Here is a 144,179-nt window from a genome sequence, read left to right as displayed (position 1 = left end):
TGGAGGCCTCAGAATCAAAAAGATTGACATGCATTTAACAGTTCAACCAAAAAAAATTACTCACACTCAGGCCATCCAAGATTTAAATAAGTTAGTTTCTTCATCAGAACAGATTTGGAGAAATGTAGCACTGCATCATTTGCTTAGCAATGGATCGTCTGCAGTGAATGGGTGCCGTCAGAATGAGAGTTCAAACATCTGATTAAAACATCACAATAATCCAAAAATAATCCACACCATTTCAGTACATCAGTTAACATATTGTGAAGAAAAAACAAATCCATCAAGACGTTTTTAGTTTAAAAACATAACTTCTAGCTAAAATTAATCACAATATTACTAGAGGACTTGTATTTTAACTACTGCTTTACGTTTCAATATAATTCAACTTCTAATTATTACACATCATCCTGCACCATTTCTGTTCTAACATGCTGTGCTGTGGTGCTCATGTGGGCGATGCAGGTTCCAGTCTGGCATGTGTTAGTGTCAATCCACTCTCTAAACAATAAATGTGGCATAAGGCCAAAAATAAAGAGCGGCAGATTTTGATATGTTTTTGAAAGCCGGTTGGAGACAGCTGTGTACGGGATGTGGCAGGTGAGGCGAGCAGCTGCCGTCTCCATTGTCCCGAAACGAAATCTGTGACAGATCATGACATTAGCCTCCCACACAGACACCCATCACATGGTAGCTGTGCTGATCCATGTAACGCGCTGGCTCCTCTTGCTTCATGTTGTGCTAAGAAGACTAATATCATTTAATGTAAAACTCCCAACCTAAACACATGTGGTGTGCATCGGCGGCCGCCATCGCCGCAGGTCAATATGCTGTTTCTTTCTGACTGAAATCAGTTGGTGTTACTTATAATCTGAATGCTTTTAACTTCGTTGTAATGTATGTAGGTCTATAATGAATACCTCAGGGCTAAAACTTATCATCCACAGTACAAACTTTACAACTGGGGTGTTAAATATTCCATCGATGGCATAAATATGCACATGCAATCCTAATTATGTCTTCAAAAGTAGAAAACAAGAAAGCAAAAGTACTCTATATTTGGATTTCCACTTTAAAGACATGAATGATACAAGTGGCCGATTGGAAATTTTCAATGCGGCGACAGAAGCTGGTCCACTGTCTTGAGCAGATAAGGGACCAACCATCAGAAGGGAAAACATAGACTCAGATGATCAGTGTCCTCCTCAAGCACACAGTGGGAGTGGATCAGAAACAAATGGAAATCTTTGAATCTGGCTGGCTTTAATATCTCCCTCACTGTAACCTCAGTAAGGTGACATTTCAGCGGCGCCATCAAGATCCAACGGCGGCAATGGCGCTTCAGCAATCAATTCTCCATGCATAATAGCCTGTTAGTGTGTACAACATGAATCAGGCCTCCTCTCCACCCTCCTTTTTAAGAGGAAGACATCATCTGTTCTGGAAAAAGAAAAGGTCTGATAAGGCAGAACATAGGCAATTTTAGGTAAAGAGGGGACAGATATCAAAACTCCTTCATTTGCACAAAAATGGAACATATCACTAACAAACACTACCATTCAAAAGTTTGGGGTGAAGAAGATGCTGTTTTAAACAAAGAAATTATTTTATTCAGCAAGGGACAGTAAAGTGGCAATAAAGACGTGCATAAAGTTGCAAAAGATTTCCATTTAAAAATAAATGCTATGTATCACAGTTTCAACAAAATATTAGGCAACACAACTGATTATGATAAAAAGTAAGACATTTCTCATTTCTTGAGCAGCAAATCAGGATATTAGAATGATTTCTGAAAGTTGTAGGGTTTTTATCTTTAACTAATATATATATTATTTGAAATAAACTGAAATAAAGATATTACTTTTTATCTTCATTTAATTCACTTAATTCAAAATGCATTCAATTAACTAAAGTAAATAAAACAAAAATAGACAACAGTTCTGACTACAATTAAAAATGAAAACAGAAAATCTAAAATGATAACTAATTCAAAATATTAATATAAGCTATAAAGGATACTAAAATATCAATACAAGGATCATGTGACACTGAAGACCGGAGTAAAGATGCTGAAAATTTAGCTTTGCATTACATGAATAAATTACATGTTAAAATATATTCAAATATTTTAAATTCTTCCAATTTTCAAAAATAGTATATATATATATATATATATATATATATATATATATACACATATATATATATATATATATATATATATATATATATATTTCTTTCCTGTTGGATTGAAAATCAAATTAAATGTCAAAAATCATCTGAAATAGGTAATATTTGATCAGATCCTTAAACTGTGCATTTTGAATGCCTCCTTATATCTCTTATGCTTGGATATTGACTACGCTTGACCTCCCGGTCAGATGAATTATGTCAAGGAGCAACGGATGCCAAGCATCTATCAGCGACATGTTTAACAAACAGAGCCACTCTTTCTCCTTATTTCCATCTGTATACTATCACAGGGCTGTCAGCACATGGATTGGCCTGCGGTTCAGTGGATGAAAGGAGAAAGATCCTGTTGAGTGAATAATCTCGGCAGTTTACAGAGAGAGGAGCTGGTGTCAGCTTGACAGAGTCGGGTTGCACACAGGTTTGAGGATTCACACACAATCCCACCGTCTCTTTAAGTTTGGACGGGTGAATGTGAAATCAATGGTACATCCATATCAGAGATTGTTTGTGTGGGACTCACTGGCTCAGAAATGGAATAAAACTCACATTTCTCGTCTTAAAAGAAAACAGAATGCAATAAAGTGCATTTTTAGTCCAAAGTTGCATGGATCGCTGTATTGATTTGACATTTTTAAAGTTTAACAGCTATTGATGTGAAAGAGCTATAGGTTTACTATGAGAACACGGTGAAGAATGTAAGACAATGTATGTTAATAACATTTTAAGTGAAGATCTTTCAACACTTTTCTGAAAACAAAAGAAAGAAATAAGAAAATTATCATTTGGATTATTTTGAATTAAAGAATAATTAAAAGATAAAATTCCCCAAGCCAAAAGAGTCTAAAACTTAACTTATAGTATGAGTATTGAAGTTAAACTCATTACAAAAACTAATTAAAGTGAGATTCATTGATTGACCTGCAGGGGACACTATTACAAAATGATAAATTGAACATTCATCAGTAATCTTGGAGAGGAATTAATTGGATAAAATACATTTTGTACTAACAATAAAAATTGAATTTAAATGGTTGTCACTTTAAAACAACAATAAATATTTAAATATTTCAACGAAAAAAATAAACACACACACACACTCTAAAATTATCACACTCTAAAATAGCTTGTCAAATAATATTAATAAAATAATAACAAAAAAATATTTATATATATATATACATATTACAATTAAGATTACTAGCAAAACTTGTATAGTTTTTATAACAAAACTTCTCAGTTATAGACTTTTAGACTTTTAAGCTTACATTTCATACTACAGTAAACATTTTATTTAAATTACCCACGACAATTTCAAATTTCCATTTTTGATGTTAACATGTTGCTAAGACAATAGTGAGACAATGTAGAGCCACAAATATAACATATTTCACTTACATTTAACTTTTTTTACTGATACCCCATGACCATATTGAGGGCCAGATTTGAATGAATGAAAAAAAAAAAGTGCATAAAAATTCTAAGTAAGTTACAATCATAATTAAATCAATTAAATAATTACTGGCATTAGCAAAACCAGGGGTGGTAAATAAAAAAAGATATAAATAAAAATACATCAGTTATTGATAGAAATTATTAGCCGCTTTAGCACCTCAAACGTCCTATTAATTGTGATGAAACTTGTTAGTTAGACATGCTTGTCACACATATTGCACAACGGTCTCTATCTCGCCAGCGCTTTGGTGCATGTTGTAAGTCTATTGACACCCCAGTGTGTGAAGACAAAGTTGCAGAAGAGCTCAGAGCATCCCTGTCTCAGTAGGGTAGCAGTTTAAGCTTGGCTTCTCTCTAGCCTGCCTCCACTTCATATGCAAAGGAGAGAGAAAAGCGCTCCAGTCTTTGGCTAAAGCACTTTCCTCTACAAATAACCTAAAGTGACAATAGCGGCAGGATCACGGCCAAGTGCGTGGTGCCACTCGCTGATGTATAATGCATTTAGCCTCTTCTCTGGCCTTGATTGTGCGCATTACGGGGGAAATGAACAGGCAGCAAAACAAATGTTACTTTTCATTCTGATTTACATACAGGGAAAACACAAGTCTTTCAATTTGCCTCTTCTTCTTTCTTTCTGTATGTCTGTCTATCTCACTTTCCTCGTTCACAGAGAGGTGAATGAACAGAGGAGATTAAACCTGCTAACCACAGACAAACTCAGCTACTTCTCAATATAATAGCCCCAAAACGTCTTTGGACACTTCAGCCTGCATTTATTATTGTTGACTATAACAAAAATAAATAAAGCAAAAAATAAATAAAAATATATTCATTACATTGCATTACATTTTTCATCTTTCAAATGAAAAACACACATACACATAAATATATACAAACATTAAAATTACTAACTGAAAAAAAAAATTAAACTGAACTAAAATTCTGAAACTGAAATAAAAATAATTAAAACCTAAATAATAATAATAATAATAATAAATAAATAAATAATATATAATCTATCAAGAGCATGTAAAATTACCGTAAATGCTAATTCAAAACATTTATAAAACCATACTGGAAATAATACTGAACTGTCTCACACTAAAAAAGATCAACAATGTCAAAAGCACATAAAATGACTAAAAATTTAACTGCAAACATAAAAAAATGCTATTTAAAAACATGAAAAAAAACTATAATTGTATATAAATAATATTGAAATAATATACTTATGTTAAAAATCGTAAAAAAATGTCAAACGTATAAAAACATTAATCCAACTGAAATACAACATAAAAATATATGCTAATTCAGAACATTAATACAGCTTATAGTTGTACATAATATTAAATAATAGACTTGCTGTATGCTAAAACACTACAAAATAAACTGAAAACATAAAAATAAATGCTAATTCAAAACATTAATAAAACCTATAATTTTATATAAATAATGCTAAAAAAAACACTGACTTGGACTGAATAATCATGTCTTTGCATTAACAAACTGTTTTCTTTTTGTCTTTTGTTTTATCACACACACAAAAAAATGTTTTGTTACGCTGGTTGAAATTCTCTACACACCCCCATAGAAAACACTAAATGAAGTGGTAGACATGTATTTATATGTATTTATACTCTCTGTTGAAGGCTTAGGATCATAAAATATTCATCCAATCAAAATGTTCGGTCCGAACATTACGATCGGCTGTCCTGTGACTGTCTGCCTGTCAAATGTGTATTTGCATACCTCTGCTTGTGCAGACAAGAGTCATCAGCCCATTCCAGCAAGAATAAAAGTTGCTATTGTTGTAAGGCATGAGGTAGTCTGACAATGTTGCATTCAATCCTCCACCAATGCTGTCTCATGTCATGTAGCAGGATAGTCTTTGCTCTGCTTGTGTGCATTCATGAGGAGGCAGGGCTTTGGAGAGTGATTTGCAGGGAGGTTGGGATCTTATGCTTTCAAAGCTATATAGCTATCACTAGACTTTACAAAATCACCTACCCTACCTTTAAAAACTTGATTTATTTTTGTTTATTTGTGCATCTTTCTTAATAATAAATTACATTTGCTTTGGTGGTTTGTTATCTAATGAAATTCAGATAAAATCTTAAATCATGACTTAATTGCAAAAATATCATTTGGGCCACCATATACATATATATCTGAACTAATGGTGTTCCTCAGGCTCCTGCCCTCAGCAGCGTCTTTTATTAAATAAGCAAGACTGAAGGGCCGCAGGTAGATCCCAGGCCCATGCGAATTTAGGGCATGTTTGGTTTGAGTCTTTTTTATTAGAGTGGATCGAGACTTAAGCTCCATAACGGTGCCGTAGTGATTCTCCCAGACAGAGGCCCCCGTCCCCCCATAGAACTGCCTGTATCAAAACACGGGCCCTTTTGAAACCTACAGCAAAGCTTTCTCTCGCTCTCTCTTTCTCTGTCCTCATTCAACAACAGAAACCCAATATCTCAGAATACAGTCATTTCCTTTAAGCTCTTTTAGCTTTTTTTATGACTGCGCCACCGACTTGATCTTTATTTTCTGAATAAAATGTAGATGTGTTTGTCTATGCAAGGGCATTCTGGGATTGGGTCTCTATGATGTTCCCTCTTTCAAGTCTATGTGATTGTGTTTTATTCAGGGAGAAATATAATTTTTATTATTTAATGTTCAGTAGTGTGTTGGTAAGATTTTGTAATGCTTTCTGAAAGGAATCTCTCATGCTGTCCAAGGCTGCATATCTGATTAACAAAATGCATTAAAAACTATAACATTGTGAAATGAATTTTTGAAGTTTTCTATTTGAATACTGCAATGTAACAGAGGTGACAACAGAGTTAGATCCAAATGTAATGGTTTAATAATAAAGAGCATAGTCAGACAGGTGTGGTAAAACAACAGTAAACAACAATATCCAAGGCAAAGCAAAAAGAGTAATTCAACAACAGGCAAAAGTCAGGGCAGGCAGGCAGCAAACAATTAAAAACTGGAAGGACAGTCCAAGACAAAAACACAAGGTGAGGCAAGGAAACATAGGAGACAATGAAACATAAAGGTTAGTTTGAAAGAGAGTGCATTCTTTAAATATCAATCTAATTTCAGACAGCTGTAAACTGATGATGGGATCTGATGTGTCCAGACAAAGGATTATGGGAAATAGGGTCAATTGGGTGAAAGGCAATTGTCCTCTAGCTGAGCTAGCGATTGTAAAAAGTATGTGTTAAAACATAATTTTTTCTGAAATGCAAAGCTGATTTTTCAGCATCATTACTCCAGTTTTCAGTGTCACATGACCCTTTAGAAATCATGCTGCTTTGCTGCTCTAGGAACATACATTTTTTTTAAGGACTCTTTGATGAATAGGATCAAAATAACAGCATTTATTTGAAACAGAAGTTTTTTTTTGTAACAATTTGTCACAATTGCTTTTGTTGTTTGTTATTTTTTTATTAAAAAAAAAAAGAATATCTCACAATTCTCAACAATTTTTTTGTAAGAGCTGTGAGAAAAATTGTATAAATTGTGAGATTAATAAAAGGAATTGGTAAAATGGGCTTCCATACTTCATGGTCACTTTTTATCAATCAATTTAATGCAACTTTGTTAAATAAATGTTTTCTAAAAAAAAAAAAACAATTACTGACCCCAATCTTTTGAATAATACTATATAAAATGAATAGCACAACATGCTAATTATGAGGAATAATAAACTACCACTACTAATCATTACAACACACACACACACTCACACAGTGAGCTGACCAGACACACACTCACACATAGAGGAATGTGCAATAACATGCCTATGATTCGGGCCACGGGAGTTCATTGGGAACGAGCAGCGCTCCAGAGAGATCTTTGTGGCCGCCCACTTCTTACATCACCATGCCATTCTCATCACACTCACTCATGCTCTCAGCTGCCCCTCTGTGACATCATTTCCTGCCCCAGCTGGGTATGTGTGGTGACATCACCTACACCAGAACTCACCGATAGCTTTGGATCAGGCTTTTATGGCAGAATCAGAGGACATGCACAAGGGTTGTTGGAAACATAACATGAACCTAGGGTCATTTTACAGATTCCAAACATAAAGTCTAAAATACATTTCAGATTCATATCATCAGTTCCTGTCTCTTGAGTATAGTTGTGACTGGTTAGTCTCATCTGCTGGCAGATGCTGGAACTACAACATCTGGACACAAAAAGCCAGCTTCTCCATTCACATCTATTCAATAAAATAACAAATAAACTGCATGAATTACTATAAAAAAAAAAACAAATAACTAAAAATACTGAGCTGTGACGTCAAAAGCAACACACTCAAAATTATAAGATCATTTCATACTCAGGGCACTGGGAAAAAAATCAGTTTTGGGGATTTATATGCATACAAATGTACAATATCTTTCAAAGGTTTGGTGTTTTTAAGGTTTTATACAATAAAAAAAGTGTTTTTTTGTTTGAAAATATGTTAAAATGTAATAATGCAAAACTGATTTTTCATCATCATTCCTCCATTCTTCAGTGTCACACGAACCTTCAGAAATCATTCTGATACGCCGATTTACTGCTCAAGAAACATTCCTTATTACAATCAATGTGGAAATCATGATGCATTTTATGTTTCAGTATTCCTTGATGAATAGAAAGTTGAAAAGAGCAGCATTTCTGTGAAACCTAAGCGCTTTACTGCACTTTTGATCAATTTAATGCATCCTTAAATAATTTCTTAAAAAATAAATAAATAATAAAATCCACTGACTGCATATGAGAAAGTTTGAATAAGGGACTTGAGAGGCTGAAGTCTCCATCTTTCCTTTCAAAACAGATATTTATCTTTCATATTTAGACTCACTATACTTTGAAACATCATCTATAACACATTCTCATCTCAAGCGTGTTATGCAGCTCAGATAAACTAGCTGCCTCTTGATAGAACACAATTACCATCCAAGGCAGACAAGTCGGCCACTTCTCCCGAACTCAGTAAACTTCACAATTTCCCTATTGTTCCACGGCATGAAAATAACTCCCTAACAGCCATACGTTTTCATTCTCCTGCCTCTGCGGAGGACTCGAAAATGAGACTTTATGTTTCATACACACCGCATCTCAGTGGCTTCAATAATCCTGCAAATGAAATCGATTCTCTCTCTCCCTCTCACCAATTCAGTTCCCAGCTGGGTTTCCCATATGTGGCCGTAATGAGGAACGGCAAAGTCAATCCCTTATATCGGCATCCCTGCTAAAGCTCGGCCTCAGCAGAACATCCAATCCTTCTCTAATTACCCATAATGCAAACAGACGCACTGTGTCAGCCCCGTATTTTTTTGAATAACGTTGTCTGTATTTCCATAAATATTGAATCATGGATTTAATGCAGTTCATTAGATGCTTCTCAGAGGTGTGCTGTGCTATTCAGAAAAGAAAAGAAGTAGTGGATCCAAACAGTGCAGAAAGTAAACACGTTTGTTGCTCGTATGCGTAAATGATTTGTTTCATCTCAAATCTTAAGTGTAAATCTCAAGATATAGTCAATAATGATTTTCCCAGAATACCAACAACATTTTAAATTGTTCATGCTGCTCCGTTGCTTTCTGAATTGGAAAAGAAACTGATTTTCACCACAATTATCTGCGAGGGCTGCCTCACTTTTCCCAGAAATGGCTAATTTCATGTGTATTCTGCCAGTTGTGATCAACTTTTATGCCGGCCGACCCTTAATAAAGCTTCTCTATAGGTTTGCACGGAAACCATTTCCTACTGATTCATGTTCTCATTTCCTGTGTTTTCAGCAAGCGCATGTGGTCAAGCACTCTGAAACATTTTTTTTTATACATATATTGGTGTGAATTAGCTTCTGATCTTTAGTATTAAGTGTTTTAATGCAAATATAAATTGAAATATATTTTGTTTTCCTGGTGGTTAAAATATCATCTTAAAAAACAAAAACAAATCACCTCTTTTTGCTTTCATTTACAATACATACATTTACATACAATACATATAGTATTAGTGGAGGTGTTACTATATTTGATTAAAATAACATTTTTAAATATAGAAATCCAGTTTGTTAAATGGTTCTTGTTTTAAGTTAAGGTACAAGATACAGGTAAAACTAAAGTTTTTTCATGATGTCAAATGTTCCATAACATTACTTTTTCAGACTAGAGGAAAGAATACATCCAAAACACACTTGTGTTAGGGTTAGGGTTATAATAAGTGATTATTTGTTACACTTTATCTTTTATGTCTTTTAATTACAATTCGTATTTTAAAGGTCATTTTCTCAAAATGAAGCAGTACTTACACAGAACTTTAGTTTTAGTCATATATTCTATAGATATTTGTTTGTTCATATCATTTGATAACAAAATGAAACAAGAATCAGTTGCACTTTATTTTAATTTGTCCTTACAGTGTAATTATACATTTAAGTATTGCGTAAATATTAATCAACGACATGTACATGGTTAGGGTTAGGTTTAGGATTAGGGTTACTTGCATGTAATTATGCATAATTAATTGTTATTGTAATAGTAATTGCATGTAACATGTGTAACAAGGACACCTTAAAATAAAGTGTTGACCAAGAATTTTGATTCTGGCTTTATCCAATGTTCAAATTTCTGTTCTGGAAATGTATGCAAATGAGAAAAAAAACTGATATTAAAACTAATAACTCATCTAATGCTAGCCTCATTATTTGTTGTAAATAAAAGTTAAATAAACTCTTTCTTGTGAAAACGGCACATAAAAAGGTGAATAAGTTGAGGTGTGGGTCAGCAGGGGTCTCAGATTTTTGTTATCTCTATGATCATCCTCACCAGTCATCTCGTGCCGTTCTGACCTTGCACAATGCCTAAATGGCCTGGACCTGGATTCTGTACAGAGAGGAAAAATCAATTATTCGACCCCCTGTACATTTCACAGTGCATTTTTAACATGATGGGGTGAATTAAAGACCACTCTATATGCATTTCCCATGATGACCGGCACACTAACTGCCCCCTTTTCCCTTTCTAGTGCTTAGGATGCTGCTAAAGTGCTTCTCGGTGACAGGGTGAACACTCCCTTTCCACTGCAGCCGGTCTCCTGACAGCCAGCATGTGACAGCCCTAATGGAAGCTGATTACTGAGAGGCATCTATTAATTTAGCCCTAATCACAACAAAGAGAGGCAGCACTTAACAGCTGTGAAATGGCAGCCGCTGTTCGGAAATGAAGCCCGGGGAAAAGGCAGAGGACATTGGTGCCATTATTACCTGCCGCTATTGTGCTGATCGTCAACCCGGCTTAGCCATCTGTAACTCTATAGGCTACATTTGCCATCCACTTTACCTGGGAGCTCTCAGTAAGCGGTGGGAAGGAAAGAACATAAAGGCGATTGGTTTGCATGCAGAGTGCTGGAGAGATTGTGATCCAGGTGAGAAGCTGACAGTAACAGGTTTAAGCTCTCCAGCTTTATTTGTAGAAGAGGAGGGATTGCCGCTCTGACTCGATTGCGAGTGGTTGACTTACTATCCGTTTTGTTAGAGAACAAAGTGTCTGGATGACCTTTGCCTAGCGAGGATGAGGAGAAGAAAATACTGTTAACAAGCATATGCCAAGCCTTCTCTGCACATGCTCTATATATGAGTTTGTACAGAGAGGACAGATTAAACCATCAGATTAAACCATCTTAAAGAGACACACTGAAATAAAATGATTCATTGAATTTACAAATTTTTGGTCAAATCAATTGATTTGAGCTACATTTAAATACAACCCGAATTCCGGAAAAGTTGGGACGTTTTTTAAATTTTAATAAAATGAAAACTAAAGGAATTTCAAATCACATGAGCCAATATTTTATTCACAATAGAACATAGATAACGTAGCAAATGTTTAAACTGAGAAATTTTACACTTTTATCCACTTAATTAGCTCATTTAAAATTTAATGCCTGCTACAGGTCTCAAAAAAGTTGGCACGGGGGCAACAAATGGCTAAAAAAGCAAGCAGTTTTGAAAGGATTCAGCTGGGAGAACATCTAGTGATTAATTAAGTTAATTGATATCAGGTCTGTAACATGATTAGCTATAAAAGTTTTGTCTTAGAGAAGCAGAGTCTCTCAGAAGTAAAGATGGGCAGAGGCTCTCCAATCTGTGAAAGACTGCGTAAAAAAATTGTGGAAAACTTTAAAAACAATGTTCCTCAACGTCAAATTGCAAAGGCTTTGCAAATCTCATCATCTACAGTGCATAACATCATCAAAAGATTCAGAGAAACTGGAGAAATCTCTGTGCGTAAGGGACAAGGCCGGAGACCTTTATTGGATGCCCGTGGTCTTCGGGCTCTCAGACGACACTGCATCACTCATCGGCATGATTGTGTCAATGACATTACTAAATGGGCCCAGGAATACTTTCAGAAACCACTGTCGGTAAACACAATCCGCCGTGCCATCAGCAGATGCCAACTAAAGCTCTATCATGCAAAAAGGAAGCCATATGTGAACATGGTCCAGAAGCGCCGTCGTGTCCTGTGGGCCAAGGCTCATTTAAAATGGACTATTTCAAAGTGGAATAGTGTTTTATGGTCAGACGAGTCCAAATTTGACATTCTTGTTGGAAATCACAGACGCCGTGTCCTCCGGGCTAAAGAGGAGGGAGACCTTCCAGCATGTTATCAGCGTTCAGTTCAAAAGCCAGCATCTCTGATGGTATGGGGGTGCATAAGTGCATACGGTATGGGCAGCTTGCATGTTTTGGAAGGCTTTGTGAATGCTGAAAGGTATATAAAGGTTTTAGAGCAACATATGCTTCCCTCCAAACAACGTCTATTTCAGGGAAGGCCTTGTTTATTTCAGCAGGACAATGCAAAACCACATACTGCAGCTATAACAACAGCATGGCTTCGTCGTAGAAGAGTCCGGGTGCTAACCTGGCCTGCCTGCAGTCCAGATCTTTCACCTATAGAGAACATTTGGCGCATCATTAAACAAAAAATACGTCAAAGACGACCACGATCTCTTCAGCAGCAGGAAATCTATATAAGGCAAGAATGGGACCAAATTCCAACAGCAAAACTCCAGCAACTTATAGCCTCAATGCCCAGACGTCTTCAAACTGTTTTGAAAAGAAAAGTAGATGCTACACCATGGTAAACATGCCCCGTCCCAACTATTTTGAGACCTGTAGCAGAAATCAAAATTGAAATGAGCTCATTTTGTGCATAAAATTGTAAACTTTCTCAGTTTAAACATTTGCTATGTTATCTATGTTCTATTGTGAATAAAATATTGGCTCATGTGATTTGAAAGTCGTTTAGTTATCATTTTATTAAAATTTAAAAAACGTCCCAACTTTTCCGGAATTCGGGTTGTAAATTTAGTTGACTAACTTTCAAAAAAAATTTTTTTAAACGTAGCTAAAAATAAATTGTTTGCAACCACTTACCTTAAAGTGTAAGTGTTTACACCTGTTTAATTCGTGATGTTGATAACAAAGAATATTTTAGGTCAAAAGTAATCAAAAAAGTAGCCCGAATAAATTGCCAAACATGTAATTCAATAGATTATGTCACAAACTATAATTTCTGTTATGTAATTTGGAATCAGTAATGGACAATTTGTTAGGTTTGTAACATATTTAATGTGAATATTATCCTGAAGGTCTTTTGTGTGTTGCTGAAGAAAACAAATTTATCTTGAGAGAAAAAAAACCCTGAACCATCTAGTTTCAATTTAATGTTCTTTCAACTGCCAAGTGATAAAAACATGCACTAAACAGTGAACCTCCGCATGCAGGACCTGCAAGAAAGCACCGAAGAACATCAAGCCAAGTTTGAGGTTATTATCATGGTGCGATGTTTGTTGTGCCAACTTCGTCTGTACTCCAGCCCTTCCCTAAAGGATTCTTACACAATTACAGATCACAGGACATCTCTGCTGCTGTGTTCGTCGCTGTTAGAGTGGCTAATAGGTTTTACGGGGCCTTGGGGAGCCCCTTTGTGCCAGCTATTGTGGAAGTCATGAGTTATATGATCTAACAATTATAAATATACACAAGGCGGATTTCCCTTTCTCCTAATTATCTTCCTATTGTGTGCCGCTTGGAGGGGCACTGATGCCATAAGCTGGAGAAAGAGACAGAGAGAGAGAGAGAGAGAGAGAGAGAGAGAGAAAGGGACATCCATAGCCAGATTTGGCTTGTTGACAGCGGTTTGCAGCCAGAGCACAGTTACCTTTTATTACAGTCATAATTAGAAACTCGCGCTGCCAGCATCATGAAAAGAGGCTTTTGAAGTCATACGCTCACAGGGTGTCGGGTGGAACCAACTGGAGGCCCAGAAAGTGCTCACTTAACGGAGGGAAGCAGAGCTCTGGGCTGCCGTAATATGACAAACAAGCCAGAACATTCTGTTTGGCGTCATATGAATTAATCAGTCAAACAGCGGTGGACATGTTGGGCTTACAGACATTTGATTCATTCCTGGGGACTGATGAGGCCCGTGATTAAATTAGGGAGCTTCTTAAGCAGCACGTCTGAAGGGGGCAACAGAGAGGTTTTTGAAAGAGTTCAATGCAGGCTGACAGGCAGATCTTCTGGAGGGGCTCAGACCCACATTAGCTACCTAATTACTGACACACACGCAACAGCTGCATCTGCTTGACCAGCACACATATGTGTGCATGAAGGAAAATGCAGAGGTGTTGCTGGTCTATATTTGAATGTCATCTGGTCATGCGTTTAAAGGGATAGTTCACACATAAATGAAAAATCTGTCATCATTTACTCATCCTCAAGTTGTTCCAAACCTGTATGAATTTCTTTCTTCTGTTGAAGAGAAAGGAAGATATTTTTGCCTTGTTGTCAGAGGCTTTTTACACTAACCAGAGTGCATGTGGTTTGGATTGTCAGCACTACAAAAGATGATTGTCAAGCATAAGCTCTAGTGGTGTAGATGGCAAAGTGCATGCCTTAATCATTTTTGATGCGATCGACCTGTCATGTCACATTGAAAAGGCGTTTATTTTCAATAAAAATGAAGGAAATCATAGAAAAGTTGAAAAGAAAATATCAGGATGGTCAGGGTAGGTGTAAGGAGGGATTTATTGTCCCAATGAGGTGGAACCCATTAATGAGGGTGAGTAATTGATGAAAGAATTTTCATTTTTGGGTGAACTATCCCTTTAATGCACACTAAATCCACACTCAAAATTGCCTTGTCCAAATACCCACATTTCCGGTCTTGGCCAGTTGAGACACGTGCGCGCACAAATAATTGCACAAGACTGTCCAGATCATAAAAACGCCAAAGCACAGTGCCCTTAACGCACACTACATCCACACTATCTCGAATGTTGCTCTGGAGCAGTATTCAAGGCCTAGTCTAGCCCATCATGCATCATGTTGTGGAAATAAATCCCGAGACTTTTTGCCAAGATCGCGAGAAACCTTTCTAGTGTAAGTTAAATATTAATAATAATTAGATATTATCATATCATTTGGTAGTAAAACAAAGTGCTACACATTTTATTGGTGCAAAGGTGAGTAGCCTATATTTATTTTGTACATTATTTGCCACTGCTTTTTATCATTAATGTGTGTCCCATCTGGTAATGAAAAGTTGTACACACATTTGAAGCCTTCATCCTCACTTGAACACTTCGGCCAAATACAGGAAATACATCATAGATGTCAAGTGATCAAATGCAAAGACCGCAAGTGTTGGTATTTGGACAAGGCAAATGCTTTGGTGCAGTATTTGAGGCTAAGCGTATCCCATCATTCATCATGTTCTGGAAATAAAATGTGAGATTTTTACAGAGGCCTCACAAGATTTTTCTTGAAAGAAAAACCTTTCCATTGTTAAATATTTATAATAATTAGATATCACATATAATTTTGTAGTAAAACAAACAAATTTGCAGGCTTTATTGGTGCAAATATGTATGGATTTTTTTTTTGCAACTGCTTTTTAGAAGCACCCTTATTAAATTGTACCATTTGTTGAAGAGACCAGGGCTAGTGAATAGACATTTAGAAATTTATTTTAAACTGCAAAGTAGGCATATTGAATATCAAAATAAAGTTCCATGTAAGTAGACAAGTGGTCAAGTGCAAAGACGGCAAGTGTTTGTTTTTTGGACAAGCACAAAGATGAGACAGAAATGTCTGATTTATAAGTGAATCATTCATTGAACCTATTCTTTTCAAAGAATTGTTTGAAACAATCCACAAATTGCACTGAATGATTCATTTGTGATTTTGACCAATCCAGTTGTAGCAAAATCATCCAGTTGGATTTTCAAGTTACAGTTGCTGCTTATGGTCAGTGAAAGTGAAGTGACGTTACATTCAGCCAAGTATGGTGACCCATACTCAGAATTTGTGCTCTGCATTTAACCCATCCAAAGTGCACACACACAGCAGTGAACACATACACACACACACACTGTGAACAAACACACGGAGCAGTGGGCAACCATTTATGCTGCTCAGTAAGTTTAACCAAACTCTAAACCTATTTGGAAATTAATAGACATGAACAATTCCTTAGATCATGTGACCTGTTTAGAAAGGTATGCTGTACTTTACGTTAATTGATCAAACTGTTAATTAAATAATAATAATAATAATAAAAAGATTAAGTATCAGTTAATGAAGTAGCCTGAAATAACCATGGATGTTATAATATTTTTGTGCACAGTAAGAGAATTCCTGCGTGTTCTTAAAAAGTCTTAAATGTAGTTGTATCAAATTTAAGGCCGTAAGACGAAAATGTTAATTATGATTTCAAGAGTTCTTAAATTTGGGGATGGAAAGACCAGAATTGCGATATAGCTTAATGTGAGTATTAAACACTATGGTTTCATTTTTGCATTTATTAAAGGACCCATTTTTTGTGCTTTTCTGAAGCTTTGATTGTGTTTACAGTGTGCAATATAGCATGTGTTCATGTTTCGTGTGTAAAAAAACAGTATTTTTTACACAATTCACCTATCTGTATACCGCTGTTTTCACTGTCATAAAAACGGGCTGATGTCTTCCTTGTTCTATAAAGTCCCTCCTTCAGAAATACGTAACGAGTTCTGATTGTGCCAGCGGTTCCTGTGTTGTGATTCGACACCAGCTTAGCGCACGCTGCCCTCCTGGAAACGCGATTGGGCTAGTTTTGGACTAGTTTTGAGAAGTAAGTGGGCAGGATTTGTTTTGAAAACCTGGCAATCCTGAGATGCAAATGAGATGCGCATGAAAATCAAAATAAACATAAATTGTAACCATTAATCTCCGAGTACAGCGTCCCTAGGAAGCCCAAACAAAGGTGATTGGACTCCGAGATGAAAATAACAGCGTTTCGACAACATGGCGACAAACACAAACGCAGCTCTTCCTCTTCTCCGTCGGAGTGCAACAAGACCACGCCCCTTTTTTGTGCATTCATGTGGGCAGAGGTTAGTCAAAAAACTGTTTTAGTGACGTTATTACTGCAGGAACTAGAGGGATGTAGTCCAAACGGGTCGTTTTTTGTAGGCAAATTCTGTTAAATAAAATATCTTGCTTGACATTGAACTTTGAGCTTTAGAATTTTACAGATATTATTTATACTCTAACAACACACAACCCACAACCTTTTGCACTCGTAACACAATGCTCTACCAATGAACCACAGGAACGTGAGGAAACAAGATCGATGCTTTGTATTCTGCCATTACAAGGGAAAAAAGTTGGATTTCTGCCATTCTAAAAGCATCACTTGCTGGCAGAGAATAAATATGTATTTTCAATAAGCCTGCTGTTTTTGTTCAGACCAATGTGAAAATTGACCCATATTTTTACTCCGCAAATATACACAGCTGTAAATGTGAACTGGTGGATCGATAAGAAAATAATGCATTATAAAAATCTAAACAGTAAAATGTATTTATGTTATTTAATCAATATAATAATTTACTGATAATAATTGTTTAAATTAGTATAATAATTAATACATTTTACTCATGCATTTTCTTAAAATTGACTTAAAGGTTGAAATGTGAAATGTATCATTTTGTAAAACTTTTTTTGTTTTTGGTTTTGTGATGTTGCTATAGACATTGCCCTACCCTGGTATTAATTTTATTTGTGCAGGGTTTTAAAAATATTGAGCTCAAAAATCCTGCAGAAACCCTGAGTAAACCAATTTGAACTTTTACATCTTGACTAACCAGGATAATTATTTTTAGTTAAAACTATTAAAAGCTTTTTGTTGTTGTTAATTAAATAAAGCTTAAATAAAATATAAATATTACATGAAAACTACAGCAAAATGAGAAATGTTGCCTTTGCAACTAACTAAAATAAGATTAATTTAAAACACTAAAATAACTAACTGAAAATAATTAAAATCTAAAACTGGGAGAAAAACAAACAAAATGAAACAAAATGACAAAAAAAATTATTAAAAAGAAAATGAAAACTGAAAATAAAAATATTAATAAAGACTATAATAGTACTATAAATCACTCTAACTCTGACTCTGAGTAACACAGTAATAATATCCTGAATTATCTGAAGAGATCCCTTGGGAAACTCTCCTCCTACTAATCACTGACCCTGATGTAAACGCAAGTAATATGTTTCGTTACCCAACATAAATCAATAAATGAGAAAAGTGATCTTGGTTTAAATATTAGATGCTCTCAGTCCAAAGGGCAAGTTCATTATTCAGCTCATTTACATTAATTATGCCTTCTTCATTCAGCACTGGGCTAAATTAGGATTCTAAACATCATTGCTGTCATTTTTTAATAATTTTACCTGACCGTATCTAATTTTGTAACATCAGGGATCAATATTGACCAAAAGTAAAATTACGACCCTTAACAATGTCAATAGTTTTATTATATATTTAATGAAGCAATGGATGATTTGTGAATGTCATAATAAGAAAGCATATATGATAACATTAAATATCAATAATAACTAAAAATGCTATTATAATCCTTAAATATTAATCAAAATATTAAATAAATAATGAGAATAAATTCACAATATAAATATTAATAGTTAAATATGACATAAGAATTGACTTAAACGTTTGGTGTGATAAAGCTTGTGTACACACTATCTATTTACAATGCCACTCTTGCAGATCTGCATACAAACACACTTTTGCCATCTATAATTGAACTCCAATTTAAATAATAATTAATGTGATGATTTTTGCAGTTCGAGGGCCTTTAGCAGCCGTCACACACACTTATGCTCACAAACACACACACCTTCATGTGACGCTTCAAGCTCACTTGAGCGACCAATAAGCCACTTAAGCCTGGTTTCCATGGCAACCTCACACAGGCTTTTAACAGGCTGTTGCTTTGCCATCCGTGTCTACTGTATTAATGAGATAATTACACGAGCATACATCTCTACTGCTGTTTAGAAACACTGGATAACAATGCCTATTTACATAAGTTAATTACGACAAACTGAGAAGTCAATGTCTCAGTTTGTTTGTGCCTTTGTAAAGCGTTCAACCTGAGTGAAGCCAAGAATCCTGAATATTGAATAGCTGTTGCATTTAATGCATGCTCTGATAAAGAAGTGTTAAGCATGTAAATGGTTAATTTGCCCTTTAGAATTGTCATTTAAATGTTGCTTTTTTTAGAATTATAAAATGAAGAGTTCCAGTTCTAAACTCTGATTGTCTTACATTGTCAATTTGTATATTGTCAATCCTTACCCACCTATTTGTATTTTTTTGTATTTTTTATTCCTTATTGTGTTTTTTGTTCTGTCGCTGTTATGTTGCACTGCGGAGCTCTGTCACGAAAACAAATTCCTCGTATGTGTGAACATACCTGGCAATAAAGCTCATTCTGATTCTGATTCTGATTCTGATTCTGTCTTGTTTCCTCCCTCATTAAGGCCGGATCACACTGTGCAATTTTTGCCATGATTTGGTCGTCTGAGACAAATTTTGAAAATCATAAAAGATTTCTGTAATCCTAGGCTAAAATTTGTAGACTTTGATCACTGGTGTGACATGTTAACCGACAGCAGATTAATGGCCACTGCGATCAAATTTTACCTCCGACAAACTTCTGGTAGTGTCAGAAGATTTGGCGCACAGTCCTGCAGTGTAACTGCTCCTTAGACGAATGTCAAACTGTTTTTGTTTTTTAAGAAATACAAATTTTTCTGAATTAATGCTAGAAATTTCTTCTAAGTGCATAACCTCCGGCACTCTCATTCTCTCCTCAATGAATTAATATGATACGTTGCCTTTGCTATGATAGACACCAGTTGTGCCGCTGTTTTCATGTGGGTGTGTAGTGCTATTTGCACTATTCTTCTTAAATATGCCGGTATTTCAGCCATTCATATACTTTTAATGACAGCCAACTTTACAGCTCCGCATGCAACGCAGCTCGCAATCACTGAACATACATTTTTTATGTTTTCTTGCACACAAGTTTTTAACGTGTCTTGATTGCTGTACAGTCAGACATTAATGACAACTGAGATTCAACAGTCTGATAAGTACAATCCTAAAGGACTTTAAAAAAATCGGACAGTGTGAGCCCAGCTTTAGCTGTGCATTTATAAATGTCTGCCGTATGTTTCGTTGTCAGGTATTGAATGTAAACCTCCTGTGCTACGTGTGCTCCTTACTTCCTGTGATTAAAGATTATTCCATGTGAAAACTCCACATCTCCTCACTCCTCATTCTTTCACAGTAGGCATGTGTTACAGAATACCGGACAAAATACAGTTAGTTGTGTGTTTCCCAACGTTTTTTGTAGTGATGCACCGAAATGAAAATTCTTCGCCGAAACCGAAACCGAAAATTTAGGATGCACTTGGCCGAAAACCGAAACTGAAGCCGAAAATGGCTTCTTTTAAAAACGGATATATATATTGCTTGGATTTAATGGATCTGAATTGAAAAATCACAATATAATAATCAAACTTTTATTAACAGTTACATAACAAAACATAAAATATTTTTTACAATAAATATAAATAATAATTATTCTTCAAGTTTTATGTTCCATCAAATAAAATAGTTTTTTAAAAATTGTGCAAAAAAATCCACAATTTTGGAGCTTTTTGCAGAACAAATGTTACATATTGCAACTTTGGTGTCCTCTCGTATAGGGCTGTCACTTTTGTGAGAAAAAAAATCCTGTTCGATTTTTGAGACATAGGCAAAGTGTTCATTGAATCGTTAGTAAATTGCCTATATTTGGCGTTGATCCGTTTTTCAACGCCAAATATAGGCAAATCCACCGACAACTAAACAGGCATTAGGGCGAACGTAAAGAGGGCGCTTGAGACGCGCACAAGTCAGCAATGTGGACTGCCATAACATCAATGAAAAACATTACTGAAGGCTACATTGATATTATGCACTAATAGGCTCTGTGTGTGTGTGTGTGTGTGTGTGTGTGTGTGTGTGTCAGAACCTGCAGTTGCTGTGTGACGCGCGTTCGCTGCGAGCGTATAGTGACGAGCTGGACGCGCTCCGAGAGAAGGCCGTTAAAATCGATTCCCTGTTTTCGAAACTTGTGTTGGTTGGTCCGATCGATTGTGCAGCCTTTGTGACAAGCTTTTTTTGATTGTGACAGCCCTTTGACATGCTTAATCTTTGATAGGCAGACGCGTGATAACAGCTCGACTGTGAGTGAAACCTAAGCGCTTGCTCACGGATGGGAGGGGCGGGTGACATTCATTTTCGGTTTACGTTTTCGGCTGTTTTTTTTATTTCGGCCCGAAACCGATAATGCCATTTCGGCCGAAAATTTTCGGCGGCCGAAATTTCGGTGCACCCCTAGTTTTTTGTTTTCCATGTTTTTTACAGTGTTTGTTTTTGTTTTCCCCATGTTTCTATGGATCCATTCACCTGGAAGTTCCCTTGCCTGAAAGGACCTTTTCCTACTGGAGTATGTGGTAATGGTGTTTGACGACACTACGTTGAACTCACTGTTCTGGATCAGGGCAAATTACCATCGCCCCATCAACCATCCAGACACCACTGGACTGAGCTGTAGGGAAGCAATCATGCAGTGTCTGGAGAGTGTCTAGCCCTGATCCTTAAATGGCCATATCCAGAGCCCAGCTAACCATCTCCCCACTACCTGGAGCTTAAGTCTGAGATCACTGCTGATGGAGAGCCATAGCCTGTTGCGACTGTTGTGACCGTTGCAAGACAGAGCTGAGGATCACCACAGAGCCCGGGCCGCACAGATTGTTAGACCAGTTGCGAGAGCAGGCTACAATGCCCGCCATGACGGCGAAAGCCGTGGACAGAGAGAGAGTGGAGAGGAGCTCTGCCCCCTGTACCATGGCTGAGGGTGAGCTGAAAAGGGATTTGGGAGAATGCAAAGCAGAGGAAAACTTAACTGACTTGTTTACCAACCTGCCCCCCTTTCCTTCTTCATCCGTTGGTGTACTCTGTCCTTCCCGTTCCTGATTTTAGCCCAGAGAAAGTTCCTGTTCCCATGTCTAGCCCAGAGAAATTTCCTGTTCCCATGTCTAGCCCAGAGAAAGTTCCTGTTCCAATGTCTAGCCCAGAGAAAATTCCTGTTCCCATGTCTAGCCCAGGGAAAGTTCCTGTTTCCATGTCTACCCCAGAGAAAGTTCCTGTTTCCATGTCTACCCCAGAGAAAGTTCCTGTTTCCATGTCTAGCCCAGAGAAAATTCCTGTTTCCATGTCTAGCCCAGAGAAAGTTCCTGTTCCCATGTCTAGCCCAGAAAAATGTCCTGTTTCCATGTCTAGCCCAGGGAAAGTTCCTGTTTCCATGTCTACCCCAGAGAAAGTTCCTGTTTCCATGTCTAGCCCAGAGAAAGTTCCTTTTTCCATGTCTAGCTCAGAGAAAGTTTCTGTTTCCATGTCTACCCCAGAGAAAGTTCCTGTTTCCATGTCTAGCCCAGAGAAAGTTCATGTTTTCATGTCTAGTCCAGAGAAAGTTCCTGTTTCCATGTCTAGCCCAGAGAAAGTTCATGTTTTCATGTCTAGTCCAGAGAAAGTTCCTGTTTCCATGTGTAGCCCAGAGAAATTTCCTGTTTCCATGTCTAGCCCAGAGAAAGTTCCTGTTTCCATGTCTAGCTCAGAGAAAGTTCCTGTTTCCATGTCTACCACAGAGAAAGTTCCTGTTTCCATGTCTAGCCCAGAGAAAGTTCCTGTTTCCATGTCTAGCCCAGAGAAAGTTCCTGTTTCCATGTCTAGCCCAGAGAAATGTCCTGTTTCCATGTCTACCCCAGAGCAAGTTCCTGTTTTCATGTCTACCCCAGAGAAAGTTCCTGTTTCCATGTCTAGCCCAGAGAAAGTTCCTGTTTCCATGTCTAGCCCAGAGAAGGCTCCTGTTCCCACGTCCTTCCTGGTCCCAAGTTGACCATCCGTCGCCTCGGGACTCCACTCCTCCGTCTGCACCTCGTCCCTCCGTCCCACAGGCTCCTACATCCCTTTGACTCCTCCTCGGTCTTCTGTCACTCTGGCTCCATGAGGCCTTCTGGATCCCTGCCTCTGCCTTGGTCACCGGAGCCATCTGCTTCACCTCGTCCCTCTGGATCCTCCTCATTGCCGTGACTTATCGGCTCTCCGTCTCCACCTCGGGATCCTCTGCCACCTGCTCCGCCGCCATCGGTCGGCCCCCTGGAGTGGTTAGCCCTTTCTCCTCCATGGCTCTTCCCTCCGTCAGCTCCACCGTGGGTTTTATGGCTGCCATTATGGCTATGGCCTGGGGTCCCACCTGGCGATATGTCACGCCCCTAGACTGTGTTTGAGTGTTTTGCCCTCCTTGTGCTTGCCCTGACCTAGTTTCTCCCTCATGTTAATTGTGTTTATTGTATTCCTCCCTCATTAGTTGTGTATTTATAGATGTCTACAAAAATGTTTCCCTGACCGGTACTGAATGTCAACCCCCTGTGCTACGCGTACTCCTTCCTTCCTGTGATTAAAGATTGTTCCGTGTGAAAACTCCTACGTCTCCTTACTCCTTCACTCCTCGTTCCTTCACAGTAGGCAAGTGTGACATATTATTATTATTATTATTATTATCAATGTTATTTATTATTATTATTATTATTATTATTATTATTATTATTATTATTATTATTATTATCAGTGTTGAAACTATTCTTCTTCTTGATATTTATGCAAAACTGTAATACATTAGGTTAATAAATATTAATTAAGAAATTAATACTTTTAGTCTATATATATATATATATATATATATATATATATATATATATACTTACATTGATAATAATTATGACTCATAGTAATTTTTATATTATATGTAACAATTTTAAATAATATTATATAATATTGTAATAATGATCAAATAAATTCAGCCCTGGCAAAAATATACAAATATATAAAAATAAAAACTCTAATATAGAATCCAGAATATCACATAGAATTTAAACCATTTTAGACCACACAGCAAAGAGCTAAAATCACGCTTTTGCATCACTGAAATTCATAAATGGATTTATGAAACACTGGTGTTTATCTTTTGAAGTAATTTTTGCATGATCTCATGTGCCTTATTGCTTTATTAGAATAAGTTTTTTTTTTTTTGCATTATTATACATTCTTTTCCTTAAAGTGGATATACCTTCTCTACTATATTTTCTATACTTTTTCAATCAGATAAACAGAAACAGACCCCTCTACAGAGCAGGTCTTGGCCAGGGGGTTGAGGAACCTTCCCATGATGCCCCCATGCTGTGCACCCAAGCACTGCATCCACGGTGGTGAGAGACGCTCCCCTGCTAAGTTTGAAAAGACCAATTTTCAGCTAATATGGAGGTCGTGACAGTGGCATAAAGGGCCTGGTAGGACATTATAGTGGCGGAATTGTAAATATTGGTTAGAGACAGACACAAATGGAGGGACAGGCTGTGGGAAATTTCCATACAGCGTACTGCGGCACCACTGGTGGCCCACTGTGGTGGAATGGAATAGATTTTCCATTCTACTGTGTCACATTAGATTTTCAGAGGTGCTGGGTGGCAGGTACATATCATTAGTAACACTTTAGCGTGGTAATGAACCTTTTTATTTATCCTCTTCTTTCCTCATGAATGCATAAGGAGTCTCTCTGCGGCTCTACCCTGGAGAGAGAGCTACAGAGAGAGACAAACAGCACTCATGGCCTTCTGAATGACTGCGTATAGTGACCAGAAGACACTGAATACTGCAGGAAAACAACTGAAGAGCTGCTAAAACATACAAATAAATAAAATATAAACACACTACATGTCATAACACACATCTTGGCCTTATAGCACAAACACTGCAAAAAGTATTGTTTCATCATCAGAACAGATCAGGAGAAATGTAGCATTACATCACTTGTTCATCAGTGGATCCTCTGCAGTGAAAAAGTGGAAAAAGTCTCATTGCCTGAACACGGACAGAAATATAAAAAATTCACAAAAATCCACACATATAGATGTGAGAAAAAGACAGGGGATGAACTCTGAACCAGATGAACATGGAAAGTTTCCATGAACGTTATTCTACATGGAACCATCTATGTCAATAAAAAATCCTTTATTTTTAAGAGTGTAGGGTCATTTTTGATTTCTGCTTGGTAAGCTTTTAATTTTAAAGTTAACAACCACTGCAGCAATTTCCCAAGCTTCAGATCCAGTAGAAATACCCCCAAAACAACCCAGCCACAAGCAATCAACTGACCTCATTGTTGTGGGCAGATCACGAGCTAAATGCTCCCTGACAGAACTCAGTTGGGCTCCGTGTGGCTTTAAACGTGTGAATAGATCTCCTGCCTCAGCATATCTGGAGAAACAGGCATATCACAGCCGTTACATGAGTCTCTCTGCCAACAACTCACCATTTACACACACACACACACACACACACACACACACACACACACACACACACACACACACACACACACACACTCACTCATATTTTACAAATTAAAATTTAAACTAAAAAACAATGTATATAATAATCTCGGATTTGAAAAAAAGGAAATAAACTTATTTTGTGTCTTACAGGTTTTTGAACAACATTAGGGTGAGTAATTAATGACAGGATTTTCATTCTATCCCCTTACAGCAGTAAAGCTGTTTTTCACCATATTGAGGTTTGTTCCTCTGTTGTGGCTCTCAAAGGCCCATCAGTTGCTCTCTCCTGTCCTGATGTTAGCCTCATGAAGATCAGCACCCCTCACCCTCCATCCTCAGCTCTGAGGGCACTGAAGCGGCTCCAACTGCTCTTCTCTGTCCGGTCAGGGCCTCCCGGTCACCCCGGCGTCCTGTCTGTTCATTTCCCTTTCATCTTCAGTGTGAAATTGTTGCCAGTGCAGCGCTGACCCCGGGCATTAAGAGGTCAGCTATTGAAATCTGATGTGCACCTCTGGATGACAGAATCTCCTTCATGAGAAAAGAGAAAAGAGGAAAGACGAGGGAGGGAGCAGACCGGGATTTAATGAGCCTGCTGTCCACATCACTGTCGGAGCTTTAGTCAATTTTGTCCAAGCATGTGATAAGGAAGAGGGGGAGAGAAGATAGAAACAGCTCCTGGAGATTCAACAACTCAGCAGTGAATGAACAAGCAATCTTGGGTGTGTGTATATATATATATATATATATATATATATATGGCAAATAAAAATACATACTCGAAAAATACAAAAGCTCTAAAGCTAAATTCACCCCAAACAATAAAAAATCTGATCATACACTGATTTTTTTTATTTTTATTATTATTATATTTTTTTTAATACTGGCCAGAATATTAGGGCACAGCTATGAAATCAAATTTTTATTTCTGTATTGTGAAACTTGATGTGATTAATTACAAGACATGAAAATTAAAGGGTCATTATATTTTAGCCAATGTCAGTGGGTTATTTGATTATTTATTGTTTTTTTTTTTTTATTCCATGCAAGGAGTTTTGTTGGATTTTAGGGAGAATTTAAGAGATGCCGCATTGATTATCAACTTAAAGGGTTAGTTTACCCAATAATCAAAATTATGTCATTAATAACTCACCCTCATGTCGTTTCAAACCCGTTAGACCTCCGTTTATCTTTGGAACACAGTTTAAGATATTTTAGATTTAGTCCGAGAGCTCTCAGTCCCTCCATTGAAACTGTGTGTACGGTCTACTGTCCATGTCCAGAAAGGTAAGAAAAACATCATCAAAGTAGTTCATGTGACATCAGAGGGTCAGTTAGAATTTTTTGAAGCATCGAAAATACATTATGGTCCAAAAATAGCAAAAACTATGACTTCATTAAGCTTTGTCTTCTCTTCCGTGTCTGTTGTGAGAGAGAGTTCAAAATAAAAAAGCAGTTTGTGATATCCGGTTCGCGAACGAATCATTCGATGTAACCGGATCTTTTTGAACCAGTTCACCAAATCGAACTGAATCGTTTTAAACGGTTCGCGTCTCCAATACGCATTAATCCACAAATGACTTAAGCCGTTAACTTTTTTATTGTGGCTGACACTTCCTCTGAGTTCAAACAAACTAAAATCCCGGAGTAATTCATTTACTCAAACAGTACACTGACTGAACTGCTGTGAAGAGGGAACTGAAGATGAACACCGAGCCGAGCCAGATAATGACTCGTTCACGAGTCAAGAACTGTTTCTGTCAGACGCGTTCGATTCGAGAACCGAGGAGCTGATGATACTGCGCATGTGTGATTCAGCGTGAAGCAGACCGACACACAGAGCATCTGAACCGAACTGATTCTTTTGGTGATTGATTCTGGACTGATTCTGTGCTAATGTTATGAGCGCGGGTAAAACAAAGGCTTGAATCAAGGGCAATCAGCGCCAATGACGTCATTACATTGTGCGCAAAAGAACCGGAGAACCGTTTTCTTCAACCAATTTATTAAATCGAACTGTCCGAAAGAACGTGAACGAGTCAATGTTTCGCTCATTATCCGGCTCGGCTCGGCTCGGCTCGGCTCGGTGTTTATCTTCCAAACTGTATTCTGAAGATAAACGGAGGTCTTATGGGTTTGGAACAACATGAGGGTGAGTTATTAATTACATAATTTTGATTATTGTGTGAACTAACCCTTTAAGTCTGTTTCTAACACAGAGCTATTGCATAGCTTTAAATGACTTGCAATGCATTATCATTGTATGGAAAAGAGCAACCAACATTTTGGCTAACATCTACTTTTCTTTACCATGAAAGAAATTAAGTCATATAAGTTTGAAACCACTGGAGTGTGTGGTGAAAGGCATTTTTCAGTTGAACTATTCCTATAAACCAGGAAGATGATGTTCTCCATCCACCCTATTTCTTTGTGAATGTGCAAGACTTCTGATTCATTAGCTGCTAGCGGAAGCCTAGCACATTCAAGTGGCCATGCCCAATTTTACTATGTTAAAAATAAGGTGGATACAACTTCATAGACCAAATTATGTTTTATGTATAACATATTGTGTTCATTCTGAAAAAGAAAAAAAAACGAATCTAAGATGTCAGATGAAAAATAAACAAATAATACATGCTAACGAATAAAAGAAAAAATGAGAGAAAGAAAACGAGGCAGCAAGAATGACTAAAGATATTGTGATTTTGGCCCCAGCCTCAAGCGTACAGAAACTTATCTGCCGTCATCTGAAAGAACCTCTAAAGTTCCAAATCCAGAGAAAAGTCTGGCTCTCCTCCACAATTATTTATTTTCCAAAGGCTGTCCCTAATCACAAATAAATAAGTGCTCAGACAGAAACGTTGAGAGATATCGGGAGGAGAGAGCGTCTATCATAGCGGCAGATAACTGCTAGATATGATTGCCTTGATAAGAAATCATAATTTGGCTTTTAGAGATAGCCACAGGGGTTGCAGAGACTGTTTCAGTGTGTGTGTGTTTGCCTTCCTCCACTTCTACACATTTTATCTTCCCCGTTGAAGAGCTTTTTATCTCTGATGATTTTCTCCTCTTTTTTATGTGTTTTTTTCTCCGCCAGAAGGTAAAATCAAATACCCACAGAAGCCAAGAGTGGCATGTTTTCAAGCGATGGACAAAATACAAATATTTGAAAATGTATTTCATGGCAATTATGTCAAGTTTCATGGCCCTGGCGCTGCACTGAGCCACAGCCTGGATGCCTTAATTTGTATAGAAATTGTAATCATTTGTTCATTTCAAGGTGAAAATTGCATTTTTTGTATTTAAATTCTATCCTGCGTGATAGGCTTTTATCTAGAAAAATTGTCTCTGTGTATTGCGCTCTATGCCCAGGCGTTATGGCTGTTAGCAGCCCTCTTACGTTCAGAAGAGGCTTATGTTTGAATCCCAAACAAAACCCTGGCTTGTTCTACCATACAGGCCTCCTCTGTCTAAGCTCATTTGCATTTTAGTTATTAATATTAATTAGTCTGCGAGCCAAATGAGCGCTGATTTTTATATGTAAATCGAACCTGGCTTCACAGTGGCCTTATCGCAGCGAACCATCTCTCAGATTCCCAACTTCAGTGGCTCTTTATTCTGGTGCTAACCGCTTATCTACAGAGGAGAGAGGTGTGTGAGTGAAGAACAGAATGGGAAGAATAAACAATTCTGACGTGAATACACCAACGCGTGAAGTGGAGAACTTCTTAAAGCTCTGTTTTAGAAGTTGAAGATGCACTCGACTTCACCGAGGGGAAGAAGTAAGACAGCAGCTGGTCTCCCGAAGACTTATCCTGCGATGACAATGACACATTGAAAACGAATCGACTTGAAATATCTTAATTCGACTTGCTTTTGCAAATTTAAGGCCTTACATAAAAATGCAATATTGGAAGATGTTCTTTAGAAGATCTCCCGCTGCCAAAGATGAGACTGAAATCCCAGCTTACAGAGGCCTCTGTCTGTGCAAAGCCGGAGTCAAAGTAGGCCGTCAGACGGGCCGCGGCGCAGGTACATTATGTATCGCAGAATAATTACAGGATTTAGAGAATTACGGGTCTCCGTAAGTGCTTTCACTGTGACAGCCATGACAGTCGGAAACAGCGCGGCTCTCTTAAGACACATAAGCCTCAGAGAAGAACACCTCCAGTGTAATCTGCCAGGATCAGGTCCTCTGTGCCTCTTTAAACCCTCATTTTCTTACATATATATGTAGATATAAAGAGACACGCACGGCCAAGATGCTGTTCACATGAAATCATGCTGATTTGTTGTTTTGTTTTTACCCTATAGGGAACGATCACAAATTAGATCTGTTTGGTATCGCATAATTGCTTCACATAAACAGTGTTGGTATGAATGCAGAGCATACGGAGAGTTTCAGAAAAGATCTCAAGTTGTGCTCAGATTTGTCAAGATGAGGGATAAAAATATTGCCCTGATTTAATCAAAAATAACTGAAGCAACTATTTGCATTACATTGCACTCAACTAATTTGTCATCAATTCAAAGCAGTGCAGATACTCTGTTGCACACAGGGAACATTGATCAAGCTCCAATTAATGTAAATGTAGCTATAATAGCTATATATGTTATTCTAAATAAACAGATTATGACAAATCACTAACACCAGCACAATTACCCTCCCAGCAAACTCTTGACCTAAGATCAAGCTTCACTATTCACCATAGTAGTAACCCCAACTAACTTTTCAAAATCCCAATTTGACTTTTGAACACATTAACAAGTCTCAGTCTCCATCAAGCTTAGTTGAAAACATAAAATAGCACATCATTTCCAATCCAGTTCCATGCAAAGCATGCTGGGACCTAGAAATACCCATTTATCAACATCTGTTTTGCATTCACTCACTAGACAGACACCAAAAGGGTCCATATTGGTACATTAAATGTACACATTAATATATAAAGTGTATATACTAGTACCTAAAATGTAGTGTTGAAAAAGGTACCACCCAAGTGACAGCTTTTTTTGAGTGTAACCAACAGTAAAATACTTTGCATTGCTTTTAGTTTTTTTTTTAAAGTGTACTTTATTCTAATAGACAAGAACTCCAAGTTTCCTAAAGACATCTGAGCAATGGAATTTAGAAAAGTCTGAAATCAAAAGTCTGTGAGAGAGAATGTATTATTATCTAAGACAAAACGTGAAGTCTATGAGCCAAGAGTAAACTTTTAAATATTTTGCTGTTGTTGGTTATATTTTGCAGCTTCTTTTTTTCTGTGGAGTGTCTTGAAGTCTCAAAGTGGGGCAATAATGGCTATCATTAAACTATCCTTTGCTCTGTTTGTTGGCTCTCGCAGGGCCAGGTCCATCAACCTCCTCATTCTCCATGCCTGTCCGGTCCTGCTTCCTCAACGCTAGCTCTCTTAAATGAGATCTGAATCTATCAGCCCCCCTCTCGCGCGGCCAGCTCAGTCTATGCAGATGCCTCTCGCCGTGAGGCCTGCCTCCTGGGAGATAGGAGTCCACCGGCATCCTCCTCTCCGCAGCTCAAGAGTTTCATTTCCATCCCTCTGATCTAAACAAGCCCATTACCGGCAGGACACAAGCCCGGGCGCCTGGAGAAAGCTTGCGGCTAAGCCACCGTGGCTCATAGCCACCTTCAATGGCCATACGTCTGGTGTAGGGACCACATATACGGCCCAGCACTTTATCAGAAGCTCTCCAGAGAAGCGAGGGGAATTGGCTCTTGTGGGTCTCGTCGAATCCTCCTCCTGTAGTCAATCAATTACGGGATCAAAAGGCGAGAGAGGAGAGGGTAACAAAGACGAGGACACACGGTTGACTGGGCGGTGCCTTGTGGAGGCAGAGAGCTGAAGAAAGAGCAGTGACGGAGGTGGAGGCCGAGGATCGGACAGCCAGAACATGTGCTTTAGCTTAATCCAGAAGAGACTTGAAACATCTCGCACATGCTTCGGAGAGAGGTTGACGATAAAAACACAAAGCATGTAGGATAAAGAGCACATTGTGAAATATAAAGACCTTAGCGCAATCATATAAGGTTGTCAAGAGGATAAAATATCAGCTCACCCTATAGGTTTATGCTCTGCAAAGCCAAATGAATCACAGAGGATTGATGTTCTAGAAGGTGCTTCAGAGATATGGTAATCCATATGATTTCTGCCGCTAAAAATACTAGGAATAGGGTTTTACAACAAGGATAATAAATGATTAAAATGATTGGTTGCTAAGAGTATGAAACTATCAAAAGTTGCCTCATGTTTCAGGACAAGTCATCATTTCTGCAATCTTTGTTTTATTTTCTCCATGTTTTATTTTATGGACATTTTGGTTTGCACCCACATGCAGGAGTGAGAGTAAAGTTTTATAGAATCAAGAATTTGCCGACTTAGTAAATGGCCACAAAGAAAAACTGGGCATCAAACACTTTTCAAGTCGTTCTGAACACAAGAATCAAAAGGAGACACACGACACATGACTAAAATTGTGATTTTGAATTTGAAAAACTGTGCTTAATATGCACAATGTGATTTTCTGTAAACTCTGTCAAAACTCTGATTGGCCCAATTTTTTTTCAGTGTTTTTGGCTCATTTGACAACTAGTGTCAACATGGTCACTTTGCAATTTGGGGCAAAAATCTGTGCGAAAGCTGTGTAGTATTCCAGTCTTCGCTAGCTTCAGCTTAATAGTTTGAGATAAATAGTTGCAAAAATGTACAAATATAGATGAAATTCTACTATTATATTCAACAATATTTGAATGTGCAATGTTTTTTATGCTTTTTTTGTCAACGTGTTAACAGCAAACTTTATTGGACTTAACTATGATTCTTGAGTCTTGTGCAGATCACAAAATAAATGAGAGAGTACATCCAGCCAGTTTATAAAGTCCTTTAGTGCGCTTCACATCGGGCTGCGAATAAGATTGTCAGACTTTATTCTGTGACAACAAATGGTATAGCAAATCCGCTGTACCAGGATGATATTATATAATATTTGTACATAAAATATTGATTTGAGATGTAGTATTTCATTAGCCAACCAAACATAAAGCTTCCCAGCAATAGTTATTATTGGGGAATAACATACCTCAGAATGTGGAGACTGACCAATCAGAATCTAGAATTCCACAGAGCTGTGTAATAAATTTATTGTAGAATTTGGACATGCACAGATATATGTGCTTTATAAGTATCAATCATTGGCCAATATGCTAATAATATGCATGCTAATATCTGACCCTGGACCACAAAACCAGTCACAAGGGTACATATTTGGAAATTTGGTTTTATACATCATCTGCAATAAGCTTTCCATTGATGTATGGTTTGTTAGGATAGCAATATTTGGCTGAGATAGAACCTTTTGAAAATCTGAACTCTTGAGGGTGCAAAAAAATATATAAATATTGAGAAAAAGTTCTTAGCAGTGCATATTACTAATAAAAATTATGTTTTGGTATATTTATGGTAAGAAATTTGCAAAATATCTTCATGGAACAAGATGATTACTTAATGTCCTAATGATTTTTAGCATAAAATAAAAAACGTGTAATTTTGACCGATACAATGTATTGTTGGCTGTTGCAACAAATATACCCATGCTACTTATGACTGGTTTTGTGGTCCATGGTTACATATGCAACTAGTTAATAGTAAGAATTGGTCCCTATACTAAACTGTTACCAATATTTCCCAAAATTTTACATATGATACTCCCCTACAAATTAGACTATGAAAACAAAGCTGCTTACTAGGTTTTAGAGAGGAGCTACAGTATAGCTATGATACGAAACTCTGACTGTGTGGTGATGAATAAAGATTCATAGTTAATCAAAAAGTGACAATGGTTGCATTGAGTTATCATCAGCATGATCAGCTGAAATCAGCTACAGCATGTGTAAAATGTCCAGGGTGTCATGTTGGGACAACAACAGCTGGATTTGGTATCATGTGGTTTGGAATTTCCGGCCATGCCATCAGCATACCAGCAGTTCCTGTGAGTCCAGACCAAAGAAGACAGACAGTGAGGAGGAATGGCAGAATGTGAATGACTTGCCACAACTGTACATACTGCACTGTGTGTTAAACTAACTCACATTCTGCAGTTTATTCACATGCAACTCTTTTCACCAATTCAGCAGTACACCCTCAAAAATTAAGGTTCTTTATTGACATTAACTGGTTCACGGAAGAACATCCATGGAAACTTTTGTTTGTACAGAATATTCTTTAAAGTGAAAAAGTGCTTCAGATTATTAAAATGTCCTTTAATTTTATTTATTTATTTATTTATTTATTATTATTATTTTTAAAAAACTATTCACTGAAAGGTTCTTTGTGGAACCAACATGTTTTTTCTTTTGGCCCTTTTGGCATCTTTATTTTCAAGAATGTAGATACTAACATGCTGATTAAAGTAGATGATTTATAGAATAAATCCAGGGGAAATAATAATCTGATACTGATACTGATAAAAAAAATGACAGCTTTTGTGAACCTGTACAAGGAGCTAAAGCTGATAAGCATAAGTAAAAAAAAGAAGAAGAAAAAAGAAAGATTATGCAATAATTTTTTTTCTTGAAAAAAAAAAAAGAAATATGTTTACAATTTATACAAATTATTATTTGGATTGTACAGGTCATTGGGGCCAATGTTTTATGATCTACTTAGGTTTTTGGGAAACACATGCCAGGAAGTTTGTGTTAAAACTTCTTTGAGTTATTCATTTTGAGTTTCATGAGTAATATTCATAGCCACACTTGATCAACTTCTCTCTATTAACAAACCATTACCTATGTGCCTCAGTAAACTCCTTATTTGATGCTTATTAATAGTTTGTAAGGTAGTTGTTAAGTTTAGGTATTGGGCAGGATAGGGATGTAGAATATGGTCATCCAGAAAATGTGCTAAGTACTAATAAACAGCCAATATGTTAACAACAGGCATGCTAATAAGCAAATACTTATAGTGAGAATTGGTCCCTATACTAAAATGTTTGCAGACTCATACTGGGACAAGACTAAAAACCTTAATATATAAATGTTTTTAGGAATGTTTTACATCTTGTCTCATTTCGAAGTTCTCATCAGGCCTCACCAACCTTTCCTGTACTCTACAATAATGCATATAATAAGGCACTAAAAATGGCCACAAATATAACCTAGAACAGCTTTCGTAGTCAAGCCTATCATAATTTTGTCAAACAAATTCAATACATAAAAGACAAACTCATGAAACTGTTTTAGTTTTAGATCTTTAATTGATAACATTTACGCCAGTGTTACAGTAAAGACACCAACAGGCTGAAGGTAGTAAATACCAAATACAAGGTTCCCACTAAAGCTACTACTTCATACAGCAGAATAAATTATACCATGATAACGTACACACATGCTGAAAGGAAATGGGAGAAAAGTATAAACACAAATGCGAACGAAAGCAGGTGCCCAGTTTGACGTCCCAGAGGGGCATGATAATATTAATATTTTTAATATCCAAATGTTGATTAACAAAGATGTTAGCCGTAGATGTTCTATACTAGAAGTCTTTTCATTGCTCATTTGATAAAGATATCGACAGTTGAAAGGGAAGTGGGCAGAGTTTGGGTCACGTGTTTTTTTTTTGAAGAGTTCTTTTTCCCCTTAAATGCACCCAATAAAACGTTCATGAGGAATTCATTGAGTCAGAAGCAGCCAGTTAGCACAGTCCGTTACATGAGCCATCGGTCACCTCCAAATATTATTAATGTCAATATTTCATCTTCATTATGGATCCACAGATGTGAAGCTGGGAATCATAAGCAAACGATTCACCTTCCTGTCAGTTTTAAGTGCGACTGTCTTTTATCAAGAGCTTCTCACGTTGAATCCTAAGAAAATGATACATAATAACTATCAAAAACAAAGAAACAAAAGCAGTGAATATAAACACAAAATTACAATATAAGACTTACAAATATCCCCTGCTTCATCTACCACACAACACCTTTTCTGTTTTAGTATAAAACATATTCTTTATAAACAAACAATAAACGATCTGCTTCATCTACTGTACAGTTCCATTTATGTGTCAAAATGTCACCTGTGAGTGCTACACAAATGTCGAAATTTCACATCTTTTTTGTACAAACTTGTGAATGCATGGAATTTTAATTACAGGAGACCTGGTGTGTGTATTTGTATTAGTTTATAACATAACAAAAGGGAAAATGAAATGGGAATGTAAGAAAGCAGTTGAGATGGATTGGTCACTGTAATCTGTTCACAGGCAGAAATAGGTGGAATGTTGTCAAAATTATCATAAAGTGTCAAAGGTATAGGGTCAGTTAGATTTTTTTTAAATAAATGTATTACTTTATTCAGCAAAGATTCAAAAAATTGATTAAAATGTACAGTCAAGACATTTATAACGTTATGAAAATGCTATAATATATGCTGTTCTTTTGAACTTTCAAAAAGAAAAAAGAAATCAAAGAAACTAAAATGATCATGTTTTCCATGAAATAATAATTAGAAATGTTTTTTGAGCAGAAATCAGTATATTAGATTTATTTCTAAAGGATCATGTGACACTGAAGACTGGTGTAATGATGCTGAACATTCAGCTTTGAATCACAAGAATAAATTACATTTTAAAATATATTCAAATTGAAAATGCTTTTTTTAAATTGTAATAATATTTCCTGTTTTTACTTTATTTTTGATCAAAGGTACCGTTTTCAAAAATATTTATTATACTGACCCCAAACTTTTAAACACTGTAGTACTTGGTCTAAAATTAATTTGTGCATTTGAAACATGTTACTTAGTTAATAAAAGCAAATTGTATAATCTAAACAGAATGTTAAATGTTTGCATTGCTTAACTCAAAACCATAATATAAATGTGTCAAACTATTCATTTGTGTCTAGTTTGAGGGGAAAGTGTTGCTTCACTCTAGAGAATTAACGAATACAATTTAGAAAAAGCGTTCTAAATCCAGTTTCCTGATATGTCGTTTTCTTTCTCCCAGATGATTGCTTAAAACAAAACTGGCATTTGAGCGAGGGGAAAAATCACTGGTCCTTTAAAAGCACAGCTAATTCCCAGCAGAAATCCAGACTTCCCACAGAGTAGTCAAGTTTGCATGGAATGTCAAGTGAAATATGAAGTCAGAGAAGGTCAAATCGCTCAGGAACATTACAGCTGTAAGGAGAAAAACACTCGACCCCCTGTTCTTTTTTGGCCCACTGCTAGCATTTCACATAAAAAACTCCGGGGTTTGAATTAGTACAAAATGCTACGTGTGGATCTTGAAACAACGAAACTAAACAATAGTTACGATAATCATAATTACAACAACTGTAAGGGCAAATGTAATAACAATATCAATAGAAAACAAGCAAGATTATCCATTGTAATGACACTGAGATTCATACACGACTATGCACAGTGAGGTGAAAGAACGTTTTGGAAATGGCTCGGAATGCGTTCTTGCATCCGTTGACGTGCCTGCAGCCACTGCATGGTCCTTTTGTCTGAATTAGAGGTACAAGACAAGCCCAGAATTACGAGAAGGTCATGTCAAACGGAATGGCAAGAGTTTCTTGTCTTGAGAATCAGAGTGAAAGCCTCTCACACCCGTGCTGGCGGATGCACTGAAGAGCTCCAGTTGGTCGGAGGAGGTGTCTGTGCATCTGTGAGCGTGTGAAGGTGTTTGTAGTGATCAGACTCAGTAAGCCTGTCCCGTCTCCACCTGCAGAAGTCCCAGCACCGCCGAATGATCGGCCAGCTTCATCCTTCTCTGAGTCGACAGACCCACGTTCTTGGCCAGATAGTCCACAGCGGCTGTAGTGAAGGACACACAAACATGTTCTCATGAGTAGGCATTCCCCGTAAGAGCAACCTCAGATCTATCTATCTATCCATCCATCCATCCATCCATCCATCCATCTATCTATCTATCTATATTCTGTATCTGTATTCAACAAATGGCACATATAAAGATTAATAAAATATATTACAAACTAAAATGGGCATTTAGTCAATCAAGGGCCAGAGAGATGGAAACGCCTGGGGCCATTCATTCAGCTCTGTGTGTGTGTGTGTGTGTGTGCCAGTCTTTATTACTCTGAGCGTTTGAGATTTCATGCTTCATATTCGGCTCAATTTCAGCAGCTCTCTCGTCGGACTCATTAAACAGATCAGTCCTCTCAATCTCACTCATAATTAACCTGACATTCGCTCGTCAGATCTCTTCAATCAACCCTCCTGCACCTTCTGATGGACCTGACACTACTTCACACTCACACACACACACGTTTACCTACACATCTCACCGCAGACAAACCACAGACTTCTAAAGAGCTCGTTATAATGTCTACAAACTAACCCAAACCTCAAAACATCTATTTTTGCATAAAAACGAAAAGATTTTGAATCATTTTAATAAATATTTGAAGACTTCCTCAAAGGGAGTTTTTTATTTAGATAACCTATGGGGAACAATTTTATCCCCAAACTAAAGTTTGGACACAATATCTCAAGGTGTTTAAGACATATACATCACAAAACACGTGTGTAGATAGAAACCACTGACTTCAGTGACAACATCAGCCTCTGATTATGTTAATTCAATCAGTCAAACAATCAGTCAATCCTTTCCTGCCCTGAAGCTTGTGTGTATGTGTGTGTGTGAGAGAGAGAGAAAGAGAGAGAGGTGACTAAGAGGGCATTAGGACCCTCGGGGTGTAAAAGTGGGCTTTGAAGTGTCCGTTTCCCATTTGAGTGCTGGGGTCTTTATCAGGAGCATGTGTCTGCCCTGTTCTGATGGGCAGAGGGGTCAGAGAGACGGGCACTTCTCACCCTCAGAGAGGAAACACATGCTAACCGTCGATACAAACAGGGCATTAGTGTATAATAAACTGTAGTGGTTCGCTACTGAAAAGATCAACACATGCTGTACTTGCTCAACAAGGATGCATTTATTTGATTAAAAATACAGTAATAACAGTAACATTTTGAAATATTATAACAATTTCAAATAACTGTTTTCTGTGTGAATATACACTGAACAAAATTGTAAACGCAACACTTGTTTTTGCCCCCATTTTTCATGAGCTGAACTCAAAGATCGAAGACTTTTTCTATGTACACAAAAGGCCTATTTCTCTCAAATATTGTTCACAAATCTGTCTAAATCTGTGGTAGTGAGCACTTCTCCTTTGCCGAGATAATCCACCCACCTTACAGGTGTGGCATATCCAGATGCTGATTAGACAGCATGATTATTGCACAGGTGTGTCTTAGGCTGGCCACAATAAAAGGCCACTCTATAATGTGCAGTTTTATCACACAGCACAATGCCACAGATGTCTCAAGTTTTGAGAGAGCGTGTAGTTGGCATGCTGACTGCTGGAATGTCCACCAGAGCTGTTGCCCATGAACTGAATGTTCATTTCTCTACTATAAGCCATCTCCAAAGGTGTTTCAGTGAATTTGGCAGTAGATCCAACTGGCCTCACAACCGCAGACCACATGTAACCACACCAGCCCAGGACCTCCACATCCAGCATCTTCACCTTCAAGATCATCTGAGACCAGCCACCCAGACAGCTGCTGCAACAATCGGTTTGCATAACCAAACAATTTCTGCACAAACTGTCAGAAACTGTCTCAGGGAAGCTCATCTGCATGCTCGTCATTCTCATTGGGGTCTCGACCTGACAGCAGTTCGTAATCGTAACCGACTTGAGTGGGCAAATGTTCACATTCGATGGCATCTGGCACTCTGGAGAGGAGTTCTCTTCACAGATGAATCCTGGTTTTCACTGTAAAGGGCACAAAGCAGACAGTGTGTATGATGTTGTGTGGGTGAGCGGTTTGCTGATGTCAACGCTGTGGATCTAGTGGCCCATGGTGGCGGTGGGGTTATGGTATGGGCAGGTGTATGTTATGGACAACAGGTGCATTTTATTGATGGCATTTTGAATGCACAGAGATACCGTGACGAGATCCTGAGGCCCATTGTTGTGCCATTCATCCACGACCATCACATCATGTTGCAGCATGATAATGCAAGGCTTCATGTTGCAAGGATCTGTACACAATTCCTGAAAGTGAAAACATCCCAGTTCTTGCATGACCAGCATACTCACCGGACATTTTACCCATTGAGCATGTTTGGGATGCTCTGGATCGGTGTATACGACAGCGTGTTTCAGTTCCCGCCAATATCCAGCAACTTCACACAGCCATTGAAAAGTGGACCAACATCCCACAGGCCACAATAAACAACGTGATCATTTCTATGCGAAGGAGATGTGTTGCACTGCGTGAGGCAAATGGTGCTCACACCAGATACTGACTGGTTTTCGGACACCCCCAGACCCCCCCAATACAGTAAAACTGCACATTATAGAGTGGCCTTTTATTGTGGCCAGCCTAAGGCAAACCTGTGCAATAATCCTGCTGTCTAATCAGCATCTGGATATGCCACACCTGTGAGGTGGATGGATTATCTCGGCAAAGGAGAAGTGCTCACTAACACAGATTTAGACAGATTTGTGAACAATATTTGAGAGAAATAGGCCTTTTGTGTACATAGAAAAAGTCTTAGATCATTGAGTTCAGCTCATGAAAAATGGGGGCAAAAAAAGTGTTGCGTTTATAATTTTGTTCAGTGTATTTAAAAATTGTAATCGATTCCCTTAATGCAAAGCTGAATTTTCAGCATCATTACTTTAGTCTTCAGTGTCATATGATCCTTCAGAAATAATTTAATATGCTGATTTGAAATCGGAGTAATATATATTGTTTTCATAGTATTTTTGATAAAATAAATTCACCCTTGGCAAGACTTACTGACAAATATTCAACTGCAGAGACATACAGACACACAAAGCATATAATGGCGGAGAAGTACGTACTCTGGCCGTACTGGCTGTACTGGTATCCAGCAGTGACGGGGTCCACGCTGTAGCTGGTGGCGCTGTATGTGGGGGGACAATAGGATTGAGAGGAAGCCAGACTGTCCACACTCTTGATGGGGTCTGAGCGCTGGCTGCAGCTCGCTGAGATGGGGTTAGATGCCTCCAGACTGCCGTGGAGAGGAGAGATGGAGAAATCGTGCTGAGCCTGGGATGGGACGGCACTGGGGTTACTCAAAATACTCATCACCTAGAGAGACACAAAGACAGAAGCTGGTGTTTAGGAGGAATAACCAGCTTGCATGTAAAATGACCAATAAAGGACAACCTGCTTTTTATGCCACCTTGACGGCAAAATATAAAGTTGCATTTAGTTTCACAAACAAAAAGACATTGTGCATTGTATTTGCTAAATGAAATCCAGTACTTGTTTCTTACTATTTTTGGGTGCTGATTTCAGAATATAGTGCCTGTTTTGCTTAAGCATGTCATAGATTCTCACTAAATATGATGCTTTTTGTTGCATTTTTGCTTTCTAGAACCATTTCTAAGGCAAACAAGTCTTGTTTTGTATATTTGATGCTTTTGATCTTTTGCATGTGTTTAAGAGTGGCAAATACTTTACCAAATACTTTAACTTTGCAGATATTTAATGCTCTGAGTTATCAAATGGTACAATGGCAAGAGTTCCTCTCACAAGGCAATTCACACAGTCCTAAAAAATACAGAGGGAAGGTACAGAGAGTGAATTGGTGCCAGGCATAGAGCACAGCCAGCATCCTAGAGTGATTAGCAGCGTCCAGAAAGAGTTATACAGCAAAAGAAAGAGACGGGGAGCGCAGCCAGACCCATCAGACCCCAGCGTCAGTGCCAAACAGACCCCTGCTCCGAGGCCTCCAGCACAACAAGCACAGAGGGAGAAGATAACCCCGCCCCCAGGTCCCAGAAACACCCCCATGCTCATGAATAATAATGAGCAGCGGCCCTAACAGAGCCAAGTACGTGATCTCCCATCCCTAACACATAGGCCGCGCTCTTAAACTAATATTAATGTGAGCACAAGCTGTTTGTTCATCTGTTTGTGTGTTGAAAAAAAAAGAATTTGCAATAAACTCAATTAATGACTGTTCCAATATTTTCTTACCACCACTAATTTTGCAATAAAATTCATATATTTTGTCATGAATGACCTACTATATTCATCAAATTCATCCCACAATGCAATGCAATGCACTTGACCCTCCATTCCTAGTATGAGGAATGAAACAGAGCACATATACTGTATAAAGCATCAGACACACACACACACACACACACATATATATATATATATATATACACACACACACACACACACACACACACACACACACACACATATATATATATATATATATAAATATATATTTATATTTTTGTGACCAAGTATCATATAATAACCCTGAAAATAAATATAGAAAAATCTTTTTTTTTTTGTATTTATTCACCAACTATCACATAATAACACCTCATTTAAATAATAACAATAATAATAATAATAATAATAAAAATACATTTAACAATATATATATATGTTTTTAAAAAATAGTTTGCTACATACACTAGCAATGCAAATAGGTCACCTTCGACTACATTCTAGCTTAGAAAAATAAACAACAGGATTTTACTCTCTTTAAACAACATGGAGCATGAGGTCTGGTGAAAAGGTCAAAAAACAGGGAAACCGATTAAGAAAGGAATAAGAGTGAAAGAAGAAATAGTGTTTGGGGATGGAGAAGAGTTTTCCAGGAAGCCCCACACATGGTCTTCCCTCTCAGCCTACAGAAAGCATCCTTCCCAGCATCAGGTTCACGTTGCGTCTCGATACGCTACGCTGCCCTTTGACTCCCTTTGGCTGCTAAACCAATTAGAGCATCCAGAGCTGCTTAAACACACACAGACGTGACACACACAAACTCATATACGTGTGAGTTTAAACACAGTTCACATGGCGACATCAGCAGCACAAACCGCCAAAACAACGAGAGGCGCGCACGAGCGCACGGGGAAAATTAATCACATTATGATTAATATTCCCTAAATGTCTCGCAGGAAATATGGAGCACTTGAGGCGCATCAGACACATAACGCTGGTTAGCAGTTTCCTCATGTAAATTCTATCAGTATGGAAGCCCGTTCTGCACGCATGTGACATGCATCTGCATAAGAGGGAGATTCATTGCCGTGTCTTTATAAGAGACACATGTGATGTGGCCATATGGTTGGAAGATTCATACGTTTCCTGATTATAGCAGATTATGCGAATGGAAAGCACAAGTAGCCCTTGTTGGTGGCCACACGAGGGGGCCGTGGGGTGGGATGGGGGCGGACAGCAGCTGCAGGGGTGGGAGAGATGTAGTCATCGGTTAATTGAAGCTTGATTACACTGCTTCCTTCTTTATATGCACATTAAATTAAAGCGGCAGACAATCAGGACTGACTCCTCTATCAGCGCTTCTAATTATAAAGCGCCAAATTCCAGCAGCGCTTCCTCAACAGAGCCACGTTGACCTCCTTTAGAAAGTGAATCTCTAAACCTTTGCTAGAAAGACCAAACTGTTATTTTCTAATGTTACACTCCTGGTTTCTTCAAGATGAATCCCTGCTCTAATACAAGTCGTATCTCCAGTAAATGGCTCATTATATAAATGGGGTCACATTTCAACACTAAAGTACAATTAGGGGAGAGCAGGGGCGAAAGTACCATTTTTCAGAAAAACATCATTTTAAAAGATAATGTTGTAGACAGAGATATATTTCTGCTGTGGTCAGTAACTCATAAGTCTGGTCTATCAATACCAGGTGGTATTTTGTAGAAATGTAGAAAGGGTTCAGTATAATTTCAATTTGAACATAAGTTGCACATTGTTACTTTTGACCCCATCGGTTGGGACGAAAGTAACACACAGGTTGGTTAAAAGTAACACAACAATATAAGCTAGATTTATTTTCTGTTACTCTTATTTTTATTAAGTATACCTGACTATGACCTTGTTAATATGTAACTGCAAACATATTCTGTCTTTTATTTTTGCAAAAAAAAAAATTTAATTACATATTTATATTTATATTTTTATTTTAAATTTAAGTTTCATCAAATGTCTCAAAACCCGACTGTACAAACTTTATTTATTTATTTTTTTATTTCAGTGTATTTTTGTAAAACATTTTTTCAACAGAATGAACAATATAATAATTAAATTACACTGGCATAATATAAATTCTAAACACAATGTAACAGTAGGCCTATTCATGTTTCCATCCAGTTGTTTTTATGCATAAATTCAAAATGTGCATTAAAACATCTGGAAACACTGCAAATTCATAGCTGGAGGTGTAAAAGCTAAGGTATGGCTAACACCTAAATATAACTAAGGTAAATGCGAGGTAGGAGCTGCACAGATGTTCCTCTATGTCCAGAAACGCTCTCTCATAAACATCTGGATAAAACCAGACCACTGTTTGTCTTTCTGACCCTCACTCAGACATATTCTTTTGGTATAATATGACATAAACATTTTAATAAATGATGCAAGACACAGAAATTCACAGAATAGCATGTACCGGAACAAAATAAATACTTCTTGTCACTGTAGCGGGACAAAAGTAACAACTGTTACTTTCGTCCCGACAGGAACTCCTGGCATTTAAACCTGATTTACTTTTATACTAAAAAACTTTGATAATGCAAACTTTAGGATGTGTTAAAGCACTAAATAACCTGTAGATTGATCATTACTGTGACACATGAAACAAAAAAAACAACACAACTAATTAAAAAAAATTACCGCTTCAATAATTTACTTTTTGTACTCGAAAACAGTTTTACCGACCTAACTGCGGGAAATGATGAGGAAATCACGTGATATTTCTCAGCTCCATCAAGGATTGAATGCTGAATATACCGTCATAGATGGGAATGCAAATGCAGTAATAGGCTCTGAGAAAATCGCTTTGTTACTTTCGTCCCGCGTTACTTTCTCCCCGGTTCTCCCCTACTATTAGTTTCTGAATGATAGAATAGAATAGAATAGAATAGAATAGAATAGAATAGAATCATTATACACAGGCACAATGAAACTACACTTCAAGAATAATTTTTTGAAGAATGTCGATGACCAAACAGTAAACAGTAGTCATTGACTTCCATAGAATGAAAAAAAATATTACAAAAGTTAAGGGCTACCGTCAACTGTTTGGTCACCAACATTCTTCAAAATATCTTTTTGTGTGTGTGTTTTCAGCAGAAGACAACAACTTAAGGGCGAGTAAATGAATTAAATTTTTTTTGGGTGAACTGTACCTTATAGTTATGGTCAAATTTTAAACTCTTGCCCCCAGTTTCACAGACAAGGCTTAAAATAGTCCCAGATTAAATGCATGTCTTAGCAGTTTTAAGTGAAAGAAACTTGCACTGATATGGCCTAATACCAGACCTTGGATTCATACAAGCAGTTTGCAATGACTAATTTCATATTGGATGTGTTTATTAAACTGACCAATTGCGGTTGTGTTGTTCTGTGTGCAACAGCATTTTAAACTGTCATAGTTAGACATTGTTCAGGGGAATCGTGACCTTCACGCACCTTGACCAAAAGTGGCGTAACCATTGAACTTCGCCGCAGGGGAAAGATTAAGCTCAGCTGAGATTGTATTACAAATCTACCCACCCAGAACATTAACGCAGCTAAATAAACAAAAATCAATATCATTCAGACTATTAATCTGATACGAGTGTGTGTGACATATCTGCGCAAAACAAGCACCTCCGGCGAACTGATCGGCTGATAGTACAGTTCAAAAAACTAAATAACCCTTCATTTCACAAACTTGAATTCTCTTTCCTCCCCATGTAAGCTATACATTTCTTTCCTTTGTTTCGACTATATCTTCTGCAGTGCTTTTCTCGTTTGTTGTGCGTCGTGTGTGCGGTAGATAATGGAAGTCAGTGCTCCAGTGTTTAAAGGACACAGCCCAGAGGCAATGCCTTCCTCTCTCCAAGTAGATTACTCCATAAATAATAATAAAAAACTAATTAATTCTCCAACTTCTGAGACCCTCCAGCCTGAGGCGGCGCAAACCCAGAATTGTAAATTGATACAATGTGCATCCTTTCAGATAAACAAATAGTGCATGTGCAACACACTAAAGGGATTCTTTCATACCACTCCACTTTCCTTAACAGTCAATTTATATATTTTTGTCTGCTTAAATATACGATGAGTCCTTTCGTGTTTAGTCAAGCTCTGGAGAAATGGCTCGACAACTGCGGAGCTAAAAGGACTCTGTCGGGTGCAGATGACATTTCAAGAGGCGATTTTCCCATAAGCCAAACATAAAGGTTGTGCTACAACTGCATGTGCACTCAATTGTACATGTTCACTAGAAGAAAAAGAAGAAGAAAAAAGAAGTAGTACTGGAAACAATTGTTGGAAAAATTGGAATTGCGAACAACTCAATCTTCCTATATATTAAGCATTCAAAATATTGCTATAGTATTACTGTGCAAATTATAAATGATCGCAATCTGGCACAAATCACTGCCACTTTCACTCACCATTGACCAACAGATTTTCATAACTTTTCCAGTTGTTTGTCATTACTGGATAAGAAATATTAAAAGTCATTTCACAGAGATTGCACTCAATATAATATTCTGGTCATTAGGGTTATGATAGTTAACTAAAACAAAAACTAAAATGACAATTTTATTTAAATGTAAAAACAAAAAAAAAATGCTATTAAAACTTAAATGTATTATATTCATTATTTATTATTATTTTGAATAAATTAAACATTTAGATTTAGATCAAAATTTCTTATTTTAATTTAGATTAAATCTTTAAACTAAAATGAGACTTTATGTATATAAGCAAAAACTAACCAGCTATATATATATATTTTTTTTTTTTGAATGTTTTGTTGGCTGAACAATTGACACTGCCGTACACTAAAGTATATTAAAATAAATGGTCTCTACTTCTATCCTCCTTTTAGTACATGAACTGACTATTTTATTGTTATTATTGATGTAGTTGCATTTTTTAATTGTTTTTTCTCCCCCACAAATTTAGTAAAACCAAACTATATCTAAACCTACACATACATATTCACCAGAATAATTTCCACAACATCCAACAATAACTAAAAGTACATAAAAATACATAAACAACAACTTTTCATCTCTTTCTAGATGCTTGAAGTTGTTGTTTATTACAAACAATGTTTTTTTTCAAGGAATTGTCAGAACATCAAAACAAATATGGCATCTACTTCGACCAATGTCTATTTATACCACAGAGGTAAAAACAGATATACAACATTTCAAAAGGAAACAAACTACATTTACTAAAGATAAATAAAGAACGCAGTGAAATTCAGGGATGGCAGACAGATAGAGAGGATGCGAGGAGGAGGTTTATGTGCGGAGAGATTGAGACGGGGGGCTTTTAAGAGTACAAAGACTCCAGTGGCAGCACTGAGTTTGCCTTCAGGCCAGCCTGCCAACAGAGCAGATAGCACAGGCCTCTTCACCCTTGCCAGGCTCACGGCCAACACACACACTACTCTTAATCTAGCCCAGAGTGGATTAGACAGTTCCTCTCACCACTAACTCCCCCCTACCCTAATGCCCTCCAGTGCAACCTTCAAGTTTAGTGCAGGTCAGAAGGGCAGACGGAGGGGAATTAGCTCACTCAGTGTGTGTGAGTTATCTGAGAGCCACAGAATATCATCTCTTCTCTTTACTGATCAGCGGGGCTGATAGTCGCCTTTACTGGAAATTATGAGTGCATTTTCACACTCCTGCTGACAATTGTTCATCTGTGTTTCAAAGGACAGTCCTGGGGCCAAGATTACGGCAAATAACACTTGCTGTAATTTATCAACACCTTCGACTGACGCCCATTCGGGATTACAGTAGAGTAATGTAAAATAGAGAATCCTGGAAGAACTGCAGCAATCAATGTAGAAAATTTATGAAAAATATTTTAGGCGCATCACTGTGGATACTTCATTTGATATTGTAACAGTTGAGGTCAAAAGTTTACACCCCCCTTTCAGAATCTGCTAAATGTTAATTATTTACCAAAATAAGAGGGATTCATGTTATTCATGTTTATTTGGTACAGACCTGAATAAAATATTTCACATAAAAGTGGTTTACATATAGTCCATTCTTAATACTGTGTTTTTACCTGAATGATCCACTGTGTTTTTTTTTTTTTTTTTTGTCATTGTTGTTCATGTTTGTCCTATGTTTGTCCTGAACAGTAAAACTGCCTGCTGTTCTTCAGCAAAATCATTCAGGTCCCACGAATTCTTTGGTTTTCTAGCATTTTTGTGTATTCAAATCCTTTCCAACAATGACTACATGATTTTGAAATCCATCTTTTCAGACTGAGGGCCACTGAGGGACTCATATGCACCTATTACTAAAGGTTCAAACGCTCACTGATGCTCCAGAAGGACAAACCATGCATTAAGAGCTAGGGGCTGAAAACTTTTGGAGTTCAAGATCAGGAAAAATTGAACTTGTTTCGTCTTCAGGGAAACATGTAACTATCTTCTATAGACTTTGAACGGCAGTACTAAATAAAAAAAATATGATATTTACGCAAAATAAGAAAAAAATTGTTTTTTTTAACACACTTAATGCATCGCTTATATATATATAAAATATATATATATATATATATATATATATATTATATATATATATTATATATATATATAACGATGCAATAAGAGGTGGGCAGGGACTTTTAAATATATATAATAAATATTTATATGATGAATGTATATATCAAATATTTCTAATAATCCACACAAATTGGCTGGTAATCAGATGCTTTTTAAACAGGACTATGGATTAAGCGCTCTCCTCCACTTCCCATAGTGGTGCTCATCTGAGACAAAATGACTATTTAAAAATAACAGTGGTTGCATAAATTCAATTAGAGGCTTTTGGTCACGGTGGAAGGGGAGCGTGGGCCAATTAACCAGCCTGGGAGCTTCAGCCAGCCTGACTGCTGACACAGAACAGATGACAGGGGCCGCTCGCTGTGTCACAGCTGTAATTGGCCAAAGCACATTAATCAAAACTGAAAAGAGGCTTCCGAATAGAAAAGAGAAGGAGCGACGAGGAAGAGAAAAGGGCGATAGAAATGGGGGGGGTGGGGGGGTGAGGGAGAAAGTGAAATGAGTAAATGGACAGAGACGCAGAAAGATAGACAGAGATAGGTGAGAAAATGATGGGGAAGAATATAAATGGACCACTTATGAGGACACTGGGGAGCGATGCATTCTAGTGTTTGCACTGCAGAAGTAGCTCTGTTCCAAAATAAAGTGCAGCTGCCAAATAGAGTAGAATAATAAAACAGCATAACCGCAATGGAACAGAATTATTGACTTATTTTGAATCCTTACATAGACTCACAACTGATTTCGCATGAACATTTTTCTTGAGTTAATGATGGATAGACTGATTTTTCACACACACACTCACACACACACACACACACACACACACACCGGCAATACCACAACTGAGGTTCCCTTGAGCAAGGCACCGAACCCCCAACTGCTCCCCGGGCGCCACAGCATAAATGGCTGCCCACTGCTCCGGGTGTTTGTTCACAGTGTGTGTGTGTTCACTGCTCTGTGTGTGTGCACTTTGGATGGGTTAAATGCAGAGCATGAATTCTGAGCATGAGTCACCATACTTGGTTGTATATCACGTCACCTCACAGACAAATACTATTTCTGCCTTTCTAGTTCAAAATATCAATGTGTTACTTGCTGTTTATAATTATGAAATTTACTAGCAATTTCTGAGTGAAATTCGTTAATGGCAATCTTTATTTTCAGTGTACTTTGAAGGTTTAAATTTGGTGCATTTTCAAGTTTTCCTTTCTCTTTGGAGTGTTACAAGCTGTTTGTGAATAGATAAGATCCCTAAAGTTGCAAAGACTAAAGTCTCAAACCCAAAGAGAAATTCTTTATAAAAGTTTAGACTCATCCACGCCCTTCTAAAACACCTTGTTTAAACACGCCCCTAAACATTTCTAAACAATATCATATTTTTAATATTTAGCAAAAATGACTTTCATATATAATGAAATATTGTGTTTTTAATGTGTTGACCTATTTTATTGAACTCACCTAGATCATTTTCCCCACAGTGCATGCTGGGATTGCTACCTATGATGCCTTCTTATGCTGTTTAGGTAGGGAGCTCACTAGGCTGGAGCAGAGCTAGTTTAACGCAGGGCAGTAGGTTTCTGGAGGAGAAGGGAGCGTGTGATAATCGTGCTCAATTACATTCTGATTGACACTGACAGAATCTGGGCACTGACATACAGGACACAGATGAGAGGCATTATCAGCCGCTGAAACAAGCTGTCACTCTTTAAAGGATGTTTACTGTACTAAATAGTGTGCATGTGCCCTCTACCTCTCTCCCCTGGTCAGTCACACCTCACATCAGCAAAAACACACTGACAGCTGCGGACAAACGCTTCTCAGAAGGGCTTCTAATGTAGGCATGCACAATATAGTGGCAAACAAATCATACCAGCCAGGATTATGTTTGAAAATTTGTGTTGAAATCTATGGAATAGATTAAATAAGCTGAAAATGGAAGCATACAAAGCCTGAACTCAGTCAACACACAATTAATCTAAACATATATATTTTTTTTTCTATTGTGCATTATAATGTCAGTCAAATTAGAAAGGATCTTTAGTGTGATATATATATAAGTTTAATGTAGGCCATGATAATTGTTCAAGAATTTTATATAATATAAAAGATAAAAATATAAATTCAATAACTGTCAAAATGTCAGAATGAGGGACTTTTATATTTATAATATTACCCAAAATAAATACATAATAATACTTGTTAGAATTGCTATGATTTTTATTTATTAAGAATAATTTGTAATAATAACTGTTAGGGTGTACCGCCGGTGAAGGTGTAAAATCAATGATGATGGAGAAGAATTTTCAATCCAGTGTGTTTATTTTGGTGCAAAAGTGATTCCCAAGCAAAAATATATACAGTAACAAAAATAAAGCAAAATAAATATAAATTCATAAGAGTTTCACATGTATTCTGGCTATGCCAATATTCAGGCCCAAAAATACAAGGAGTGAACCCACACTCCAAACACTCTCCTGAAAAATGGCTACCAGGAGCCCTTTTATAGCGTTAGGCTCCTCCCACTTCAGGAACATACCAGAGACTAGCTGTCTTAGGCTTTTTCAAGGGGCAATGCGGTCTAGTATGCCCTGGCTCACCACAATTAAAACACACAACTTCATTTTTGACTATGGGTTGAGGTAGGGGAACAGATGTTGTGGGTTCAATGTATGTAGATTTCAGAATCTTAGCTTGGCTTTTAGAGCTTGACCACACCCCCAAACCCTCAGACTTACCCTTGGTGGCCTGCAGGACGCCAGTATAGTGGAAGTTTCCTGGACCCCTCCTTGCAGAAATATAGGCCTCCACCAGGTTAGCAGCCTGTCCAGCAGTGGTTGGATTCCGTTCCTTGACCCAGGTCCTCACCTCTGGATGCAACACCCGTAGAAACTGTTCAAGCACCATAGCCTCCATTATGTTGTCTTTGCTGCTTTTGTTGAACTGGACCCACTTGCAAAACAGATCTTTAATACGGGTGTAGAGCTCTTGGGGTGACTCATGCATAGGGGTATTTAAAGAACGGAACCTTAACCGATAGGTCTCAGTGCTGATCTCATACTTTTTCAGTATGGCTTCCTTCAGCTGGTCATAATCCTGTGTCTGGGAAGAGTTCATGGCCACAAAAGCACTCCTGGCCTTGCCTGTAAGCAGGGGTATTAGGCGTATGGCCCAGTCTCCTCTCGGCCATTGGTAAACTTCCGCCAGTCTCTCAAAAGTGGTCAAAAAGTGTTCTATGTCATCTGTGTCCTCAAGCCTGGCCAATCTTGGCTCCTGGCTTTTAACCCTGGCAGCTGTTCCATCACCGTCTGTGCCTGAAACTCGGGAACGCTCCATATCGAGCTGCATTTGGGTGACTTGATGACTGAGAACTTTGTAGTGTTGCTCTCGTCTTGCTGTTTCTTGTTCCTGCCGTTCATCTCGCTCTTGCTGATACCGCATGAAGGACTCAAACATCCGTGAAAGAGCCGTCACTGCAGCCTCCCCTCCAGCAGATGGAACCTCAGCAGGTTGCTCACTTGCCTCTGGGTCACCTCCTATGGCACCCTGGTCCACATCCTGAACTGTGCCTTCCACAGGCTGACTCCTTAGTTTGGGAGGCATGTCAGAAAAGGCAATCTCCCCCACACGTCACTTGACCGGTACTAATCCCACTTCTGACACCACTTGTTAGGGTGTACCGTCGGTGAAGGTGTAAAATCAATGATGATGGAGAAGAATTTTCAATCCAGTGTGTTTATTTTGGTGCAAAAGTGATTCCCAAGCAAAAATATATACAGTAACAAAAATAAAGCAAAATAAATATAAATTCATAAGAGTTTCACATGTATTCTGGCTATGCCAATATTCAGGCCCAAAAATACAAGGAGTGAACCCACACTCCAAACACTCTCCTGAAAAATGGCTACCAGGAGCCCTTTTATAGCGTTAGGCTCCTCCCACTTCAGGAACATACCATGTATAAATAAATGATAATTTTAAAGCAAGATAAACTATACAAACATATTAAATAAATGGTATTAACATGCAACCTATGCATCACATTATTAATTACAAAATTTTGTCTCCACATTACAAAGAAAAATGTCTGAGAAATGATAGTTTCCCTGATTTCCCCCTGTGATGTCACTGACAAAAATGAAAGTGCCCTTCCAATTGGGCAATTAGCAGCTTTAAAATGGCAGCCGTCGCTGCACATGGGTTTGCCAGTAAAGAGGTGACCCACAATGTGAGTATAACAGTATTTTATGTGTACATGTTAGTTTGTTACCGAGGAAATAAACTGTTAACATTTGTAAAAGAGTTTGGTGTGGTTTCTTTGAAGGTTAAATCATATAACAAAACAAAACATTTAGCATTGAGACAAAACAAACAACCAACAAAAGAAAAGAAAATTATATAAAAACATGGAACTAAGCAGAGAGCCTATCACACCACCTAAACAGAAAAATAACCACACATCTAGTATAGGATGTTAATTTGCCGGCATGTAGATTGTGTGTGTATATTGGTGTAAACTGTTTATGGGGGTACAAGTACTTCAGCAGTTCTTTCAAAATAAAAGTCCTTTTAGTCTTAGGTCACAGGCTCACTAAGATAAGATTTTTTGCATATTGTATCATCAAAAATTTCAATTTGAGTGCCTCTGTAATAATAAAAAATAATTATATATATATATATATATATATATATATATATATATATATATATATTAGTGATAAACAGGTGATTTCATTTTGTAGAATATTCACTGTTGGTGAGTGAAGTTCACATTTTTTTTTGTATTAGCCATCACATTTCCTTCTTAAATATTTCCACAGATCATGGCTTCAGTCTGTCAGCTAAATGTAATTTTATTAATAAGATTCGGGAGGAGCACGTCAGATACTTAGCCTAATCAACACAGGTGGACCATAATCAAGTAATCAATCCCATAGTATAAATATCGCTGACTTACCTCTATCCATTGACGGTTTATCAGCATGCTGGTTCGCTTCGTCTGTCACCTTACCACAGACCCAATTTTCGTACCAACGAAGAGAGCTACACAGGAGATTTATAAGACCTGCTGCTTTTGCCGGACCCGAGATCATTTGTACCCAGCCAAACACGGCCGTTGAGCAGCATTAAGCGTCATTGTGACAGCTGCTCTCATCGCCAAGCCACACGTCGTGGCCAATAGACCGTGCAAGCTCCAAGCTCGCCTTGCTCGACACAACGATCGTGCCGCCCGAGACCGAGCTCTCCCCGAGCGCTGGATTGCAGCAGAAAGAACCCAACCAGCCCGGGTCGAACCCCAGTTCTCACCGCGGCTCAGCCTTTCACCCCGGCGTTCCGGTGTTCTGTCGATTCATGCTACCCATCGAGATGTGCTACTTACTGGTTCTGCGCATGTGCAGACTCACAATTGTGTTCTGCGTTGCCACGCCCATAAATCTAGGCATCCAGACTTCGGTTGACGGACGGTGAGCATTGCGATATCTTTAGTGATGTAAAATAAAGTGAATTTGCACTGGGAGCATTATTTGATAGGGCGTGTTGGTCTATCAGAATATGCTACTCATAAAGTTCAGTTACCAAGGAAAGGTTTGCTTTGACAGGTCAAATATGAATATTTGATGATTTTTACTTTTCACGCCATTTAAAAAAAAAACAGTACAGTGCCGTATGTAGTAGGTACTCATAACTTTGAATTTTATAATTGTACATTTACAATTATGTCATTTTTACTTGTATATAATTTTTACTTATTATATCAAGGGTAGAATGAATCGACATTCTCTGTGATCGATTCGCGCTTCGGGTAGCATTTTTCGACAAGGCAGCAAAAATCGACAGACTCTGCTATCGATTCGAGCTACGGTAGCATTTTTCGACAAGGCAGCACAAATCGACAGAACACCGGCCGAGTGGCAGTTTGAGGCCGCTTCCTCTAGCGGCGCAGACCGCGCAACGTAAACCAATACATTTTCAGGCGAAGACGCTAAAAACAGGTTATTCTTTTTCTTCATTGGATTTTTACGGCAGTTAGCATCCAAGTGTTGCATCTAAAAGCAGGTTCGCGGCTAAAGTTTGTTAAAAGACGTCATGACGCAGTTCCGTCTTCTTCTGCGGTTTTGGCAAACCAGCGTAAAGGTGCATTACCGCCACCTGCTGATCTGGAGTGTGGATTGCGCATAGATTTGGACTACAGATACAAACGTTCCGTCGGATGATGATGCCACTTTTAACCACGAAGCAAAGGCATTACATTCGCCTTACCGCGCACGTTTAAACCTCACGGAAATGATACAGACTTAAGTTCCATGAAGGAAAGAAAAAAAAAAAGGCTCGTAAGTCTCTGGATAAAAGAGTCTCTGCTAAATGCTTAATTTAATTTTAAATTTTAACTTCTATGCAAGTTTTCTGGTAGGACCAAATAATTTAGGGACCTATTTCACCATTCACCGGTGTGATCACTCAAAATTCATCTAAAACGCATCCGCCATAGTGTTTCAACGCAGGATAGCAAGTGTGAGTAAAATAACTGCCGCCTTTTAAAGTCCACATGAAATCAAAATTGACTATATTTACTTTGTTTGCCTAAATTTGATCGTTCTGTGCTGAACAATTCATCCATGCGAGCCAATCCACTCAAAAAAAAAAAAAAAAAAAGTTTGCCTTCATAATCTTTAATCAAAATCTGAAAATGCCCCTCCCCTCTGCATTGGAGGACCTTCACCTATGACGTAGGCTTGAGGAATTTGGTGTCTGCTTAATCTGTAACCACGCCCCTCAAACTGACACTGACAGTAGACAGGCTGCCTGTGTGCGGCGAGCATTGACAGCGCGTGAAAGGAGAGATGGCAAGGAGGTGCATTTTTGTAAATGATCCTCCGTGTGTTCCTGTTCTCATCTTCCTCCTTTTCCTGCTGAAAACTAAATTGCGGTGATTGAGGTGGCGAGTAATCCTCAACAACCGATTGTAAACTTGCATTTAGATCTGCCTCCATTTTTTGAATTAAACACCTACTTATCTAAATCCAATCAGGTGCTAGTTGGAAAATAAGCCACGCCCACTACTTTCCTCATTTATTATTCCGTTTCTCTCGGAAATACGTCACAACACTGGAGAAAAGTCGTTTGCAACTTCCGTTTCACGGGGACTTTAAGGACCGTAATACGAAAAAACTGGCAAGTAAACATCTTTAGAAACCACTTGGAAGCGAATAGCACATAACTGCCACTAACCCATTTGCTTGCAAGCATCGCCAACCGCCCCAGTTTATTATCGTTCATTTTCACAGCACGTTAAACATCACTCTCTTACTTGATCTGGATAAACCCTGCATCAATTGAAAGCCAATTGACCAATATTTCGATAAAACATCATTTCAGTGACAGTTATTCAGTAATTATGCCAGGAAAACGATTCCTATTCCTGAACGGTAAACGTCGAAGTGTTAGCTCGTGGACAAACGTTGATCATGGATCTAGTCAGAAAGAATCATGAGCAGAAACTTCTTTATTTTGGCCTCTGTTTCCACAGTCCATACTACAACGTGAAAACAGCGTTCCAAACGTATCCGCTCGGGAGACCGTCTAAAGAGCCCGGAGGCCAAACGAGAGGAAAGATGCTTTTCCAACAGGAACCTAATAACGTGGACAAGGCTTGAGGAATTGTCAAATCAGGCAACCAATTGCTGAGCTGGTGACACAGTAGGCTACCCATTCATTTTTTAGCTTGCCCCATCAAATGTTACTAACCTTTTTTTACTCTTCCCACAGCCAACATCTACAGCAGCCGAAGCAAGTAGCCTTGCACGTACCTCCTCACTGCCGCAGCAGTGTCTGCTCCCGCAGGAGTCTTTCCTATACCTCATCACTGCCGCAGCAGTGTCTGCTCCCGCAGGAGCCTTTCCTATACCTCATCACTGCCGCAGCAGTGTCTGCTCCCGCAGGAGCCTTTCCCGTATCTCCCCACTGCCGCAGCAGTGTCTGCTCCCGCAGGAGCCTTTCCTATACCTCCTCACTGCCGCAGCAGTGTCTGCTCCCGCAGGAGCCTTTCCTATACCTCCCCACTGCCGCAGCAGTGTCTGCTCCCGCAGGAGCCTTTCCCGTATCTCCCCACTGCCGCAGCAGTGTCTGCTCCCGCAGGAGCCTTTCCTATACCTCCTCACTGCCGCAGCAGTGTCTGCTCCTGCAGGAGCCTTTCCCGTATCTCCCCACTGCCACAGCAGCGTCTGTTCACACGCAAAAAAAAAAAAAAAAAAAAAACCTTTCCGCTTATAGGTATGCCATGCCATCCTAGGTTGCGGTGACAGCATCATGTATCGACAATAGCCAAGACGATATTAGGCCCATTCTCCAATCAACGTTTTTTATTATAATTATTAGGCGGCCTACCATAATTCGGCTATCAAACCGCTCCGTTATCCCATCTCAGCACTGCACTTCACCCTCGCCCATGCTCTCAAAGGATGACGTGAGCCTACAGGTGGCAAAGAAGTCTCCATCCACAAATAGACATGCATCGTTTGCAGATATAAGGTATTCCATCGTACTTTAACAGGTAAATCCGATACGTGCCATATTTTAAAGGAGCTCTCACTAACGGAGTTTAATGCCACAGTTACATTAGAATGCATCTCATTCTGGTCTCAGGGGCGGCGCGTCGGTCCCATCATGAGGCATGTGGTCTGGAGCGCGTATGACCAAGGCATCATTTCAACCGAACTCACTTCAAATATATGAACTTACCGGTTTTTGAATACCTTATATTTAAGGCATTTGTGTACGTCCATATTAGGGTTAAATCGTTGGACTTTAAATGGAATCTACTATAGTTAAAAAGAATCTACTATAAAAAAAAAAAAAACAGGACAAGCGAGATGACAGTAGTGCCGACTACATGAACTAGCAGTTTTAAATATAGTATTTTATATTTAATGCCAGTTTATCAGTACGTCCGAAAAATATATATATTTTTTTTTCGATTATTGGTGATTCCATAGGCTTTTTCGTACACCTGCATGGTTAAAATGGCAAATAGTAAGCTCAGACCAGTATAAAGTATCTTTCTCTTACTCCACCCATGCACGATTACATCGTCGATATGTACCATCGATCTCATGTGCTGACAATACGACAATTCGACAACGACCACATCGCCGATACATGGCACCTATTTGGGGTACACTGGCACAGGAAATCCAATTTATTTTTGCACGCTTAATTTCGAACACAATGACTGCACCAAGATTTTTCGGACTCATTATCGGAAGCAGCTTATTGGATTTGCTAAACAATTATTCAAGTAAGCCTCACAGCGTCTACCCTCGTAGACAACCAAATCCTCCTTAGTATCGAACTCCCTGTCAGGCGCTGCAAGAGTGCTCCCGTTTGAGCCAACCTTTGCCTTCTCCGTTCAACTATCAGCAAAGCTTAGTCGTATGACATCGTCCCATGGTTTCACAGACAAGGCTTAAGCTAGTCCCAGACTAAAATACATGTTTGAGCTGTCTCAACTGAAAATATCTTGCTCCGACACATCTTAAAATATGTCAGTGTCATTATTCTGTGTCAAGATGCACACCTGTAAAATTTTCCTCTAAGGCATTTCTGTAAAAGTTGCTTAAATATCTTAATTTAACTAAGGCCTAGTCCTGGCTTAAGCATAACCCCATTTGTGAAACCAGCCCCGTGAGTATTAAACTCCTGTCAGATGCTTTCCCGCTTAAGCAATCTTGGACTTTCCATCCGACCACCAGCGAAGCTTACCCGATTAAAAAGCCAGATTAACACCGGATGCCGGCCATAGCCTCCCGGCCAGATAACCTTACCTTTTTCTATCCTATGGCCGGCAAGGCTTCTCTCTTCGATGCCAGGAGTTTGAGCTCCCATCGGATGCCGACGAAAGCCTCCCGGCCAGACAACCTCACCTTTTCCATTCTGCGGCCAGCAAGGCTTACCCGTTCGTTGCCAGGAGCTCACACTCCCATCGGACGTAGGTGAAAGCCCCCGGCTACCCTTTTGCCATTCTGTCTTACGTACGGAGAGGTTTACCCATCCAACGTATGGAGTCAAGGCTCCCATTGGACGTAGGTGAGAGCTTCCCGGCTAGACAACCTTACCTTTTCCGTCCTTTGGCCAGCGAGGCTTAACTGTTCGATTCCGGGAGCTAAGCTCCTGTCGGCCGAAGGTAAGAGCCTCCCGGCTGGACAACCTTTTCCGTCCTTTGGCCAGCGAGGCTTAACTGTTCGATTCCGGGAGCTAAACTCCTGTCGGCCGAAGGTAAGAGCCTCCCGGCTGGACAACCTTTCCATCCTTGGCCAGCGAGGCTCACCCGTTCGATGAGAGTGCTCCCATCGGACGCTGGCGAGAGCCTCCTGGCCAGCCAACCACGACCATTCCACGTGGTTTAGGTTACAAAACCTACAAGCAAGCCGTTCGATGCCGCAGGTACCAAACACACCAATAAACCCTCCCTACGGTCGTCAAGGCTTACCCGTCTCTTGCCATGAGTAGCAAACTCCCATAAGACGCCGTCGACAGCCTAACGACCACACAAACTTACCTTTTCCATCCTACGGCCTGCGAGGCTCACCCAGTTGTTTTTGGGGAACAGGAAGTCCCCGTTGGATGCTGGCAAGAGCCTCCTGGCCACCTATCGTTACCTTTTCTGTCACGCATCCGGAGAGGCTTACCCGTTCGATGCGTGTGCTCCCTTCGGACGCCGGCGAGAGCCTCCCGGTTAGACAACCTTACCTTTTCCTTTTCTATGGTCAGCGAGGCTTACCCGTTCGATGCGTGTGCTCCCTTCGGACGCCGGCGAGAGCCTCCTGGACAGACTTGCTTTACGTTTCCATTCTACGGTCGGCGAGGCTTACCCGTTCGATGCGTGTGCTCCCTTCGGACGTCGGTAGCAGTCTCTCGGCCACGCAACTTCCCTTTCCATTTGACGATAGGCGAGGCTTAACCGTCCGGCGCTACGAGTCTCATCCTCTCGCCAAATCCTGCAAAAAAAAAAATAAAAAAAATAAATAAATAAATAATAATAACTCAGCTACCCTCACATCTTTTAACCCCGCCTGGCGAGGCTTACCCGTTCGATGTTCTGAGTCTAATGCCCCATCGGATGCTGCGAGAGACCTCCCAGTCGGGTTTTCCTTTCCACTCTCCCCGTCCGGCGAGGCTTACCCGTCTGATGCGTGCGCTCCCTTCAGACGTCTGGCAAGAGTTCTCCCGGGCGGGCCTATGCTTGCTGGCCGCAAGTGAGTCTCATCCATCTAATGCCGTGAGTCGGGATCTCCCATCAGATGTCGCCAGAGTCCTCCTTGTCGGCCAGCCCAAAGCTTTTTATCTGCCAAACCGAGAGGACCCAGACGTCCGTCATTCTGAGTCTCAATCTCCTGTCGGAGGCTTCATGGGCCCTCTCGGTCAGCACTAGGCCCTTCACCCACTGAATAGCAGGGGCTATCAGCCAGTAGGGCCCGTACGCCGACACCGTGACCTATTCCGGTCGAGGCAACTCGGGTCCTCCCGGTCGGGCACCACAACCACGCTGCTCCTCCTCATCAGCCGGTAGGGCTCACCGTTCCAACGCCAAAAAAGCTCCAGTTGAGCATCGGCTCGAGCCCTACCGACCGGGCGCCAACAACCACGTAGTTCACTAGCTGCAGCCGGTAGGGCCTACTCTCCCAACGCCCAAGTCGCTCCCTCCGGAGTACGTAGGCCCTTCCAACCTGCCTACGAGACGACTTCTCAGAAACCAAATCAGCCCCCGCCAGTACTCTATGCTTTTGGGGGGGCATTCTCTAAACTGGCGGCTGTCCTCCTGTATATTTGCTTTTTGGGGGGTACTCTAGGTTCGGGCCATTCCCGAGCTCGGAGCCCTTCCCCGGACAGCACGCCAAATACGCATTCCATACCTCAGCTAATTATATGTAAGCGTGAACTATTGAAATGTAATTTTATTAATAAGATTCGGGAGGAGCGCGTCAGATACTTAGCCTAATCAACACAGGTGGACCATAATCAAGTAATCAATCCCATAGTATAAATATCGCTGACTTACCTGACATTGACGGTTTATCAGCATCCCTCCTCCACCCCATCTCCTCACTTCAAGTTCACTTTATAAATAGACGGGGAAGGGGGGGTACTCTAGGTTCGGGCCATTCCCGAGCTCGGAGCCCTTCCCCGGACAGCACGCCAAATACGCATTCCATACCTCAGCTAATTATATGTAAGCGTGAACTATTGAAACGAAGGTTAATATGCTTTTTGTTTGGTAGCATTTGAAGAATGTGTGGAGGCACAGTCGTCTGTTCTCCTCCACTGATATGCTTGAGTGAATATGGAACGGATTCAGCCACCAGGAACAAGCCAAATTCAAACCACACACAAACACACACACAGCAAAGCTCCTCTCACTTTGCACTGGTGCCTCAACTGAGAGAGAGAGAGAGAGAGAGAGGGGCACTGAGGGTGGAGGTTTGTTTGCTAAAATCAGCAGGGGATCAGCACAGTGAAAAATGTCAGGTCAAATTGTTCTTGACAGAGTTAATATCTGCACCTCAGCAATAATTACATGTAAATAAACAGCGAAATAGTGCTCAGCTGGAGTCTAAGAGGAAGAAACTGCTTGTGTGAGATAGCCAGCTGAGACTCAGTTTTACAGAAAGTGAACGAATATGAGAGAAAAACAGAGAAACTCATCTCAATGTGGCATTTACCAAGACAAACATCACTTTATTATTGCTTATATTCAGAGTTATTGATTTTAACAAACCCCAAATACTAATAACAAACCATATAAAGCCTACTTTACGTTTCATATTTGATACATTTCTAAGGCCTCTAAATGATCAACATGATCAAAACTTTACTTAAAAACCTGTTGTTCACAATATACTGTGCTTGCTGCTATTGTATTGATAGTTTATAGCTTTTTATACTTTTTTATACTTGTATTTCTACAAATGTTCCTCTTCAGTATGTGGTTCACTTGTGCTTTATTGTGATATCTTAACTGATTTTTATAAAATAAACATAACTTTTATGTTGCATTGCACTAAAGCAGGTACACTTGATTCCTTTTTTTTTCATCACATCAATGTGAGCATCAGTCAGGTGATCATCGGGTTTTGAGGGAATTAATTGTTCATCTCTCAGTTATCATTTATAAGTTCTTAAACTATCTTTGGTCATAAAACTAAGCATTCAAATATTATTTTGACATATTGATGATAGATTTAGAGTCATAGCTAATATTACATTTTTTATGTAATTAATCTTATTGATTTACATTTCATCTTACTTTTTGACCATATAAAAAATCAGCATTTGCACCAAAAACATATTTTGCACAATATGGGTCTCTGAATAGTATGAGATCCATATTCTCACTATATAATACTATATGAACCATAAAAGCCTGGTGTATTGAATGTGAAACTGAACAAAACAAATATTTTCTCAAAAAAGTTTAAAAAAAAATTGAACACTTGAATATTATTTCATATGTCAGGCTGTTTGTGCTTCATGCATGAATAATACTACTACCCAAATCACTTTACTTAACCACACCGACAACTTTTATCTGGTGGATGATAAAACTTGTGAAAATAACTTGCATTGTGTGGGTGAGACCAGAAGAATGCTGCATATGAGACAAAGAAGACAGCTGTCCCATGATGCTGCGGCTCAGCCAGAGTGGGTCAGACAGCCGACAGCAGGTTGCTGGTGTTTGGCTGTGGATATGTGTGTGGTTGGGGCTTTGAGTTTGGTAAAGTTAGAGCAGCGCTGCTCATTGTAGTATTAATCATGACGGTGCACCTGTCAGAGTGGCATGTGGAACTAACAGGACACACATTTCACAAAGACGACATCCAAAAAGCCAACAGCTACCAAAGAGGCTTATCGATGACCCCACCATGACCCTGCAAACCCTTAACATGTGAACTCATGATTATGAGGGCCTAGGTTACCTGGAAAAAATCCCCTCACCTGCTAATAGGTGTTAAAAACCAACTTTTACGACACTGACGATAAATTGTAGTGACAGCAATCAAAAAGAAACCGAAAATACCTCTGAACTTGATACACCTAAGCATTTGTCCTAAACTTGACTTGTAGCAACAAAAGTATTGAAACATGATCCAATAACCACAAACAAACACACATTCACACGATCTTAACATTCAACATCACTGCATCAATAAAAGACATTAATGCATGATATTCAAAAGCCTAAGTGTGATTTCATGTCTGTAAGTCATTGAAGTAAATGTGAAAAGATGCTGAAGGATGTCTTCTCTTCACTGTAACATCCCTTTTCTTCATCCTTTTTGCACAGTGTCTTTAGATCAGCTGTGTTTTGGTGATTTGTAGTGGATGCGTGAAGTCAGTTTTCCTCCATAGTTCATCACAATATGATTTAAGAAACACATCTGTCATTTTAGCATTGCAAACTAAACAAAAATACACGTCTTGTGATATTTGCTCTAATGCAATGGCATTTTTCATATATAATGTTTTAATTGTATAGCTACATTTGGACACATCAAATCAGACACACTAAATATGTCATTGCATTAAATATCAAAATACGCAGCAGGATGTTTTCATTATTGTCACTTGTCTTCATCATTTTAGCACAGTGTCTTTGAGTGAGCTGTGTTTTGGTGATTTTACTGGATGTGTATCTTGTCTACCTATTTAGTTTTCAAGACTACCTCTGTTGTTTTACCATTTCAAACAAAACATTTTTTTAAAATAAAAGGCAGTTTATATATAATGCAAAGACACTCAAATCACATCAGGATGTCATTGCATTAAATATCAAAACATGCATCTTTCATGTTCATTAATGCCACTTTATTTTCGCATCTTTGAATTGTCTGGTGATTTTTAGCGGATCAAGTAAGGTGTATTAACTATCAAACAAACATTGTCATTTTCAACTCTACATCTTTTGTTTTAGCATTTCAAACCAAGCTAATTTTAAAATAAAAGACACTTGGTTTGATGATATTTTATCTAATGTATTTACATTAATATATTCAAGTGTGACTTTCTCACTATATGAGAAAAAAAAATAGAACTAATAAATAAGTTTTAATAGAAAAATTCAATTACACTACATAAAATTGAACAGATTTGGTCTCCGGTAAAACAATAAATAAGTCGTCCAGCATGCTGTGGCCTCTAAAAGTAATTGACATACAAGATAGGATCAGTGAGGGTGCACTTATACGTGGCTATACACTCCCCATTCTCCATATTATAGGCATTTCCAGTTGCGTGGGACACACGGCATATGAATTTGTCTCAGTCTTTCCCTCCTTTAAATCCCTATCTTCTAGGATTTGCTGAAATTTATATTGGCTGCCTCTGCAAGATAAATGTAAATCGCATTCCCTTATATTTGCCATTTATCAGGATGCGGCAGCTCACTTTCGGCAGGGGAAAATATCTCTCACCCGCATACAAACAGCCTTGCATTTAAATAGCATTTTTATTGTCCGCCGTAGCCTTTCATCTGAATGGCGGGAAAAGCATCTTCCTCTCCAGGGGAAGGAGAGGGAGGGCAGAAGAGAGAGCAGCCTTAAAGGAAAAAGTGCAGCGAAATAAATAAATAAAACTCTTTTTCTTTGAGATGAGAGAGGATGTCGGCATTGGACTCAACGGGTGACTGCTGGGCACCCAAAGATGGAGTTTAGAGAAGACAGACAGGCGTGGAGCATTCATGACCTGATCTCATGAGACTGACCACCTCTGCAAACACCCAACAGTCGCTTGTGTGTATTGCATCATACAAAGCCTTCTTTCTGAACTACAATCTTTGAATTAGATCCCAATACTGAACCTTTATACTTACAAAGAAAAAAATAAACTGCAAAACTCACTCCATTGCTCTGCTGTTTATGCTCTGAGTGGTTTCTGGAAGTCTCCATGATATTCAGATACTACCTTCAGTGTTATCTAATAGATTCTTACTGTCCACCAAGCTAAAGTTGTAAGTCTGTCTGAATGATTAGGAAAGTAGCGACACACCTCTCCTCAACAAGACAGTGTTTTGAGCAGCATTCATGTTTGAAAATTTGGAAATGTTCTTGAAAAAAGAAGAAGAGCATTTTTAACAGTTTTTTTTTTTACAGTGCAAAAAAATGTATACTGTAGCAACACGAATTACAGCCAAAACTAGTGTCCAAGAAAAGATTTAGAAAATATATTAGCCCTTCAGGCAGTCACAATCACTTTCCATTGTCATCAGGCCAAAGACAAAACATACATACTCGAACCGTAAACCTTATACCAAAACTACAGTTTATTTTATATTTATTTATTTTTTTGCCCGTGGCGACGATTTTGGCTGTCTGATGTTCTTGGCAGCTGCCAAGCAGGTCTTGTTTTTGTTTTTTTTTTGGAAAGCTTCTTATAGATCTTTTCCATTACTGCCAAATATAAACAGTATCTGTTTTAATATGGCTTCTAATTATTAAGTGTCAATTCCCCCTCTCGCGGCGCGAGCGCACGGGGTACGGATAAATGCTGCGCGCTCATCCGCTTTGATTCGTTCGTCGGGAGAGCTTGCCAGCTGACACGGTGCCCAGTCTGCGGCTTAATGCACAAGTTTTTAATAATGTGTGGGACTACACGAGTCTCCGCGGCTCATTGATATTCACGTGCCTAATGTCATGTCAAAACTGCGAGGCGAGGGAGGCAAGAGAAGCGAGGCGAGAGAGGCAAGAGAAGGCAAGAGAAGCAAGCACTTGGAATTTCTGAGGTAGGTGTCTTTCCTTTTTAGTCGACGCCAGCACAGGGTTCTTAAGCGTAATTCATCCCCTTTTTTCAGAGGAGGACTAATGGAAGAGGGAGAGGGTTGAAGCTTCTCCGCGCTTATCTCTGTCTGACAGTCGCGAGCCGCGCTTGGCGAGGGCTGCTGTTCGCGCGCTCTGCTGTGCGGTACGGTGCAGGCCAGGAGGCCCGGGGACAGGGATCAAAGGCAGGCGAGGGTGAGCGCCGTTTTTCTCTCTGATCCCTCCGGTGGCGAGACCCAACCCCGCTCGTGCGCTGCCTTGCGCACTCATCCATTTGTCCGTCCGTGAGCAGAGCCTCATTCCCAAGCACAAACACACTCTCACGGCTCACATTTACTCACACACATTTTACTACGTTTTAATAATTTAAACAACAACAATATATATATATATATATATATATATATATATATATATATATATATATATATATATATATATATATATATATATATATATATATATGTATATTAGTTTGTTGTTGTATAGGACCCTTACAAAAAATGTCCATATTCGTCACTTTTTTTATTAAATTGTAGTAATATATGTAAACACATTTAAATTATTTTTTTTTTCTATAATTTTCATAATTACAGCTGTCTGTGGTTCTGCAGAGGCGTGTTGTTTTCCTCTCTCTCCCAGCAGGTGTCCCTGTCAGGCAGAGCAGTGGAATCCACCTAAGAGCTCTCTGCCAAGCAACACATTTCCCAGGACCACTCTTAAAAACCCATTTAGAGAGGCATAATAGCCAGCGTGAGCACCTGACATCACGTTCAGTCTCTGTCGTTGCTGTTCTCCATCTGTGCCCATCTGCGGACAAACATGAAACTTCTGCCTTCTATTCTCTAGATAACATCAATTAGAGATTTTCTGCTTGGTTAAGGACATTGAGAGATACTAGCTATATCAGTATGGATATTTGAAGGGTCATCGTGACAAAATATATAATTATGTAACTTATAAACAGAGCTGGAGAATGTTTGTCTATTGGAAACTTGTTCTCCAGCAGTTTTTCCCAACAAAAATGTCTTCTATCCAAAGGAAGGAAAGGAAAAAGAGTGTTTTCCCTGATATCTCCCAGAGGTTGTGTCCTTATCCATCACCTGCTGTGCGACAAAATGAAATGGGGCGATACGACTCACCTCAACTCAAAAACATACCTACAGACCAGACAAGCAGTGCCTAATAGACCCCATCTGACACTACATCACTCCCAGACCAGCCTAAACTTATAATCAAGGACTACAACAACAACTGCTGGTGGATGGCTTTTCTACTGGCCTGTAATGGGAAAATGCGCTCTGTCTGGATGGGTTACACCAACACCTGTGCTGAGATCAGCAGGAGTCCATTACCAGCCACCACAGCCCATTTACAGCCTATCGCCACATTTTGGTCAATCTTTACCAGCAACCGGTAGCCCATCAACGGCAGACGTTAGGAGAAATAGGTCTTTCGTCCGAACACATGCACCTATCTCCTCCAGACAGGTGTTGTCTGTGAACTTCCAATATAAAGGAGTTATCTTTGATCTAAAAAATAAAAAACAAATTTTTTGCCCATGTCACAGGAGGCAAGGTGACATCTGATGTTTGGCTGTAACAGATCCACTCTTTTCTTGCTGGCCAGATGGGTTTCTTTTATCAAACAACTGCTGACAAAACTGGCAAAATTATAAAAGACACAAAAAGTTACATCTATATTTATAAACAGAGAGAGTGGGAGGTCCCATATTAGAAAAAAAAAATAATAGGAAAATTAAAATATAAAAAAAAAAAATGTAAGACTGTGGAAAAATATTATAATTTATACTACTATTTTCCTTTAACAAGTTATATTAAAATTAATTAAAAAAAATGATTATGGTATTAATGTGCTTTTTAAACATTACTGAAATGTATTTTTGCAAACTTGTTGGCTGTAAGGTTAAAAAATAAAAAAAAATCATTAAATTATTCTTTCTTTTTTCGAAAGAAATTCATATGCATGCCCAACTGAACTATCATAATTCTCAAACTATCAAAACAAGCAATATAACTTATAAGTGGCATTATACAGAAATATAATGCTAAAACATTCTAAACATAGCAATCGAAAAGCAATAGAAAATTGAAATCATTTTTTTTTCTCTCCATTTAAAGCCTGCAGACCTGATACATGGCATTAGACAAAAAACATTCATTATTTATAAGGAGAAAGTGTTTAAGCGCTGCTGAGAAGGAAGCAAAAGGCAGCGTCTCTCCAGTGTTAAATGCTCCCATTAACAGAAAAAGACCTCCATGTCTGCTGGTATTTACGGAGGTTTGGAGCGAAGGCATTAGTGCTCAAAGCCCCTGTGCCACGATTAACAATCTCTCTCACTGTAAGACGCCCATGTTATCCTTCCGACGTTGTAGTTACGAAGGGAAAAGCTCTTTTTTGTCACCAAATCCTTAATTCTTTCTTCTCTGGAAAAAAAGAATGGTAATACTGAGAGTGTTTCTCAATCTGCTTTGAGAGAGCAGGGGAGAGAAAAGGAAACCCCCAATAAAACGTGTGTGAACCAAAGGGTAATTGTGGACAAATGCAGCAATGAAATTAATTTTCAACTCTTTACACACCATTTCAATCTTATTTTATGCTTGTTAGCCACATCTTGTTGGTGAGGGTCGGCGAGACTGCCCAGTATTGATGGATAATTGTGTATAATTCACTCCGTACATGCGATTATCATCAATACGCATGATTTTTTAATGGTGGGTATTTAAGATGGAGCCATTTGTGGAGAAAGTCAACCTAAATGCTCATTAATGTGGACCAAAGAGGATAACTGGGAAAACACATACACAGCAACACAAATCCAAACAGCACACAGAGACAAGAAATAATCACAGAAACCTAATAATCCTACTCACTCTCATGTACACACATAAATATTCACTGACGAAATTTTCCAAAGCAACATAAATTTCACCCCAACATAAAAATATATAGATTTAAAATTTATGCACAGTCTAAATCGACCTTAAAATCAACATGGACATGACAGTATTTACTCTATTTTTCAGAAAAATGCCCTCCAATAGCTATATAGATACTCAGACGATCCATAAATTCCAAAATACAAAATCAAAGTTCCGCCCTTTTCTTCCTTATTATCTGCTTTTACTCTGAAATACATCACATTATGAAAGTAAAGTAAAAGCCATTTCATTTTTATGGTTGCTGATATAAAAACTGCAAAGGTTTGGGAATGACTACAATGTTTTTGAGCTATGAAAAATAAGCAAACTAAGAAAAAAAAACACTTTAATTTTTCCATAATTTCTGTTTCCACACAAGCAGCGGATGCTAGCTTAACTCGACAAGGCTCTTGATCTGTGAACCATGCTGCCATTCATTCAGTGTGCCATTCAATCGTTCTCACATTAGAAAGAGGCCTCTGCACTAACCTGTGGCGAAAGGCCGTTGCTCACGGGATTCATGTGGTTGCTTGAAGCTGACGGGCTCATAAAAGTCTCTGAATAGCTGGAGAAGGAGTGGCGGTTGGATGAGAGGCAGTAGGCAGAGCTACTGTCAGCCGAGAGTCCACCCTGGTGCATGGAAGAAGGAGGCAGAGGCTGTGGCCGGTGCAACGTACTGCTGCCATCTGAAACACAAACACAGAGACGGTGATACCTAATTGCATCAGTCTATCACTAAGTATCAATATGCTAGTAATAGAGTAATGAACTTTAGATTAGATAAGTTTTGGAAGCACTTTACGTAAAGCCTTTATACATAATGCATTATAAAAGTATTTTTAATGCATTAATTATGTCTTTCAATGCACCTTATAATGAATTGTACAATCTAGTCACAGTTATACATTATAACACTTACAAGATCTAGTGTATTACAACACACATTATGATAATTACAATGCATTATACCCTTTAATGAAACTTTAGAGTTTTCATTGAGTTTTCTTTTAAAACTTTAGAGTTTTAAGAGTTTTCCCTCAACAAACTCTGAATTTGCTGCGTATTGATAGTTGTTGTAGTAGAATATGGCTATGCATTAAAATTTGCTTTATAAGTACTATTAAACAGTTAATATGCTCGTAGTATGTACGCTAATAAGCAACTAATTAATAGTGAATGGTGTTCCCTAATCTAAAGTGTTACTGATACTGGGACATTTTTGGATCTGGTACTGTGGTAACATCATATTGTTTTGGATATGCACCATGATGTTGCAGAGAATGTGGTTAATGTTTATGATCATCTAACACCATTGTACCACTACAGCAGTACTGCATTTTTAAAGCACTTTTAATTTTTTATAATAATAACTCATCTTATTTATTTATTGCAGGGTTATACACTGTCGTTAAAGACATTAAAGATGGTCAGATTGTATTTTATGTTTTTGAAAGAAGTCTATTATGTTTACTAAGGCTGCATTTATTTGATCAAAAGTGCAGTAAAAAAATTATACTGTGAAATATTATTACAATTTAAATCATTTTAATATGCTGATTTGATGCTTAAGAAACATTTATTATAAAAAATGTTAAAAACAGTTGTGCTGCTTAATATTTTTTTGTGGAAACTGTGATACTTTGTCAGGATACTTTGATGAATAGAAAGTTCAGAGAAACCAAATTCATTGTAAATGTCTTTAATGTCACTTTGATCAATTTAATGCATCCTTGAAAAGAAAAGAAAAAAAAGAAAAACCTTTGGAATGGTAGTGTTCATCTATAGATGTTCATGGGTTACTGTACCTTGCGAGAGAGTGGTGCTGGGATACGTTGACTCTGGAAACTGATAGGTAGATAAAGTTGGCATGCCAGCTGGAGGAAACCCTCCAGGCAACAAGTGGTTGAATGCTGCCAGCTGATTTGCTCCTGCTTGTTTGCGCCACCTTGCTCTTCGGTTGCTAAACCAGACCTAATAAAAGATGGAAATAAAATGTTTTTTTTTTATTATTATTATTTAAAAGGAGACTGACAGTTGAGCAGAGACAAATATCCCTTTCTAAGCGTGATTTCATTCACATAAACATGCAGTTGAAAGCGATCAGCAGTCTTCCAGACAGGTTCATGGGCATGTGTGTGGCAGAGAGTGTGTCCTCACGGGAAACTGCCTTTTAACACATGTTGAGGTCCCTGTTGTTCTAGTTAAGTGGCTAAAGCTGTGATCTGTTTAAATAGGCCGCTCTGGGCTGCCATCAGAGACGAGAGGTCGTAAACAGGTCAGAGGTAGCCCACACATCTCCACAGACATCTCCTGCACATCTTGAGTATGTTTATCTACCTGTCGGACACTTTAAAGAGAGTCTAGAGGACTTTTACTGGAGCGGTGTTGTCTGATACACATGGACACGTACACCCAAAGACATCTGTCACATCTTTAACATACTACTCCATATCAAGCTACAAAACTTGCATGAACTGTTTGGCTTTTGTAGCTTGTCAGAGACTAAGATATGAAATATATATTTTTAAACAAACTAAGGACCTGTTTTATTAAAACAGCAGGCTTTCCACCATTAGAAGCACTAAAATGACAAAATAAAGAAATATGCTCAGTGTTTACATTATCGAAATGCATTTGTTTGTTGTTGTTTTTTTTCAGTGTTAAAATACTTTTTTGCTTTAGTCAGACCAAAATAAATGGCCATTCAAACCCGACTGACTTCAGACAGTTGTCTTAAAAATAGGACAATTTGCACATTTTAAATGGAGGCTTCTCTTCCATCAAAACATGAATATAATTAGCGTCTCTGAAAGCAGCCCGCTCTATTTCACAGGAACAAGACCGGAGCCCTGTGTATTTGAAAGGTTGGAGGACATTGATCTCTGCCATGCACTGGGAATTCATCCGCGTTTAATACACTGTCAGGGCAGTTCATCTAGCGTTGTGTTTAAAACGGGCCGGTCTATTGTGCATCCAGATGAAAGGTGGGGACAAAGGCCTCTCAATACACCAGACTGAAAAGTGTCCACAAAGAGTGGGCGTCCCTTTTTAAACGTGCCTTTAAGAGCTCCACTTTCATGGTACGCACACAAGGACACACTCTATTCTGATGCAACGATACCGTAGACACGATCTACAAAACACACACACACATACACACACTCGCTGGCTCTTTCTTACAAAGCATTGCTTACATTGTCCATGTGCAAAACTGTCAGGCCACTAACAGCTAGCATCTCATTCAGATGACTTCAATGGCTCGCCAGCGTTTGATGCGACTAAAGATGACTCTTACCCATCTGTCATGCGTCGGGTTCCAATCGCTCTTTCTTGCGCTTTTGGAAAGTGAAACCCCCACCTGACTGTCATCCTCTCAAAGGGTTTAGGAGGAGGGGCTCTTCCCCCTCTGCCCATCCTGAGCCTAAACCTGGTGTCGTAGACAGTGAAAAGGATGGCCTGGTATCCTGAAGGAGCTCAGGAAATGCATGTGCTGGGATTCGAACGGATCTTCTACTAGGAATCATGCAAACAGGTTATAAAGAATAGAAGAACACTGTGTCCTTTCTCCACAAACCAAAAAGTGTCCCGCTCCACTGTGCCTCCTGACCTTTGACCTCTGAACCCTGCTCTCCACCCCTTCATCCTTTCATCCTGATGGCATCTACCTTCTTTCTTCTGCCACAAAGTGCAGATACGTACTTCTGTGACATCAGCGAGGAACATTAAATAGTTCATAGCACTGGCTGGCAGACACTACAGGCAAAACTTTACAGTTTTATTCCTATCAATATTCTCAGGTTTTTTACTGAAGGAAAATAAACTATTATCGCTTTAAATACTGGCTTGTTTCTTCTCTGGCTTTTTGTTCAATCTCTCATCCTCAACGCATGAACTAATCTCTGCACATGCATTACCACACAATCTGTAAGATGCATAATGCTATGACAATTCATACAGAGATTTGGGATACATTATTCCCAGAGAGCTGCCTGCATCCCTGTGGTCTGAGCAGTTACCACGCAGCCAGCAGATCTTGTGGCTTTACCATGTGCTCGGTGAAGACTCCTGTCTGCCTTAATCACACCAGCAGCCAGTGAAGCATATCTGTCTAAGTGAATTTGCTGCTTTTGAAAGCAACGTGGCGTCACAGAGTTGCAAGAGTTAACTCTATTAAGTTAAACAACAGCACAATATGCCTAAATAAATACAGTTCTGTTTCATAGCACAGAGGGATGTGTCATCATAGTGCCTTGCTGAGATTATGTGTGTGTGTGTGTGTGTGAGTGTGTTTTCTGGGTCGCTCCAGTCGTACCCTCTGAGCTGGATTTGGAACCCAATCACAAAGTCACCTTGAACAGTCCCAGATTCCCTTTCTCGCTGTCTGCTATCCAGCCTAATTCCTCCACTGAGATGGTTTTCATCCAGCCCACAGCAAAACCACATGAGGAAGAACTTACTGTCCACTGACAGCAGCTCTTAGGGAGAATGCTGGAACAATAGAGCTGATACAGGATAAACTGTTTGATAAATACATTCAAAATATAAAGAAGCTTGGTTAATGTTGGAGCATGCATTTGAATACATTAGCACTTTTTTTTTTTACATTACATTTCAGCTGTAAAGGAGACAAAAGTGTCATTATTTAGCTCAGTTTAGTTCAAGTTTTGTTCTCATCTGATAGTGTAAGTGTTAAATCGATAATATTGCATATTGTTTTAGTTCAGTTCAATAACACTGTTAGCGCTGCAAAGTTCACCAATTATGAAACACATTTTATTCAGCTGTACAACAGCTCTACAGAAGACAATAGTCTCATTAACCAGTTCAATTTGGTTTATTCTCATCCGATAATATCACTGATTGTCTTTTAAACACCAATGTCAGTTAAAGTCAATAGGATGCAATATTGCTTCTTATTTTGATACTGCAGATGTAAGTCAGGTTGAAATGGCAAGTGAATGATAATTTTTGAGTGCACTACCTCATTTTAATCAATCAAAGTTCAATAATTAGCTTTGGCACACCTTCAGTTGTGAAGTGTGTGAGAGACTGTGTGTGTTTGTCTGATTATGTGTGCATTTGTATCAATCATTACGGACTATAAACCCAAAGTTGGCGCAACGCCTGGGCTCAGAGCTGTCCCTGTGTCCAATGCAGCAATCTATGGAGATTTATGTGTACAGCACACACCTGTCATGGAGAAACGCAATAAACCTGTGTGCACATGCACAATGTTTCTTATTCCTGTCTTTTACAGGAGATTCCTTGGACCGCAAGTCCCTTGTTTGTGAGAGCGCTGTGTGCAGTCAATAAGTCATTGCAAACAGGCGCCCGTAAATCCAAGATAGTGTTGGACACAGCAACAGTCTCCACTGAAACCTGTTTCTTCTTAAGGAAAATGTTATTAAGGGATGCTTTTAAAAGGTTTCAGGCCATTCACCTCATGTTTCAAAGGAATAAACATTAAACAAGGGCGACATCTGTTTTCATACATACAAATATGATTTAACCAACTTCAGTCTAACAAGCAATGCGTTGACTGCATCAAACAATCGTTTTTTTCTCTTTCTTCTGTAGCCCGCTTGAATTCTCTCACTCTCTTTCTCCACGTCTGGCGCTATGCTAATTAACATTAACGTGAATTGCAAAAAGGAGACTGGGATTACTTAGATAAGAATCAACAAACACAAAGCAGCTAAAAGAAAGTCATTTAAATTCTAATAATGCGAAACTGTTAGAACATTCTCACTGATGCATTGCAACAATTTTGCTCTCTACAGTCTTCATAAATCCTATTTATTCTTTTATGGTGCACAAGCTAAGACTCTCAGAAACAGAGTTGCCTGTTGGGCTGGATGGGATGTGTTTTTTTTTTGTTTTTTTGCTAGCATTTTTCTGGTCTCAGGGTGCAAGGAATTGATGAAATATTATATGGAATATTGCCACAGAAATAGCTGGCGTATAAAGTACCCTAGAGAAAAATAAGTATACTAAAATACATTTATTTCATGCTAAGTATACTATAAATTGTACTTTTAGCTAAATCAGAGCCATTATCTGGGTTGCACTACTTAATGCACTTTAATTGTGTGGAAGTAGCACTGAAGTCCAACTAAATATACACTGAAGTATATTTGATTTTGCTTAAGTGGAATTAATGCAAGTGTACTTTGCATTTAAATATTTTATTCAAAGCTCATACAGTGCTCAACAATAGTGACATTAAAACACATTTTAGGCTTAATATAATTTTTTTTTTATAAAAGTACATTGTGTACTCACAATAAAGTTTAATTCAAATTTTTATATCAGTGAGTCTACAGCAATATTTCAGTAAATATATATATATATATATATATTAACTATATTTAGTACATTTTAAATATAGTACTATTTTGCTGGGGTATATATTATGAAAACTTCAGAGAAACCATAAAGGGACAACATCAAAATATAATATCTTTGCAAACTGCATTAATAGTCAAATCATCATGTCTTCCTGTCAGTTTATGTTTGATAAATCCATTTTGTGCATTTTATATGTGAAATATCTTCTGCCATATCATGACCTACACTTCCTCCCCTTTTTTAGTCAGCTAGCACAACAATGTTTAACATTAAAACACACAACTCACAGGTACAGCAAGGCTAACCTCCTGCCAAATTGATATCTACTCTTCATAAAACGGAAATATTTACACCTTATTAGACTCTGCTAACTATAATAGCTGCATGCAAAAATGCACACTCCCAAGAGAGTCTATGTCAGAAAGGAGGAACACGAGCCAACGGCGCGGCTCTCTTATGACTGCTAACTGAAGTGGAGCCGTCGTAACCTCTTAAAAACTTCAGAATGAATAAGAACAGAATGCAATTTACCCATCGTGGATGATTTATAACAACCACCAGCCTTTCTGCCACTGTCCACTTTGTTTTTAGCGCTGGTTGAAATCTCTCCCCTTGTTTCACTTGTTAACACTTAGAACAGTCTGCAAACATCTCTCGTTCCACTAATAGTCTGAGTGGTGGCTCGACGTTCTCAGATGTCACATGGCATTTATGTGGAACTCATTCACCTCATGGACGTAAAGCAGCAGGACTTTGAAGCCACAGGGAGAAAGACTCTGCTAGGCTACATAACCCTGTCACAACCCTTTAACATACCGGCTACCATCAAACTAACATGAAACTGGTCTGTGTGCAATATGGATTGTGGTAACTGATTTGTGGGAGGAACGCTGAGGCAACTGGATGTGCTTAAGTCTTGGTGAAGATGATTAGGATGGAGATCAACACAAATGTTAGCTAAAACTCAACCAAGAATAAAAAATTTGATTCAAAAGCATAATTCTGAATTGAGGATCTGGCTTCCTTTCAAATTCATGAGTGTGTATTTGAATTGAATTGGCCTAATCCTGCAGCAAGTCTAATTAGAATTACAGGAAGATGAGATGATTAATCAAATATAAAGAACTACGTAAACTAAATACAATTGAAAAACAAATCTATCTTTCTTAGTTCATCTATATCATCTAGTTTTAGTTAATTCTACTTCCTTACAGTTAAATTTGACTTGACATTCTGCATCCTGTTTGCTACCTCATTTCAAATTCTGGAATTTAAAAAGCATTCTCAGTTTAATTCTGAATGGTGCACAACCCTGCTCTCTTTTCTACTTGCCATGCATATCATTGCCCCAAGACTGCAGAAGGAGGGATGTCTAACATGCTCTGGAGTTGATGATCCAGGGTGGAGAGGCCCCTCTTTTGGCCCCTGTCTCACCCCAGTGCCCTCTTCTCCACTCCGCACTAAGGTGACATTTGCCGGATGAGTCTGCACAGCTGTGGTGGAGCAGGTCAGCAACCAGGCCAAAGGTCTGGTCTCGTTCTGGCCTGGGAGGAATCTCTATACAGAAACCTGCCGACATACCCAAAGCCAAACCAGTGGGAACTTCTGTGAAACACCCTTAATGGTAACTGCATGAAGAAGACCTGCATTCTTTCTATGAAACAGCATGTCATATTTTATTAGAACACTCGAAAAAGTCTCTGCCAAAGCAGCTGCCATCAATTGGCATGTATGAGCCCTAGAATGTCTTGTTGGTTCTTGTGCCAAACTCTGACACCTCGTTGAATTAGAGTTTTTGGGTGGGTTAAACACATGATCAAATACCCTTTTATGTCAGTCCAATAGGAGGTCAAAGTATGAGCTATGATGAACTGCACTTTTATGAGTAAATCTATGTAAGTACTATACCAGGCTGACTCCTTTAACAGTTAAAAAAAGTCAATGGCAAAACCACACATGAAATCCACATTTTGGCGTAGTGGGGTGCTGCTTTGGGGAGGAGAATAACTTTCACAATAGACTTTACAGAGAAATGCCACAATCCCCCCTTAACACTAAACCAAGCAGAGAATAACATTGAAGAACCATGGCCAGTATTTACTGTGCTTAACCAGACTCACTTTTTTTTAAGGGTGACCTTTTTGAAAGATTCAGTTTGAGTTGACCTTTGGAGACTTTCAAAGTGTTCCAGAATTAGATTATGAGAAAAACTGCATTATCAAATTATATCCATTACTCAAATACCTCAGCTTTTCACATGATATCTCTTTAGCCCTATTATGTGAGAGGGGGGAGATGTATCCTTTTGGTTATTCTGCCTTGTTCAAGGTTTTCTTTGGGTCCTATCTCTTGTCATTTACATCAGTTACCAAAAATACACCAAGCACCCCCGGGGAATTCTTGCAGGCCAAGAAATGCACAATTGACCTACAAATGTGCCTCATTGGTTGCCGAAACATGCTGGAACAGAAAAAATGTGTGTTTGAAGAGCAAGTTATTTTTCACTGACCAATTAGAGGTGTTTTTTTCATAAGACCCTTGGTCTTATGTTCATTATTATCACAGCTAATATGGATGGTAGAGTTCTAGTTGTTTAACTCTGGGCTTTCCCTTTCTAAATCCACAAGACACTTATATCTTTTGTGATGCTGTTTAAGCAATAATGAATGTTTTTACATACACCAGAGCTTACCAGACATAAACCTACAATCAATGCAAAGCGGTTCCCTAAATACATCATGTGTGAAATATTGCGAGAAAACAAGCGTAGCATATCTCTCTCAAAATTCTCCCAAGAGTGAGGAAGCAACCATTTAGACACATCTTCTTCCTTGAATGCTCAGAAACAGACAAAGACATATGTTAAATCAGTTGTCCTGCTGATGAGTATGTTCCGGTATGGAGCCTAAGCATAGGTACAGTGCGGGATCTACAGAGGGCGAAGTGAGGGTGAGAGTTTGGAGAGACCTAAACCCCATACCCCCACCTTGCAGAATCTTTTAAAAGTGCTTGATTGATTAATGTTGTTGTCAGTGAACAGAGTCCCCAGAGAGAACCAGAGGGATCCTTTCTGATATGTAGAGGGATTTACAAGTAGCGGCCAGCTTTCAAGTGCTGGGAAGCGATCGCCAGCCAAGGGAAGAGATGAGAAATCCATCAGGAATGCATTTTGTCGGTTCTTCTTTATTCCCTTCTCTTTTTCCCCCATCCTTCTTGTTGTCTCCCACTAGCTCAGAGTGCAGCTGCTGCTATAATTCTACTGTATTTGCTTTGCGATGTTACATAAAACTACAGGGTTCACAAACTGTCAGGAAGCGTCCCGAACACTTGGGGTGAAAGCAATAAGGCAGGGCTCCAACTGTCATCTGACCAAGAGTGATGTACTCCCGGAGGGGAGGGGAGGTCAAACAATTAGTCTACACTGAGTAAATAAATATAACAAACACCAGCAATAAGCAGAGGCATCTAGATGACAAGAGAAGAAATAACTCCAACAGGAGGTCTAAAAGCCAATCAGATACTAATTCAAGGTCAATTGCAATTGCGAAACCATGCAGGAGAAGCAGTATCTGTGCAAATGAGCGTATCCCACCTGTACACGAGCCTCTGTCAGTTTAGTCCTCTGTGCAAGCTCCTCTCTAGTGTAGATGTCAGGGTAGTGCGTCCTCTCAAAGGCCTTCTCAAGCTCTTCCAGCTGCTCTGCTGTGAAGGTTGTACGGCTGCGTCTCTGTTTCCTTTTCAGGGGCAGGTCTGGCTCCGACTCCACATCCGAGCCATCATCTGTACGGTTACCTGCGTACACAGTTTGGAAATAAGTCTTTGAGAGGCTTTGAACATCAGCACCAAGTCTCGGATGCTTTACAAAATGGCAAGTTATTCTTAAAAATTCAATATGTACAGCAATTGAAAATTTCAGCTGTCACCAATACGGCGACACACCGCAAATTTGTCAATGGAAAATGTTCCTGAAAGCCGAGACCAGCTATCACGGCAATATTAATGCTTCCGTTATCTCAACGTGTCAATAGAGCCCTAGATACCATTTTATTGGGTCTTATTCATATGTGAGAAGTCTTCAGATACATAATCCTGCCACTGAGCCCTGGAGAGGCCTGGGGGACGTAACTGTGAGGGTTAGGTTAATCTACACCAGACACCTTGCTCTAGCACGTCCGCCTTATTCTCTCTGTAGCGGCCTGGGGCTAGCTCCTAAGAGCAAGTGTTTGAAATAAGAATGTATGAGACTTCTGGGCCATTGAATCCCTCTCTTTGTGTTTCAAGCTAGTGTTCAAAATATATTACAACATATTTTACATTACTTTTTTTTCAGGCACACAGTCAAAGACAAGTGCAGATCGCAGTTGGCAGTTTGCATTTTAGCCAGAGGAGTATTTCCCTGGCACAACGACAAACACTACTACAACCGAGCCAAGAGGAGTGTTTGTAAGGAGAGATATGGAGTGTGTTAAGATATATTACTGAAATACATTACCATGATAATTGATTCTAAAATTGCATCATACTTTTTTTGTGAGCCACCTCTGTATATCTATTCATGGCAGCAGAAAGCTCATGAAAGGTCCTGTCACAAAAATCACACTTTCACATTTGCTTTCTTAAAACACATGAGTGCTAACAAGCAGGGTAGCTTGAGTCTTGCTCCAGGCCCTTTGGTCTTGCATCATCCATGGGGGAAAGACAGAAAGAGGGGCTCCGAGCTCCTTCCCCCGCAACGCCACAGCTGCCACGATGGAGACAAATCTCCTTTGAGCCATTGTGCGCACTCTCTGCCCACTGCTGATCAGCAGGTTCCTGCACCTTGGACCACTTCACACAGGTTTTCCTGCATCTCCATTTTCTTCAGCCAAACTGGAGCCAGATCATCTCTCTCAAACTCCCATCTGCCAGTCCTCTTCTACAGCTGATAGGCTGCCAGGAAAAGAGGTTACAAAAAGGCTTGTGGGAGTGTGCTAGTGTGTGTATATTAGTATGTGCATGAGCGTGCAAATATGTCCGTGCGTATCAGCGAATGTATTCTTCTTGGTGCATGTGCAAGTATGCATGTACACTTGAAACTGACAATAGGGGAAAAACAAATCCCCAGCGTAATGCAACTACCAACAAGAAAAGGAACCAAACTGCAGGCGTGCAAGTGTGTTTGTGCATGCTTGCATATCCATACATGCATTCTTTTTCTTTAAATATATATAAAGAACCCAACTCTGGGTAAGTAACTATGTTGGGTATCAACAAATGCATTCTTCTTGGTGCATGTGGAAGTTCGTAGAAAAAGACAAAGAAAAACACCTATATATTGTTTTTAAACCAGGTAACTGCATAGCAAGCTATGGTCTTGTGTATTTACAGTACACATACGTTCTTCTAGGTATGTGTCAATTATGGTGGCTTGTCAAAAAATGCCAGTTGTCATTAAAAACTTGCATATCAGCAAATGCATTCTTCTTGTTGCATGTGGAAGTACATGGAAATTACAAAACAAACTAGGGCCTTATTTATTCACACATTCATTCCTCTTGGTGCACGTGCAAGTATTTGGTGCAACTACATCAACAATAGAAGAAAAACTCCCTTCCGCAATGCAACTGCTTCAAGACGCACCGAACTGCTACAGTCTCCAGACCAGCTCTGGAGTTTAATTAAACATGGAATTAACGGATTATATGGAGACTATCATTACAGACCACTCGAGCAGCCTTCACAGAATGTCTTTTTGTCTCCCCAAGCTCTGGCTCAATGATTCTCAATGGATTACATGCGACTGCAGGACATGAGTCCGCATTCATTAAATCAATTCCTCCGTCTTCCCCCTTTTAATAAAGATTTATTTTTTTTACAACATTGCCTGGCACTCCAGCACACAAACAAAATCTTGAATATATAAAGTTGAATATGTACATATCCTGGATTTCCCTTTGTTGGTTTTCATGAGGATGTGCCAGAGCGATTTGTTGCTAACACACCATGACAACACTTGAGACTCGCACAGTGGTCTACGGATCACTTTCCAAAGTCACCTCGGCATCCTGAGGGGGAGGGAGAGACGTGCCGCTGTGATTTTTGTTTCATTGCACAGTTTCGCCACATGATTTATGAGGCAAGATTCTGTCAGCGTATCCTGCCCTTATGTCTCTTTGTTTTTTTTCTGTCCACACGTTTGATGCATCAAAGCCTTTTCACTTATAATTACAAATGTACTGCAACCATATCAAATCCCACCACACGTCTTTTGTACTGAAATATTTTACAAAACATACGTAATCAGTGGGCAAACTCAGAAACAAAACTCAAGTTGTTGTTGTCATTTCACAAGCTCTAGCTCAGCCGTCATGTAAGCCCAAGGCTGAAGGTCAACAGGCCCCCTGACAACAGCAAAGGATTATGGTAATGAAACAGATGCTGGCAGAGATAGAGCAGTGAGAGGGCATGATACAGACCTCGTCTCTGTCCCAAAGAGGTCCACTGATTGGGATCCTAGCTTCTATCAAGAGAACAGAAGCCCCAAAATGGTTCAGATAGGTTATGGCAGACATGTAATATGCTACAAGCACACAACGTTAGCTGCTAATGAGACTGAGGAGAAGCTGATTAAAAGGCTAAAAGTGTGCAAAACTTTAAACTCTTGTATAGCTATCATAACTAAGTTATTAAAATTATTCCACTGGCTCTCATTCCTTGTTTAAAAAAGCACTACATTTAACTACAGTAATCAGGGGACCAAAAAAGCAGCAGTTAATTTGCACTTTAAACACAGTTAAGCTCAAGAAGATGTGAGGTCAATTCACAAGAACTCTTCCCTGTTTTAAAACAATAAGGTACATCCTGACTAATCCGCCTTACAATAACCAAGCTGTAATTCTATTTGAGGGTTCTGGGGATATTGATAAAGTCCTCTGCTCACTTATCAGCCAATTAAAGCCTAATTATGTTCCATTCATTCTGTGCTACAGGCTGAATGTTTTTCCTCCAGGGCCCAACGTGATTTTAAACAAAATGTTGACTTTGCGCCGAGTATTTCATTTGCAGCAAAATCAGGAGCATTCAGAAGGTTCTGAGAAATTTTAGATCATATTTCATTTAAAAACCAAACCTGTATGAAGCAGAAGGCTAGAAGCAGATAAACCGTTACGAGTAGGTTCTCTGCTTCTTGGCTACATGAATCACTAAAGCCAAATCTCATCCATTTAGGGCCCATTATCTGCAACAGTTAAGCCAACATACACATTTAGCTCAATTTAGCAGTCATTTACGTTAGCTTACATTGGCTTAAAGGGATAGTTCACCGCAGAATGAAGATTCACAGAATGAAGATCATTTACGCATCCTCATGATGCTTCACATTTGTACGACATACTTTCTTCTGTGAAACACATGTATTTTTAAGGACGCTGAGTTCCAAACCACATTAGACCCCATTGACCTTCACTGTACGGAAAAATCTATATTTTAAAAAATCCTCTTTTGTGTTCGAAATGTGACCATATAACAAAATATCTTGCTAGTTAACCGTTCTGAAATGACCTTGTGTGTAAAAATTTCCTATTATAAGCAGCTTGCATGCCATTGTAGATCCATTTTGGGTTCTCAAAGAATATTTCAGTGAAAAGTTCATTTCAATGAAAAGAACATTTTTAAAATAAGATTTTACATTGTAAACTACATTTTGTCCAAATGAAAGGTTTTATTGATGTTAACAGTTCTTGATAGAACCATCAACTCCAATAAAGAAATTTTATATATTTTTTTTACATAATTTTAACAGCATAGTAATTTATGATGTCTCTTTTCTTCTCTAAGGGCCTTAATCAAAGTATGTTGAGTATGTTAATGTTAAAGTCAATTGTCTAAATTAAAAAATATATAAAAATAAAAATATAAAGGTCTGCTTAAAAAGAGAGATGACACTAACAAAGAAGTACCATGGTACTTTAGTCATTCGGTAGCAAGGAATGATACTATCACTGTACCATGCTATACACATTCAAGAAACAGTGAATAACTGCTTAAAATCCCAGCTAACAACTGTTTCTTTGTCCGACTGATCTATCTTTATCGTTTTAATTACATCACCCAAAAGCATCAAAAGTGATTAACACAGCTCGTCTGAAAATAGAGTTTCAATATATCATTACCAAACCTAAAAGGATGTCAAAGATCCTTATTAAAAAAAAAAAAGACAATTGAAAAGCACGACTGAGCCAGAATTCAAAGTGCAGCTTTTGCCATCATCAGAATCCCAGGAATTAGTCAGGGATGGCGGATAATAAAAAGCCTCCATGACACAGTGAGAAGAAGGTAGAGGCGTCTCCAACCTCATCTGCTAAGATTGCCTTTGAATCAGTATTAGCTCAACACTACGGCAAACTACCCAAGACAGAGTGACAAAAACAGACAGGGCTTTTTGCAGTGCGGCATTAGCTCATAATGGCTCATTTTGAAAAGCATATTAGTTCCAGCATAATTACAATCAAGTCTTACGCTTGCTATTTTATAGGCATTCAATAGGACCAGCCTCGGAGCTGCAAATGACACCAGTTGAGTGTAACTGACAACCCATCTTTCCCTCTTTTTTTTCCTTCAGCATCTTCCTAAACCCCCCACATTCCCACAGGACAAAAATAACAGTGTCCTTGCTTAATTTTGTTTACATGTTTATTTTGTAAATGCCTTTGTGAGAGTCACTAGAGCAATTATACTTTTTGTCAATCTTGAAGGAGGAGAGGGGAATCATAATGCCGAACAGCCCGTAATGAACGGGTTTTCGCCGTGCGATCTGATTTGATATCTCTGACATCCATCTGCCTCTCTTTGCTATCTCTTTGGCTCACGGCCTGAATATAAAACTCAGCGTGTTTCCTCAGGTCTGTTTAGGGATTGAACCTTTGATACTGCTGTGCCTACGGTGGGAGAGGGAGGTGGAGAATTGTGGGGTTTACAGCAAGATCAAATAAATGACAGAAAAATTTGCATTGTTGAAGATAGAGCTGAATGTACTTTTCCGGTCCTGCCCCCACAGGGTTAAGCCATTCTGACGAAATGTTCAAACAAAAAAAGTCCATGAAAAGGCTAGGATTACCAATTACATATGCTTATACATACTTAGCTATGATGCAATATTGCATGTTGACCATAAAAAGAATATCTGCAGCAAGGTTGCTCAGTTATCTTTCATTACTCCTAAAATTTCCTTAAAAATATTAATAAAATCAAGGCTAGTTACGTACATGAAAAGTTTAGTGCTGCAAACTGAAAGTGAAAAGCAGCTCATTTCATTTAGCCTCAACAAAATGAATGAGAAATCTTCATTCTGAGATCTCTGACCTTTGATTAGACACCATGGCATGACAGAATATTTGAGCAAATGTTGAGATCTCTTCTGAAATGCCAATTACAGGAGACCTTTCTTCATGAGAAACTGGAGATGTTGTCAAAAGTCTACATTTGTTGCTTTCCTGCAGACGACACTAGAAGGAAGCAAATGCTCATCAGATGCATTTACATGCACTTTCAGCCAGACTAAAGCAATAAAGTCTTTGAAAATGTCATGTAAATGCATTAGTCTGACTGAAATCAGTGCAAGTCAGACCGTCAGACCTAGATAATGTGGTCCGGCCTCACCCAGCCTACCTGCACACTTGCTTCAAATATATGACTACTCAAAAACTTTAAACATATTGCTCTATTGGATTATTGAGTCGAAATACTTAAAACCATGCAGTACCAAATGCTAACATAATCTAATCCATTGCTCAGTACTTTTTCATGCAGTCACAAATACAAGCTAAAAGTATATATTTATGCAAAGCAACTAATGGAAGTCAACAATTCCGTTTAGTTGAACGTTCTCTTGTGTCTCATTGCCATTGTCAAAAGCAGTCTTGCAGGATCATTCCTCTTTCGCTTCCCTTTTCACAACATTCGGGATAAAAATCACATCCTTTAGAAATGACGAGAGCGGCGGGGAGAAAGACGAGCCCAAAGAAAACAGACGAAAGGAATAAAGAGCAAAAGGAGGGGAGGGTCTATAATCTTTGGCTCCCACAACAAACAATTAGACCTTTTTTTCTTTTAAGAAAAGGTTGAAAAAAGCGGTTTAAGAGAGGGGAAGAAGAAGCAGCGAAGGCGTTGGTCTTTTATGGCTCTTGTCATGTGCGTGAAGGCACAGGGCGGCGATAGGAACACACGCCTAAAATCCAACAACAGGCCGGGCCCCGGGCCTCTTTGCGCTTTCAGGCTGCATAGACGCTGCACCTCAGGGGGCCATTAGAGCCTGAATAGGGCCCTGACAACCCCGCGTAGCTCAGTGGGGTATCGATAAATGCTGACATATTGACTCCCTATGCCCCATCACCAGGGGACAGGCGTGCCGAGAAATGAGAGCGTGAAGGACTTGAATGGCAGTATTTTATACATAAACATTGATACAAATATACAGTTGTGTTCAAAAGTCTGATCGAAACAAAAACTGCAACCCCTTTTATATGTTTTTCCCATTTTCAGTTCATATTATCTCAGTATAACAATTCCAGTGGAGTCCAATGATAATTTTTAATTCACTTTAGATTACATTTGATTAGTGACTTAGAAATACCACAGCATTTTAAAAATTTTACGTGGCAATTTTTTTTTTTTTTTTTTGCTTGTTCTACAAATGTCCAAAAAGTTCATTTCTGCATTTTACAAAACAATGATTTTTCAAAGTCATGCATAAAACAAAAACCATTTAAGTGTCTGATTTGTTTTGTTACTTGCCAATCCTTTGTAATTACTAGAATTTTTTTAGGTTTGTGTAGGTTTAAATAAAAAGTCTCAGCCTTGTTGAGCCCCTTAAAAATGGAGAATAAATTAATGCAAATGTTATTGCATGAGGTTAATGTTAAAAAATTAAAAATAAATTAAAAGAGGAAGCCATTTATCACTCCAGACACATGCACCGTCCATGCAGGAATATTTTGAAAAGAACTGAATTTCTGTCACCATAGGGAGGGAGAGAAATAAGAAATGGAGGATCCCTCCCCGAGCCGTTTTCTTGAGGGTCACCCTACCTACCTCTGTTTCGAGGGAGTGGGGCTTAGTTTTCTACAACCTTCCTTTTTTGCCAAAATGGGATTTCGTTTCCTGGGGTTGGTTCCCTGCTAATTATGGTCACAGCTAAAGTAATGAAATTAAGAAGGACCACAAAGCAAAAGGGGAACCCAAGGGGTCCGTGCCAATAGTGCAGAAGCCCCTTCAGGAGGCTTGAAAGGAAAAAGCAATGCAGGAAATCAAATACTAACTCTGAGCTCTGAGAAGCACCTGTTTATTTTATCCAGAATGTAAAAGGATGGAGTTTAAGTAGGAGACGGAATGCACTCAAGGATTGAGATATGTGCCTGAAGGACGGCTCTATATATAATTCATATAATCCTTTCATCATAAAGTGGTTATAGTACAGACAAAACTCTGGAAGGGGACATCGCCATACTTTTTGGGCAGTATTCTGGAAAAACAATGCTAATATCTAAACCAATTGTTGGTTTATCCTTATCAGTAGATGCTATTTGTGGCTTATCAGAGTTCCAGACGGTACAAAACTGGCATGGGTGAGCCATAGCTTGCTCTTTCAGTTGCGTTTCATCTAAAAATAAAGGTTCCAAAACGGTGTTTTCCAAAGAGTCATAAGAGAACCATTTTCAACAGTTCTTAAAAGAACCAATTTTACTTCACATGGAGAACATTTCAAAAATCTAAAGAACCTTTTTGCACTATAAAAAGGCTTTTGTGAATTGAAAAAGTTCCATGGGTGTTAAAGGGATATATCAATATATCAATGCCAATGAAGAACCTTTTTAAAAGAGTGTATATACCCTAAAACTTTCTATAAAATGAGACAATAATTGTAAAATACAGAGTTTAGAAGAATTGAATGAGAAATGTTAATATTGACACAGTGGATACTACATGAAATTCCCAAGACGTTCTTCAGGACATGAGAAGGTCTTTAATATTTCCTGTTTTCTGAGTTTACATCAGCTCGCAGTCACAGTAGCTGATGGTAAAGTCAGAGATCAGCACTCTATATTGTATCTTCGGACTATAAGGGTATTTCAAAATGAGAGTGTACATTCCCCCAGGGAGGGTCCGACAGGGGACGCCTTAAATAAACCCATTAGTTAAAAATGGAAGGCTTGGCTTTTTTTCCTTTGAAGTTACAGGGACTGCTCGCTTTCCATCGCTCGCAGTCTCTCTAAGCTCACCGGTCAACGCCTGCATTTCTTTTTTTTTACTTGCTGGAAAGACGAAACACATTTCTGATTTGCAACACTCAGTGAACGTGTTTATTGTCTTTCAGTACAGCCTTAAAAATGAGCGGCCATACACGAAAATAATGAAGAATCCATTTGCAAAGCAGGTCAAAAGCATAAAATGGGCGATGTTATGGCCGTAAGTAGCATGGGCTAATGGTGATTTTAAAGCAGTCGAGCATGGTGTGAATGGCTCTAATTCATCAGCTCTCTGACTGGGCACACAGCTCTAAACTTAATTAGTGTTGCACATTATGTGGGGCATTTTCTCCATTGTAATAAAATTAGTGAGAATGCTTGCTGTACTTTCTAACACACTAACGGGGGATGACAATAATCCGGCAGTGTCTGTGCCAGCTGTCAAAAACTTTGACATCTATGGCAGGCGGGAAAAACGCAGGGGGGGAATGTAGACATTTTTTGACATTTAGCTCTATTACGATCCTGTGTTTTCTTCTAACATGGGCTGTGAAGAAAACAGAAACTCTTTTAACACAGAATAACCATTCCCTCCCCAATGTTATGTCTGCCACTGAACGTGGCATGCATTTCAAGTGAACCCCTTCTGAATTATCAGTCAAGAAATCATAACGTGCCAAATGTTTTCCTAAGCAACGGTTGAATATAAATAGACCACAAATATAATAGACCACACAGACCTTAGGAGACACCGGATCCAATCAAAACAAAGCCAAACAAGCCAATCTTTAAATATGCGGCTTTGTTTATAAGAGTAAAAATATATGATGTTGACAGATGGATGGGTGAAAAGATGTTTAGATGGTCTAGTTTTATCTTGTTTTTTTTTTTTAAAGGCAATTTACAAAAACAGTACTATTCAGAGAAGCATTTTCAGTGATTGTAGGAAGTTCATTCATAAAATGCCAGACAGTGAAAATCACTGATATATCTGCGGCACATTAACTGAAGATTGATGAATTGCATGCCACATATTTACAATTTGTTTACAATCCCAACTCTACTTCTTATACAAATTGAGTAAAATGGACCATATCTTCACTGGTGATTCTAAATGTATAGAATTTAGCACATTGAAACTTGATGAGTGAAGTTATAAGGTCTATGCCAATGAGCAGTGACCTTTTGAAATGTTAACCCTATCAAGTCGATTAACGCGGATAAGCGTTTTGAGTCATTTTCTCCTGATAACCCCGAAAAGAACTTAAATTACACTTTCAGTTTTAATCGTACAGATAAGAGCAATACATCAATCGAATCTGTAAAGGGTCTACTTTTTTTTGGATACAGACATAATAACAACAAAACTTTGTGCACTTATAAAATAAAGATAACAAACAAGGTGCGCTGTCTGCAGCCTTTGTCTGCGCTGATCTTCTTTTACAAACACGTCATTTAAATGAACTGTAACTCCGTGATTACTCAACGAAAATACATGAGAGAGATATCTATAGAAAGCTTGACATGTCTATTTTTAAACTAAACAAGTGCCGGCGAAAACAGATATTCTGTGATAAAGTAATCTATATGAAAACAACGCGATGTCTGTTTTTCATGTCTCCCTTCATTATATCTAATGTGACCACGCCCCCGCGCCGAACGCGCTATTCAGATTCAAACTGAAGCGCGCGGCTTGAATACGCCCATAACAGAAGAAAAAGCAGCGAGACTGTTCTTCAAGTTTTTATTTTACTGTTTGCTTCGCGATGAGAGGAATAACACATAATTCACCCCAAAAAGATGTGATGTGGTTGAGGATTTGAGAAATGGATTTCCTCAGAAAAAAAGAATGAAGCACTTTATTCAGCAGAGATCATAAACATGAGTAAGTCTCTTTTTATTTATTTATATACTTGTACTAGTTATCACATAACGTGTAAACGTTTTACTAGTTAGACTTTTTCCAAATTATAATTCCTGACTAAATGTATAATCAAGTGAAACATTATGAAGTTTCAATAACAATATACAACACTATACCCTTCGAAAGCTTGATGTAAATAATATAAATGTAACAAATAGATAACTGTAACAAATGTAAAAACAATGCTTTTCTTTCCATTTATTCCCCCTAAAAACCCAGAAAAATGTTCTCAGCTCTTTTCAACATTAATAATAATGATGATAATAATAACAACAAACGTTTTTTTGTTTTTTTGTAGAAAATAAGATTGTTAAAAGGATTTCTGAAGGATTGTGTGACTGGAGTAAGCATGCCAAACAATTTGTTTGAAAGCCAGCTTTGATTGTTTCTAATAAACTGTTTAACTGCACCCCCAAGTGGATATTAAATTATGTTGTGGGATAATTAAATATATTCTTAATAAACTACAAACATAAAATTATATAGATTTATTTTGTTCTCACATTCTCTCTTGTAACTCCTCACTCACAGTGGCACAGATGACTGAATGGCTCATTATGCAGCTCATTATGTGGCCCTTTGTCTTCTCAGGTGTAAATCACAATGATATTCATGGTAGTTGACGCCTACTCGCATATGACTTTTACCAACAAAAAGTGTCTTAGAAAATTTAAATCAATATATTGTTTTCTGTGAGTGAGTAAACAAGATGATTTTCACATCATTTAGAAAGAAAAATTCTAGGCTACAAGCTCCAGTTCTCAAAAATCCGGGGAACCATTGTTCTTTATGTGTTTTTTTGCCTTATTCAAGCGTTTTAACATTTTTAGTTTTTCACTAACCACGCATAATATTTTTTTTCTCAAAAACACAATCATGTACATACATGCATTTCACATATTATTACAGCCCAGTTTGTGCTGATTACAGTGAGATTAGTCTTTACCCATTTAGATATTTATAAGAAACTGAAAAAAGCACAAAAGTCAAGGCATGACAAAACTTCTCCAGGCCCCAAAAATACCCTTAGACTCCAGAGGGTTAATCTGAAACATCAAATTAAACATTAATCTTGCAGATGCAAATAAATAAATAAGACAATTACAAAACAAAGAATTGTTTAAAAAAAAATATATATATTTTTCTTATCATGTGAAAACTAAGACTAAATGGGTTCATCTATTTCACCTGTGTTGAAATAAATATTTAAAGCTTATCCTCATATGCAGCAAGAAGCATTTTATTTTTCAAAGGAAGACAGTTCAATAAAAATCCTCACTTTGGACGATGTGCTTCACATAAAACCCTGGAGGAAACAAGAGACACTTTTCCTTTCTATTTGTTTTCCGAGAGCTATCCTGAGTGTGTGACAAGAAAGGAGTCTAAAACTACCAATTAAAGCAAAATTGCCTTCGCTCTAGGAAAAACAAAGCCCCATGGGAACTACTATAGAGCGCTGAGCACTCTTGTCCTTTCCAATGGCACGGTCAAGATCTACCAGACGAGCACAGATAGAAAGATAGATAAATGACTTTTGTAAACCTTGTTTTTCTTGTCAACACAAGCACTTACATGAGAATGCAACCCTGATGTCAACTCATTCCTTTACCAATATCTCTTCCTGCCTTTGAATAAAACCTCTGTCAAATGAAAGGAAAGACTTGCTGACACCTATGATTACACAATTTGTCCAATCTCAAAGTTTTCAAAATGACCTGTGCTGCAGAAAAAGGCATTAGAGTAGGGTGAACACACATAAAAATATATATATATATGTATAAGAAAAATATATGAGATCTCAGTTGTTTAGCCTAGACAGCAATGCGATAATGTGTAAACCTTTACTTGTCTCTCCTAATTCTTAGAATATTCAGTATGAACTCATTGGTTAATGAGTCAATGATCTGAGTTTCTATTCACCATAACTTTATAGCTCACTTACTGTATGTCAGCAATGAACTTTGTGTATATTTTAAAGGAAACTAAGTTAGCTTAAAAGGGTTCTGAGCTCAAACTATGAAAAAAAGAAACAATTTGATGAGTCATAAATACACATGCAGCACGCAGAACGCATCCAAAAATAAAAACAATTAAATAAATAAAACACCACTTATTATTTTTGCCCAAATTGGATTGCCAATACCTATAATATATCAAAAGAAATACATCTCTCAGAAAAATGAAAAAAAAAAAAAACAATACAAAAGAAAAACTGGGTACTTGAGATCCATCATGGCTTAGCCTAGGAAACTAACACATTATTGATCTTTTCTTGGGTTTCTTTCTCTCCACTGTTTGTTTAGAGAAGCTTCATCCCCTCTAATAGCTGCCTCAAAGCATAATCTCCCTCCTCCCCTTCACAACCTCTTCATGGTCCTCTTTTCATGGCATCTCATACAGTTAAAGTTAGCCGCCTCGCTGCGGTGAGGCTCCGAGAGCCAATTGTGTTGCTAATGTTGACACCTGCCAGAGCGGAGCCGAGTGAGGGCTGTTTGTGCTCGCTGCAGCCTGATGCAGATCACATCGAAAAACTGGGATCTTTTCAAGATGATTACAAGTACTTTATGGGCACCAATCACACACTTAAACTTTACTGTTTAATAGAGAAAAAAGACGAACAAGGAAGGGAAAATGGCTGTTTTATATCCATATATTAAACTGCAGGCTTGCAAACATGTAATATTAATAAATGCAACTAAACAGTTTTTCAACATCAATGTACAGCAAGGTACAGAAATCTACTGGTTTCATTTAAACCTATGCATATATGTACATAATGTAACAAAGAACATTTAACTTTCTGCACTTTAATCAAATAAGCAAATGAGTGACATGACTTTGTATATAAGATGCTCTTTGGAACATCTCAAATCATGTTGGAGAACATAATTATCAGTTTTTGTCATGATGTGCATACTGACATAACACACACTGAGATATTATTTAAACTTAAAAAAATGTACAATTACATTAGAAAATCATGCAGAATGGATGCATTTTCATTAGTATTCTAAGACTAGTGGACTTCACCTCACGTGTAACTTTCTTTGTAGTGTCATGTTCATTCACAGATCCCATGGTTTGTGCACCATAACTACAAAACATCAGAATCACTAAGATATAGTACAGTTGAAGAATTTGTATTTATTTGCTAATTTTTCTAAGAACATGGGCATCAGGTTTTTTCATAGTAAATACTAAGAAAGTCTGCAATATAAACATGCGTAACTGCAATACAAACATATGCATAACAAAATGCATAATTTAAATAGATGCATTTCCACTAGTTGTGAAAATGCATATATTTTATATGCATTCTAATCCATAAATATAGATTCAAACCTATTTTTGTTCATTCAAATCATACATCCATGATATTAGACGGCTCTCCTAAGTAAACTTAAAGGTAGCACAGCACAAATTCCCAAAGGCACGGAAGCAAAATCAGCTCTCGCTGGCTCTGAATGTGGTGTTTCCATCTTAGTGTGCTGGAGTGGGGATTCACCCCCAGTCCCTACAGATGTACATTAATGCAGACAACACACTGAGCCCATCTCTTCCCCAAGCCCTCTTCACTAAACAGGCTGCTGTCCAGCCCCATCGTGTCAGTTTGAAGCCCCCATTCAAAAGTATTCATGCATCTGCCTTCCAGGCACAATGGCTGCTAGTTTATAAACTGTCTGCCCGCGAGCCCAAAGGCTTTAGTCTACATTGTTTTCATACCCTTAATAAACTTTTTGAAGGAGTTCATCAACTGGCCTGAATAGCCTGCGCATTGAATCTCGAGACAGAAAATAACAGTTCTTTTTTCTTCTGCTCTTTTCTTTCTTTTTTTCCTTTTTAGGAGCAGTTTCTCTAACAATGGATAAAGAAGGCTGCTAGACTTCAGAGGAGTCTTAGGCCCAACACAAGAAAAAAAGGCAGCATTCAATTAAAAGAACAAAATGCTCCCTCCATAAAGGAGAAGGAGACAGTTGATTTCTCCTCCATTCAAAAGTGAGAGGATAATCTGAGCATCACTTCATATCTTATTCCAAAAGAGAAAAACACACATTCAAACGCACACAAAGTGTAAGACTGCAAACAGACAGTAAATATGATCACAATGCACAAAGAGCAGATCATTACAAATCAACTATTTGGATAGCGATCATTTCAAACGGCATTAGCCTATAAAAATATAAAAAAGGTTGCATAAACCATCACCTGCTTCAAGCATTCATGGCTCCGTGCTCGATATTACGCTTGAGGAATCGGTATTTATTTGTTCATTTTTCGAAGTGCTTCTTGTGACACCCGTTAGACAGGCAGGACAAATTCCAAAGAGGCAATAAATTTCAGTATTGGCTATAAGCCATTAATCCATTCTCATACCTTTAAAATGTGTGGAAAACTTAAAGGTCTTAAATGGATGTCTTCTCTAATGAATTTCATCCCCAATTAGAACGGATCGCTACAGTCCAAGCTGCGTCTCGCCTTTTCGCCTGTGGGGTCCGGAACGACTCCAAAAAAATGCACAAACTTGCCAAATGAATAGGGCGCACACCAATGAGATGCAATACGCAAAAAAACACACACACACAAAAAAAAACACATGCTGTCTGCTCTGCTTTTCGTCTTCCTATTGTATTTATTATTAATAATAATAATATTTAATGTAAAATATTATTAATAATATAATTAAATAAATTCATATATTCATATAGGTCTACATATGCTAAACTTATTAGATTTGAATATTTAATTGCATATACAAAAACAACGAATAGTAATAATAATACAGGAGAGTGAGAAAAAAAAAAACTCAAATACATAATCGTTTTTGTCTGAGGTTCAACGCGTTGGTTTCTGTCTCTGAAAGCCCGGTAAAGTATAAAAACAAACACTAAAATATGTTACTAATGAACAGATAATAATAATAAAAATAATAAAAATAAATTGGAGTAGTTAGAATTATAATTGCTGTTATTTCCCCTATGTTTTCTTTTCGTTTGGTTAACATTTCATAATTGTATTTGTGTTGCTTCTGCTTCATTTAAACCTAGCTTTTAATGATTAGGCATTCAATAGGCATCCCAAAAGCATCGTTAGCCAACTATCGTCGCAAGTTCCATCGTTACCAACGTAGTTCAACGATTCGGTGTTTCCCGAAACCATAGTTCAAACGAACATTCGCAAACTGCGTCGCAAACTTGAGTCGTTGGAACGACAGCTCTCCACCTGTGGTTAGAGGCATAGTTCGTCATTAGTTTGCTGTGTCGACGTCATTGATTGCGCCGCACCTGGGCTGTGTTCTATTCACAGTTATCGCCCCTATGCCATATTCCTTTAGAATCCACTTTGAGTGATTTAAAAGACTTAAAGTTGTGGTTTAAGTTTATTACTTAATTCGCCTTTTTTATTATTATTACCATAGGCGTCGATTTCGGGGGGACGGGGATTGGGGTCCCCCCCAGATTTCGTCATGAGTCATTTTGTACCCACCACTTTTTTTTTTTTTTTTTTAAACCTCGAGTTCTGCTGCTGCGCTGGCTACACGCTTTTCTGTTCATTAAAACTGCAACAACTGTAACATTGGGATACGTTATAGGTTGGGGGAGGGGGAGTCATCGTGTCACTGTTATTATTTTCTCTATAGACGGTTTCAACGGCAACAACATAAACAAACGTTACTGCGCATGCGCGCTTTTGCGGACCTAACTTAACTTCCGGTAGACTTCCAAATAGAATCAATAACAACAGCCAAGTCCCTCTAGAGTAGATATTTTTTGATAACAAACTAAATGTTTGCTGCATGGATCAGGCGGACTTAATGAGAATGCAAATCCATTCTTTGCCAATAGGAGATGTTTTAAAGCATAGACATAAAGCGCGAGAAATGGAGGTTTCCCCAGTAACAGCTGTAAACAAAGTACGCTCACACACGCTGCTTTATCAGGCATATAACATGCAAGTCTTCCTTCAGAAATACAGCGATATAAAAAACACCTGTGCCTCGTTTTGATATTTAAACATATAAATGTAAGGGATTATTATTATTAAACGTGCAGTACATAACGTTACTCATGTTTATTCAGCGAAGCCTTTTTGAAAATCGATCAGTTTTAAAATTGTGGTGAGTTTCCAAAAATAAATAAATGTATGGGAAACACATCCCGCAGCACAACCACCTGATCCCTCAGTCTACTCATCGCCTTGACTTTAACCGTGTTTGTAGAAGGCACTGCAGCCAGACCGATATACACAACACAGACCGGAAGTTAACTTAGGTCCAGGCGCGTGCGCCCGATGAAACCGTCTATATGACTATTGCGCTTCTTTTTTTTAAAGAATGTTTTTCAAATGAGTTGACAGTTTGGAATGGACAGTGAACGAGCGGGAACGAGGCTACCTAGTCTTTGCTGGGATTGGCCAGAATTTCTGGCGAATGTATCATAGACGAGGGAAGTCGTGGCCTAATGGTTAGAGAGTCGGACTCCCAATCGAAAGGTTGTGAGTTCGAGTCCCGGGCCGGCAGGAATTGTGGGTGGGGGGAGTGCATGTACAGTTCTCTCTCCACCTTCAATACCACGACTTAGGTGCCCTTGAGCAAGGCATTGAACCCCCAACTGCTCCCCGGGCGCCGCAGCATAAATGGCTGCCCACTCCTCCGGTTGTGTGCTCACAGTGTGTGTGTGTGTTCACTGCTCTGTGTGTGTGCATTTCGGATGGGTTAAATGCAGAGCACAAATTCTGAGTATGGGTCACCATACTTGGCTGAATGTCACTTCACTTTCACTTTCATTTAGCCTTCATACAATATCACAAGGTTGCATCCTAGTGCCATGGACTATAACATATCAAAGTGATAACCTGTAGAACAAATGGATGTTGTTGTACACACAGCATGGGTTTGCAGACCATTGACACAAAGGTAAGACGCGATAACTTATGTTTATTAAGATTTGCTGGTATTATGGCTAGGTCTTGTGCATTTGCACACAAGGGATCGGCTGTTTTAATTCTTCTCTTGCAATTAATGTTACGTTAGACTTCCTTAGCCACCAACTTAATTAGCTAGTTACGGTTTGCGTTCATACAGCAAGTGTTGGGGGAGATGATTGTTGAGTAGTCAGTATCTTGTTTAATTATTGCTTGAATCTATTGCTGAATTCTGAAATAGTTGTGATGATGATGATGATGATGATGAAGAGGAATGGATCAAGTTTTAGTCAAAATGCCTGATGTAGATTGGATGGATGCATGTTGTTGTGAATTGAGAGCAGTCAGATCATGGTGTGATAGTCAATAGTGTTCATGTGCTACACGTATTTTTGCTTTTTCAATCTTGATAAAATTTGTAGTGCTTAAGTTGTGTTGTGTGTAGATATGGTAAATTGTACTGGGAATTAAATCAAATTATTACATGGCTTGGTTGAATTCCACTGTAGAATGAAGTCTGTTATTTCTTGATAATAACACCGTTGCCATGAAAAACAGAGCGTTGCTATGGACGCGGCAGGATTCTAATCGTAGAGACTGAACTATTTTCTTCAGCGGAAGCAATACAATCGTGTTTAAATCAATAAACTCTTTTTTAAATCAATATTTTGTGTCAAATTATTGATTTATTTGGTGGGTAGCCATGTAATAAGCGGGATAATGTAGAGCGAGGCCCGATTTTGGGTTAGATTTTTTCCCCGTTTTCAGTGGTTATAACAAAGCAACATGAAAGAGAAATTTGGTAATCATTGTTTAGGTACATTAAACCCACGTCATGGCCATGTCATATTGTCAACATGGTACTTATATGATGATATGAAGCAGATTAGTGGGTCATATATCATATGTCTAATGCTTTGTACGGCTTTCTTCATAAAACGAGTCGGACATCATCACATTTTTGTATACATTTTTATTTATTTACATTAATAAGATACAGGACGTCTTTCAAAACATGACCTGCGCGAAAGAGAAAAAAAAAATGCATCATTGTACCCACCACTTCTGAAAATGCACTTCTGAATGCGTCTCTGTCCCCACCACATTTCAAACCAAACTGACGCCCATGATTATTACAAATTCAGTTTGAAACTATATAGCAGCGTGGCCCTTGCGATTATTCTCTCTTCGAAGTGCTCTCTGAAAGCATTAATCTTGCCGATTAGAACGCAGCCATTGTTTCGTTTGTGCGAAGAAACGGTGAGTTTGTCAAGTGAGTTATCTTTGTAAAAACATCCCAAAATACATATAACAATATTGGTAAAACAGTGTGTTAGAGGTTTTCACTTATATAAAATGTTAACACTCAAATTACAGTATTTTTATAAAAAAAAATTATTATAAGTAAGTGAGTGATTTTGTTGTTTTTACAGAATTGGAATATAGAATATTCTTTACAAATGTGTTTGTGTGTGAATAGCTACATGTATATATGTATATATATATATATATATATATATAGAGAGAGAGAGAGAGAGAGAGAGAGAGAGAGAAAGAGAGACAGTATACACTGTTTGCAAAAGTTTTTTTTAAATGTTTTTAAAGCTGCAGTCCGTAACTTTTGACGCTCTAGCGGTTAATAAACAGAACTGCTTGCGTCTTGCGGAAGAACATTGTAGCCGGAGCTACTTCTCTCTGTTTATGTCTATGAAGAATCACAAAGGTACCAGGTTACTCCGCCGCGGTACCCCCGAAGCAATGCAAAATAATCCGAATATAAACACTTATTATAGATGTACCCTAGTGATTCAGGACAGGCTAAAAACACGGTTTGGAAAATGGATTCATGGTGTACTCGCTTATTATATACATTTTGTAAATCTTGAACACAAAAAAAGTTACGGACCCCGCAGCTCTGATTGGTTGTTTCTTACCGGGAGCGGATGAATTTCTGCAAATGGCAATAGGACCACTGGGAGGAGCCAGAGGAGCTTGATTTTTTCACAGATTATTTGTCTCATATTCTACTGTCAGGACATAATGACAGGTTTCACAAATACATTTTTACAAAAGTTACCTACTTCAGCTTTAAGTGTTCATAATGCATATCGGCAAAGAAACCAAATATTTAACAGAAATTATGTCAGATTAAACAAATGGTTTATAAACTGCAGTGGTGGCTGCTGCACAGGTGACAGGAGTTATGGGCGAAGAGGACATGTCTCCAGCAGCCAGCTATCACCAAAGCCATGCACCCTCTTCAGCCACCTGCAAACTGCAGAAGTGGCCCACACAAAAGAGTCATGTGTGCTTCCATCACCCACCCATCAGACCATCACCCACCACCTCCATAAATTTCCAACACCATAATAATGCAGTGTAGCTAACAACTGAATTTAAAGCTTTGTTTCTTCTTATTGCCCTCTGAAGATTTGTTAAGCCTGATGTTGAAGGGCCAGACTGGAGAGGGCCTGATGTGGGAGGCCTGGACTTTGAAGGCAAAGGCCTGGCTGATGCACATGTATCTATATCACCAAGGATCCTTCCATTGCAACAGGCCCCAGGATGGCCAAAACTGTCTCTTCCTCTAGGGACAGGAGGAACTGAACTGATACCCCATCAGTCTTGTTTGCTTCCCTCTTATTCGTGCCACAGCCCTCTGTTTTGTCACACTTGCAAAGTCCCTCCACTTATATCTGACTTCGTCTGGGCTTTGTCCATATCCATAGCTAGCATTGTTTATTTATTGAGTGATTTCTGCCCAGATTTTATTTTTGTCAGAATTTGTAATGCTATTTTTCAGCTTTGAAAATAGATGGACTTTACTATTTTCCACCTCCTCGAAAAGAACTGCAATTTCAAGCTATGAAAATTGGGGTGTTCGTGTCATTTTCATTAACACGTCAGAATGGCAATAAGACATAAATAGGAAAGATTGAGCAAAATATGCAATCCACAACAGTACATTACAGTTTTTCAAAACCCATCTTTTTTCAATTGTGGTTAAGTAGCCTATCAATAGCCTATTACATAAGAAATAGTATTTATCTGACATTGTGAAATTATTGACATTGGGATCAGAAAAGAGCACATTTTTAACTCCGTGTGTGTACATAATGTATTGCAGAACAAATGAATGATTCGTTATTACCCGACTCCTACGTAACGTCATTTCAAAAGTGTAAGTCGAGTCGAATAAAAGAGAAAATAAAACCAAATTACTGTGGCGACATGTGCTGATCGCTCCAGTCGGCCAGTAGATCGAAGAAGAAGAAGAACGACGGTTCAAACCAACGTAGTTTGAACGATCGATCTGCGACACAGGTACCATGGTTTCGGGAAACAGTCGTGACTAGGTCATTCGTTTTCATAACGATGCATCGTACTATGGTGGTTAATCAGCGAGTTACGTCGTTGTACGGGAAACGCACCCCAGGGCGATTTGAGTTTGGGATGCAGAATTGTATAAATTCAGCGTATCACTTGTTGCTGAGATGACTTTCTCAGAGGTGATTCTCAGCTCTCGAAGCTGTGCTCACTGAAGCGCAGTGACCTGCCCGAGTGTGAGAGGGGTTACCGGTCACTGCCATTTACCGCATCCCGGGATCCTCCATTGTTTCGTAAAAGCCACTTGAACGGATCTCTAAAACATCGACCACCGCGAGCGAAACGCTCCATTAGTTAAATCCACATGCCCGCGCTGAAAAAGAGTGCGTAAGGATTGAAGACAAATGCGTAAAGTAGGCAACGGAAGAGATAGCAAAATATGAACAATCCAGGCTACAAATAATTAATAAACAATTACTGCGACCTTTTATATTCTCGAAAGCAGAAAGATACATAGTTATATTAAATATCTGGATGATAATCCTAAAAATAACCTCCCTTTCACCGATGTGCTCACACGGTTCATAAATGATAATCCAGCAGGCATGTCTTCTTAAAAAAAATGGCATAAACACCTCAGTTTTTATGAAATAAATACGAATTTGAATGTGTGTTTTGAAGCAGAAGCCGTCTGTAATATTCGTGTGTTATTGACAACAAATCAGATGCAAGAAATGAAAATTTTGTAGCAAATAAAAGCACGGATTTGAATGGTTCGCTTGTTCAAAAGACAGCGAAATTGCGCGCTGTGTTTTGGATGCAGTTTCAGACTCCCTCCCCAAACACACACACACACACACACACACACACACACACACACACACACACACAGAGAGAGAGTTTAATGAGGCCTGTGTCACAGCTTGTGTGTGTCAAGTGTGACCCGCCCTCACAAATCAAATGGCTAAAACGGAAATGGCAATGTACATGTCAGAATCAATTGTGTATTTAAGACCCCATTACAAACATTAACCAGATACGAACGCACCAAATACAATATCCACTGCTCGCATGGAGAGGGAATTACGCACAAAGATACATAGCTAATGTGTGATTCATGTATTACATTTGGGTTCCAAAACCCTTGAAAAGTTGAAAATTGAAATCCTCTCTGGTTATTAGATGATAAAACTGCGTTTATGTGCCTAAAAGTCTTCTGCGCACTCGGTTAACAGCTGGGGAGTGAAAACCGCACTATTACAAGAATTCTCTCCGATTTAAAAGAATGATATTCTCCATAACATCTGTGCAGAGATTTACACTGTCCCAGATGGCAAACCGCATTTAATGAGCAGTCGAGCAGTAAAATGAAGTCGCTTTGTACTGCATTCGTCTCAAGTGTTTCTGATAAGCAAAAGACATCCACGGATCAAAGATCATAAGCTTCTCAATTTCCCTTAACTGCCTGAGCCCTCATTCACATCATCCTTTCCCGTTTTGGTTATTTTTTAAACATCTCTGAAACACATCAAAACTCAAATTTTAGTTCACAGGTCATCCTCGGTCTAATAACGAGTGTAAACTAGTCTAGAATCCCCGTGTGGAGACCAATTAAGCATTTCAGCGGAGTCAATGAAAGCCACATTAAAATACAGCCCAAAATGTTTGCATTTTTATCATTGCTTATATAGGCTGGATCACGAATATTGCTCACTTCGTCACCTAGCTTTCAATTTGAAGTCGTGCGATGGGGTTTTTTAACAGTTACTATCAAGCTACCAGAGCTTCAAGTCAATGGTTTTACGCAAAATAATAATACATAATCATATGATTATTTTACAGGGTGAAAAGTGTTATTGCTATTATGATAATAATTAATTTTGTAAATAAATAAATAAATAAATAAATAAATAAATAAATAAAGAAAGAAAGAAAGAAAGAAAGAAAGAAAGAAAGAAAAAGTTCATGGTGGGGGCGGTTTAAAATTAAAGTAAGTTGTTCTGGCATTGGGGAGAAAAAATGTCACCATCACCGATGCTTGAATGCAATTCATGGCAAATTTAATCTGGTTTGGTAAATTTGATTGGTTCTAGAAATTAGAACTGCCTTTATCTGGATTTTAAGCAACTAGCACTGCAATGGCGAAATGGTCGCACGCTTTTATAATCACTAGCTTCAGTGTAATATTATTATGAGCATATTTATGTTCAGTTTAAATTCCGAAATATATATATATCAGTTGTTGTTACCGTAGTGTTGATTTATGTATTAAACCCTGGACTCTATACACTAAAGAAAATCCCTTGCCAGTCAAATTCTCGAGTTGCGTTGAGACAGGGTGACGGGAGAGAAGAGGTTAATCCGTGTTTAATGCAGTGATGATCCACACTCTGATGGTTATGTTATCTCTGCCCAACATTTGGGTCTCCCACAATTTCAGCCAGCCAAAATAGCTGCAAGAAAGTGCAGATGGAGTCACTCTCGACGCCCGAGGAGAAAAAAAAAATATTAATAGCTAAATAACTTCTCCTTACTTTCACTTAATCTTCCTCTCTCTCTCTCTCTCTCTCTCTATGTATGTGTGTGCCCCTTTAACATATTCTATTGCAGATGGATTTGTTTAAAATGTCTCCCTGTGCTTCTCTTTCAGTGCGGTTTTAGGTCCGAGAGTATCTGCTTTATTTTCATATAGATGTGAAGCAACAGAGAAAATGTCCTGCTGGTGCGCGTCTAAGAAACTGCTATTTTTATTTATTTAATTTATGTTTTGCTCTCTTCTAAATATCACCGAGTCTGCTCACATCAGTCTCTCCCGCAGGTTTTTATCACTATTATGCCATAACAACACTCTTAAACCTCTGCCTGAAGTCTGTTTGATTAGTCTGGAAAGCTCAGGTAATCCACAGATCTGCTGAAGTGTCCAGTGCCACTCTCACAAATGGACTCGTGGTCGCGTTTAACTGATGCTCCTCCAGACAAAAAGAGCACCAGGTGAGCTGTCAGACGCGGGACTGGAGCCCATTAAAGACTAATTAAGTTTGGCAGGTTTGTGCTAACTCTGCTGTCGCTCATCATATTTGTAATTTTTTAAATAGGATGACAGGTGCACAAGATTATTATTATTGTAATGGCCACAAAACCAAATGTGGAAGTCACAGTTAAGGCTATTAAGGTTACACGGAGATCTGGTCAAGGGGGTAGGGAGCACAGACAACGTTTCTGTCGTTTGTTTTCAAAACGTTTACCACTGTGTTACGTAAAATAAACAAATATATACATAATATATAAATAATATTTGCGTAAACATGCCACGCAAATAAATAAATACATTTTGATTGCCAAAACCAGTCAACATAAATATGAAATAAAAAATAAATGTATTTTATATACCCCCAAAAGTTTACAAAATATGAATATATTATAAAGGCGGCAAAAAATATGAACACTAATAAAAATGTAATATTATATTTATTTCATCAATTACACATATATTTTTGGTATATGAAGCCTGTAATATAATATAATATTAAAACAATAATGCAGAAAACAAGTCAACTAAAAAACTGAGGTAAGACTTTATAATAACCAAATATGTGTAATTTAACATGTAATTAACACATTTAATAAATAAATAAATAATTGAGTTTTGTCTGCCAAAACAAGTCAATAAAAATCTGAGGTGAACTAGTTAGTAATCAGTAGGCTAAAGACATGCAATAAAAAAAAACCCGGATGTGTTTAGCATACCCTAAATAAATAAATATCATGTAAAATAAACTCTAAATCTCATGAATTTACGCCCTGGGCGAGTCTCTGTGAGCCGTTTAGAGATGAAAGTGAAAAGAAATAAAGGGGCTCAGTTTAATCAGGGCTTAAAAATCCTTCTACATTACGTTTGTGCGCGAAACCCCGCGCGAGAGCTGCTGGAGGATCAGTGTGTTTCTTACCGGTGCCTCCGAGCTATTACACTCCTCAGCAACACAGACGCCCATTCAACACACAGCAGCTCTAATAAGTCTTAACATTATTAAATGTTATCCGGATGGTAAACTTAAAGAATCCCTTCAAAGAATTTAACAGTGGATTCAGTGTTGTGCAGGAGATGAGACACTATAAATGACAGATTTATGGAATAATTAACCTAAAGATGACGCACTCACAACATTCCCAACAAATAAACGACCACAACAAGTGGACAGCAACAGAGAGATTGTTTTCCATGCATTCGTTTAATAATGAATATCAGTTTTGGCCTGTGTATAAATTCATATAAAAGTAATTTTGAGGGATGTCATCTGAGCGTAACTTTGGCATTATTTACAAGAGAAAATAATAATAATAGGCTACTATAGATATTTGATTTATCCATTGCAAAATAACATTATAATTATATACCAATTATATTAAAGAAACTCAGCCTAAATATCTGTAAATGTAAACGCTTTAATTTGTCTTAAACCAACTACGCCGTTACGCGCAACTAAACCCGCACAAACCCGCCGTTTTGCACCATGAAATGTTGAGCTTACAATTGTAAACTCTCCTTCATATTACAAAACTATCTACCAGCAGGGAGCACTGAATAATTTATCTGCCTTTCTGTTTTTTTTACTACCCTTTGTAGAAAGTTTTCCCCTCTTTTCTGGGGTCTTTGAATGGGGGTCACCGGTCCAGTCACTCTTTTTGCTGCCCGGCTCCAGAGCCGTTCTCTTTTGTATTTCAGTCTAAAGGTTACAAAGGCTTAAAACGAGATTGTTCATAAAAACGTTTAGAAAAAGGCAAAAAAGTTATAGTAACCCGTTATAAATCTAAAATAAAAAATATATCACGTATAATTGAACGAATATAATAAGACCGTTTCGAATTATTATAATATATTTTGAATTATAATAGTAGGCTATAATGCATACTTACAGACTTTTAAATATTATAGAAATGTAATAAATATATGGCCTAAATATAAATATTTATATTTATAATAATACATAATAAATTATAAATAATTCATGCTTTTTCAGAATGAAGCCTATTGCTATTGATATGCAATTCAATTCAATTTTTTTCAAATGATAATTTTCAGTTCACAATATTGGGAAGATCATATAATAATAATAATAATAATAATAATAATAATAATAATAATAATAATAATAATAATAATAATAATTTGTTATAAATGTTGCCAAAACAAGTCACCTCCACGGGGTCCACGTGTCTCGTATAACGCATCTGCTTAAACTGACATGGATTCTCAAATGGGTCAAACTGTCAGTTGTCGTTTAGGGGGTCGTTAAAACGCGGTGGAACTGGAATGTGCCACACAAATTAATTTACCCGGCTAAATACCTGACGTCAGGGCTCACATAAATAATTGAGTAAGTACTGAACATCTAGCAGCATGAATAATGAGAGCTATTTGTACCATTTTTTTTTCCAAGGGGGCGCCCAGATTCCCTCTGGCGAGAATGAAGGACTGCAGCATCTGTCCCCTTTCAAATAACTGCCTAATGAAATATCAATTGCAACAACAGCAGCAATTACAGCACCAGTCCATCACGATCTGTTAGTACAACTGATCAACACCTCAAAAACATCTATTCGAGTTATAATGCACAACTTTTACGCACCACGTTTCCTCGCATCTATTCGCACACAATGAGAATTTGAACGGCCTCTGACCTTTATCCCCGAGAATCCCATCGATGCTGTGCTTGGTTTTCTTTTCTCCGTCTTCATCTTTTTTATCACACTCGTCATCGTCATCTTTCTTGCCAAAACGAGCTCTCAAAACCCGACTAATGGAGCTAACTGTAAAGAGAGATAATAATTACTGTAACGCCAAATATAACAATCACAACAATGCACACTAAGATAGTGATTTCATTTATAGAATTAAAATGTATTAAAAACGAATATACAGATTTATTATTATTATTAGTGCTGTGAAGCGCGTAACGGCCTATTTATGTCAATAAGAATGAAATGGTGCTTACCGGAAGAGGCCTCACCTGAAGGAACCGTGCCTCTGTCACACACCCCGTCCTTCAGCAACTTATCCCGGATTTCCCAGCTGAACATCCCTGGATTCTCGCGTTTGTATTCCTCGATTCTCTTCTCAACGTCGGGTGTTGCAACTTGCTGCAGCGTAAAACCAAAAATGTGGATGAAAAAAAAGCACACACACACACACACACACACACACACACACACACACACACACACACACACACACACACACACACAAAAAAGCGCATTATGTTTACTATCAATTCCAAGCATATTTATAATTAAAAAAATATTAAATAATTATTTATTAACCCCCATTACGATTTGTTACATATAGGCCTAAACATGTCTTATATTTCGACATCGTCCACTCACCCTCGGTTTACTTCCACCTATCGCTCCCGGACGAATGGAACCGGTCTCCTGGTAGCGACAGAGGATTTTGGACACGCAGCCGTGTGAGACCCGCAGCTGTCTGGAGATCACACAGGGTCGGATGCCGTGATGGGCCATTTCCACTATTTTGTGTCGAATATGATTTGGCAGTGGCCTTCCGTTGATGAAAACTCCGCCGAGCTGGTTCACTCGACCTTGACCCAGAGGCGTTGAGACTGTGCAAAAACATCCAGCCCCAAAAAGAAAGTTTTGAACAAAGGGAACAACATATCAGATGAAATTGCGACACTTCATAACATCCATTTCAACTACGCGATTATATAAGGATTTACGCGTTGAATTTATGTAGCTATGCAAAAATGGTACATAATGTAAAGTGCATTTTACTTGTGAGTAATTTAATGTCATTGAGTTTTGAGTGGGAGATCCTGCAAGGTACAGGATTTATCAAAAAACATCTACATGCTGTCATCCTGATTAATCACATCAGATAATATTAGATTATTTATCACGTGATATTTATAAAAGATTTTGAAACGATCCATGTCGAAGGTTTCTGTTAATTGGAAGATACGAATAATGATTAATCAAAGCCTGGAGGAGAATTAATCCAAAAATCGCATCCTCACACATTTTCTTTCATGAAAGAATCCTTCTGTGCTATCAGTCTATCTGATGTATAACGAGAGGATGTAACACTTGAGGACACTAATTGCCATTCAAGAGGCACTTTAAACCTCGATTATTCCCAGTCATGCAACACAAATATTAGTGTGATGCTTTGAGCCAGCTCTCAGCTGTGCGTTGTATATCCCTTCGCTGCTGCAAGATACTTCAGCAAATCCCACAGATTGCAGGATTCGTGGGTTTTGTAGGGTTTCGTCAAAATGCTCTCAAGCACGAACTCACTCGATCCAGGAAAGAGTTTCCCTTTTAATGCGCAAGCGGCGCACGCAAATAACACGCTCAGAGCTTTTTACTCAGAACTCTGCAAGATGACAAGATTATGAAAGAAGGTTCAATGTCAATTATTTTAAATAACTAATTTCATAAGTACAATCTATTTTTTCTTTCTTTTTAGTTTTTGCTCGGTCTTATAAATTAGATCATACTTCCTAAATTTCATTCAGGCCGATAATTTAGTTCTTTCGTTCAGTAACGCTTGAAAGTGTGTTTGACATACCTTATCCAAAATGATGATTATTATTATTATTATTATTATTTACTATTTTAACATTACAATTACAAATATGTAATAAAATTGTGTTTTTATTTAAGAATTCGAATAAGCAGAATACATGTTTCCGTACCTTCTAACGGGAATCCGGTTCGTGGGTAGTTCTGGCCTGGTGCTGGCCGCATCATTCGAGGAACTGTTCCTGGTAAAGTAGCCATTCCAGCTACCCCCAAACAATGTAATCTCACTAATAAATTAAAGAAACCAATCACACAGAAAGCTCCAGAGTTGTTTGCGGCGTGGAAACTGTAACAGGTCCCCCCAAAAATGTAAAAAGAAATCCAAACACACAGCAGTGGACAATGCCGACTGTGCAGATGAAAAAAAAGTTCTTAAAGTGGATACAAAAAACCAATAGCAGGATTAGCAGAGGAAAGCATGGAATGTGCACTGAAGCAACTGTGAGTAAATATTAGTGAGAGGTTCTGTTAGTTTTGATTACAGCTCCTGTTTGCAGCCTGAGAGGAGTTTAAGTGGCCAACTTTGGCGCACATAGTGGGAGGAGGAAGCGCGCGTAACGATAGGCTCTCCAGCACTCTTTTATTCATCATGGAGAGAAAGGGTAATGCCCAAGACCTGCCGTCCAATCGGGGGGAACTTTACAGAAAACACACATACACCACCCTCCCACTTTCTCTCTAAGTCAACACAGGAAATGTTACAAAGAGTTTTCATTCATCTGTCATTTAAACTGAAACGTCAGTTTGATGCTTTGGACTCTCTCATTTCTCTCTCAAACACATAATATAATATAATATAATATAATATAATATAATATAATATAATATAATATAATATAATATAATATAATATAATATAATATAATATAATATAATATAATATGCATTGTTGTTGTTGTTGTTAATTAAAAATAATCTATGCCAATTTAGCAGGATATCTGTGATCCTTCTTCCAAAATAGGTTTGTGGTCATTTGCAAAATGATTGTAATGCTGTATTTCAACTTGACCTTGTACATATTTCATACTTTAATATATGTTGTAGATTCGTAGTGTGGCATCCCTTCTAGTGATTTTTGTGTATGAATTGAGAAACACGACATATTTATCAATTTACAGTGCTGTGTCATTAAAAACTATCAAGGATCTGAATATCATGCTATTTTTGTATGTAGAAAGAACAGGAACAAAAACGTGTCCAAAACAGCGCAACTGCCTGAGATTGAGGTCAGAGATGGTCATGATGATCAAAAAAAGAAAAAGAAAAAAAGTCTTAAACATTGACATATTCAATGTGGAAATGAATCAAGACAACGTGGCAGAGTTTGATACAAAATGCATAGTATCATTAATAATAATAATGCGTCAGAAATAACGGTTTTAGAATGGTTCTTTTTTTTCTGTTTTAGAAATTTAGACTCAACAATAAATCCACTTCCTAGAAAGAATAACTTTTACCTGTATAGAGTTCTCGAGTTGACTGTATAATTCTATAGAGATTTCATGTTTCAAAAGGTATTTCAGATCAGGGTTTTTTAGTTTCTAGCCCACTGTAAAACACCAGGACAGATGCTTTGTTTTCTAAATAACATGAGAGTAACGTTCTTTATGGTCGGAAAACCCTTGTGATTCTAATTAAAACTTAATTTTAAGAGTTAAAGTGGCTTCACCATTTTTTTTTCGTGAGACACCGCACATGTAAGTGCACATATGATCAAAATCCTCCAGATTCTTTAGGGTTGAATGGCTGTGCGTGTGTTCAGCTCTGTGGGACCGCCGCGCGCTGAGATTGTGTGGAAATTGCCGTGGCGAACACTCCTGGTGGAAAGCAATTTCACAAATAATTTTTACAACAATTAGGGAGTGTGGCGGGGTGAAATGGCGATTTCACATGCAGATGCGCCGTATAGGGAAGGACCTGGTGCCGGGAGCGGAGCTCTGACCCTGAGTCTCCGGGTCTGGAGAGCTGCGCGCAGGTCAGCACACTAACAACTATCAGCAACAATAAAACAATCAATTAGGATTTTTTTTTACTGTATACTTACTGCATAAAGCGAAATATGATAGCCTACTAAAATAAAGATTATTGAGTTTGTTAGAAAGCATCTTGTTTTTGGGAGTAATGTTTTATACTGCTATGCAGAACTATTAGTTCGATTTGGATTCTTGTTAGAAAACGTAAAAGCAATGATATGCCGGCAAAAATGATCAGCAGATTTTTTTTAAGTGATGTCATGGACAATGTTATGAAAACACGAAACTTTCAGGTTAATATCCGGTGTTGAGCGTAGATAATTTAGAGGTAACCCTGGAGTCGATTAATTAAAGAATATAGTATAGTTTTATACCTCTGTCATTTATTTAAACATATAAGATGTCTAAAATTGTTCGTTAAAAGTTTACAAAACTGCGATTTTTGTCTAGGGTGTAATCTGAACATTTCAAAAACAGCATTATCTAAAGAGTGGACAAAATGGCTCCAAAAGCTTAATATCACTTAAAGTGGAAAGATAATTAAAAAAAGACCCAAAGAATCCAAACTAACACACACACACACACACACATGCTGCACACGCAAAAACAATGTATTATATGTATGTATGTATATAGGCTACAGAGCATGCAACTCATGACAAATAAATGTAACGTATAGCCAACAGAACTACCTAAATCATCGAAATAACGCTTTTAAACAATTGTGGATTCTTTATGCATCATGTATTTAATTGAGCTGAAATAGAGCAAGGAGCGATCTTCTCTCAAGTGAAGAGAAATTCACCCCATGATGTGCAGATGAATGTATGTCCACTAGCAGGCGATATAGGTTAACTATGTCTCAAAACATGGTGCAAATCGATTTTAACATCCTGCATGCATGGAAACATTTCATAAGAACAACACATAAAGAATCATATCTGAAACAGTTTTTGTGGTCCTTTTCTTAACTCCAGGAGTCTTCTGTCATTGTTAAAGTTGAATAACTTGTGCTGGATCTGTTGATAGACACTGGACGAGCTCCAGACCTTGCTGCCAGGTTTGAGAAGCGCTGAGGAACCCGGTACACAACCGCAGCCTGTTAGGCCTCTTCCTTTCTCCTTCACGCTGTCCACACTCCCCATGGACTCATGTTAACTTGCTAAGGCATGCTCACATCTGCTGAGAATTATCACAATGTGTTATTGCTTCCCAAGCAGAATTATTCTATCAGACGAAGGGAGTGAAAGTATGCTAAGAGTAGTGGACAGGGTCGCTGCTTGTTTGACTTACAGTTTCTCTCTCTATGAGGAATGAGACACATGAAATGCAAAGAGATCACACACATGAGGAAATAACCAACTTTTTACAGAAGCAACTATATCAAAAAACTAAATCAAGAACTCCAACTCCAAAGTTTCAAACAAAACTATTTCTACTAGTTATACTTTTAATTTAATGCTTTAAATATACAAATAACATGAATTTTGACAAGGGTTATTATGGTTAACAAAGAAACAAAGAAAAATTCTCATTCTCAAATTTTACATCTGAGAAAAACGACAGAAACATAAGAAAAACATAACAAACTGTATATGTAATATATTATATACAGTATAGATGCTTTTATCCAAAGTGACTTCAATTTATTTTAGATTTCCGTTTTTGAGAATCGAACCCATAACCCTGGCTTGCAGCAGGTTCTACCGTTTGGCTAATTTATTAATAAATCTTTCAGATTTTATAAACCTGTTTATTCATACATCATGAACTCCAGGTTTGATCAATCAGAAAAGTATTGCAAACCTCTCGGTGAAAGGTGCAAGCAACAACAAAAAAAGCAAAGCCATTTGTGTTGCAACATGCTTCATGTTCACATTGTTTTGGAGTTTCACTTCTCCCATGTGCCGTTTTGAAAAGTAGATGTTGCAATTCCTAAGCAAACAGAGTTTATATTGAAGGCACAAGTATATACTAACATGCGTAAATGCGCATGCATCTAGTTGGAGACCCCCACCCCCACCCATGACAGGCTTTTAGAGGAGGCGCAGTAGGAGGCCCGCTGGATTGCAGAGATGGATTCGAGTGGTGGAGAAGAACCCCTTGTGTTTGAGGGGACTCCTTAAAGGATCACTTCACCCATTTGCATTTAGCTTTGTATTGTTAGAAACCCAGTCATATATTATAATGATCATGGATTTTTCCTTTGTTTTTCCCTGAGATGGGAGAAATAAGGATTTAATTGTTTTACTTCCTGCTTATTATGACGTAAAAATCGTCATTTTGCGTCATAATAAGCAGGAAGTCAAAATTCATTGAAAAGTGTAGAGACTACAGACACTAGCTTATTATTATTCCAGGGGATGGGACCCACTCACCCTACAGGCCTATTACAGATCAGTGGGTGGGACTAAACTTACAGAAACGAAAATGAAAATCCGCCATCTTGTTTGGAAGCTATGTAGCTAAGCTAACAAGCGCTTATAGAGTCAGATTTACGAGAATGGCTGGAGGAACAACTCATGATATGGAAGAAGAGGATTTTCAAAGTCTGTTGCTCGAAACAGATGTTCGTGGCTATCTATACGAGCCACAATATAGCGCAGAGCAGCTGAGGCTGATGGAGGAACAGGAGGCGGCGGCTGCAGCCGAGGCCGGAGACCTGCCTGTCGCGTCCGAGGAGCCCGGGCGTGCTCGAGCTGGTGCGGACCGGTGGTGCCTGTGCTCTCGTTGTGGGCCTGCGGACACAGAGCTTGAGTCCGTCTGCTGCAAGAATTTGAAAGATGCCAATTTCTTCTAGAAGAAATGTCTGAGGCAGACAAGGACACGGATGTTTGCGTTGTGAACCATCCTAGTTTCGCCCCGCATATGGACAGAGGCGTCCTGGAGACATATTTCAAAATTCCGAAGGTAAACTGGAAACGCCAGCCGAAGCCTGCAGGGACAAATGGACGTCTAACTGTAAAATAAGTGTTTCAATTTTATTTATTATTCATTTCGTGAAATGTACACAATTTCTTCAAGCATTATTATCACGAAATGATTCCCGGTTAATAAGTTACGTAACGTCAACTGTAAACTGTTTGTGCAGTACCTTTTTTAATGCACAAAAAGCTTACTGTGGCATTGTTTACTACTGTGGCACGTAAATACCATACATCGCTAACTGTGTCCTCAATGTCTTGGGAGCGAGTGGGAGTGGCTTGTGGAGCTGTGCAAATGTGTTGCATTGTGGGAGTTGTGGTTTTCCATACAAATGAGCCCTAAAGTTACTTTCTGTAATAACTCGGTCAAAAAGGCACCAAATTCGAAAGTTTTAATAGATTTCGACTACATATATGACCCACTTTCAATGAAGATCAATGTTCCCACGGGTGAAATGCTCCTTTAAGGATCACAGGAATGTGGGGGCTGATCAAGGCGAGCTGCAGACGTCTTAGACACTTATTGGTAAACAGCAGTTGAAAAGATAGTCCTCTACAGTGCCAAAATGCCTTATCACCTAAAAGCAGACATTTCACCTGTCTTTGTCATTTAAATACAAAGATATTTCAAATGAATCTTGCTTTAATATGTATAAATCTATATGGAATATCAGGGTGCTTCTTTAGACTGTGATTAAAATGAGCAACGGAAAAGTAGCACATATTTGCTATAAGTGATTATAGAAAATCACCAGCAGAATCCAATATAGCTTAAATAGGCAATGCCATGCACTAATAATCCTTCATATGTGCAAAAACATGATTGACCTATTGGCCCACAGGAACGTTACACTCTATCAAAAGTAATTTCTATTATACGTGTCCAATAGCAAAACAATCAAGTTTGGAAGCTTCATTTAACCTTTAACCATATATATATATATATATATATATATATATATATATATATATATATATATATATATATATATATATATATATATATATATATATATATATATTTCTTTACAGGATGGTGGTGTTGAGTTGTTTTTTGGAGAGGTCAGCTGGGTCACCTTCTGCATGCAATAAGGTAGTAAAATAAGGATGGCGCCATTGCGGAAAATTATCAGGAAATTCCAGTCCATGTTTAAATCGGATGTAAGACTATGTTTTATTTATTTTAAATTTAACAACAATTTACTTTCAAATGCACCAAAAGTGCTGATGAAGGCTCGGCACAACTTTTTTTTTTGTACTAGTTCAAGTTGCATTGTTCAAAATATCTGTAGTAGCACGGCAGTGCATACCTGTTTACATTTAATTAAGGTGGACTAGATTAGAATGTAGTACAAATAATTGAGTTTTCCAAGTGCCTAGAACACTTATGACAGATTTTCATGAACGTGTTAGTCAGCTTGTCTGCTTGACAATACCATTTCGCACTGCAGCAGCAAAATTGAAGTGAGATAAACTGAGAAATGTTTATTTTTTAGTTATAACAGATGTTGCCAAAGTTTTTCTTTGGGGACATAATTTGAAGTTGGAAAAAGGTATTGTGATTAATATTTTATTGTGAGGCTTCTGGTGATTCCCACCCCTAATTAAAATTGACTAAAATCAACCCAAGTGCATGTTTCCATTGCAACATGCTCATGAATATTTTTAACTTAAAGGGATAGTTCACCCAAAAATGAAAATTTGATGTTTATCTGCTTACCCCCAGAGCATCCAAGATGTAGGTGAATTTGTTTCTTCAGTAGAACACAAACAAAGATTTTGAACACAAACCGTTGTAGTCTTTCAGTCATATAATGGAAGTGGATGGGAATCATGGCTTTGAGAGTCAAAAAAAACAAAAAAATCTTGTGACGATACATTGATGTGTAAAGACACAAAACGATCGGTCTGTGCAAGAAACTGAACAGTATTTATATTGTGTTTTACCTCTGATCTTCACCGCAATGTCCAAACCGTCCTGAGCGCGTCCTTGAGCACATTCTCAACAGCCGGCTCCTGACACGTCTGCTTCTTCTTCTTGCTTTATGGCGGATCGCAGACTTATAAGTGCATTACCGCCACCTATCTCTAGCCTCCTATAACCTGGGGTCCACATATGTGGACATCACATTTTTAGTTGTGTGCACCATAAAACACAATTCTGTGTAACTGGAACCTGGTTGTACACAAACATGGACACTTACACTGCCATCTGGTGGTGTCAAAAGAGAAAAACACTTTACACGGAAATTCCAAGATGGCTGCGAACTAGGACTGGGTGATATAACTATATGATCATGGCACCTAGTCAGTAAATCCGGTTCCATGATTACCGCTAAATTGCCATCACCTGCTTTTACATAGAGCGGCAATTCATCTTGCGTAGCTTGTCAGTGATCTACGGCTCTGTCTATTAAGTGCTGCTCCATTAAAAACAGGTGATGGCGATTTAGTGGTAATCAAGGAACCGGATTAACTGACTAGGCGTGGAGAGAGTATAAAATGCCAGGAGAGTCGGAAGCAAGCGAGAGAGAGACGGACTGCTGACGCAAACCGGAAACCGAAACCGGAAAGAGCAAACCGAGAGTGTTGTGCCGACGTATCAGAATAAAAGTCACCAGTTGGTGTTTGTGAACTTTAATTTCATTTGTTAAATAAATACGTCAGCAGTCCAGCCGACCCCTTTGTCCTCTTCCTTTCCTCCAAACGAACTTGCTACACTGGTGCCGAAACCCGGGAAGGAAGCAGGACCGCCGCCGCCGCCATGCAAAGCTCGTCTTCCACGCCGCTTGCGGACATCATCGCCTCCCTCGCGGTCCTGCACCGCGAACAACACCAGGCCCTGCTGGACCTAAGGACGGATCAGGAGAGGCGTTTCCAGGCCATTGTCCAGGCCCAGCAGGAGGACCGCGAGAGGTTCCGGAGCTGGATCGATCCGGAGGTTTGCGCTGAGGCCGCCGGGCCGCCCGCCGCACCCATGCACCTACCGCTGCACAAGATGGGGCCCCAGGACCCTTCCTGGAGCTTTTTGAAAAGTCGGCGGAGGCCTGCGGGTGGCCCCGAGAGCAGTGGCCTGTGCGCCTCATTCCCCTGCTCTCTGGAGAGGCCCAGGTGGCCGCCCAACAACTTCCGGTGGCGAACCTCCTGGTCTTCGACGACCTAAAGAGGGCCGTCATCCAGCGGGTCGGCCGGTCGCCCGAACAACACCACCAGCAGATCCGGTCCCTGGACTTGGGCGAAGCCGGTCGGCCCTTCGCGATGGCCCAACAGCTCCGGGACTCCTGCCACAAGTGGCTACTAGCCGAGGGAAGCGACGTGGAGCATGTCGTCGACCTGGTGGTGCTGGAGCAGTTCATCGCTCGGCTTCCCAAAAAGACGGCCGAGTGGGTCCAGTGTCACCGCCCCACGTCGCTGGACTCGGCCATTCACCTGGCGGAGGACCACATGGTGGCGTGCCCAGGGGTCGGTGCACCCCCACCTACTAACTCTCTCTCTCCTTCCCTCTCTCCCCCCTCTCTCTCTCGCCCTGTCCCTCTCCCTAGGTCCCGTCCACCCGGCCCTCCTTGTATCCCGCCACGGGGGCGGGCCATTTTGCGAGTCCAAGGGCCCCGCCCAGGGGGACGGGGCTTGTCGCTGCCGGAGGGGACAGTGCTTCCGTTTCTCCGCTCTCTCTGCACCAATTCTCCAATCCACTCCCTGCCACTGGGGCGGCGGGTAGGTTTGGGCTGGCCTGTTGGCGTTGCGGGGACCTGGAGCATTTCGTGGACAGGTGTCCAGTGATGGAGGTGGGGACGATGATCCGGATCCCGGACGTCCCGCAGGTCACCCCCGGTCAGGCTGGCGAGTACCAAATACCCGTGAGTATCAAGGGGGGTACATATCCGGCCTTGGTGGATTCAGGATGTAACCAAACCTCAATCCATCAAAGCCTGATTCAACCGGGGGCATTGGATACAAGCCGCGTGGTTAAGGTGCGGTGCATACACGGGGATGTGGTGGAGTATCCGGTTGTCCCAATTATAATTCAATTCCGGGGACAAAAGCATAGTGTGGAGGTGGCGGTTAGTCCCCACCTCCGGCATCCGATAATCTTGGGAACGAATTGGCCCGCGTTTACGGTTTTATTGGGGTTGTTATGTGCGGATGCCTCTTGGGGAAATAAGGTGCGGAAGGAGACCGCGCGGGTACAGGTGGGGGAAACTGAGCCAGGACCGCTGGGTTCTGCTTCAGGGGAACGGAACGAAAACGGGAGACTGCTCCTCTGGAGCAGTCTCAGGATGAGACCCTAAAACATGCGTTTCAACAGGTCCGCGCTATCGATGGCCAGTCTCTCCAACCTGCCCTCCCGCTCTCCTATCCATATTTTGCCATTTTAAAAGACCGGTTGTATCGAGTGACCCAAGACGCTCGGACAAAATTGAATACAACCCAATTGTTAATTCCAAAGGGCCGCAGGGAAATGCTTTTCCACGCGGCTCATTCTAATCCTATGGCGGGCCATTTGGGACAGGCAGCAACACTAAATCGCCTCATGGCCTGTTTCTTTTGGCCGGGCATTCATGTCAACGTGCGCAGGTGGTGCGTGTCTTGTCAAAGTCAAAGTCACCTTTATTTATATAGCGCTTTAAACAAAATACATTGCGTCAAAGCAACTGAATAACATTCATTAGGAAAACAGTGTCAATAATGAAAAAATGATAGTTAAAGGCAGTTCATCATTGAATTCAGTTATGTCATCTCCGTTCAATTAAATAGTGTCTGTGCATTTATTTGCAATCAAGTCAACGATATTGCTGTAGATGAAGTGTCCCCAACTAAGCAAGCCAGAGGCGACAGCGGCAAGGAACCGAAACTCCATCGGTGACAAAATGGAGAAAAAAACCTTGGGAGAAACCAGGCTCAGTTGGGGGGCCAGTTCTCCTCTGACCAGACGAAACCAGTAGTTCAATTCCAGGCTGCAGCAAAGTCAGATTGTGCAGAAGAATCATCTGTTTCCTGTGGTCTTGTCCTGGTGCTCCTTTGAGACAAGGTCTTTACAGGGGATCTGTATCTGGGGCTCTAGTTGTCCTGGTCTCCGCTGTCTTTAAGGGATGTAGAGGTCCTTTCTAGGTGCTGATCCAGCATCTGGTCTGGATACGTACTGGATCCGGGTGACTGCAGTGACCCTCTGATCTGGACACAGACTGGATCTGGTGGCCACGGTGACCTCGGAACAAGAGAGAAACAGACAAATATTAGCGTAGATGCCATTCTTCTAATGATGTAGCAAGTACATAGGGTGTTATGGGAAGTGTTTCCGGTTCTGGTTTACCTAATTAATGCAGCCTAAAAATCCTTTAACGGATTTGGATAATAAAAGCATATTAGTATGTTATGTGTATGCCAGGTTAAAGAGATGGGTCTTTAATCTAGATTTAAACTGCAAGAGTGTGTCTGCCTCCCGAACAATGTTAGGTAGGTTATTCCAGAGTTTAGGCGCCAAATAGGAAAAGGATCTGCCGCCCGCAGTTGATTTTGATATTCTAGGTATTATCAAATTGCCTGAGTTTTGAGAACGTAGCGGACGTAGAGGATTATAATGTAAAAGGAGCTCATTCAAATACTGAGGTGCTAAACCATTCAGGGCTTTATAGGTAATAAGCAATATTTTAAAATCTATACGATGCTTGATAGGGAGCCAGTGCAGTGTTGACAGGACCGGGCTAATATGGTCATACTTCCTGGTTCTAGTAAGAACTCTTGCTGCTGCATTTTGGACTAGCTGTAGTTTGTTTACTAAGCATGCAGAACAACCACCCAATAAAGCATTACAATAATCTAACCTTGAGGTCATAAAAGCATGGATTAACATTTCTGCATTTGACATTGAGAGCATAGACCGTAATTTAGATATATTTTTGAGATGGAAAAATGCAGTTTTACAAATGCTAGAAACGTGGCTTTCTAAGGAAAGATTGCGATCAAATAGCACACCTAGGTTCCTAACTGATGATGAAAAATTGACAGAGCAACCATCAAGTCTTAGACAGTGTTCTAGGTTATTACAAGCGGAGTTTTTAGGTCCTATAATTAACACCTCTGTTTTTTCAGAATTTAGCAGTAAGAAATTACTCGTCATCCAGTTTTTTATATCGACTATGGAATCCATTAGTTTTTCAAATTGGTGTGTTTCACCAATTGGTTCAATCAACATTGTCCTTGTCCAGAATGTCAGTTGGTAAACCCACCGGCCGCCCCAAAAGCGCCTTTGCGCCCTCTTCCCTTAATGCAGGTCCCCTTTGAGAGAATTGGTATGGACCTCATCGGGCCATTAGAGCGATCGGCACGAGGACATCGCTTTGCACTAGTCATAGTTGATTATGCAACACGATATCCTGAAGCGGTGGCCCTCCGCAACATTTCCGCTAAAAGTGTTGCGGATGCCCTGTTTCGTCTTATCTCCCGGGTGGGGATTCCAAAAGAAATCCTCACCGATCAGGGCACGGCGTTTATGTCATGTACGCTACGTGAACTGTACGGATTATTGGGCATTAAGTCGATTCAAACTAGCGTCTATCACCCACAAACCGACGGCCTGGTCGAACGATTTAATCGCACGCTTAAATCCATGATCCGTAAGTTCGTTCACGAAGACGCCAAAAATTGGGATAGGTGGCTAGAGCCCTTGTTATTCGCTGTGCGAGAGGTCCCGCAAGCCTCCACGGGGTTTTCCCCCTTCGAGCTTCTCTATGGACGCCAGCCCCGGGGGGTGCTCGACGTACTGAGATAGACGTGGGAGGAGGGACCATCTCAGGGCAAAAACGAAATTCAGTATGTGCTGGACTTGAGAACAAAACTCCACACATTGGGGCGGCTATCAATGGAGAACTTGTTACAAGCCCAGGACCGCCAGAGCCGGCTGTACAACAGGGGAACTAGGTTACTCAAATTTGCACCGGGAGAGAAAGTACTTGTATTACTCCCAACGTCAAGCTCCAAATTAATGGCTAAGTGGCAGGGACCGTTCGAGGTCGCACGACAGGTCGGAGATCTCGATTATGAGGTAATACGGTCCGATAGGAACGGGTCCTGTCAGATCTACCACCTCAATCTCCTTAAAAAATGGAATGAGGCGGAATCAGTGATGTTGGCAATGGTGATTGGCGGAAAGGATGATCTCGGGCCAGAGGCGAATATCAAACCACAATCCGGGCGTGGTAGTTCACAGCCGGCCGTATCGTTTACCTGAGCACAAGAAAAAAGTAGTTCAGGCTGAATTAGGCGCTATGCTTGACATGGGGGTAATAGAAGAATCTAATAGTAACTGGGCGAGCCCGATAGTTTTAGTTCCGAAAACGGACGGCTCAGTCCGTTTCTGTGTAGATTACCGCAAAGTGAATGCTGTGTCGAAATTTGACGCGTATCCAATGCCGCGGGTTGACGAGTTGCTTGATCGGCTAGGCACGGCTCGCTTTTATTCGACATTGGACTTAACAAAGGGCTATTGGCAGATCCCCTTGTCTCCATTGTCCAGAGAAAAGACAGCTTTCACAACGCCGTTTGGATTACACCAATTTGTTACCCTTCCGTTTGGCTTGTTCGGGGCCCCAGCTACCTTTCAGCGCCTCATGGACAGGATCCTACGGCCCCATGCTGCGTATGCAGTTGCCTACCTAGATGATATCATTATATTTAGTAATGATTGGCAGCGGCATATGCAGCATCTGAGGGCTGTCCTGAGGTCGCTGAGAGGAGCGGGGCTCACGGCCAACCCAAAGAAGTGTGCGATTGGGCGGTTGGAAGTAAGGTATCTGGGCTTCCACTTGGGGCATGGGTAGGTGCGTCCCCAAATTGATAAGACAGCCGCTATTGCGACCTGCCCACGTCCCAAGACCAAAAAGGAGGTGAGGCAGTACTTGGGGCTGGCGGGATATTATAGACGGTTTATTCCTAATTATTCTGACCTCACCAGCCCTTTGACTGACCTCACTAAAAAGGAGGTGCCAGATACGGTCCAGTGGACGGAGCCGTGTCAGCAGGCCTTTTGCTGCAGGCCAGATGGCTCCCCGGCCTGAGTCGGGCGGTGGGGTATGTGGCAGGGAGGGGCGTGGTTTAGCGAAGTCTGCAGCGGGAGAGAGAATCAGGAGACGAGCGGTTAAGTGAGTTGTTTGGGCGAAAATTGTCATCACCTGTTTCTTGTTCTAGTAATTGGCGTGGAGAGAGTATAAAACGCCAGGAGAGTCGGAAGCAAGCGAGAGAGAGACGGACTGCTGACGCAAACCGGAAAACCGAAACCGGAAAGAGCAAACCGAGAGTGTTGTGCCGACGTATCAGAATAAAAGTCACCAGTTGGTGTTTGTGAACTTTAATTTCATTTGTTAAATAAATACGTCAGCAGTCCAGCCGACCCCGTTGTCCTCTTCCTTTCCTCCAAACGAACTTGCTACAATAGTTTGTGAAAAGTTTGTTAGAAAACATCAATTTATAATAGTTTACAACAGTACAAACAGACATTGCATGTGTGATAAATTACATAGATTTTTATTCGTTGAAAATGTAAAAATGTTAGCAAAATGAAGTTTGGGAAGAATTTGTTAGAAAACATCAATTTACAATAGTTTACAACAGTACAAACAGACGTTGCATGTGTGATAAATAACTTGGAATGGAAGAGGTACCTCAGCACATGTTACCACTGAAGATGGGAAAATTTGTGTTGTAAAGTGGTATGACAACAAGTCGGTATTGATGCTGTCTGTTGTTCATGATGCACAGCCTGAAGGCACCTGCCAGCGATGGGACAAGAAACAGAAACAATATGTGTCTATCAGACAACCAAGTATTGTTCGTGAATACAACAACAAGATGGGTGGATTGACCTCACAGAGAGGATGAGTGAGTGAATGAGTGTCCGTACCAAAAAGTGGACACTTCGGATGCTCATGCACTTCACAGATGCTGCTTAAGCCAACAGCTGGCTACTTTACTTCCAAGACCACACAATACGTGGCACACCAAGAGAGAGCATCATGCAATTTCTTGAATTCCAAATGGAAGTGGCTAAGATATTCTTGGCCCAGCATAACAATGGACAGGAAGACAGTACAGACCTCTCAGAACAGGAAGACAACACAGAGCATTCAGAACCAGAGAAAAAGCACACTGTGAAGGAAGTGCCCCACATCTCAGTCCGCAGAAGGGCTAATGCACATCTTCCAGAGGTGGTCAACCTGAAGAATGCAGCATGCTGCAGAGTGACAGGCTGTTCTGGGAAAACTCAAGTCCGATGATTAACATGCAGGGTGATCTTGTGCTTGCAAGCTGCACGCAACTGCTACACAGTCTTTCACAGCAGTTAAGTGTGATCAACTGTTCCCACAGATAAAAAGGACATTCCTAGTTCCTAGAGTAGTTGAAGTTTTCCATATCAATGTTCAGTAGTTGAAACAGTTATATATGCAACAGTAACAATGAAAAATGTTCAGGCACAGTACTCAGGCTGTAAATAAAATAGATTTGCACTTTGTTACATAATGGTGTCTTGTTGTTTTCTGTGGATACAGACCAAGTGTCAAGTATCTTTTTTTTTTAAGAGCTACATGTTTAAAGATAATATCTGGTTATTGTATTTATTGGTTCCTCCTAACCCCAAATAGTTAGAAGTAATCTAAAATTCAAGCCAACCCAAAGTTTGGGTCTTAGGAGGCTAGACAGAGTGTCAATGGTCCATTTGAGAGATAGATGGCGGTAATGTGGCAGTTATGAATTCTGTTCAACATACATTCCAGTGCAAATAGGAAAGCTCTTATATATATATATATATATATATATAAAGTACAGACCAAAAGTTTGGACACACCTTCTCATTCAAAGAGTTTTCTTTATTTTCATGACTATGAAAATTGTAGAGTCACACTGAAGGCATCAAGGGCTATTTGACCAAGAAGGAGAGTGATGGGGTGCTGCGCCAGATGACCTGGCCTCCACAGTCACCGGACCTGAACCCATTCGAGATGGTTTAGGGGTGAGCTGGACCACAGACAGAAGGCAAAAGGGCCAACAAGTGCTAAGCATCTCTCAGGGAACTCCTTCAAGACTGTTGGAAGACCATTTCAGGTGACTACCTCTTGAAGCTCATCAAGAGAATGCCAAGAGTGTGCAAAGCAGTAATCAAAGCAAAAGGTGGCTACTTTGAAGAACCTAGAATATGACATATTTTCAGTTGTTTCACACTTTTTTGTTATGTACATAATTCCATATATAATTCCACGTGTTAATTCATAGTTTTGATGCCTTCAGTGTGAATCTACAATTTTCATAGTCATGAAAATAAAGAAAACATTTTGAATGAGAAGGTGTGTCCAAACTTTTGGTCTGTACTGTATATATATATATATATATACAGTCATGCCCAAAAATATGTACACCCTTGGTAAATACGATCAAAGAAGGCTGTGAAAATGAATCTGCATTGTTAATCCTTTTGATCTTTTATTTAAAAAAATCACAAAAATCTAACCTTTCATTGGATAATAAGAATTTACAATGGGGGGAAATATCATTATGAAATAAATGTTTTTCTCCAATACACATTGGCCACAATTAAGGACACCCCTAGAAAATCTTATGAGTAAAATAACTCTGAAGTATATTCCCATTCATATTCACAATTTTGAGTACTCCAGGGTGATTATGAACATGAAATTATCCAGCCATTCCTTCCTGTTTCACAGAAATATAAATGTGGGAAAACAAAGCCCAAATGTCCTTACTCATCGATCACAATGAGAAAAACCAAAGAATATATTTCTGATGTGCAGCAAAAGATAATTGAGCTTTACAAATTAGTGAAGTGGCTATAAGAAAAGAGCTAGAATTGTGAAAATTCCCATTTCTACCATCAGGGCAATAATTAAGAATTTCCAATCAACAGAAAATGTTACAAAACTGCCTGGAAGAGTACGTGTGTCTATATCGTCCTAATGCATGGTAAGGAGGTCAGTTTGAGTGGCTAAAGACTTTCAAAGGACCACAGCTGGAGAATTGCAGAAAATAGTTGAGTCTTGGGGTCAGAAAACCTTAAAAAAATTGTCAAACAGCACCTACATCACCACGTTGTTTAGGAGGATTTCAAGAAAGATTATCCTAGCTCATCCAAAAACAAACTCCAGCACATTCATTTATCAGACAAGACTGAAACTCCAAATGGGACTGGCTTCTATGGTCAGATGAAACTAAAAAATTATATTTTTAGCAGCAAATACTCAAGATGGGATTGGGAAAAACAGGGATAAAAAGTACCCCATGTGTACAATGAAATATACTGCTGTTTATTTATGTTGTGGGCCTATATTTCTGCTGGAGGTTCTGGACATCTTGTTTAGATACATGGCATCTTTGATTCTATCAAATACCAACAGATAAAAAAAATCAAAAAGTGACTGACTCTGTTAGAAATCTTATAATGGACCATGTTTGGATCCTCCAACCATACAATAATCCAAACACAAACCTCAAAATCAACACAAAAATGGGTCACTGGGCACAAAACCAAGCTTCTGCTATAGCCATTCCAGTCCTCTAACCTGATCCCTGTAGAAAATGAGTGTGGTGAACTGAAGAGGAGAAGCACCAACATTGACCTGGGAATCTAAAGGGTCTGGAGTGATTCTGGATGAAGGAATGCTCTCTGATCTCTTGTCAGGTGATCTCTAACCTCATCAGGCATTTAGGAGAACATTTAGAGCTGTTAAACTGTCAAATGGAGGTTTAATAAAGAATTCAATAATAGGGTGTCCTTAATTGTGGCCAATGTGTATTAGAGAAAAACATTTATTTCATAATGATATTTCCCCCCATTTTAAATTCTTATTATTCAATGAAAGGTTAGATTTTTGTGATTAAAAAAAAAAAAAAAAGATAAAAATAATTAATAATGCTGATTAATTTTCACAGACTTCTTTGATCATATTTACCAATGCTGTCCAAATTTTTGGGCATGACTGTATATATATTATGATAAATTACATACAAGCTGATGCACGTGCTACTTCAATAAAGCAATCTAAGACCTATAAAATTATCTAAAGTTGTTTTAAGGTTACAATGTATTGTAGCAGGCAAATCCTCAGTAAAGGAGTTATAGCTCTGCCCAGAACACCATGAAAATTGATATCAAGATCTATTGAGCCAAATTAAGATCCTGCTGGGTTCCTGATTACCACTTTTGACATCCTTGTGATGGGATAAAATTGCAATTTTCTTAAAAATGAACCCATTCTACTCAGTTTTTTAAATAATCGGACAGCACTGTCTTGTCAGATACATAAACATCTGAGATTTAAAATTTTAACATGGAAATAAACAAAGTTTTATTATTTTGAAATAAGAAATGGTATGAGTAAGAAACAATTACATTTAATTGCACCCTATATCTAGGTTACTACTAAACAAATTATGACATGATAAAGTAGAAATATATGAGCATTTTACAAGCATTTTACAAATTTACTAAAATATATTTAAAATACATTTATTTCATGCTAAGTATACTACAAATACATTTACATATACTTAATAAAATACCCTGCAATTGTACTTTTGGTATACAAAACTGGTATACTTAAAGTTTGCTAAATTGGAACAACTATAGTTTTGTACGTAATGCAGTTTAATTGTGTGGAAGTAGTGCTGAAGTTCAACTAAAGGTATACTGAAATACAGTATATCTGATTGTGCTAAAGTGGAACTATTGCAAGTATACTTCAGATAAACTTTAAATATATTGCATTTGAAAACTGATATTATTTAAAGATCATTCAATAGTGACACACCTTTTAGGCTTAAAGTTAAGAAATATACACGTGCCCAAGTTAATTAAATTAAATTAAATTTATGCATTTAGCAGACGCTGGGATTAGAACTCCCAACAATGCATTACCACTTGAGCCACAGGAACACTGTAGTAGTTCAGAACTAAGTATTACTCCAAAAATTTAATTCTAATATTTACATCAGTTAATCTCAAGCGATGTGTCCGTAAATATGTTAATAGATTTTAACTATACTTAGTATGAAATAAATGTATTTTAAACATATGACGTTTTTACTTAGGAATCCACACATATAGATGTTCTTTTCAGCATTTTATCAAGGTAGATTATTCATCATTTAAATTTGAAGAATGCCTCTGATTTGTGTATGTTTTCAAAAACACAACCTTGATTTTCAACAAAACCGTTTTTCTGATCTCACAGAAACCTCAGACGAACAGACAGGCTCAGGCCGGATCCTCTTGGGTTCTGCAGGAGCTGACCTCTTGAACTTGCCACTCAAACAGGGTCTGGACACTCCAGAGAGTGATCAGGTTGCGACCCAGCAGGGAGGTCACAGTGAGTTAAATAGGCCTATCCTTCTTAAACGTAGGGGTGAGAGCTCTTGTCTTTAATGAAGTGTGACTATCCTATGCTAGCCTGACCGCCTCTCTCAGCTAAAGGCACATTATGAAGAGGAGAGGAGAGCTCATCTAATCTGCCCCCCCCCCCCCCCCCCAAAAAAAGCCTTTTACATCCATAAAGCCCTTTAAAGTCAAAGAGAAGTACAGTTACATCAAGAAAAACTGAGTCGTAAAGTTACAAATATAAAGATTTTTAAGGATGTTTTAGTAGTCTTATAGCTTTTTTTAATTTAATAATTCACTTTAAGTTGCAATAAATCTAAATGATTGACAGTGATTTGTTAAAGTTTTTTTTGTGTGCAAATATATGTACATAAAGTCATTTCAACTGGCCATTTACTAAAGTTTATATTAAGATAAAGAAATCTTTATATTATGAACAGACAGTGACATAAAGAAAAATAGTGCTTTGAAGTGAAACTTGTAATGTTACAGAACTATTTCAGTGTTGTTACCCCTTAGTACGAATAATAGAGCAGCAATCTTAGAAATAGATCTAAACGGTTTGACACAGGTTTCATAAACTAAAAGAGAATGATTTGTTTCCATCATCCTCCAGGACAAATCTATGTATATAAGGCCACTTGCACTGATCTAAATGTGCCGTCTCCTGTATTTTTTATTGTTTTTATATATATATAGAATTAAAAGTGTTACGTAAGTGTTTAGAGCGAAGCCCATAACTGATAAAACAGATAATTTTGTGAGGCCAGAACTTCACCCTACATGAGATAACAAATCACACACTTAAAAGAGTCAGATCTGCGAACAGACAATGAATGCTGGTGTGTATCAGTTAACAGTTTTATATCAGTAGTATATATCATTTCTTATCGGTGGTACTCACAAGTTTCCCAACTTTTTATTCTTTTAAGAGCCATCAAAGCAAAGATCATATTGCTGTCACAATAGGTTCTTATAGTGACTTCACGTCCTACTGGGCAGTTCCTTTTTATAAGTGGAGAAACAGTAATTATACAATGTCACGTGTTCAAGTCACTTGGGTAAAGGCTACCTAATGCACATATTATATTACCTTTGCATCAAAAAATAATAATAACTATTACTCAACTATAACAAGTTCCACTTCTGAGAAATCTGAAAATTGGAAAGGGAAAATGTCCTGAAATTGTAAATATTTTAAATCAACTGTATACATGTATGCATACATCCATGAATATCAGTTTGAAAATCATTCTGTTAAACTGACTTTTAATAAGATGAATCATGAAAAGGGAGCTAGTCTACATTCGAGAGGAAATTCACCAGAAGTTAAACGAGGTCACAACGACTTACAACTAACAGAGTGAGTGAGGCCGAGGCTCGGATAGCCGATGTTGAAGAGTGGTCCTCGGACTTTAGAGAGGCATTGAGCCAGTCACTACAAACCCAGGAAAGTCTGCAGTCAAAGCTAATGGACTTGGAAGCATGATCAAGGTGTAACAATGTTTGAATTTATGGCATCCCAGAGGGAAACAGTATGCTTCAATTCAGTGAGAACTTTAGAAAAGAGCTGGAATCCTTTGCTGATGTTGACCTTGGAATACAACGATGCCACAGAGCGCTCAGTCCCAAAATACCCAGAGAGGTGCAACCCAGATCGGTGATTGTGTACTTTCAGCAGATTAAAACGATGGTTCTGTCTACTTCAATCATGACAATCCCGCAGAAATGCTAGCAAAAAGAAAGGCATATGCGCAGATCAGAAGGGTTCTCAGAGAAAAAGGAATAAGGTTTCAAACACCGCCACCAGCGAAACTGCGATTCTTTTTTGACAGTGGTCCGATATGGAAATGCAGCAGAAGCAGTAGAGGACCTGAATAAGACAGGAAAACAAGACAAGAAAACAGCAGAAGTTGAGGTTGCTGAAAAAGCATGGGCAACCTCTAGAGCCAGAATAACCAAAAAAAACGTTTGATGGAAACGGGACTGGTTGATGTGTGGAGAGATTTCCATCCAACTGATAAACAATTCACATTCTACTCGGCAAGTCAAAATGTTCATTCAAGAATTGATTACTTTTTTATTTGTAACTCAGACACAGAATTGTAGATCACAAGATAGGAGTCAAAGACATCTCTGATCACTCAGCTATCTATTTGACCCTGCATTTAGATAATAAAAAGAAGCATGTGTTGTGGCAACTTATTACAATCATTTTAAATACATGTAAGGAATACGTCCAGAAAGAACTGGAAGATTATATGGATAACAACAATGATTGTGATAATTTAAAATCCGTGATCTTGTAAAAGGCAGCTTTATTTACAAGAAAATATGAACATTTTAGAGACAGAACACATTGACAAGAAGAAATTGTATATATTAAATATAATAAACAGTGCTAAAAAGGAAATAACAAAATTATATGATGAAAAAAAGCTAAATTCATTAGACAGAGACATTATGAAAATGATGGCATAGGTAAGAAGATATTCACAATATTTAAAAATGTAAAAATGTATATAAGGAACCAAATACAGCCAGCTCACTGGAAATAAATTCATTTTTAGAATCACTTGACTTTCCTTCCATAGGTGAAGTACAAAATAAAGCCCTAATGGCAGAGATCACAATGAAGAAATAGGGAAAGCAATTTTAGATTAAAAGTTAATAAAGAACCGGGAACAGATGGCTTTCCAACTGAGTGTTATAAGGCTTTAAAAGATCAATTAGTCCCTATACTTTTTGATTGTTTTAACTATACACTTAAAGAACATGGAGCGAGGTGTATAGTGCATTTAGGCCAATTTCTGAACTAAATATGGACTACAAATTATATACATTAATATTAGCTAAAAGACTGGAAGATATAATACCAGAATTTGTAGATTCAGACCAGACAGGATTTGTACTTTACAGAAGAGAGACACAAGATAATAGGTGGGTGCTGCATGAAATTGATCACATCACTGAAGAAAACATCAGAGCAGTAGAAATTAGTTTAGACGCCGAAAAGGCATTTGACTCGGTTCACTGGGAGTACCTGTATTTGGCATTGAGAAGATTTGGTTTTAAAGATGAATTCATTAGACGCATTAAAACATTGTATTCAATAAAATTTATTTATTGAGGCCATTGCACAGTCAGTAAGAGACGAAAATGAGATAAAAGGAATTAGGGTCTTTACTCAGGATATAAATTAAATGTTCAAAAAACACAAATCTTAAGCTATAACTATACACCACTCAGAATGACATGCTGAGTAGGTTTACATTTATTTTGGAACTCATCAAGTTTTAAGTACTTGCGTATTATAATAACAAATGATATTTCTTAATTATTTTCAATAGTTCACGCTTACATATAATTAGCTGAGGTATGGAATGCGTATTTGGCGTGCTGTCCGGGGAAGGGCTCCGAGCTCGGGAATGGCCCGAACTTAGAGTATCCCCCCTTCCCCGTCTATTAATAAAGTGAACTTGAAGTGAGGAGATGGGGTGGAGGAGGGATGCTGATAAACCGTCAATGGATAGAGGTAAGTCAGCGATATTTATGCTATGGGATTGATTACTTGATTATGGTCCACCTGTGTTGATTAGGCTAAGTATCTGACGCGCTCCTCCCGAATCTTATTAATAAAATTACATTTATAGTAATTTTGGTCCAAGTATGAACATTAAATCAGATATAGATAGGTTGTATCAGCTGCCCTTAGAGATTAAAGGTTTTTTATTGTATCCTTAACTCTTGGGTGGAGTAGATAGTAGTAGCAAAGTGGAAGGATTTGGAGATCTCTCAGCTTGCTATACCACTGCAATCAATGCTTGGTAGCAAAATCTTATATTAACAGTATTCTAAAAGTTTAAATCAATGGACTAAAGTTCCCTTCAGAATCTGGTTTAAAGAATGCAAATCAACATTACTTGTAAGACAATCTAGTCTACTAAAATGGGTTGCTTCTGACCCCAACTTTAAACCAGCAAGGGCTGATGGGAGGTTTCAGCTCTGGCATAGGCTTGGCATCTCCTCTTTTAGTTCAGTTTCGTCAAAGGGAGAGTTGGTTTTCAGGAGATTTCTGATACATATGGTCTTAAAAGTTAGGACTTAAAAAGAGAGAAGATACACGGAGAAGCATGACACCAATTGAATTGACCTGTTCATTGATATGTATAAAAATAACGACAACAGGAAACTTGTCTCAAAAATATATCTAGCTATTCAGTCCATTAAGTAATATTTAACAAATAAGGTTAGATTAAAATTGACATTTAGATTTATGCATTTAGCAGACGATTTTATCCAAAGTAATTAAAAAAAATTTTTTTTTTTTTTTTTTTTTTTTTTTAATCAGGATGTGGGAATGGATGTGGGAATTCCAAAATGGGATAAAGAATCCGGTCTAAGTATCTCAAGTGGAGACTAGCTGAATATCTTTTCTGTACAGGCTACTTCTACCAGCTCGGGTAACGTGAAATATTATTAGATACTTTGCAACCCCCAAGTTAAAATCTATTCAGACTGTGTGGAGGAAATGTGGGGAACAGTTGGCAGTCAATTTCATGTATTCTGGAGCTGCCCAGCCATTCGGTCATATTGGCAGGAGGGAATACAATTAATACATATAATTTTTAGGTGAGGGAAATTTTCGGTCATTGATTGATCTTTTTCTACAATTTAGCAACTCATTTGATGACAAAAGATAAATACCTTTTAAAGATATTATTAGCAGCCAGCAAGAAAGCTGTAACAAGAAAGTGGCTACAATTAGAACCTCCAACAAAGACTGAATGGCTGGACATTATGAACAGTGTCCAAAATATGGAGAGAATGACATTCACATTGAAATTAAGGATGGATAAATAATTACAGTATTGGGAAAAATGGATTGTGTTTATGATTGTTTGACATGATTATTGTCTGAGTATATCAAATGAGATATACTTCCATCAGTATGTTTATGTAAGAATGTATAAGTGACAAAATGACTTTTCTGTTGTTTAGATGTGATTGTATCTTTTTTCTCTCTCTCTTTCTAAAAGATACAAAATAAAAATAAAGTTACAAAAAAAACCTTCTTTTATTATTTATTCATTTTTGGAAACGGGTTTCCAAAGCATTGCGTGACCTTCTTAAGCATCAGTAAATGTTTATACCTTTTGTAATAGTTATGAGAGTCCCTCATTTAAAATAATTATGATGTAGCTTAGAATTTCAGCATTAAAAGGTTGCAAGGGAAATGTGAAGATGACATGTGAGTGTCACACAATATTATTCTTATTTCCTTAAAATTATTGACAAATGCAAGGTGTCTTCACTGAATGGCATTTTATAAAGTAGGCTATTGCGTTCCATAATATTAAGCTTGTGAGCGTAAGGCACAAGTTAACACGAGCCCAACCCATTGTAATATAACAGAAAAATGTTAATTAAACACAAGTCACCAGATAACACGGAAACCAGTTCAACCGTGACACAGGCACATATGTGCATGCACTTAAAGAGCACGTGCTATGAGCACAGTATAATGGATGACAGGACAGGAAGGTTAGTTTTTACTGACATATGGGCTGCATCCGAAAACTGAAAAATGCTGCCTTCGAAGGACACATTCCAAAGAGGAAGGCATCAAGGCACGTCCGAATTCAGGGTTAGCTTCAGTTCCTGTCTCCTGCGATGCCTTCATCAGGCCAATTTTTGAAGGCAGCATAGATGTATCCTTCGCTGCCTTTGATATCCCAAATAAAGATGGCATCTGAAAGTAGCGGTCAGTGGTCAGTTTGTGAGTAAATGCATGTTTTTGATCAACGTTTTCCACTTTTGATGTCATTTCTAGTGAGAAATTTATATTGCAGTAATGAAATATCACCAAAGCTCTCTATATTTTGCTGTAGATCATTAAACCATTACTCAGCCTCAGAAGCCTGTCCAAAATCATGAGGTGCCTTCATGAAAAAAACGCTGCCTACAAAGTAATTGCCTGATACGGCAGCGAGGCAGCAAGTCACCTGCATAAGTTTTCGGATGCAGCCATGGCCATCACAACCATAGAAATAAATGAGCCATTGCTGCGATATGTCAACACGTCTGCCATGTTTGTGAGGGCAAGACTGACTTAAAATCAATGGAAGACAACAGGGGAGCTGCATTTTACTTTTGCATTTTCTGGATAAAAACACGTTAATGTTCACATTTATCAACCAATTTCAGAGGTTTGTGGTCTACATGCAGTTAAAAATAACTCTGCTTCCAGTTACAGTACTTAGTTAGGTTTGGAAAATATTAATTTTCTTTAAAATTGTGAATGCTCACACTTGTTGATTTCGTTGATTTTTTCGGTTTACAATTCTAATGTTAATGTAGTATAACAGTGACATATAAATGTAATGTAATTTGGATGTACATTAAATGAAATTAAGTTGTTTCATTGCTTACTCTGTCATCAGCCCCAACATTTTAGCTTTTCTTGTGCTTCAGGTGAAAACACAGCTCATTCGCTTTGAAATACTGGAAGAAAATCGAAATAATGCATCTTTAAACACTAATAATTTACTATCATTGAGAAAATTGAATACAACCATTGAATACAAATGAAAAAAGTGACACACTGGTTGTCTGCTTTTTATTTAGATAGCAATCTATATCCTAGATAATCTCCACAACAAACAATAACAAATGCAACTGATAAGCCTTTATACTTCCTGTAAAACTTACAGTTACAGTCATAAAATATTATGCACTGATAAAGTGCACAGTAAAAAAAAAAAAATGAAAAAAAAATAAGTAAAAGTGATATTCAATATTAAAAAGTACATGTAGTACAACTTGTAGTAAAGTGATTAATATAAAATGCGAGTACAACTGCACAATAATATAAGTGATTTATTAGATTTATAATAGCACAATACAATATCTCAGCTCAAGATACACATTTTATTTCAGTTTTCAGTTCAAGCTTTCTCTGGGAATAGAGTGGTTTAGTTGTGATGACAAAACCTAATTAATAAAGACTAATTCCCCACCGCTTCCCTCAAGATTATCATATATTTTAATTTAATTAATGAGTAAAATAATGTAAAAAAGTGACAATGCTTTTGTGACAAACAGTTGTTTATTTTTCCACATACATGTATGTTAATGCATAGGAATGTTTGGGGTGCGATTTTGTGCAGTTTATGTTGTACAACAAAATGTCAAAGTATAGTTATGTTTAACATAGACCAGAGAATGAGATGCTCCCCCAGTAAAAAAAAAAAAAAAAAAAAAAAAAAAAATTATTAATCATCAAAATACTCACTAATGAGTTCCTGTGTTTTTCATTTCTAGGCTATTTACATTATGCAGTTTATGTGTGCACTACACTACATGCACTACATTATCAGCATTAAACAGCCTTTGTAAATAATTTTAAACACAGTCTGTAGTATTGTGATTGACTGAAGCTGGTTATATTTAAGTAATAATAATTAATAATTCCTTAAATTTATATAGTGCTTTTCAGGGCACTCAAAGTGCTTAACATAGAACGGGGAATCTCCTCAACCACCACCAATGTGCAGCATCCACCTCCAAATATTTGACAATACAGACAGAAACATTTAATAAGGTAATTATTTAAACAATATTTTTATAAAAAAAAATACCCTTACAAAGGGTAGGAGGAAGTACATTCCGGGGAAAGAGAGAGATAGTGGTTTGAATATGACCAGGGTCATTCTGGCCATTCATTCGGGGCTGGTGGAGGTGATGGAGGTGATCAGTTTGTGGCACTGCTGAGGTGGTATGGAAGCCCAGGTTTCTTTGACAGTGGCCTTCAGCTCATCTGCATTTTTTGGTCTCTTATTTCTCATTTTCCTCTTGACAATAGCCCTCTCTGGGGTTCAGGTTTGGTGAGTTTGCTGGCAAGTCAAGCACACCAACACCATGGTCATTTAACCAACTTTTGGTACTTTTGGCAGTGTGGGCAGGTGTCAAATCGTGCTGGAAAATGAAATCAGCATCATCAAAAAGCTGGTCTGCAGAAGGAAGTATGAAGTGCTCCAAAATTTCTTCGTAAACGGGTGCAGTGACTTTGGTTTTGAAAAAACACAATGGACCAACACCAGCAGATGACATTGCATGCCAAATCATCACAGACTGTGGAAACTTAACACTGGACTTAACTTTGGCTATGAGCTTTTTCACCCTTCCTTCAGACTCTATGAACTTGGTTTCCAAATAAAATACAAAACTTGCTCTTACTTGAAAAGAGGACTTTGGACCACTGGGCAACAGTCCAGTTCTTCTTCTCCTTAGCCCAAGTAAGACACCTCTGACGTTGTCTGTGGTTAAGGAGTGGCTTAACAAGAGGAATACGACAACTGTAGCCAAATTCCTTGACACGTCTGTGTGTGGTGGCTCTTGATGCCTTGACCCCACCTTCAGTCCATTCCTTGTGAAGTTCACTCAAATTCTTGAATCGATTTTGCTTAACAATCCTCATAAGGCTGCGGTTCTCTCAGTTGGATGTGCATCTTTTTCTTCCACACTTTCTGTTACGTAAGACAGAAACAGAATGTAAATGCAAAGCGTAGTTTATTATAATACAGCACAAAGATCAGAAATGACGAAGTAGCACAGCAGCACAGGCGGGCGGACACAAGGCAGAGTGGAATGGTGACGCAGGGACTACGGTGGATAACGGATGGTGGTGCTCAGTCCAGTGATGATCCCTCGAATGAATCTCGGTGCGTGAATAATCCTCGTGACGGTGCTCGGTGATCCAGTGCTGATTGAAGATCCAGGGAAGAACGACGACAACACGGGGACTCCAGCAGAAGACTACAGACACGGGAACATGTACAGGAACACACCAGGGAGAACAACGATCTGACAACATGAAACACAGGTTACTGAACTTATAAAGGGAACAAACAATTGAAACCAGCTGGCGCTGCTGATCAGTGACCACGCCCACAGACACACACACACACAAAAGCACGCTAGACGAGAGAGAGAGAGAGAATGGAATGGGTGCCCAAAATACGGGTTTAATTTTAGAAACATGGAAGGCGGGATGAATTCTCCTGTACGTAGGAGGAAGTTTGAGGCAGACTGCCACCGGACTAATGATCTTGGTGACAGGAAACGGGCCAATGAATTTGGGAGCAAGTTTATTAGACACGGAGCGGAGAGGAATGTTCTTAGTAGAAAGCCACACCTTTTGACCAACGACGTATACGGGAGGCTTTGACCGGTGGCGATCGGCCTTGACCTTGGTGCGCGCCCCTACTTGGAGAAGAGTCTCACGGGCTTGGGCAAGGCGATAAAATGAGCCACCTTCGAGAACCGGTCCACAACCTTCAAAACGACAGTCTTGCCCTGGGAGGGCGGTAATAAAATCTAGCACAATGTGGGACCAGGGTCTCGAAGGGACTGACAGCGGTTGGAGTAACCCATCAGGGGGTCGGTTGGAAGTCTTACCAGTGGCACAAACCGAACAAGCCAAAACAAAACTGCGGATGTCAGGAGCGATTAAGGGCCACCAGAATCGTTGCTTAACCAAAAAACTGGTGCGATTTACTCCTGGATGACACGCTATACTGGAGCAATGACCCCACTGAATGACTTCAGACCGATACTCCTCAGGCACGAATAACCGGTTCGGTGGGCAATCGGGCGGAGGCGTTTCCCCTTCTAAGGCCTTCATGACCTTCGATTCGACCTCCCATCTGAGAGTGGAGACCACTAATGTCTCGGGTAAAATACACTCGGGAGTGGACGGGCGTTCGGAATGGTCAAAAATACGAGATAAAGAATCGGGTTTAATGTTCTTGGAACCCGGGCGGTACGAAAGAGAAAAGTCAAAACGTCCGAAAAAAAGTGCCCACCAAGCCTGCCTAGAGTTGAGTCTTTTAGCGGTTCTAATATATTCTAGGTTCTTGTGATCGGTCCAAACGATAAAACGTACCCCTGACCCTTCTAACCAGTGCCATCATTCCTCCAGTGCTAACTTGACTGCCAACAACTCTCTGTTACCAATGTCATAATTACGTTTGGCAGGTGATAAACGATGAGGAAAAAATGCGCAAGGGTGAATCTTATCGTCTGTGGCAGAACGTTGGGAAAGAACTGCTCCTACCCCCACCTCTGACGCGTCGACCTCCACCACGAACTGACGTGATGGATCAGGGGCAACAAGGATGGGAGCCGAAATGAAGCAGCTCTTAAGTTTGGCAAATACAGCTTCCGCTGTATCAGACCACCTGAACGTCGTTCTGGGGGAGGTCAAGGCAGTCAGAGGAGCGACTAGTTGGCTGAAGTTACGAATAAAACGTCGATAAAAATTGGCAAATCCCAGAAACCTCTGTAGGGCCTTACGGGAATCTGGACTTGGCCAATCTATCACAGCCTTAACCTTGTCAGGATTCATACGCACTCCCTCAGACGAGACGATGTACCCTAAAAAGGGGACGGACTGTGCATGAAAAACGCATTTCTCCACCTTGACAAAAAGCCCATTCTCTAGCAACCTCTGAAGCACTCGTCTGACGTGCTGAACGTGTTCCTGGAGAGAAGAGGAAAAGATCAATATGTCATCCAGTTAAACATATATGAATTGATCAACCATATCTCTCAGCACGTCATTGGCAAGTGCTTGGAAGACCGCGGGCGAGTTGAATAGCCCGAAGGGCATAACCAAGTATTCAAAGTGCCCTCTGGGGGTATTAAATGCGGTGTTCCATTCATCTCCCTTCCTTATGCGAACCAAATGATAAGCGTTACGTAAATCCAATTTTGTGAAGATGGATGCTCCCTGTAATCGTTCGAAAGCTGAAGACATCAACGGAAAGGATAAGTATTCTTTACCGTGATGTTGTTTAACCCTCGATAATCAATGCACGGTCGCAGAGACCCATCCTTCTTCCCCACAAAAAAGAACCCCGCCCCTGCTGGAGATGAGGAAGGTCTAATGAATTCGGATGCTAGAGAATCAGAAATATATTTCTCCGTAGCCTCCCTCTCTGGAACAGAAAGTGAATATAACTTGCCCTTAGGCGGAGACTCACCTGGTACTAAGTCTATGGCACAGTCATAGGGACGACGTGGAGGAAGAGAAGCAGCCCGAGACTTACTGAACACTTCTCTCAGGTCCTGGTACTTTTCGGGCATGTTAGATAAATTCACTGCCTCCTCCTGAAAAACAGACACAGGTACAGACGAACACGCAGACACTAGACATGACTCATGACACGTATTACTCCACATGGATACAGAATTGTGCCCCCAATCGATTCTAGGATTGTGCTGAGTGAACCAAGGATGACCAAGTACGATAGGTGCCAGGGGTGAGTTCATGAGGAGAAATGTTATAGTCTCTGTGTGGTTGCCAGACGTGATGAGAGTAATGGGTTCTGTGGCGTGTGAAATGCTTGGAAGCCGTTCTCTCTCCTCACGGGAAAGCCGAGCTCTACCCACCTGCATGGGCTCCGGGTCGTAAAGGGGACTGACCGTATCCAGGTTCTCAGAGCGTCTGGTCTCCGTGCCGCGAAACGGATGGCCTGATCGATAACCCTCCTCATCTCCTCGGAGAGTGCCTGGAACGAGGCGCAGCATGGGTCTTGATACTCCCACACTGCGTTCCCCAGAGAGCCGCCCTGCCGGATAGTTGCGTCAGCACAAACGCCACTTTGGATCGTTCCTGATTAAACGTCTAAGACTGTTATGCAAAGTGCATAGAACATCGGGTCAGAAAAGCTCTGCAAAACTCTGGTTCACCTGAATATCCTTCTGGTGTCCGCAGTCTCGGTTCTCGCCGCGGTTGCGGCTCTGGTAGAGGGGGCAGAGTTGGCGGTGTGGGTGGCGCAGTGGAAACTCTTAGCTGTTGTATCTGTTGGGTGAGCTCGGACACCTGCGTCACAAGCGCTTGGACCGCCCTTCCTGTGAGAGAGATGTTCTCCTCTTGGGTGTCCATCCTAGCGATGCTTTGAGCCGCAAACTCGTCCCACGTGGTAGCGCCTGCTACATCCATGATAGGTCAGATCGTTCTGTTACGTAAGACAGAAACAGGATGTAAATGCAAAGTGTAGTTTATTATAATACAGCACAAAGATCAGAAATGACGATGTAGCACAGCAGCACAGGCGGGCGAACACAAGGCAGAGTGGAATGGTGACACAGGGACTACGGTGGACAACAGATGGTGGTGCTCAGTCCAGTGATGATCCCTCGAATGAATCCCGGTGCGTGAATAATCCTCGTGACGGTGCTCGGTGATCCAGTGCTGAGTGAAGATCCAGGGAAGAACGACGACAACACGGGGACTCCAGCAGAAGACTACAGACACGGGAACAGGTACAGGAACACACCAGGGAGAACAACGATCTGACAACATGAAACACAGGTTACTGAACTTATAAAGGGAACAAACAATTGAAACCAGCTGGCGCTGCTGATCATCGCTGATCAGTGACCACACCCACAGACACACACACACACACACACACAACAGCAAGCTAGACGAGAGAGAGAGAGTGAATGAATGAACCGTGACACTTTCTCCTTTCACTCAACTTATTATTAACATGCTTGGATACAGGGGCGCTGCACAAGATCCCGGGCCCTATGCATAGGCAGTCCTAATGCCCCCCACCTCCCTTTGAAAATATATATACCAGACCTCTCTTCCTTTGGGGCCCTGGTAATCAGTACTGGTTTTACCCCCAGTCTGGCGCCCCTGCTTGGATACAACACTCTGTGAACAGCCAGCTTCTTTGGCAATGAATGAGCTCGGTCTGCTGCTCTTCACATCCAGTTGATTTCAGTGAGAGGACGTTTTGATGCTCCTATACCAACAATTTAGGACAGTCCATTTCTCAAAGTCGCATTTTAATTGTTACTCTGACACAAATTCCTGCGCAAGCGGTGCAACTAAGAAAGCAGTATTAATGAGTGTTGAAATTTTCTTTCTGTGAAATGGGTCACATTGAATATATTTTGTCAGGGAATCGGTTGCAATGAGATTGTGTTTCATTGTAAAGCAGACACAATTAAGTATTTCTGGTGGTTGTGGTGGTACTGGTATCAATATTTGTGGTAAAACTGCTTCCTTAAACTCACTCACATTTTTATGTCCTGGATTTCAGATTTTAAAGTTTAAGGCAACCAGCTTCAGAAAGTTTTTGCGTTTTCTCAACTTTAGATTTTTTACAGTGCAGCTTCAGAACTTTAGGTTTTACTCAGCCAGTTTTAAGTTCCGCACTCCAATATGATTAAATGGGACTCAGTACAACGACATTGGTCCTCAAAAAGCAATCTTTAAATGGACATAACCTCAACCTTTTTTTTTCCATCAATATGATGTCTTTGTAGAACAGCAAGTTTAAATCACAAACCAAATCAACTCATTTCATTTACAATAAAATAAATTAAATTACGAAAAGAAATATGTCTGTTCAAGTTAAGAGCTAATTTTCAGATTTAAGCTGCAAAAGTAAAAACTTCTATATAATTGATTAAATATGGAAAGCATCAAGTAAAAACGAATACAAAATTCAGGTCCAAAATAATGTGCAACAATAACAACAGATCCAGTCAAAAATGTATTGGCCAAAGTCTTTTATAGTTGTCCTTCATATCTATCACAAGCAATATAAAATTCAGTGCAATGGCGGTAAAAGTGCATGCATAGCAACAAAGAGGCCAATTTCCTTTCAAGTGTCAGATAATCCACAGAATCTAACTCAGACTTTGTTGCCTCATCCCAATAAGGCATAGAACTACTTTCCCCTTCAAGAAGATACTGGTCAGTTTCATAAGGATGGCTGTCTCCAGGAAATAACTGGGCAGTTTGTGGCTCACTGTCTTTTGGTTCTTCATTTTGAATAATGATATTTGCTCTAAAGTCTGTAATGGAAAAGCTGCAATGTTTTTGAGTTGTGTGACCACCGAGTCATGAAATCAGATGTGTTTAAAAATCACACAGGCTAAAATGGCACCTTACAGTTTCATGATGTGGCTCCTAATATGTTTGGAGTAATCAGGTGTTTTACAAATTTCCTTAAAGTCACACAATTCACAATTAAATGTTAAGTGACTCTCACGTGAATATAAGCGCTTGTGTGATCTTGAAAGGTGAGACTTTCAAGTTCGGTTTCTTCCCTGGTAGTGGCGCAATCATTAATGTTTCAAAAGGACCCCCTGAGCAGGGTGTTCAAACTCTGCATATCTTGCACTGCATCACCCTAAAAAAAAAAAAAATTATATATATATATATATAACAATACAGTGGTAGAACTAATATCTTTGGGCAATAAAAGATTGTTTTTAGTTTGTTTTTTTACCACAAAGGATATATGAATTAATTCCTGGAGAACAATATAAAAGAACAACTTAAAATACTATCCTAAAGCAAGCAAGCTGGTAAAAAAAAAAAAAAAAAAACTACAATGAATTTAAGCTTTAAAATAGCTCTTAAATTATTATAATTTTTAAAACAAAGATAAATACAGATACATATTACTCGGGTCTGTTGTGAGTACGTTCACAATGCTGCTGACGTATAACGCTGCTGATGTGTTTTCTTGTGCGCCCAATAACAAAGATAACAAACACATCAGCAGCGTTGTACATCAGCAGCATCACTGCAGTGTTGTGAACGTGCTCACAAGAGACCCGGAAGATAAGACAATGCTGAATAAAGTCTCAAGTGTTTTTGGACCAAAATGTATTTTCGATGCTTCAACAAATTCTAACTGACCCTCTGATGTCACATGGACTACTTTGATGATGTTTTTATTACCTTTCTGGACATGGACAGTATACAGTACATACATTTTCAATGGAGGGACAAAAAGCTCTCGGACTAAATCTAAAATATCTTAAACTGTGTTCCGAAGATGAATGGAGCTCTCATGGGTTTGGAACGACATGAGGGTGAGTCATTAATGACATAATTTAAATTTTTGAGTGAACTAACTCTTTAAGGCAGGTGCAAGTTGAAAAAAAAAAAAATCTGAATTTTGCACCGCGTTAACCAATCAGGAGCTTACTCTAGTAGTGACGTGATAACGATGTAGAGCTTTCCCAATAGGACGAAGCAGTTGAACTGACCAACTTGGAGCCACCTTGTAGTTGTACAGTTGTACAGAAGCAAATATTGTGAAAAAATACCATTCAGATCTTATTGTAAATTGATAACATTACATATAGACAAAAAAAAAAAAAAAAAAAAACGCTGACGCTGCGTCAAGCGCTTTGTGGAACGTGCCTGACGAGACCGACTCTGAATATCGTGTGCAATCTGTCCAACGGAAGGGCGTGACGTCACGGGCAGGGTGACGTAGCGACCAGGAAGCTATAAAAGCCCGTGCCGTGCAGCTGGCTTCAGCTTCGAGTAGGGAAGCAAGCGACGGCAGGGGTGCCGGGAGTATGGCTCTGCGACGCAGCGTCTCGTTCCTTCAAGGAACCAGGGTTACATTCGTAACCTTGAGACGTTCCTTTTCAGGAACTCGAGCTGCGTCAAGCGCTTTGGGGAATGATGTGCCCACGCTGCCAGACTTCCAAATCCCTGCCTAGTGTGTATCCGAAGAGCACAGCTAAGGCGAGAGAACAGAAGAGCCCGGAGTGGCTCGCATGTCAAGGTCATAAAATCTGACAATTGTAGAGGGCGTGGACCACCCCGCAGTGTTGCAGATGTCCAAGAGGGACACACCTGCTGAGAAGGCCTTAGAGGCCGCCATACCCCGAGTAGAGTGAGCCTTGGCTCCCAATGGAAGGGGAAGACCAGAGGACTCATAGGAGACGTTGATAGCCTCGACTATCCAACGACTTAGGGTCTGCTTGGAGGCAGGAGAACCCTTTTTAGGAGGACCGTGGCAAACAAGCAATTCATCGGATTTTCTCCACAGGGAAGCTCTGTGGACGTATGCGTCCAGTGCTCACACTGGACACATACAATTTAGCTTCTCCTGGTCTGGCTCCTGAAAGGGAGGAGGACAGAAGGCCTGCAGTACGATAGGTTGTGGTGTAACAGAGGGAACCTTCGGAACATAACCCGCTCGAGGGTATAAGAATGCTTTGGCCATACCAGGGGCAAAGTCTAGATAAGTAGGGGCCACCGAAAGGGCCTGAAGATCTCCAACTCTCTTTAGTGAGGTGATTGCCAGTAACAGGGCAGTTTTAAGTGTCAGATGTCTATCTGAGATATCTTGAATTGGCTCGAATGGAGCTTTACAAAGAGCCTCTAAAACCACAACCAAATCCCAGGGGGGAACATGGGATCGTACTAGAGGTCTCAGCCTCAGCGCACCGCGGAGGAAACGTGTAACTAGGGGGTGTCTACCCACTGACTGATCATTGAAAGGGACATGGTAAGCAGCTATGGCTGCCACGTACACCTTTAAGGTGGAGTGGGTTAACCCCGCAGAGAGCCTAGCTTGTAGACACTCCAGAACTGTACCAACTGGGCAGTTAACAGGGTCAAGCTGGCAGTCTCTGCACCATGAAGTGAAGAGTTTCCACTTCAGGGCGTACAGTTTCCTCGTAGAGGGAGCTCTGGATTGGAGGAGGGTCTCAACAACCTCAGTTGAGAGACCGGATTCTATGAGCTGTGCCCCCTCAGGGGCCACACCCACAGTTTCCACAGCTCCGGGCGAGGGTGAATTATCGTGCCCTGCGCCTGTGAGAGTAGGTCTGTCCTGATCGGTATCTCCCACGGAGAGCCGTCGAGGAGCGAGACTAGATCTGCGAACCATACTCGGCCCGGCCAGAATGGGGCTACTAATAACAGACGGACCCTGTCCCGGCGTACTCTCGCCAGGACTCCCAGGAGCAGAGCGATAGGGGGAAATGCGTAAAGACGAAGCCTCGGCCAGGTCTGTACCATAGCGTCCAGTCCAAGAGGTCCACCTGGGCTGTCTGTTTCACCACCTCGGGGTGAAGTTTCCATTCCCCAGGCCTCGGCCCCTGCCTCGACAGTATGTCTGCTCCCACATTCAATCTCCCAGGAATATACACTACTCTGAGCGAGAGGAGTTTGCCCTGGGACCACAGAAGGATCTGGTGTGCCAGCTTGTACAAGGGGCGTGAATGCAGACCCCCCTGGTGATTGATATAAGAGACCACTGATGTGTTGTCGGTGCGCACCAACACATGGTGATCTCTCAGTTCTGGGAGGAAATGTTTCAATGCTCGATAGACTGCTAGCATCTCTAGGCAATTGATGTGCCATGTCAGATGGCGACCACTCCACAGACCGCGGGCAGGGTGGCCACTCATGACCGCACCCCAACCGGTGAGGAACGCGTCTGTCGCTAGCGTTACACGGGGACAAGGAGCTCCCACTACCGGGCCCTGATTCAAGAACCAAGGTTTCTTCCACATGTCTAAGGCACGAAGGCATCGCCGCGTGACCTTGATAACTCGAAGTGGATTTCCCCTCGGGGAAAAGCCCTTGGACTTGAGCCACCACTGTTGGGGGTCTCATGTACAGCAGGCCAAAAGGTATCACGTTGGACGCAGCTGCCATCAGACCTAACAATCTCTGAAAATGTTTGACAGTTAGTGACTGGCCCTCTTTGACTCTCTCGACTGATGTGAGGATCGACTCGATCCGAGCAGGAGACAGACGTGCCTGCATCATGGTCGAATTCCACACTACACCTAGATAGGTGGTTCTCTGAACTGGAGAAAGTACACTCTTCTTGGCGTTTAGTCTCAAACCCAGCTCCCCCATATGTGTGAGAACAACATCTTGATGTCGAACCGCCATCTGCTCTGATTGAGCTAGAATCAACCAATCGTCGATATAATTTAGAATGCGGATGCCCTGCATACGAAGGGATACCAGAGCCGCATCTACACATTTCGTGTACGTGCAGGGTGAGAGTGCGTGGCCAAAGGGAAGTACTCGATATTGATAAGCTTTGCCCCCTGAAAGCAAACCTCAGAAACTTCCTGTGTTGTGGAAGGATGGATATGTGGAAGTATGCGTCTTTGAGATCTATCTTGACAAACCAGTCCTCGGATCTGATTTGAGCTACAACCTGCTTGACAGTGAGCATTTTGAACGTCAGTGGCATAACTGAGCGGTTCAGGTGACGTAAGTCTAGGATCGGACGCAACCCCCCATCCTTCTTTGGAACTATGAAATACCGGCTGTAAAACCCGGATTCCCTGTCTAGAGGAGGGACCACCTCGATGGCCTCCTTCCTTAATAGGGTATTCACTTCTTGTTCCATAACCAGAGCCTGCCGGGGGCCGACCACTGTCGGTGTAACCCCATTGAATTTCGGCGGTGGATGACCAAACTGAATGCAGTAGCCTTTTTTCTATTGTACGCAGGACCCACTGAGATACATTTGGCAGTAGTTTCCACGCTGCTAAATAATCTACTAAGGGAATCAGTCTCTCGAGACTGACCTCTGGTGTAAGAGGCCCCTGGCGGGCGAAAATAACTGGGAGCAGCGCTCGCTGGAGGCCGCTGCGCCCTGAAACTCTGGCAGGGTTGGCAGACCCTGAGGCGGGCACCATATAATATAAGAGCACAGAGCGCTTGCTGACAGACGCAAAGCTGAAGCCAGCTGCACGGCACGTGCTTTCATAGCTTCCTGGTCGCTACGTCACCCCACCCGTGACGTCACGCCCTTCCGTTGGACAGATTGCACACGATATTCAGAGTCGGTCTCATCAGGGACGTTCCCCAAAGCGCTTGACGCAGCTCGAGTTCCTGAAAAGGAACCACATATTTTGAAAAAATAAATCAAATTTTATCATAATTTATTATAAAAAGAATAGCACCTACCAGAGCGATTACATTAATGTTAAATTGCATTGTTGCATTGAACAAATTTTATTTCAATCATATCGTGAATTGATACACATAGAACTACACCTAGCGGGGCGATCACAATGACGGAATAAATTGACACCACTTGAGGCAACTTGAAAACGAAGTGGGAGCAATGAAAATGGCGTTGTATATAAAAAAGTGAGCGAACTGCGCATGCTCATCAGCCATTTTGGGCAATAATTTTGGGAGTATGGCTTTGAAGTTCTAGTTCTTTGGAGACGATGGGTCTTAACGAACTTTCCTGAAATTAAATTTCCAGCTGATTCGCAGTCAACAATTGCAACATCAAGACCTCTAAACTTCAAATTCACAGAGATGGTTAGTGGGTTTGAAACAGATGGTTGAGGAAGGACCGAACTCACCACTAACCGTGAAGGACGAGATGGACAGGTGCGTATGAAACGGTCTCCTCTCCCGCAGTACAGGCACAATCTTTGTTCTTTACGACGATTTCGTTCCTCTGGAGATAATCGTTGGGAATCTACTTGCATCTTTTCTGGTGGTGGCTCAGGAGTTTTCTCAGTTACGCTTCGGCGAGGAACCTTATCCACTGGGTGTGCTTCTCGATAGCAGGACTGTGACCTCAGGTGAACACGAAGAGCTTGCTGCATGAATTTCTCCAATCCCAGATTATCATCATATATGGCGAGTTGGAGTCGGAGTGCAGGATTTAGTCCACGTCGATACACAGTTAGTAGGGCCTTTTCATTCCATCCACTTGCTGCGGCCAAAGTGCGAAACTCAATTCAGAACAGTGTATTTATGAAAAAGGTACAAGTGCTCTGTGAATACTTAGTCCTTAAGTGCACGGTGAAAGCTCCGTTATTC

At 39.3% G+C, this 144,179-nt stretch overlaps 1 protein-coding gene across 2 annotated transcripts; it reads right to left on the bottom strand.

The window, feature by feature from the left end:
* Positions 1–36,023: 36,023 nt before the first annotated feature.
* pax7a (paired box 7a) lies at positions 36,024–106,816 on the bottom strand. Of its 2 annotated transcripts, none has more exons than XM_059537617.1 (9): positions 106,364–106,816; positions 105,033–105,268; positions 104,660–104,789; positions 104,331–104,459; positions 77,851–78,050; positions 69,716–69,881; positions 68,400–68,596; positions 40,424–40,673; positions 36,024–37,343 (listed from the first exon to the last, which is right to left on the bottom strand). In XM_059537617.1, exons 1-9 carry the CDS (start codon positions 106,446–106,448, stop codon positions 37,228–37,230), a joined length of 1,509 nt encoding a protein of 502 aa, XP_059393600.1. In that variant the 5' UTR covers positions 106,449–106,816; the 3' UTR covers positions 36,024–37,227. The 2 variants fall into 2 exon arrangements, with proteins under 2 accessions (XP_059393600.1, XP_059393599.1); XM_059537616.1 differs by having other exon boundaries at positions 36,025–37,343; positions 104,645–104,789; positions 106,364–106,815.
* Positions 106,817–144,179: the final 37,363 nt, after the last annotated feature.

Source organism: Carassius carassius, chromosome 44, assembly GCF_963082965.1.
Source record: "Carassius carassius chromosome 44, fCarCar2.1, whole genome shotgun sequence".
NCBI classification, from domain to species: Eukaryota; Metazoa; Chordata; class Actinopteri; order Cypriniformes; family Cyprinidae; genus Carassius; species Carassius carassius.
Note: the sequence above shows the minus strand (reverse complement) of the source record. Positions and strands in the feature narration are given on the sequence as shown.

Bases quoted from the DNA above. Each gene is read 5' to 3' on its own strand.
- pax7a (XM_059537616.1), bottom strand. From the start codon at position 106,448: ATGGCTACTTTACCAGGAACAGTTCCTCGAATGATGCGGCCAGCACCA. The intron at 69,882-77,850 runs GTGGGATACGCT...ATCTTTTATTAG, and splicing joins TGACAGAGGCTCGTGTACAG to GTCTGGTTTAGCAACCGAAG. The intron at 37,344-40,423 runs GTACGTACTTCT...CCTTCACTACAG, and splicing joins GTACAGCCAGTACGGCCAGA to CCGCTGTGGACTATCTGGCC.